The sequence below is a fragment of the Phaenicophaeus curvirostris genome, chromosome 5 (assembly GCF_032191515.1).
Source record: "Phaenicophaeus curvirostris isolate KB17595 chromosome 5, BPBGC_Pcur_1.0, whole genome shotgun sequence".
Lineage (NCBI taxonomy): Eukaryota > Metazoa > Chordata > Aves > Cuculiformes > Cuculidae > Phaenicophaeus > Phaenicophaeus curvirostris.
The window spans coordinates 59,803,525-59,947,703 of record NC_091396.1 but is presented as its reverse complement, the minus strand read 5'-3'; the positions used below and the strand labels follow the sequence as shown (position 1 = coordinate 59,947,703).

At 42.4% G+C, this 144,179-nt stretch overlaps 1 protein-coding gene across 2 annotated transcripts; it reads right to left on the bottom strand.

Moving 5' to 3' along the window:
* Positions 1 to 54,359: 54,359 nt before the first annotated feature.
* On the bottom strand, positions 54,360 to 122,719 carry JAG2 (jagged canonical Notch ligand 2). Of its 2 annotated transcripts, XM_069858934.1 has the most exons (26): positions 122,360 to 122,719; positions 121,087 to 121,410; positions 95,924 to 95,978; positions 89,922 to 90,176; positions 88,860 to 88,920; positions 78,038 to 78,168; positions 77,543 to 77,662; positions 75,668 to 75,781; positions 74,533 to 74,646; positions 73,855 to 73,968; positions 73,311 to 73,357; positions 72,910 to 73,083; positions 70,424 to 70,574; positions 69,980 to 70,144; positions 69,284 to 69,397; positions 67,944 to 68,057; positions 67,447 to 67,560; positions 66,454 to 66,570; positions 65,528 to 65,555; positions 64,441 to 64,526; positions 62,140 to 62,253; positions 61,855 to 61,970; positions 60,020 to 60,265; positions 59,450 to 59,581; positions 58,317 to 58,473; positions 54,360 to 55,418 (listed from the first exon to the last, which is right to left on the bottom strand). In XM_069858934.1, exons 1-26 carry the CDS (start codon positions 122,702 to 122,704, stop codon positions 54,946 to 54,948), a joined length of 3,981 nt encoding a protein of 1,326 aa, XP_069715035.1. In that variant the 5' UTR covers positions 122,705 to 122,719; the 3' UTR covers positions 54,360 to 54,945. The 2 variants fall into 2 exon arrangements, with proteins under 2 accessions (XP_069715035.1, XP_069715036.1); XM_069858935.1 differs by lacking the exon at positions 73,855 to 73,968.
* Between the last annotated feature and the right edge of the window lie 21,460 nt (positions 122,720 to 144,179).

The window sequence follows — 144,179 nt, the reverse complement described above, 5'->3', positions numbered from 1 at the left end:
GAGTTCCTCTATAATGACTACTCATATAAATAAACAGCAAGTAAGTGACCCTGTCATTCATCACTAATATTCTGTTTTGCCATATTTTTCAGTTAACTTTTTCCATAGCCAGGAATAACAGAGCATCAGAACTGAGTGAACAAACTATCAGATGAGGAAAAGAGCATCAGGACAGCCAGTCCAGTTTTAATGCTGTGACCTCGGGCAAATAACTTATCTGCCCCACTGTTTATCCTTCCATGCTCTGTCTGTCTTGTTGGTCCAGACTACAAATGCTTTGGGACAAATGCTATCTCTCAAAATGCGTTTGCAATGATTCCTCTTGGAGGGCACAGAAGAACTTAAGAAGTGCTTAGTATACCATAAAAATATTTAGTAAATAATAGGCAATTTTGAGTCAGTGCTCTGTAACTCCATGTCTGGTTCTTGGTATGTATTTTTATACACAATTAAGAGATATAAGAACATACACCTCATCTTCAAAAGGAGGAACCTAAGGATCTTGACTCATGTGGAGTCAAAAACACAGTGGCTGAGGCTAATGGACGTCCTGCTCAGTCTTTGCAGCAGAGGCACTGTTCCCGGATGGGGGACATGAAGAGAACAGCTGGGAGCAGTCCCTGACTTCAGCTGTCCCCTTATATAGTGCTAAACACAAGTTCCCGAGATCACATTATCCCAAGCTTTTGAGCCACTTCTGAAAACACGGCTTCATTTCTGGACACTTAAGAATTTACTGGTCTCTTGGCATTAAAATATGTTTTCCTTTTGCTGTGTTTGTTTTGCCTTAGCTCTTTACTGACCTCTGAGCAGGGTTTCATTTTCTTTACAGTCTTGTTCCATGATTTATAAAGATTTGCTGAAGACCAGCTATGACTCAGTTCTGGTCTGTGGTGCACCTGAAAACCACGCTACTGTGGGGACAGCTTCATCTGTGATCACCTTATAAGGATGTGCCCCTTTGTCCTGTCCCTTCTTCACCTCTTTTTCATCTTTCTTCATTCATTCAACTACCTGCTGCTTTCTCTTTAGTTTTCTACAGGATCATCTGGGTTTGAAATACCATAGAGGAGGTCCAACTGGTACAGTCATGCCAGGTTTGGTCCTCCCAATCCATCCAGAGGAGACCTTATATTCCTGAGGATGTGTCTTCTGACCTCCAAGCCCATCCACTCTTGCGCTACTTGACTGCTGATCAACATTTTTTGACAGCCCAGTGAAAAATCTTGGACAGTCCTGGTAACTGCACATCACAACAAGCTGCATGAGGTCTGGGTGTATTGGAAAGACTGTGGATATATATAGCTGATCTGTGAGTTTGATATGTCCATGAGCCGTTACTGTACCTGATAATGTTGGTGGGTCTCTAGCTCATGGTCTCAGGCTTCTTTTCCACTGGCTGTTTCAGCAGCACAAGTAAAACTGCTGTCAGGTGAGATCACAGGAGATGTTATAAAGCAGTGAGTTTGGCTTGTCTTGGTGAACATGAAGACCTGATGAGATGAGTGTTGCAGCTGGAGCAGGCTGATGTTTGACCAGGTTCAAAAGAGCAGTCGAAGAAGTGAAGAACCAACACATTCTTTCTCTCATCAAACAGCTTTGCATGTATCCTCTCAGACAAGAGAGCAATTTGAAGCATTTACCTGCAACAATCTGGTTGGACCAATTAAACCAAATACCAGCTTTTGTGCCTTCCCCTAGGGGCTGCATTGAAATGAGTGACGTCCTTGCAACTGTGCCAGCAGGAGAAGGAAAGTCACTTGGGCTTCTCAGAAATGCACAGAAGCATATGGTACAGTGAAAAACCTGTAAATATTCAGATGGAGGCAGAGTCCAGGAGAAAGCAAATACTTTCTGGATCAGACCCATTTTTTCCCCTCCAGATATTCATGCCATGAAAGATTTAACCCAGGCCAGTCTATAAGGGCAAATTTAAAAGGCCATTGTCATGTTACTCAGCATCATCACAATCTGATTGATGGAGCTCTGCTTCTCTGTGATCCCCCTGTAAAAATCCCTTGCAGACAAAACTAGAGCTCCCAAACCATCAGATACATTTTGTTCTGGCAAAAATGGAAGAGTCTGTTCATCCTGAGTCCCAGTGCATGCCTCCTGCTGCTTTTCCTTAAAAGGGATCATCCACCTGGCCTGATTATGAACATGAACTAAGCAGCCTCACACTCACCCTTGCATAGCAACTGCTGGGTTGTGACAGATTTTAAGAGAATTGGTGGTTATCTGATACATAGTTGAGCAGCCATGTTCAAGGCTATAATTGATCCTTGCTCTCTTTTCTTTGCCACAAGCCCACCTGCTGACTGCAGCTCTTTCCATCAGGTTGTCCTCTAAAAAAAAATAAGGGATTAATCTTGTAGTGTAGTTCAAATTACACAGGAGTTATTTGTCAGAGTAATTTCTGTGTGTTGAGCTGAAGTACCAACCTGGGAGCTAAGCAAGCAGGGCTGTGCTCTTAATGTTTAAATCCTAGAGATTGGCTCAACTGGTGATAAGGTGGGACAGATGACATAGAGGGTTGATTTTCATTTTTCATTTTCATTTTCAGGGGGTTCTGTCATGCTGTGACATGTGCTCCAGGCTAATGCTGCCTTACCTTAAACTATTCCCTTTGAGAGAATTTAACAGCTAACAACTGGCATGTAATTCCAGCTGTAGGCAAAATGTGTGGTACTGTGCTTTTTATTAGAAAAATAGAGTCACATTGATGCAAACAAATGAGACTGGAATCACTGATGCTGCAGATTATTTGTAGCTTGGGAAGGTTTTAAAAAAATTTTTTACAAGCAGGTAAATAGGGTGGTAAAGACCAGAGACAGAGTCATTGGCCATGTCCTATAGCTATGTTTGGTAATGTTTCTTAAATTATTCTTTCTACAAAAATAAAATCACTGCTTTTCTTTTTCCCTTTTCTGGTTTTATGATCACAGAATACATTAACATATATTCATTCTTTTGAACTTTTATAATTGCCTTCACATATTTATGAACACCAGTGAATTTAGGACAAAGGCACTTGGAGACAGAAGCACATTGATTTACCAGCTTAGGGGTCAGGAAATAGACCTGGGGTTACATAGTGGGCAGGGAAAAATTGGCTGGAGGCAGCTGAGAATACCAAAGAAGTCATGGAGGATCCAACATGCTTTGCCGAAGTGCTGCCTGCATCTCCTGGTTATCAACACGGGATCTTGAACTCCAGCATCAGCAACAAGAGAAATCCTGTGCAGGAGAAAGGGTCATCAAAGCACAGCCTGGTAATCATAATTGCTGTTGGACTGCCAGGTCTGGCAAACCCTTATGTCAGAGCAAAACAACCAGGGGAAAATTCCCCATTGGCTTTAGCTCGAGCCACACAGCCTCTCTATGCCTCAGTTTTCCCGTCTGCAGAATTCCTCTTTTCACAGGGGCAATGAACCCGGAATAATAATGACCCAGGTACATCGCAAGAATGAGGCTTTTAGAAATAAAGAAATGCTTCCTTTTGACAAAATTACCAACAAATTCACTGACAAAAGACCTGTTTTTTGGACAGGAGCTTGCAAATGTTAAAGCTTGACCTCAGCCATGATTTTACAGAACATTGGTGCAGTTAATATCGCCGTAGTTCATAGCAATCAGGGAGTAAATTAAACCTCTGTTTGCAGAAGGGGATGCCCATTCATTTGCCCTTATAAGCCAAGGAAATATGGATTTTCCAGCTGGGGTAATTTCCAATTGAATAAATTACTACAAAAATGAGAAGAAAGAAGGCTGTTCCCATTCAGTGCAATTGCACAGTAACGCTGAGGCTCAGCTGGCAAGCCAACCTCTGCAAGGTGGCCTTGTACAGAGCGCTGCTCAAAGGGACCCTCCTCGAGATTCTGAGGATATTGCAGGTGAGATCTGATCAGGAGAAAGCAGAAAGGTGCCTGAAAGCCCAGCTTGAACACCCGGATCAAATGACCTACAGTCCACATCTCATGGTCAGAGTAGACCCTTGCAGCAGAATGCCTTGAACACAACTGAGTTTTCACCAGTTTTAATAAGTAATTTATGCATATATGGAGGCCTAGTCAATTAATAGCATGTTGAAAACAGAGAATAAGCAATTTCAGGAAGGAAAATGAGCTAGAAAGTTACATTTAATTGAGACAAAGAGGAAGAAATTAAGAGATGATGATGGTGTGGGACTGAGGGAAGGGAAGATAGAGGCACTTAAATATCACATGAAGTCATACAGATTTGCTTCTCCTTGAAAAAAAGAAAATATGGAATTTTCTTCAAGTTGTAGATAATTATCTGATAAATTTAGTATCTGGTTTAGATTTGTTGGTTTTTATAGCCAGTGCACCAGGCTTGCAGATTAAATGCATTCTGATCCTCATATCGGTTTCCTCTGTTGTCATTGCAGCAAGGCGGCCTGGGAGGGTACATCTGCCACAGTCCAGAACACATCTGCTCTGTGATCTACAACAAATTCTCTCATAACTGCTTAGAACCCGTTCTTACTTAAAACATTCTCTTACCTTTTGTCACAGAATCACTAGGTTGGAAAAGACCCATCGGATCACCAAGTCCAAACATTCCTATCAAACACTAAACCATGTCCCTCAGCACCTCATCCACCCGTGCCTTAAACACCTCCAGGGAAGGTGAATCAACCACTTCCCTGGGCAGCCTCTGCCAGTGCCCAATAAACCTTTCCATGGAAACTTTTTTCCTGATGTCCAGCCTGAACCTCCCCTGGTGGAGCTTGAGGCCATTCCCTCTTGTCCTGTCCCCTGTCACTTGGGAGAAGAGGCCAGCTCCTTCCCCTCCACAACCTCCTTTCAGGTAGTTGTAGAGAGCAATGAGGTCTCCCCTCAGCCTCCTCTTGTCCAGGCTAAACAACCCCAACTCTCTCAGCCGCTCCTCATAAGGCCTGTTCTCCAGCCCCTTCACCAGCTTTGTTGCTCTTCTCTGGACTCGCTCCAGAGCCTCAACATCCTTCTTGTGGTGAGGGGCCCAGAACTGAACACAGGATTCAAGGTGCGGTCTCACCAGTGCCGAGCACAGAGGGAGAATAACCTCCCTGGACCTGCTGGTCACACCGTTGCTGATCCAAGCCAAGATGCCATTGGCCTTCTTGGCCACCTGGGCACACTGCTGGCTCATGTTCAGTGACTGTCAACCAACACCCCCAGGTCCCTCTCCTCCAGGCAGCTTTCTAGACAGACTTCTCCTAGTCTGTAGCACTGCACAGGGTTGTTGTGCCCCAAGTGCAGGACCCGGCACTTGGCCTTGTTAAACCTCGTGCCATTGGACTCTGCCCAGCGGTCCAGCCTGTTCAGATCCCTTTGCAGAGCTTCTCTACCCTCCAGCAGATCGACACTTCCACCCAGCTTAGTGTCATCCACAAACTTGCTAAGGGTGCACTCGATGCCTTCATCCAGGTCATTGATAAAGACATTGAACAGGGCTGGACCCAGCCCTGAGCCCTGGGGAACCCCACTTGTCACTGGCCTCCAGCTGGATTTCACACCATTTCCCACCACTCTCTGGGCCCGGCCAGCCAACCAGTTTTCCACCCAGGAGAGTGTGCGCCTGTCCAGGCCAGAGGCTGACAGTTTCCGAATCAGAATGCTGTGAGAAACTGTGTCAAAGGCTTTACTGAAGTCCAGGAAGACACATCCACAGCCTTTCCCTCATTCAGTATCCGAGTCACTTTGTCATAGAAGGCGATCAGGTTAGTTTGGCAAGACCTGCCTTTTGTGAACCCATGTTGACTGGGCCTGATCACCCGGTTCTCTTGCATGTGCTTCACGATAGTACTCAAGATCACCTGTTCCATGACTTTTCCCAGCAATGAAATACTTTGTAAAGTATCAAAGTACATCCTGGAGAATTTTAGAGAAATAATGTCTATAATTTTACTAAATCTGATTTGCAATTTTTTTGCTTAAAATGCCTTTTCTGTACTAAATTTGGAAATTCCATGGAAGGTTTTAGATTTTCCTAAATATAATATTTCTCAAAAAAAACCCCTCCTCTTCTGACAAGTGGAGAATTTTGGTTTTGCCTTTTTTTTATTAAATTGTACCTTGTCTTTCTTTTATTCTTGCTTTTGTCCTTTTAAGTCTAGTACTGCACAGTTATTGCAAAGTCACAGATGACAGAACTTGTCACTCCCTTTCTTCTCTGTCTTAGATTCAGATGTCTAGTGAAAGCTAAGCTAAGCCTTTTGCCCCTTCCTAGAGAGCGTGGGATAAACTGCCAGCTGGGTGTCTCTCTGCCCACTGTAAAATGAACCCAGAATCCCAGCTCGAGTAAGTAGCTAACTCTCAAATGGCTAAAATTGTGTCAGATGATTTGCACCCAGCATGACTGAAAGAGAAATGAGACACAGGCAAACAGATGATTGTAAAAAAGCTGAAAAGAAAATGCAGTCTTAGATGTTATAAAATCTACGTGACATTGAGTGACAAGTGAAGAACAAGGGGGCTTGGAATGAATAATAAAAAGGGAAAAATTAAGCAGAAAATTGTAATTTCAAGCATTTTAGTAGATCTGTATTGATATTTTAAATGCTTTTTTCGATACAAAATTTAAAATTTCTCAAAGGTCTATCTTCATTATTTTGAGGCTCATTTGTGGTTTTTTCATCTCTGACCCTTCTTGCTAAATAAATGAAATCCCTGTATCTAGTAGAACAGATTCTGGCAGCACAGCTTCTTCTGTCTTTCTCTGCTTCTCTTTTCCAGCTTCAGCTGTTATCATCTGCCTTCACACACATTATGTGCTGCTTTTGCTGCTTCCAGATGGCCAGAGAGAAGACAGTGAGCCAACACAGTGCAGCCACTATAGGACATCCTCATCTGCCTGTGGAAGAGACAATCCATTTTCCCCTTTCTGGGGTCATCCTGTTACATGTTTCCTGAGTGGGAGGACACAGTGGCATGATGCAGCTAGTACTGACCTTTCCACAAGGATGAATATGGATAACCTTGTCCAACTGCTTATTCCTGCCATCCCCTATCTTTGTGGCATGGACTATGGCCTCATAGGCTTGTGTTTTCCCAGAGCTTCTCAACAGAACATAGAATCATAGAATGGTTTGAGTTGGAATGGACCATAAAGATTATCCAGTTTCAATCCCCTGCCATGGGCAGGAACACCTTCAATATGCAATGCATAACCTCCATTTCAACCACTCTGGTGACAGCAAGACCCTGGTGCTGCTGCTGGTAGATTGAACTGCATAAAATCAAAAGTGTTTAGGGGCCACCACATGAGGCCCAAATGAGATCTAGTCCTAAATAAGATGTAGCATGGACACAGCCAGTTTATGAATGTGATGTCCCATAAAGGTCCCTGTCTTGTTTTAGGTATCAGTGCATTCGGGCTAGCACCAGGTTCTTCTTCTTGGGAAGACGCATCTTGTGGCAGTCTCTGCCCATGCTTCTATAGCCCAGTATATTACTTTTTAAGACCCTTGAGTGATGGGAGACTCAAGGGAGAGCTGCTAATCTTTACATGACCTTGCATAATGGGCAGGTCTGGGCAGTGGTTGTAGCTGGTGGGAGAGTCTCAAAGGCTATATATGAAAACTCCTTCTGATCCAAGAAGTAAAGGACCCTGATTTGGTGCCCTAGGGATGGTTGGACTCGATGATCCAATGGGTCTTTTCCAACCTGGTGATTCTATGATTCTATGATAAATGGGAATGTAACAGCCCTAGTAAGGGTGGCTCTGCAACACGCTTGCTTACCTACATCTCCTTATTTCTAAGTAGTCCTTTAGCACAGCCCAGGAATGTTCTGTTGTGTGAGTAAGCATTTATAATGGAGGCTACAGAGTGAACTAATAGTGTTTGAAGATGAACCTCCATGTAGGTAACAAGGGCGTTGCACCACCTGAAAGGCTGACTAGGCCAAAGGTTCAACTTGTCAATCTATGTTGAAGCCTGGAAGATTAAGGAGAAAATGGGCTCCTAGGGCCATATGGAAAATGAGAGCAAGATAGAGATATTTTCATGTTGTACCAACAAAAAACAATATCCCCCATCAGTCTTATGACTTGTCATACTTCATTGTACAATGAATTTGGAAGCTGAAAGAAAAATAGACCTTTGGAAGTCATTAACTACTATTATTCGAAGTGGTATAACTGTGGTTGAACAAATGTGTCCCACTTCCAATGTTCTAATATATTTTGTCATTTTTCTGGAGGAGGCAAGAGAATGTAATGAAAATTACGTTTTATTTTCTATTCTTAATTTCTAGGGATTTTGGTAACATCCAGAAAAAATCTACTAAATCGAGCTATGTACCTACACAGAGAGCCATATTAGAAGTATATTTAAAATATTTCAAGTTTATATTATATTTCAAGGTTATATTAACATTATGATACCTCCAATTGATACCAAGATTAGGCACAGTGGGGGAGCCCTCGAACAAGTGTATGTTGAGAAACAGTGCTTGTACCACACAACTGGCAACTTCAATGTCCAAGAGAGACTAAAGGTGGACAAGGATTAAGAAGCAGTCTTCAGACTGGAGTCTGATAGCATAAAGAGGTGAAAATAATATACAGGTCTAAATGTACTTGTCCTCTGGCATACTGAACCAAGTTGCCTACACTCTTAGATTCCTAAGTGCTATACGCTAGTCTGGCATAAAGTGCTTTATCCACGTCTTCCTGCCTTTGAAATGTACATAAACCCAAATACCAACGGTCCCCTACAAAGGATCTTGAGCTTTTCCTACTGTGTTGCAAACCTGATGTACCAACGAGAGCAGCACATAACTGATTTGGTTTGGTGCTGTTACTCGGTGTTGCCATGACTATTCATTTTGTAAACTCTTCTTTTTTTTGTCCCCCCAAGTCAAATATGGAAAAGCTGTGACAGCAGCATGAGCAAAAGGATATTGGAAATAATCCGCTTGATTCAGCCCGCATGCAAGATTTAGTAGTGAAGTAGCATTGCAAAGATGATTTCCACGCATCTGATAACACTGTGACACCCTATAATAAAACGTATACCTTCTGTTTCATTTTATCCATTTAAGCCCTTTGAACAACCAGCAGTTGTTGAGTTCCCCACTCCTACTATTAATAGTCAGGGCAGACCGTGTCTGCCTGCTTAGATTTATTACATTTTAACTAATCTTGATTGAAGTCTTCGTATGTATAGGCTCCAGAGAAGTCAGTCACCAGGGTTACACACAACATACAAACACATACACACAGAGAGTTTTTCCTGAAATCAGCTCAGTAGATCTCACATTAAAACCATTTAAGGTGAAAAAATAAAATATTTTTCCTTATAGAACCTGGGCAACTAATCACAAGAATCGCGTCTTTCATCTTTCACCACTGCACATGAATTTTGGATTTTTACCCATGTGAAAAACCCACTGAAGTCTATGGGAAGGTTCCCTTAGTGCAGAAACTTGTGCAGCTCCACAAGTTTTGCCTTTATTGAGTAGTCATGATTCAAAAGAGATCATATACAAAAAGGGAGAGAAATTCCTCCTTGATATTCTTGCTGAATATTTTTGATAATCAACTTTATGTTGAGGGATTTGTCAGTGATGTGAAAATCCTCTCCAGGGAAAATATGTGATGCAGTTTGTTAGCTGCAAGATGAGCTCTGATAAGCTCCATGTATGCATTGCACATGGATGATGCAAAGGGCAATTCGCCGCCTGTGGCTCGGAGAAGGTGGTTTGGAGGCTGCCATATCCCTGTGTTCCTCCTTCCTCCTCCCGGACTGTATGATTAAGCTGGGTGCCTGGCTGAGAAAGGGCTACTGAAGATACTCTGACCACTTTGCTTTAAACACAAAACTTCAGTCCCTGTAAGACATAATATTTTGTTCAATTTCTGTATTTCAATTCCTATTCCTATTACTCCAATAAAAAGTCCGTCATGCTTGCTTCCTAAATGATATGTCAACGTCAGACCTTTGTCTGAGAAATGTCCAAAACCTAAAAATAAAATAAAATAAAAATACTTCTTATTCTGGGAAGGAGCAGTGCCATTCTTAATTCAACCCACCATGACAGGATTGAATCAAATTTGAACTGAATTTGCTGGTGAGTGATCTACACACCAGCAATACAACATAACTGCAGCCAGCCCTCTCTGGGTTAGCTGTGGAACCTTGGGACCTCCTGCTTCAAGAGAAAAATGTCTTTAGTAATCCTCAAGATATAGTTTATTTTGCTTGAAGCTGATTTTCCCTGGATATGTGCTGCAACTGGTTCTGAGGGCAGGCGTAAAAGCAGTGGCTGCTGTGACATGGTGCTGGGTGGGAGCAGGAAGACAATGTCCAGGCCCGTGCAGGCTCCCAAAAGCCATCTCATATTTCCTAGACAAGGGAAAACTCAACTGAGCACAACTTCTTGCTGTAGAGCTCCAAGGTTTCCTGTGGCAAAATTCCCGTCTAGGAGCCTCATGAGGTGCCCAAGCTCAGATGGATCACAGGCACCAGCCTGGGCTTCATGGGAAGCCAGGAGAAGTCTGATCTCCAGAGTCCTTGGTGGGTAGTTAGGAGCTGCAATTGTCTTTCACTATTGCTGTCCTCAAAGGACAGGGCTGATAAGGTTAACGTGCTTGAACATTTCTGTTCTTTCCATGCATTGAAGGCATTATTTCCTTAGCATTCCTTTTAAGTTAGCAAATACACCTTTTGTAAGAATAGGATAAATCTCTCAGATTTTTAAAAATTCACTTCAAAGGTCCTGCAAGCTGGGTCTGCTGGTGGTCTGCAGCTCAGCTGCAGTGCCAAATTTGTCAGCCTCCTGGAGCAAGTGCCACTCAGGAAAGCTGATGTCTTCAGCATACGTAGAACTTCCTGACCAGATACAAATCTCCTTCGCTGTTTGTGCACAGCTCATCCAAGGTGTCCAGGGTGCACTCAGTGTAGCCACCACGTGCTGTATGTACAGCTTGAAGGTGAGCAAGGCCAGCCTGTGGGGTCTCAGGGAGCTGTCAGCATGCTTGTAGTCCCTCTGTGAGAATGAAAATGAACTACAGAGCCCTTGTCATCTATTTCTGGGAAGAAACCTGGCTATCACCAAAAGTCTGCAATTGGAGAGGGGCAGCAAGAGACTAAGAAGAAACTGTTTTCTTGCTAGTACAGTAAAAAGCCCATGGAGAATGATAATTAGGGAGGGGCTTGGATCGTCTGAGGTTTGGTAATGGGATACATCTCAGAGAGAACATTTCCACCCATTAAAGCCCTCTTGTCTGGGTTCAAGACAGAGGCTACAACTTGTTTCCTCTTTCTCCTCTACTCTGGCACGCTGGGGTTTCTGACCTTCCATTGGAAATGTGCTTTATTTGTTGGGGATGACGACAGCCCTGACTGTGCTGCATGGCTGGGGCATGAAGAGGCAGTGCTGGAGAGCTGGGTGATGCTCACATGGTTATGGAGGTTGGGCTGGATGGCTCCAAATTCCTTCCCATCCTGCACTAGGTGGTATCTTCTCCTTTGAACCACTGCTTTGACCTGCAAGCTGAGTGATGGTCCTTCCTGCCGCTCTGGAGAGGCAGAGAGGTCTAACTGGTCTTGATTGTGCAAGGCACTTCTGCCTGCCTGGAGAAGGAGTGTTGCGCAGAGGGCTGGTGGCAGGTGGCACTCGTTGTCAAGAACAAAGTTAAAAACAAGATGAGGGCATCAGTGTTAGATGTGGAAAGGCAATGAGGACAGTGCTCCAACACTGGTATAGATGCTTTAGAGAAAGCAGCTTGGCGGGTCAGTGATTTCTGCCAGGAGTAGCACATTGTGTTTGGCTTGTGACAATCACATACACAATGCATAGCTAAAGGGACCTCTGCAAACCCTCTTGAACTGCGAAAACATCAGCTGCAGGGGATTTGCAACTAATGTCTTTCTTGGCACATTAGACCTCTCTACCCTCAGCAACCAAATCAACCACCCCCCATCTGCTTTTGCCACGATACGTAATGCAGATCTACAAATCGTCACCATCAGGGAAACCTGTACACTTCTACAAGTGATTTAATAAAAAGATTCTTCTCTGAACCCACATGCAGCAGAAGCTGAAAGAGGAGACACAACATGGTCATGAATCCATCCATCACCAGCAATATATTTGGGAAATTTCATGTCTTTTTCTACCTCACACACTTACTGCGAAACTCCATCTCTTATCAGTTGATCTGAACAGTGACCAGATTTCCTCTGTAAATCATTTTTAATTCACAGCTATCATTTTGTAACTGTTAATGACATTATTTACAAGATATTTTTACGGTTACCAGCAGCTTGATATATGTATATATTCTAATGGAAAAAAAGAAAACCAGTAGCAGACCAAAGTGAGTAGATTAAAATGCCATTTGAAGACTACTGAGGCACAACAGGGGAGGAAGAAATTCTTGGTGGGAGAAAGAAAGAAACCTCAGTAGCCCCGCTGGAACAAAGGCTCAAGACCACAGCTGTGGTCACTGGGGGGGATGCCGGGCTGGAGAACAGGCTTTGCTGTTTTCAGTGAACTGGGAAACCGTCCCTTTTTCCTAGGTGTGAGTTTTCCTGAAACAAGTTTTTGTGAATGCAAACCATTCTCTCAGGGGTCTGCATCAGAGCGCTGGGAGCAATGCTGGAGGGGCCGTCACCATTGCAGCCCTTCCCCAGATGATGGGCTGCTCACGTCTGGGACCAAGCACTCACCCCTCACCCCAGCCTGCAGGAATTCACTAGCAGTGCTGAGCCTGTAGGCAAGTTCGACCTTGCTCAGGGTTGAGCACAGCAAAAGCCCTACCTAGAGATACATTCCCAGGCTGACCTTGGCACTAAGTAAGGAGATGTGCATGGGAGACCGGGAATGGAAGGGAAGCATAGCTGTGAGAAAGGGAAGAGCCTGTGAAGGAAAACTGGGGAAAACTAAGAGCCCAAAGAAAAAGCCCCAGTGCGAATTAGTAGGAACTGAGGTGCAGAGGCAGGTCTGGATCCAGCAGACACCACCGGGGAAGGGCTGTCGCAAGCCAGGAGAAAGGGTATCAAGACCTGGCAGAAGTGTTTGTTTGAGCCATGCTACTTTGATGCTGCTGTGGCCAAAGTACATGGGAAAAAAACCCATTTAAAAGAATATAAATGATTTAACAGTGTGTATCAATTTAGTAATAACAACACATATAAAATCCCTCTGCTCTCTGCTGGCCTCCAATGCCTTGCTTAGTTACAACAGTTACTTAGTGCATTTTGCTTTCTAAATATCGAGCCCCCTGCAGAAACCAAATGCAGAGCTGCATCTTGGGAGAAGCCCGTTTGAAGTGAAGCAACACCCCAATTGCTGAAACCACTGCCAGAGAGTGTTTTACTTGGTTTCTTCTCCTGGAAACCATTTCAGAGGAAGACTTCATCACAAAGCCAGAGTGTTCTCCCACACTGGACCCATTCCTTTTAAGAGTTACCCCTTTCCCCAGGCCCTGCAGAGAGGCTGGATGCACTCAACCAAGCCTGGCATGACAGGAATTTCTTAAAAGAATGATCTGCATGCCTCCCCTGAGCCTCCTTGTGCTCCCACCACCCTGGGGAGGCAGGAGGACTTCACAAGGCTGTCATGGTCCAGACAGACTTGAAGCAGTCCCAAAGGCATGATTGATGGGGACTCTGGTGGTGGGAGTGCTGAAAATAAGTCCAACACATGTTTCCCAGTAGCACCTGGCAGCCAACCAGAAGACAGCACCAGCATTTCCTAAATACTGAAAAAATGACTGTCACCGCAGATGCCTCACTAAATATAACCCCAGTGAGGTAGCAGCCTGTGAAAGGCTGAAGAAGGGCATCTACCCGGGATGTACGAACAACTCTGGTTCCATCTGAACCCTGGCTGTCATTCTTGGACTGCGAGACCTCCAGTGCTGCTTACTGCACAGGCTTTCAAGTCCCAGACCTGATGGGAAAGTGTCTCAAGTAGCAGGTGCCAATAGGATGTTGGAAACTGAAAACACAGATCTGTCTGAGCAAAGGAGGCTTTTGCTCTTCATGGGCAGGAGATATGATTTCATGTGTCTCGCCATCTCCAGGGCTCTCTGGGAGGTGGTTTGCCCCTTTGAGGCCAGGTACTTGGGACCACAGTGTGCTTGTTCATCCATGGTGCCTGCTCTCTGCCTCTTCAGAGGGACTTAGACTTCACGTGGCATGTAGATAAGTCCTGGGCAGCTTGCACATCTCAAATTTCCTAGTTTCCATGCGTGCTTCACAAAGTGAAATGCAATTCAGTGTCGGAGAAGTGGAATACATCTTTTAAGTTTTAAAGGAGATGGGGATTCCTCTTCTCAGCACGGTCATCTCCCCTTTGCCTCCCAGTTTCACCTCAAGGATTAGTTTACCAGCAGAGTCCACTGGTTCCTCAGGTAAAGCATCAGCCCTGGGAGCTGATCTGTATTGTGTTACATGGCAAACCAAGGGGTACTGCTGCCAGTGTTTGCTTTAGCAGTTTGCTAGGCCACCATATGTATCTGGATATGTGGCTCTGTCTCTGATAAGTGAGTCTCAATTTCCCAAGTTGGCTTTGGTAGGGAGGAGTGGGGCTGAGGGGAACTCAGGTTATTCCTGAAATCTGGCCTCTGGGACAAGCCCCTATCAAGGTGTTTCATACTTCTGAAACTCAGCTGTATTGCTTTAAGACATGATGTTACATAGCATGTCTAGATTTGTACTTTGAAAACAGGAGAGTTTATTTGCAGAGGTTTCATTTGCTCTTCAGCCTGCCATCACCCACCAGCATGAAGTGCAGAAGGTCAGCCCTGGGCATGGCTGCTCAGCTGCAGACACTGATCTCAGGATCTGTGTCATGAATCCTGACAGGATAGAGCCAAAGGGCAGAAACTGGAATTTTAAACAAGTGGTATTTTTGTTTGCCTTTTACTACCTCCATGGGGTAGTAAGTCATGGTGAGTGATGAGCAAGGTGGTGGAGGAGAGCCTTCAAATCGGGGAGCACAGAAAGCTCCCGCTAAGGAGAACTTATTAGACCAGAGAGGAAAGCCAGAGTGGGGCTGCGGAGCAAGGCAGTCACTAACACACAGTCAGTGTCCATCTAACTGGCAGGAGGAATAAGACAATGAAAGCACCCTGGCTCTGCTTTTACCTGACTGCAAGGTCTGCAGCGGGTTTGTTCTCTTATTACTTGTGCTCCACAAAGCTCATGTCATGACATCCTTGCTAGACATGTACTAGCAGTGTGCTAATGTGTGCAGCAGTCATGATTTGTCCTACTGTGGAGATGATTCTATGATTCTGCTGTGTAGATGTGGTATCTAGCCACAGATAAAGCAAAATAGCATAACCCATTGGAAAAGTCTGTTTTCTGATTTTGTTGTCTAGGAAATTATGGGAAAGTCACTTCAGGGATTGACAGGAATAACCTTTCTAGATATTAAGGCCATTCTTCTAACAAGCATAGCCCAAGAACTGTCCTCTGCCAGATACAACAGGACTAAACGGTATGTTTCCAGTCTAGATGCTGTGCTCCAAGTTGGCTTCCTTGGTACGGTCAACATACACTTGTCTTTTGGGTGGAGAAGGTTGAACCAATATTAGATGCCACTGCTGGAGCGTTTGCTGGTGTAGCAGTCTTTGATAATTTTTACAGTGTTTGCTGTTGGATGTTTGGTACGTAACACTGCTAGAATTTGAACTTCATGTGGGACCTTAGTTTAATTTCAGCAATGCAGAAGGAGCGGCTGAGTGGGAGATTAGTTTCTCTAGGTTTGACCTTGCACTATGATACTGAGCTGTGTGAAACTACAAGAAACTTTCTCTCAGCTGTTATTTGTGAGCAGAATAAAAAAAAAGAACAATGAGCAAAATTGAATAAAAAGCCGATCCTGTGATGTTACTGTAAAATCTGGGCTATGTCCTTTCTATATGTTTCCATAATTTTGTAAATTGTTATCTGAAGCTGCCATCTCCTCTTGCATTTTTAACCCCTTTTTATAACATTTCAGGCTTCACCCCATCAAGATCAACAACTAATTTCTGAAATAAGGAGTGCAAGGTTTTGGATTTGCAGGTGCTCTCTCTAATAGGAGCTGTCATAGGAACGGTTCCTACAGCAGAGTAGGTAAACAAACGGATATAGAACATAGTCCTCCATAGGACAGCTGGGAAGAAAAGCTGTAAGGGCAGAGGTGTCATTTAAACAAAAATATCTAATTTGGGATCTCCTGTACAGGATAGAAGCCCTTATAAGCTGCCAACGTTTGCCCATGCTAGAGCATATGATTATGGCTGATCCACTTTTGTCTTTAGCATTATTTGCACAACTCAGAAAGAAGCATGTGAATTTTTTTATGCAATATTTTGCAAGAAATGGGAAAAAGCAATCTTAATGAAAGGGATGTGCGGCTTCATCAGTGCTGCATGCATTTCTTGGTTTCTTTTTTTGCCACATGCTTCCCTCCAGCCTGCCTGTCTGCATCCACCTGTTGCCCCTGCTCTTATGTTTCAATTGTAAGCGCTCTGGGATAGGAAGCATTATCTTCATGTGGGGCACTTGTGCAGGACCAAAGCTGCTGGCCCTAATGCCCTGACATTATATGTAATGGTCTCCTGTAACACTATGGAAGACTATAGGAGCCTACTGTATTCATAAAACTCTAAAGCTCTGTCTGCAGGCACTGGAGGATGGTGCATGAGCATGTGAGAAATTCAGTGGTGGGCTCCACACGCACAGAGGTGGATGTTGAACCACCTGCATCCCAGCTGGGGAAAGGGACACACCCTGCCTACAGTAGCATCTCCTGGTTACCTTGCAAACCAGCTGCGTGCTCATCCCTGGAGCATGGTATGATGGTCTTGGGAGGGCATGCCTGGGTGCTGGTTCTCAGGATGCTTGCAGTATGTGGCAGCATGGGTATGTAGTACTGTCAACTCCTGATCCAGAGGGAAGAGTAGGGCTTTTGGGAATTAAGCACTCAACTGTTGCATGTGTGATGAAATTCAGTCTCCTTTCCAGCATGCTGTAGGGTAAATTGCCCTCTCGCCCCCTCAGGGCCTCACTCCCACCCTCTCATTTGTATCTTTCCATCTTTCGTCTTGTTACTTACCAGTGTCTGCCTTATTGTGCTTAACACTCATGTTTGTGGCATATGGTGGAGCAACAGGCCCTTCACTCCGCCTTTCTGGTTCCTCACTGGCTCCTGCATAGCTTTCTTTCAAGCAAAGGGAGCAAAAGTGAGTGAGTGTGCTGCCTGGCAAATCATCCGAGCCTGATTCTTTGGGACTTCATTGCACCAAATCTCATAACCTTTAGGAGGTTTTCCAGGGTTCCCCTTCACATCAGCATGCTTGAATATGCTCTCAGGCAGTTTTGGAAGAGCATCCTTCCATGGCTAAGATCAAAAGCTTTGGGTCTCCTCCCTTCACCGTACTGCTGATGCTGACTCCTAAGAGGTATTTGAGGTCATGAAGTAAAATCAGCTTATCAAACACTCCCTACCTCCTCGTACTCATCTTCTTCAGGAAGGCCCATTGTGTGTCTTCTATTCCATCCAGCTCTTAGCAGAGTTAACAGGCACCTCAGGAGCCATTAGGGTTTTAATATTCATACACTTTTCTAATTGTTCACTTCCCAGTGCCTTTTCTTCCTGCCAAGAGATGATAATGTTCCTTGCCTAAAGCTAGATTCCTCCAGCTCCCTGACTAATTTTCCTACAAATTTTGCAGCAAAAGAAGTTGGCTAGTAGACCTGTTCAGCACGTAAATTGTACATAGGGTGAAATTCATCTCCTCAGCTCAAGGTACCTCCATGTAGCTGGTTACCATCTAGCCTGCCATTGACTCTTTAGTCAGTGGCCTCAGGTAGGATTCTTCTCACGCTAAAATAGAGGCCCAAAATCAATTAGATGCATCTTTTTCTAAAACACAATACATCTGTGTAAGGAGCTCTGATAAGACAACAGTCTTTAAATGTCTAAAAAATGGTGAGTTGAATCCTACTATTGTGCTGCAAATATTGTTATGCAGTAATTAAAATCGGTTAAAAAGAACACAATGAATTACGAAAAATCCATAGCTGCACTGAAAGAGTCATTAGAAGTCCAAAGATTTTTCTAATTGCTCCAGATGAATAGTTCCTATTAGATTCTAATTCCAAACATCCATTTCAACCTCCCAATAACAATGACAGGCCCCAAGAAGTTTATATAAAGATCCTGTATTAGCTTTCTCAGTGTATGCACACAGTTTATTACCTTATCTGTAATGAAGGGTCTCTTTCTGTAGTTGAAATGCAGGTTTAGATGCTGGAAACAGCAGCTTACCAGTTCTGTAGCTGTTAATTTGTGGAAGGCTGGTGAGATGTACATGTGCTTTGCACACCCACAATGAGACAAACATGGGCAAAAAAGAGCCCTAAGTTCTCCTAAAAGCCTCCAGGTTGGTGGGAGAGAAAGTTTCACCTTGGTTGTGAATCCTGCTTTTTCTCGGTTCTCAATGTCTATAAAAGCTTAATGTAAATGCTCCTAGAGTCTTTCACTTAGTGGGGCTTTTGAAACATGCCAACAGGCAGCTACCTAGTGTACTTCCCAGCTGAATAAGGAGACTTTAAACACCAGGGTCATTTGATCAGTCTTACTGCTTATTTTAGGTCTTCAGGCAGAAGTTATGATCTTGTTGTATGGTTGTTCAATGAACGGGAGACTGTGAATCTGCAGATACACACATGCACAGACACACTACTTGTCTGCAAACTACAATTACTGCACCAAAAAAAAAAAAGTTAAATATCTGCTGAGATACTCAGCTGAAGAGCAAAAAATAATAAAAGAAATAATAAAAGCAAAGAACTGGCAAGAGAACTGTCCAGAAGTAGTAAGTGAAGTTTTTAAGCTAAGTTTGAAGACTAGCTGCAACTTGCCACACAGGAAAAAACAGAAGACAAAAGTACTATTATGCTTTCTTAAAAATGTAAGAGTACAGTACACACATTCCCTGACAAGGTCATTAAACATCAGTTCAGAGACCCAAAGCGGCATATGCCTGGGTACAATGGGTGTTTACTCTTCGATTCAGCGAGGTGCTGGTATGCATAGGGGTTGCTGTCGCCTGAAGAACGTCGGTGTTGGCCTTGTGTGGATCATAACGGCTTGGTTTGGTTAGTGCACAGAAATGCAGCTAAATCTACTCCTTCAGAGATCTAATTTGTTTGGAATGACAGGCATGTCCTGACTAAAAATTAATTCTGCCAGGTGATACAACTTGTTCGAATTTGCAGGAATTTGCCATTTGGAAAAAAGGAAAAAAGATAAACTCTTAAGTATGGACCTAAAGCAGATAATTTGATCTTTCAATAGAAAAAAAAAGTACATGTTAAAAATTAAGATTATGTGCTCTGGGTGAAGCATACTCCCTCCTTTCAGGTATGCTTTGATGAGGCTTCTTCCCTGTGAAGAAATGCAGTGCATGTTCCTTTTAAAGTTATGGCAACACTGACTTGGTCTCATTATTTGTTTGTTATTCTCCTGCCTCTGTCCACGAGCAGATGACCTGGCCATACCAAAAATATATCTAGGGAGTTTCACTCTGCCAGCTCTTTGCACCATGCAGCACGTCACCCATGAGGAGGGGAAAGCCAAATCCTGCTGCTGAGGGGTGCAGAGCAAAGCTGCCTTTTCAGGGCTCTCCCCCCATGTCCTGTCGCAGCTCAGCCTGTCCCCTCTCCTTCCCGAGAAGGAGAGTCCATAACACCCCTCCCTCTTCCCCAGAGCCAGGAAGATGCTTTTATTCTTACTGTTTTATCACACCAAATCCCTGTGGCACAGCCCCAGCAGTAGAAATGGTGCAGTGGGTAGCCATCTGGATGGGTACAGTGTTGCTGAGGTCTGAGTTAGCCCAAGCATGGCCATGAGACCACTATTCATGACTTTGCTGTGCTCTGGAGAGCCCAGGGGCACCCACTAAGTAGCAGCCAAGTTTGCCACATTGCTAGAACCCGGTCAGCTCCTGCCCAAGTGCAAACTGTGCCTTGCAAACGAGCTTGACCTCAAGCCTGTGGAAAGCTGGGCAAATTCTCCATTGACTCCAGCACCACAGATCTTTAATAGCACCAAGGACGTGTCCCAGCAGAACTGGCTTTGGAGCTTCCTTCTCCCAGGAGAGGTTTGGGACTTCTGCTGCCTCCCCTAGGACACACAGCCCAGGAGCACAATTTAGGAGAGCCAGGTTGGAGTGGTTCGGCTGTAGGTAGGTTCACACCCATCCTTCCTCTGGCCATGAGCAGATGGTCTAGACCACTAAACCCACATTTTCTGGAAGTTGGTTCTCAGATGGAGTCACTTCCTGACAGAGCTCTTTGTATTTTATCAGGAGGAGAGTAATCTGAAAGAGGCTTATTATTATACTGGAGGGTTTTTAAAAAATCTTTTCTCTTTTCATAGTGTCATTTCAGTTTATTACTCATCTGTGGCTTTTTTACAAGCTGTCTTTTGGGTAAGGCACAGTGAAGTGGTGTTACATTCCATACATGTAGGGGCCTAGCTGCAGTTTCATTGTGTATTCAACCCTATAATTAAGACTCAGATGGAAGACTTTATGCCTTTAAAGCAAAGAAATTCTAGGTTTCTTGGCAAAACATTTGGCTGAGTACATAGAGAGCACCTTAAGTACTTAAATGGTCTCTATGAGAGGAAACCTGATGCCAGAAATTATGTACCTTAAAGGCAGGCTGTTGGGAAAAAGCAAACAAACCAACACTAAAATGCTTGATGTCTTGAAGTACATTCTTCCTGAGTATTATTTTTTTTTCTTGGAAGATGCTCTGTAAGAGGGATTGTATTCTCAAAAATGACTCGTTGCTGGCACCCAATCACTATTAATGTGAGCTGCATAAGGCGTGGAAGTCAGCAGAAACTACCCAGCTGGTTTTCAATAAATTATGAAGGACTTGGCCATTGCCTTTAAGCAAATCAATACAGCACTGCTGCGGTGTACCAACAGCCAGGAAAACTCACTGGGAGGAAGACAGCTTCTTTTCCAGGGCATTATCATGCACAGCGTTTGCACCTGGCCCCTTTGAGGGGAGGATCGATGAAGCAAGGCATGGCGGCCGTGGGACTGTGGTATGAGGCTTGTGGCAGGTTGAGTTTTCAGGCAAGCATGGGGCATTGACATAGGAGGGTTTTACCCACAAAAAAACACCAAAAACCTTTGGGGAAGAGAGGCAGAGCATCTCCTCCAGCCCTAGCATTGCAGTGGACACTCAGGGGCTGTGTCCCTGCCTGAGGGATGGTGGGGCAGCAGTGGGAGGGAGAAGATGCTCCGCTCTTGCTGGTGATGTTTTCCTCTCTGGGTGTGTGCCCATGGTCTTCCCCTGCTTCCCCTTTCCTCTCCGTGTGCCATCCTGCAGCTTTCATTGCATCCCTTGGGGCCTGCTGATGGATGAACCAGACCTGCCTGCTGGAAGAAAAGCTTTGGAGACGGGGGTTGGCAAAGCAGCCCCACAAGCCACTGCTCTATGGGAAGCACAGACCAGTCCATCTTTTATTTTTCATCTCCTGCTGGAAGACAGTGCAGACCAGCACTGAATTTGAAGCTAGAAAGGATAAGTAGAAAGAAGGATACCATCTCTGGGCTCAGGATAAGCAGCACAAATCACATCTCGCCATGCACAGAGCACACTCCTGCTTTTGTAAAAGAGTGCACTTGTGTTCTAACAACAGTGTGGTGTTTGTTTGTGGACTAGCAGTGTTAATAGTCACCACAGCAATAATAAAAGGCTGTAAGAATATTAATGCTAACAGCTCAGGCAGCCCTTTTTCCACCAGTCAATCTCAAAATACTCCAAAAAGGGATCAATAAAATTTTTTACAGATGGGGAAACGGTGACACAGAGCAGTGACCTTGTCACTGTCATCCAGCTGGCTGTGGCAAAGCCAGCAGCAGAATTAAATTCAGAACTTGTGCTTTTCTCAGCCTAAAACAAACTCAGCTTTGCCATTTTGACTTTACGCAGTACCATTCTAAAATTTAGCAGAGAAAGGTACACGTATCCTTTACTCACCTCCCATGTGTTTGGCCCCTATCAAATGCTAAATGGAACAGCAGAACCAGAGCAATAAAGATTTCTATCAATGAGGGAACTCCTACTGCACAAGGAATGTATTTATAAGTAAGTAAGTAGGGTGTATAAGATACCCCTTTTAGGGGTATTTATGCTTCTTTTAAGGAGATGGTCTGTATATCAGATGAGCCAGAATCCTCTGGGATTTGAAAATTACAACAACTCTTATTTTCCTTTATTTTTTTCCTTTTTTCTTTTTGTATTATTAGGCATCAGAGTAAATAAGTATAAGCCCTACATGGAGCATCTTGTTGGGGCATACATTGTATAAGCTCCAGGGCGCAAATATTTTACACACCCACCCCTTTGATTTTTTTTTTTTTAATGGAATATGCAAATTGTGCATGTTTCAGCTGGGATTGTCTCTCTTTGATCTGACTGTTCTCAATCCTGGAATTTCCTGCAGTGGGGAGAAACTGAACTGAGGGCTGGAGTGAAAGGGATTTTCTCCCTGCACTTTCTCCAAACTTGTTAGGGGCCATCAAACTCACTACTAAGACATGGGATGGTAGCAACGGCTTTGGAATAAAGTCTCTGCAAAGAAAGGGCCAGAGAGCACCATCGCAACCTGCTGCAGAAGATGAGCAGAGGGGCTTGAGTACCTCCCTCTGTGCAAGAATTTGCTCACCCAGGGGATGGTTACATGAAAGAAAGTCATGATTTCCTTTGAATTGCAAAGCCTGTCCTCATCGTGAAGTTGTGGAGACACCTATGGCTGGGTCCCACAAGTGTGGTAGATGAGTGCTCATGTGCAGCATGGATGAAGAGCAGAGTGTGGCTCTCCTGCCAAAGCAAAGACCCACACCAGGCAAGTCCCTGGCAGCACCAACTGTTAGTGTCACTATAAGACTACTGCCTTTGTCCAGCACCTCTTGACCCTGCAGGGTCTTAAAAACAATGCACGATGCAGACTGTCCAGTGGGAGGACCTTCAGGTGTCCTGCTAAGCAGGACACAATGTCCTTCCTCCACAAGCAAGTCATTAAAAAATGGTTTTAAAAAATGCACCAAGGGAAAGGCTGGTGTGAGAGCCACCTGCATCTAGCGAGGAGGCCAGGGCAGGCACTGCTGAAGAGGTCAGCTGAAACAACAAGCGGTGCCTAGGCTACGCTGCCAAAACAGCTCACGCCAGGGCTTGAATTACCGCCTTTGTGCAAACACCTCGCGTGGCTGCCGTGACCAGCTCCCTTTCTTTGATGAAGCAGATAGGGTCAAAAGGAAAACAGAGCGGGGAGAGAAAGCAACATATGGCAATAGGCATGGATTTGCTGGATGAAACATACAACTTCTGGGGAGGGAGGAAGTTTTGCCTCTAACTCCAGTGACAGCAGAAGTAGAGCTTGGAGAACTGGAGGAGTGTTTTGGCACATAGGGAAAGGAGCTGCCTACTGCGGACAAATCCATGGCCAGAAAGACCAGTTCCCCTCATGTCAGGCTATGCTGCAGCAAACCAGGCATGATCATGAGTCTGCACGTATTCAGAGTGAACAATGTGAGCTGTCTGTAGAAAATTATACTAAAAAAGAGGGAGGGAGGGTGCTTTCCTGAATTTGGAAAGTGTTCCTGTTTATTTCTGCTTTCCTGTGGGGGAGAGGGCAACATAATGAGTCATTCCAGCCATATAAAGAGCGTAACTAAGATTTTACCTGAGTGAGAAGAAAGTTTTTTCAAGGCTCGTAAATGCTTATTGATTTGTCCTTTTCTATTTGTGTGCCTCTGCATTTCCAGAGCATAAGTGGAAATAAAACAAGCCTGAAAAAAAAACCCCTATTAGCAGAGGTCTGACCCCTAGACCCTTGACAGTGATGAAGCCGCTTGCCTCCAGCGATGGATTTGGTCCATCCGCTGCTGACAAAAGCAAACCAGCCCCAGTGTGCATAGCTCCTGGCCCAGAGCAATGCCCCTCTGTGCTCCCAGGTGTCTCTCACCTGCAGATATTCACCTTTTGGGCAAGCCCAGGACGCTGCTAGGGGTCAGCTGGGGTGTAGCCAAGAGTGTGGCCTGCAGTGTGTTGGGGCTTATCAATGGACTCTTGTTCAGCTTGGGATTCCTGAGCTCCTTAGTCATGTCTTTGCATGTAACTATAAATCACCTATTGCAGAGCCTCAGGTTTTGCAATACTTGGCCCTTTGCAATTTTACCTCTCCCACAAATAACAGGAGGGGCCATTTTTTCTCTTGAGCCAGGTTTTCAAGTTATGGACTCTGGATTCACAAAGAATTGGTTGGGCTGATTCTGCTTCCTTGCCAAAGTTATTCAATTTCATTAAAAGCAGCTAGAAACACATTAAGTCCCTCTATGCTCTTGTTTTTCCATGTAAGGAATAGCTGCCACTAGGCTGGAAAATTCACAAAAGTATCCATAAAAGCATCTCTAAATGGGATTGGGAAAAAGATTAGGAAGGGATCACTTACCTGGTTGAGTTTACATCTTTGGTCTGGGACCTCTGCTAGAGTGTGGCCTTTCCCCACAGGCGAACTCAATGTTGTTTGCTGGTTGAAACCCTCCCAGTGTTGCTTTGGTGGTGAGCATCTGGGCAGAAGCAGGTGACTTCTGGAGTCCATGCTCTACCCCATCAAATCTCATCCATCTCTACAGGTGATGGAGTCTCAGAGGGCAAACCCTGCACCCACACTTTTCACCTGTATTTCACTCTGTGCAGCTTCACGGTGCAGTAACACGGCTAAATGAGGGTGCTGAGGTGGCCTTGGTTGACAGCTTAAGAGTGCTGTGCCCGTGGCAGGGCCCCTCCAGAATGTGCTTTGGGACTAAGGGGATGTGCTGATTTTCCCCAGTCATGGTGCTCCCCAACCTTGAGTGCCAGCAATGCCAGCACAGGAGCACTTGGCCAGGTTTGCAGCCCATACATCGCTGTATAGGACTGCACATCCTCTGTGGAGTCTGGCTCTGGAGTAGCTCATGCAATGTCAAATTACACCTCTACGCCCAGCCCTGAGCTCATTAGGACTGAATAAGTGCATTGCAGGCCCTAACATTTACTGTCTCATTCTTCACATAAACTATTTCCCTTTCTAGGAAGCAGCTAAAATCATGGAAAAAAGCCCCATGCTATTGCAGCAAACTATCAGTCGTATCTCTGTCTCATGGCTGGTCAGTTCTGCCCATGAAGGCAGCTGCCGCATCAGCTACTGAGGCTTCTCAGGGTTGGAGTTCTTAATTTATTTTTTTTTATTACACAAATAGATTTGACTTTTTGACTTTTCAGGTTCACTCACCCTCTCGTTGGTTTCTTTCCCTCTCTCTTAGCTTGCTTAATAAAGCATGACAAAGAGGACAGGCTACTTGCTCTGCCACAGCAGCAATAATGCAGCATGTACCCGCACCAGCCAGGGTCAGGTTTCTGCCGCTCGGGAATTTGACAGATGGAAATGCTGGGATTCTTTCCATGGCCCTCCTGCCTTCCAGGCCCCCAGGATAGCAGAATGTTACCGGGGGCATACCCCAGCATAGTCACCAGCATGGGAAAGAGAGGACCTATGGTGAAGGCTGGGGGAAGGGAGAGATGGTAGAGTCATTATTTTAATGCAACTCTTGAAGATGAGAGTCTTTCCCTTGCCTGGGAAGGCAGTACATTCATAATTGTATTTCCAATAAGATCAGTTTCTCATCTTTAAAGTGATTTTGCTTTCACTGTCATGACCCAATTAATTTAAAAATTCAGAAAGAAGGTCCCCTCACTTCCATCCCCAAACCGATGCTGGTATTTCCCCTCCTTTGTTTTCTGTACACCAAGTCAGGAGAATTTCTCTGTTCCAAGGGAGTCTGAGAGAAATTCCCAGACACTGGGGTTTGCCCAGATTCCCTCACCCAGTGGGAATGAAACTCTGTTTACAAGCTGACATTCTTCTGCTTGAACATCATGCTGCTGCCCCCAAGCCAGTGGTGCTTCTAGGTACCGAGTTTTATAGATGTGGAGGCTGGTCCAGATGATCAATCCCTTCCCCTGTTCATGCTGGGGACTTTGCTTTCAGATTAGTCCCATTTGTTCCAGATGCCCCATAGGTGCCAGCATAGTATAGGAAAGGAGGATAGGGAATATTGGAACCTGGTCTGGTGGGTAGAGTGATGTTTATCTGATTTCCTTTATCTCCGTTGTCTGTGAGGGCTAGGGTCTTCAGGTGATAGGGACAGAAAAACCTGGATTAGGAAGAGCAAAAATGCACATTAGGTAATTGAAAAGAGGAGCAACTGAGAAAGTGTCGCAGCCAAAGCTCAGAAAGAACAAAAAAAGACAACTCATTTGAACAGGTTTGTGTTCAGGAAACAAAGCGCCAATGTTGGTTTTCTGTCTTGTATGTCTCTCTATCTTCCTCATACATGAAGCAGGGTGCACAGGTCAAGGATTTGGGGATTTCAAGATCAAGGTTCAGTCCCTGCTGGTGTCCATGCAGGTGAGGCCACCCTGAAAGATGGGCTGAAACCTGCACTCAGCCTTCAGCCCTGGTGCCTGTCCAGCTCCTCACATCACCTCTCCCATTCATTGGCATTGTGGCATGATATTTTCCAAGTTTGGCTCCAATCCTTTATATAGGGGAAAAGCACTGGGCTTCTTTGTTTGCGGGAGTCATCTTTCCTTCCTCAAAATACCTCTCTTACCTTCTGGATTTCATACCAGATTGAGGGGATGTTGTTTCAGCAAGAGCTGCTTGTACCTTAACAAAAATACTCATCTTAATTTTAGAATATAAAACATTGCAAAAGTCAAAGATGGCTATATTTTGCAATTATGGCAGAGCTGGCTGGAGAAGACTCATAAAAATTTTGCCAGAAATGATTGCCGGAATATGAAAATGTAGATGTGTCAGATATTGTGGAGTTTTGGGGACTGTTCAGCTTCCTCTACAGTTGCATCCAGTGGAGGAAATGTTAAACAGGAACCTATTACTTAATGCCACACGAAATCAGAGTGTACCTGCGACACTCAGTTACAGCAGAGTAAACACAGTGAGATCCAGTTGCTGTGCCCATGTGCGCCATTTGAAACCCTCATTTCATCTCTTAACACTGCCCCACACAGCGATAAAGTTGAATACTGTGTTCAGTTGAATCCTGTGTTCAGTTCTGGGCCCCTCACCACAAGAAGGATGTTGAGGCTCTGGAGAGAGTCCAGAGAAGAGCAACAAAGCTGGTGAGGGGGCTGGAGAACAGGCCTTATGAGGAACGGCTGAGAGAGCTGGGGGTGTTTAGCCTGGAGAAGAGGAGGCTGAGGGGAGACCTCATTGCTCTCTACAACTACCCGAAAGGAGGTTGTGGAGAGGAGGGTGCTGGCCTCTTCTCCCAAGTGACAGGGGACAGGACAAGAGGGAATGGCCTCAAGCTCCACCAGGGGAAGTTTAGGCTGGACATTAGAAAAAAATTTTTCATGGAAAGGGTCATTGGGCACTGGCAGAGGCTGCCCAGGGGGGTGGTTGAGTCCCCTTCCCTGAAGGTGTTTAAAGGATGGGTGGATGAGGTGCTGAGGGACATGGTTTAGTGTTTGATAGGAATGGTTGGACTCGATGATCCGATGGGTCTTTTCCAACCTGATGATTCTATGAAAGTGGTTAAATATGAGACTTAGACATAACCATAGGGTGAAGTTGATTTTAGTCTCAGCTGAGGCACCCCTAGTGTTCTGGCAGATGTGGGACCAGAGCATATAGGAGCGAGACTTGCAATGCTTCTGGGTGCTTGGGAGGGCTGTTTCAACCCCAGCGCACTTTGGCCAGGAGAGCAGGGAGGGGAAAGAGGATATGTGCTAGGCTTTGACATCCTCAGCACCCACTCGGGGTGGCAGGGAGGAGGTGGTGTGCCACAGAGGGGCTGAGGACTGCCTAGGGTCTCTGGACAGTGGTCGGTGATGGACAGGTGGCAGGCAGGGTGGGGCACGGCGAACCTCCCCTGGGCTCTGGGAAGGAGAGGCATAGTGTAACGTGAAACATCAGGCAGGTGTATAGTTTGACTTTATCCCTTCATGAGGCCACTTTGTAGTTTCTGTCAATCCTGGATGACAGGATATGTAGATGGAAGCCAGCATTTGCTCTGTGTCTCAGTTTGCCCAGGCCAGCCATGTATGTAGGCTTAAAGCACCATGAGAACAGGGACAGAGACAGCTCCCGCACCAAAATATGTCACTGCTGCCTGACGCAATGCAGGCAAGAGACAAGGGGACTTAAGACAGCTCATGAAAAAAATGCCATTAGACTCTCCTTTAAACTTTGCCTTTAGGCTTTCCAACTTAAAAATAACACACACCATTGGCCGTTTATGTTTAGCTCACTGGGGGCTTTCTTTCCTGCAGGAATGTGAGGATTAGATGGTCTTCTCTGCTTCTGCGGTGACTCCACCAGCGTCCTGCAAAGTGATCATGTTCTCTTCTAAAGCCTGGACTGGATTGGCAGCAGCGGTGCAACAGCAGATGGATGAATGAAATTCCGGCACGATGGAGCCCTGTCCAGGCGGGAAGGAAAGGATCATTCTGCAGGATAAGCTCTTTGGTGGGCTGGAGTAGAATCATCAAGCCAAACAAGGACTTCAAGAAAAATGTAGGTGGAGTTCAGCTCCGTTTTACAGATAACAAAACCTACTGGTTGCAGTGACCTAATTTCTGAGTGTCAGATCCATCTGCCTGGCTGAAATTGGTGACAAGTTGCCTGCAGGTTTTAAGGAGTAAAGTGACTGCGAATGACAGCAGGAAGTATCTGCAGAGGGTTGTTCATCAAGAAAGTGTTAGAAAGGCAGGTGCCTAGCAGGATGCGACAAAATCGTCACAGTGGTGTAACACAGAGTGAAAGTTGATGCTAGTACCGGGGACACATCTGGGGAATGCTGTGGGTTTTAAAACCTGAGTTTGCTCTCAGAGCTGAGTTTGAGCTCCCTGTAATATGTCAAAATAGAGTCTGGGGTAAAACAAGCTACTGGTCCAGTGTTGGCTAACCTCCAGTTTTTCCACAGGATAGACACCTGAATCTGAAAGATGCAGCCTCTAGCCTCATTCTAGACAGCCACTTGCTCTTTGATTGAAAGGCAAAAGCGTGCAGTCCTGAGGCACAATCTCTCAGCCTGACAAGACAGATCAACTGAAGGCAATCTCCTCCTGGCCCACAGAGAAGAGACTGCCCAAAGTAAGCAGCTCATTTCTGGGAATCCTGGGCAGAAGCTGGCATGTACACAGGTGGTGGAACAAGGTCTCAGACCCCACTGCCAAGTATCTTACCTGCTGCTAGCACCTCCTGGTCTCTCTGATGTGTACCTCGGGGTCTGGAGACCTGTCATTAGCCAGGATGTTTTTAAAACAGAAAGGTGTTTCTTGAGCTCACTAGTGCATTTTTTTTTATTTATTTATTTTATTTTTTAAAAGTTGTAATTAAACAGCATTTTTGGCCAAGTAACAATTTGGGATGGTGGGGAAGATAGAAATAAAACAGGTTTACTAGAAGAGGTCTACTATTAGCATCCACACAACCTGAAAACAGGTTTACTTGCGAAAGTAAACCTGAGATGCAGGCCCTGAATCACAGCAGAAGACAACACTGGCACAAGGAGAGAGATTCACATCATCATCCCTCAGGGGATATATCAGTGATGGAGCAGTATACCAAAGCAAGTCTGCTATGTTTGGAGACTATCTTGCAGATACAGGGAGTGCACTCTTGTTCAGAAGGAACTTCCCTAGCAGAGACAGTGATGTTGGATTGTATGCTGGCTTCTGGACTGGGTATTGCTGAGCTTTCTGTAGGCAGTACCAGCCCTTTTTCCTCCTGAGGAGCAGTCCTGCCAGACAGACAGAGGGATGTGGCAGCAAACAATGCTGAGCTCTTGTCTGCGCACTTCAGGATATGATTCACAGAGTTGCTGGGCTTCCCCAGAGCTGGGGAAGTGGTTTCAGCTGAGAAAATGTAATACCACCCCCTCCAACAGAACACCTTAGGAAGCCTGAATGGCATGTTGCCTGTCAGAGGCTTCTGAGATTGCCATCACTTTCCTCTTCAGACCGTCTCATGCTTTCCTAGTGCCTTCTTCTTTGGTCATTTCATTTGTTTTGAGGTCTAGATGAAATAATTCTGCACTTCTACACTTGGGTAATAGCCAATTCCAGACCACTGGATTACATTGAGATAGGCAGTCTTCCTCCAAAGCTGCCTCAGCCTTCTATGACCTTTAGAGAGCAATTTGTTATTCTAAGTCTAGGACACCAGGAGCAGTGGTCCTTAAAATATGCTTGTAGAGAAGGAACATTTGTAAAGGTGAACCTGAGGTAAGAGGAACACATGTTTCATATAGCAAATACCAGATTGAAAAAATGTTTGGTGGTGAAATAAAGATTGGCAGACTGTCTTGTGATAGCTAGTTTGAGACACACAAGGGCTGGTGGTGATTCATGCCAATTGAATAATGTTGGAAATAATTTGAAATAAATTAGTAGTATAAAAGAGAATAATAATTAATAAAAAGATAAGAGATATTACTAATATTTCTTGTCCTGTTTGAGAAAAAAAATCTTGTGAAAATTGGACTCTACAGCCAAGTGAGAATGTGTAATTGCAATTCATGTGGAGAAGAAACTGTTGGTTGTCATCATTAGTGATAATATATTAGTACTGGATGTTCTGATGAGGGCTCTCTGTGGTCAAGTAAACATGCCTGCAAGGCTTAGCCATAGTCTCTCCCTCTTAGAGAGCACCTAATTACATCTAGAGAGACCTATTGCACATTTAACCATGATAAATTATCATTGCTATTCTTCTGGCACTAGGACTGCCTATCTGCTGAGCAGTGGCAGAGTTCAGAAGACTTGGTAGCTGGTTCCTTAGCAAACTAGAAATCCCTACCACTGTCTGAGTCTATCACTAATGTGTTTTGTTTCTATACACCTTCTCATCTTGTGGATCTGAGCTGGCCAAATGACACATGTTTTTCCTTTTTTCTGACCTCCATGCCCATTTCCAAGATGCAGTTCTCAGAAAGCAAAACATCAGGAGATTGTTTATCACGACCATTGACCTGAGTCTCAGGATGACAGGAGGTAGCTCATTCAGCAGATCTTCACAGGTCTGAGCACCCCATGGAGATGAATGAAAAAGCCTGTGTTCAGCCGCTGCATCTCAGGACAACTGCAGAGCAGGGGAGAGAGATTGTCTCTGTCTCAAGTGTTCGTTGCAGAAACTAGTTTGAAGAACAGCAAAGACTCCTGGTGATCCCTCTGTATTTAGGCAAATTAACTCTTATTGGGGAAAAAAGAACTTCAGGGTAATTCTTCTGATGGCCTTTCTGATTTGCAGGTACAGAGTTTTATCCTGTGGTATCTATTAAATTGTTTCTTGAAAGCTATTGGGGGTTGCACTGTTCAGGCAGGCCATGAAGTGTTCAGAGAAGCAAACTGGCTCTCTGGATGCAAATGAACCCTCGGAGATAGCTGGAAAGCTATTTCTTGTGGATTTTGCTAAATACCGTGGTAGAATAGGCCATTATTTGCTCCTTTGTGCTGAAAGCACACCCAGGCATGACCTTACGCTGTTTGTCCAGACCACAGGCTGGACACTAAAATTAAATGCATGCAGACACACTGAGCTTGCAAAAACAAGGGGTTCAGAAACCACTTTCAGCTGTACGCCAAGTCACAGAGCTATGGGCCTTGCTTGGGCTGCATTTGCCCTTGTTTTCCACAGGCAGAGCCCTGGTGACTTCACTACCATATAAGCAGGGTAAGCATCACATTGTAAGAGCCTGTGGGCTTACAGCAGGACTTGAATATATGCTCATGTTTCCATAGGTCTGCTTCTAAAATCAGATGCATTTCCTTCAAGCAACTGTGTAGAAGAGACAGGAGAGACACATCCTGAGAGGATCTGGAGCGTTTTGTTCTGGGACAGCAGCTGAGCAAACCATAAAGCAGGAGAAAGTCCCTAGCTCTCTTTAAAGGAAAGTGATGATCCTTCAAAGGCAAGGGAAATCAGGCAGGGAAAACCCATGTAAGCACATGGTCTACCCAAAAATGACAATACCAGCCTGTCAACAATATGCTTAACGTTGAGCACAAGGATTTGCCCAGGTCAGTGTCCATGCAGATGAAGAGTGCCGTGAAAAATTCTCACTGAGAGTCCTTCAGGCTTGCTTGTCCTGAGACAGTAGGGGCTGCAATAACACAGATTGAGCCAGTGTATCAGCCAGGTTCTTCTCTTGCAGTCAAGCCAACAAAGCCCAGATCACACACACAATGCTTCAGAGAGCTCCTCTGTGCACATTTCTACTTGACAAGATGGTCAGGCCATGGTGATTTTGGGACATGCTGGACCGCCACAGTGAAGCAGTCACAGCATTTGTGGTGGAGCTGGGAAGAGCTGGGGAAGTGAAGAACATTTCCACTGCTGTGAGCCTCAGCTCCCCTCTAACAATCAATTGCAGATTGCACCTAGGAAGAGAGAGAGATTGTTTCTCTGTGGTCTTAGTTGGGTTTTTTTTGTCATATTTGCAGTGTTGGTTCACATCCTGTTCTCTTCTCACTGTACCCTCAAACTCCCTTCTCCCTGTCCCTTTAAAGCCTGATGCAGTGAGGATGCTCTGCCCATCCTATTTTCTTAGGAAATCTTCCTGCCTCAAGCCCCTGAAACAGCCTTTTGCACAGGATGAGGGTACAGTGATGTTTGTTTGCTACAGGGCACCAGAGCTTGCAGCTCTGATTTGCTCCTGCTTGCCTGCTCATTCCCGCCAGGGATAACAGTGTTGTCTCAAGGAGTGGCAGGCATAGGTATGGGATCAGGAAACTTGTTTGGTCATGCCATAATCACAGCAGGAACTCTCTTATCTGCTGTTTTTGTGCAGTGCTACAATGCAGCTTCCCTAATGCAGTGGTCCCTCTCAGACCTGGCGAGGACCAGGTATTCTGGCACATCAGTGCTACCCAGAAATCGTCCAGGCTGTCCTTTTTGCACTGAAAAACACATTCGGCTTCCTCGGGGATCCCACATAAGCATGGAGGGAGATGGAAGAGCGCAGGGGGTAACTCGTGCATTGGTGGCAGCATTCCTTGCAGCTGGCCGCTGCTCAGAGGCTGGGGTAACCTCTCCCTTGCAAGTACTGCTGCGTACAGATGCTGTACCTGGCCGTGTTGTAAACCCCACTGAAGGGGGTTTTGACAACACATGCACCCCTACAGAAACCACCAGGGCCTCCAGGCAGCTATCAGCCAGGAGGTGCCTGTGTTGCCTTAACCCTGCTACAGCCAGCTTTCCTGTGCTCATGTTATCTGCTTATGAGTGAGTTTTGGGAGGACTAAACTAAGGGTTTGGGCAGTTTAAGGGACCCAAAACAAGATACAAACTTCAGCACAGTGTTTACCACCCCTCCAAAACCCAGCTGGGGCTGCCTGCCTGGTTTCTGATCAGGAGTGAAGGCAAGTGCCAGGTCTGCTCTGTGCTGCAGCCCTTTGCACAGAGGGTGGCCTGTTTCAGGCAGCAGCAACCAGGAGCAGCTAATTAACCCTGACCTTATTTGTAATAATTGCTATGCAAAACAGATGCACACCGGGCTGGTTAATGCATGCCTTGCTCTGCAGTTGGCTGTCTCCTGGTGCTTCTAGAGAGGCAGGGTTCAGTGCTGGGTCTCCTCTGGACCTCTGCTCTGGATGGGATTCTTCCATATGGAACAGCTGGGTAAAAATTCACACCCCAAGATATGCCTTGTGCCTCCCTGCCACTATATATGTGTGACATGATGAGGAAGAAAATTAATCAGGCGTGGGGATTTCTCATGGCATTTGAGCAGAAGGAGGGACAGGGACGCTCAGTTCAGGCTCATTTCTGCACTGTCTGTTCAGAGAAAGAGTCTCCAGATTTTTCTAAGCCTGTTGATAAAAAGCTGGTGAACTTAACAGCCAGATTTCAGTGTTTTGTCTCATTCAGACAGTGCTCAATGTGAAAATACTGCCCAAAAATTTAGGGGTGATACAGCAGTCAGAAGCCTTGGGAAGCTTTGGGATGGGTGTAAGTGTGGGTAATTCAACCCATGGCTGTTGCTGCCAGAGCACCAATTCTCTTTTTTTCATTTTGGTGCCCTTGGTGGCTGACTGCATCTTTACTGACCTCCCCAAAATCCAAGAATAAACAGAGATTTTCCATCATGTGAATACTGCTGTGATTTACCGCAGAATAATCTACTGAAAGGGAATGGAGGAACTAGGCTGGATGGGTGTTTGTGTGTGTCACAGTGTCCAGGGTAGGTGCTGAATACAAGTACGACAAGAGACTTCAGTCCAGAGCCAGAACATTGAAAGAGTGCAGATACAAGATGTTAATCTTAGGTTTGGCAAAGAAAGATGCTGACCTCAGTTTTGTGCTGCAGAATTGAACTCAGTGCAATTAAAATATTGTAGACAAATGGGCAAAGATTGTCTTGGAAAGTAAAGCACAATTGCCTGTTTGCTTTTCTCCCAATTTGCTGCAAGGAACATTAGCAGTTGAGCATCATCTCATGGGTTTATCCTGCATGTGAGGCACTGCCAGCACCTACAGGTCCTTCTAGTATCTTATTTTACAATAAATCACAGATCTTCCTCCAATGGAAATGTTTGTTCTTGGATTTAACAGGGGCACCTTGGGGGCTGGAGGGGCCAGGACTGAATGTGTTTGCACATTCCCTCCCCTTATAGGATTGAATCCCTGTCAGCCTGGTGATGGATGCACTGCTGAGCCAGTATATCTGATAACCAGAATCATTAACTAAATTGTTGGAGCGTCAGGGGTCGGAAGGCCAAACACCATTCCTGCTCCCGGTTTTACAAGGTTCTTTTGTTGCATTGTGTGCAAGTGCAAGTCTACTCAGTGAAAGCCACTGCAGAGCCCTGCAATCGCATCTGAACCATGCAGGGACATGGTGAGCACGGGACAAGCTGTTTGCACATGGATAGGGAGAATATCCCAGGCCTTGGGTTGCTCGGCCACCGGATCTGCCATATATTTGGAAATGAATGCAGGATTTCCCCACGCTCATAGCTTCGTTTGAGAAAGGTGTTTGCCTTTCCTCTACGCAGAAGGAGAAAGAGCACTGTAGTTGCACTGGCTTCCTCCACCCACCTTCCTCACTGCCCTCCCCCTCCTCCTTCTCCGGGAAAGGCCATTTATGGGATGCAGCCTCTCTCCTCTCTCCATCAGGCCCTCCCTGCAATTTCTAGCTGTCACACACATGCCCAGCAACTTTTCTGGAAAATTACCCTCCGTTTACTTATGCCGGATGCACAAATGCGTGTGAATCCTAGGGAAGGAGCTACTTTCCCAGGCAGATGTCTCCAAGTGTTAAAAAAATAATCAGCTGCAAGCTGGGATGCTCCTGGAGGGCAAACTGCAGCAGAAAGACAGGGATGTTCCTATCCTTAGCTCTTTACTAAGAATCTGTTGCTTAAGAGACTGTTGAACCAGATTCAATGCACCACTGAGGCATCTAAGAGGGGATTTAGGGACTTAAAATTTGCCTGGGGGCACCAATACAAACAGCTGTGATTCCTGACAGGTTATCAGGGTGCCAAAAATGAGGGAAGAAGTGATAAACTCACGTTGGGTCAGAGAACAGGGAACAATAATGGTAGCAGGAGTTTCAGATGGGCCCAAGACAAGGAGAAAATCCCCCAGGATGAAATTCCTGAGCAGAGACATGCGCTGCCTGGAAGCTTTGGGAAATACAATGGGAAGAGTATAGAAGGAAAATGTGGGATAGTAAATACATCCACTTCAGTGACCAAAAATATTTTTGCTCATTCTTCAGTGTCACAAGAAGACATTCTTGCAATAGCTTATTTAAGCAGCTGCTTGCAAATATTCAGGTTATGTCCTTTCTTGCCAGGGAAAAACCAAAAAAAAACCCCAAAACTAAAAAAAACAGAATAAGAAAAAAAATTATTTCTTTAAAATATTGAAACTTTCCAAGGGAACACAAAGCTTTCAACCAAAAGTGACTTTGCAAAAACATACTCTGGCAGTTTTCTGCCAAGGTCAAGATATTCTCCTGGCCTTTTCCAAGAGGCTCTTTTCTTTCTTTTATTTTTTTTTTTTTGAAACAAGATTTCATTAATTTTTAATGCATATTCTATTACAAAGAGAAGTGCAATCCAGAAAAGACTAGGCATAGAATGAGGATCATTGATTTTTTTGAAGGAGAATGCTCTTCTGACATCTGAAGTCTCATTTGTTCCTCTGGAAGGAGATTGCAAACATTTATTGTTTTATTTACATTTTAGTTTAGAACCAATATTTAAAACTCAGGTAAGTTTCAAAATCACATGAATTCTTTTCCCCTCCGCCCCAGGAAATTTTTATCCTGTGTGGCTTTACTCATATCTCCTGCAGATCTGTGAAATGGGTCATCACCAGTGCCGCTGCCAGGCGAAGGGACGAGGAGCTGCAGAGCTGGCAGAATGCCACTTGTGCGCCATGGGGACTGGGAGAAGCCTATGAGAAATCAACACCTGCAAAGGTGGGCATTCTTAAATCATAGAATCATAGAATCACCAGGTTGGAAAAGACCCATCGGATCACCAAGTCCAACCATTCCTATCAAACAATAAACCATGCCCCTCAGCACCTCATCCACCCATCCCTTAAACACCTCCAGGGAAGGTGAATCAACCACCTCCATGGGCAGCCTCTGCCAGTGCCCAATGACCCTTTCTGTGAAAAATTTTTTCTTAACATCCAGCCTGAACCTCCCTTGGTGGAGCTTGAGGGCATTCCCTCTCATCCTGTCCCCTGTCACTTGGGAGAAGAGGCCAGCTCCCTCCTCTCCACAACCTCCTTTTGGGTAGTTGTAGAGAGCAATGAGGTCTCCCTTCAGCCTCCTCTTGTCCAGGCTAAACAACCCCAGCTCTCTCAGCCGCTCCTCATAAGGCCTGTTCTCCAGCCCCTTCACCAGCTTCATCGCTCTTCTCTGGACTCGCTCCAGAGCCTCAACATCCTTCTTGTGGTGAGGGGCCCAGAACTGAACACAGGATTCAAGGAGCGGTCTCACCAGTGCCGAATACAGAGGGAGAATAACCTGCTGGTCATTCCATTTCTGATCCAAGCCAAGATGCCGTTGGCCTTCTTGGCCAAATCAAAATGCCTCAGCTCTCCAAACATGGAGTACAGGGGATGTTGCCCCTGGTGCAAATATATCTGCATCCACTTGACTTAGCATCAAAATGATTGCGGAGAAATTTTCTTGGGGAACATCTGTAAGGAGAATGAAAGGCGATGATATCTACTGACCCTGTTAGCATCCTCTGGTGAAGGTGGTGTTGCAGACAGCCCAGCAAGGACCTTTTCCAAGTTTGGTCCAAAAAATTCTAAGTGCTGTGTGTGGCCTGTGCTCTGGCTCAGGAGGGCTGTGCTCAACACCCTACGGTGGAGAGAACAAAAGTACTGAAAAGCAGAATATTCAGAGGTGCTATTCTTCAGCTGCTCAGGGCATGATTCCATTCCTAGAGCTGTCAAAGGGGCATTGGGAAGCCCTCACTGCAGACAGCCCGGTGTGCTGACACAGTTGTAAGGAAGGAGTCTCTTCGCAGAGCAGATAAACAGCCGCAGGACCAGTGCAGGCATGCAGTGGAGATCAGATTAGAGGGGACCCAAATTCCTGGGCTACGGAGCACTTGCCAAACAGGTTCCCTCACCAGCACCACCAAAATTTGAGGGCTTATGTGGACATGGTGGCTGCACACCACAATGTTTGTGGAAAACAAAGATACACATCCACGGCCCACGCCAGAGGCTGGTCCCACACCAGCAGGACTGAGGTGGGCTGATGGGCATGCTCTGTGGTCAAAAACACACTGGGTGTCCCTTCCCCATGGCTGGCTTTGGACCCAAACACAAGCCCAGACCCAAGAGGTAAGCCTGGGAGTGTCTCTATGTATGGGCAGAAACCAAGCAGGTGCTCCCAGAAGGTCTTGCTGGCTCCCCATCAAGTAACTCATCTTCTGGATACATGGAGGGAAGGCAGAAGAAAGAAGCTGCACTAAAAACTGGCCACACATAGTAAGGTTTTTGTACATTTTCCTCTCCTATGACATTCTCCCTCTCAGTTGAGCTCCTGCACAAAGAGCCCTTTGGCTGGCTTACTCACAGGAGGTTTCACAACTGGATGGTGTCCCAGTCTCATTGCAGATGTGTGGGCTCAAAATCCTCCACACTTGACACTCCATTTGGGAAACCACCTTAAGGTCCCTTTGGAAATTTGGCACCTCAGGGTTTCAAACTTGTAGATGACTCAGAGATGCACAGAATCTGCTGCCATGAACTTGGTTTCTGAGACAACCGCACACATCACCCCTGAGACAAGAGCTGATTGATGTCATCTAGGCCATTGCTGGAGCATTTGTTGAGTCACTGCACTCCTTTGCCTGAGATGGACCTTTTCTCTAAGTTATTAGGCATAAGAAAGACAGGTTTCTCACGTTTGCAAGCCATGGGCTGCTCCGTGACCTTTGATTAGCCACATCACTAAGGCCACATCACTCCAATTTCTGTTCAGATTAAAAGCAACAAATATTAAGTGTTCCTTCCTCTGAAGACTGAATGATTTATAGGAGGGTAGCAGAAAGGTGTGAGCGTCCCTGTACTTTAAAACCTTAAAGGAGAAATTATTTGGGAACAAACCAGACCCCATACTGTGACCCATTTAGTGATGTTGTTGTGTGGGCTGGTGGATGAAATGGTGAATTGCCCATTTCTGGAGTCATCCAGCTGTGGGCAAAGGATTCTTTAATTGTCAGCTGAGACACAGCACTGCACAGAGAGCAAGAAAATACTTCCTTCCAACCAAGCTGTTAATTCCTAGCAATGAATTTTTTTGGTGTATGTGAGCAAAGTCCCTGTGAATTCCTTGGAATTGTTGATTATAGGCCTGGGTTTTTCTTGGCAGGTTGTGGGCAGGGAGTTTTGTTGGGGTTTTCTTTGGCTTGCTGTCAAAGTTTCAGGTGAATTCTGGTAGGAAATACAGGCTGTGGTGTATGTTTCTGTCCCCTGATGAACTGAATCAAGCTCTGCAAAGGATCTGCATTTAGAGAGGGCTATCTGTGGCAGGAAGGATAATTCGGTATGGATCTATAGTTATGCCCAGGAGAGAGAAATGAGGGATGAATTGAGCTGCTAGGGGCCGACATGGAAGAATAAAAAGAGAAAGAATAAAATAGCAACAATAATGCAGTGAGCTTATTTTCTCAGGCAGTCCCGCACATTTCTACGAAGTCGTTGTGTGCCAGAATTGAAAAATCATGGTTTGAAGGTGAAATAAATACTACCATAGCTCAAGTGAGAATTTTGTTACATCTGGCTCCAACATGTTATCGTGCTGTTGCTTCAGGATGTCTCCATGAAGTCAGCAAAGCCCAACAGGTTAATATCAAGCAAGCCTCAATGGGGCATGAAGTCTCTGAGGTTCGTTTCTGATCTGTGAGGAAATCAGCCCAGCTCAGAGAAGGAGCTGCAGCCAGAAAGTGATTCCTGTGGACAGAAGGACACTTTCAGAAGCGTGGCAAAAAGTGCAGATCCTATATGCTCTTTGTCTGGTTTCTTAACCTCCAGAAACAGTTTTCCAAAACCTGGACACAGACTGGGGTCCCAGGAGCCCTTTGATCTCTGATTTTTCTGTCCTAATGGGGTATCAGGTCAGGCATCAGCTAGGTATGATGCAAGTGGGCTTTTTTCCCTCTCCCAGGTACAAACCACAGGTCTCCTGGCTCTTCTCCACCCAAGGCAAAACCAAGGGCATGGTAGGGTAAGTGCAGCTCTTGGGCTTTGTCCTGGGATGGAGGGAAGGTGAACGGCCATCAGCTCTGCACACCACAGGTTGTATGAAGAGGGAGGTGTGCATGGGAGGCAGCTCTTCAGTGCTGAGCCAAAGAACATGTTGTGGAAAGGAAAACTCTTTTTCCTGTGAGCAGCTCTGGCAGTCAATGTCTTATGTCCTTAACCTCCTTGCCTCAGCCTTCTCCCAGAGCTTTGGGGCCTAAAAGCATTGCCATAACCTGGCATGAATAGTCCTGATTTTAGAGAGTGACTCATTTTCCCTCTGATGTTTGGGCGCTATTGGTGTTTTTCACTTTTCTTTTTTTAAGGGCATTTGAAAAGCCCCTATGTTAACAGCTAGAGCCAGCTCCTCTTTCAGTGCTTGAGTCAATACCCCTCCTTGAGCACCTAATGGAATCAGAACACCACTGACCGCTTGTCACAACACTATGACTGGACCTGTCCCAGCTCGCCAGGGATCCCATCCAGGATACCAACCCCCGAGCTGTTTCTCTGCCCCCATGTTGTGTTTTCAATACCTTTATGAAATTATGCCATCTCTGAAGAGCAACTGGGTATTTTGTCAGGCTTCACATCATTAAGGGGACGTTTTTCCGTCTTCTAAAACCTGTTGTTTTTTCTTTATTCTCTTCCTCCTGCTGATTCAATCTGCTGTAGAAATGTTATATGGGGGCTCCCATGAGCTTCTGGAGGAGCTGCACACTTGAGCAAGGGGCAGCTGTGACCCCCACCCTCCTGCAGAAAACATCAGCTCCTTGTTTGGTGGTGGCCACCCCCGTGGAGGTGCTCTCCAAGGACCTCCTTCCAGGAGGGTCTCAGCTGCAAAGAAGTCTCTGGTTAAACTCATCCCAAAGTGCTTGGTTTGGTCACAGGCCCTTTCCAGAGCCTGAGAAAAAATTAAACATCTCCAGTTTTGGAAATTGCTTGTGGGATACTAGGTTTCCAACACTGATACCTGGGAATATACGTTATCTGTCATGGACATGAGAGGCACAGCAGCAACATGAGGACAGGGCAGGAGGGCAAACCTTAGAGGCAGTCTCTTATGGAACTGAGTCTCTCCTTAATTTCAGCAAAGAGGACACTGAGACAAACTGAAATACATGCTTGGAAGAGGTGAAAATATTCAGCTCTACTGGGACCTTTAACACTTTCGAAGGCATAGGTGGTTTGAGAGTTAAGGACAAGCATACTTGAGCCAGAAGGAAAGCACAAGACTGAACAATGATGGTGATTGGTTATTGGGACAAAGAGAAGGAGGCACTAATCTCCTGGCATCTTCAGAGAAATATGGGCTTTAATGAAACAAGTTACCAAGCTGGAGTGATTGAGCTCAATGATCTGGGTAAATCCAGATTTAGCAGTTCCTTCTAGCCATAAAGGCTGTGACCTGCTGGTTCTCACAGTTATCAGTGGGAAAGGGCAGAAGTTGGTAAACCCAGACATAAATGTTGTGTGCTATATTTATACAAACCAGTGCAGTTTTCGCCTTGTAGGGGAGGAGCCCTGTCCCTGTGCAGCAGCAGTCACTCATCAAAGGGTGGCAGCAGGTCTGGGATGAGGGGATACCTCCCAGGAGGGCAGCTGGAAGCTGTCCATAGCTGTTCCAGAGTGGTGTTGATACTTGTGCCTCAGACCAACTTCTCCGCTCCCAAGAAAGCTCAGAGGGGGAGAGGGAGGGTTTTGTGGACCCAGAAATGCACCCCTAAGAGGCATTGGCAGCATCCTGCAGTGCCCAGACAGGAGCATAACACAAAGAGATGTGCTGTTTCCGAAGATGTCAGATAATCAGCACCACATTGCTGTGACCAGGTCTGAGGATGGTCTGCTTCATCCTACGTTCATGTAACTGCAATTCTCTGAACACCCAGAGACCTCCAAGCTTTACCAGCCACCCATATTAGCCCTAGCCCACCAACCCTCACAATAACAAAAAAACCAAACAGGTTAAATCAGTACAAGAAATATAAGCTTTGTAACTCCCCAAACCCAATTTGATTCCAGCGTGTTGCTTTTGCAAGACAGAGGACAATTTCCAGCTTTAGCCTGGAAGACAACTTCACCTCCTGTGCAGAAACCCCAGGCACCAGCTCTTCATACCCCCTCAGGGCGTGCACGCAGGTAACCAGAAATTCTACCCTAAGCCTGAAGCTGATCTTGGGCACTAGGTTTTTTTGTAACGCTCATAGTAGTATGCAGGCCTGCTATGGAAGGACCCTGAACACTGAGAGTAACACAGGGAGAGGTGTGAAACCCATCTGGGAGAGTAACCAGAGCACCAGCATCACTATGGCAATGGAGATAAGGGACAGCCCTCACACCGCAGCTGATGAGTGACATGTATTCGAGCCTTTTCAATGCCTTCAAGTGTTTTCCTTCTTTACTCAAACTAGAAGCAACACAACTTAAAAAAAATTAATGTCCCCTGGAGGAAAACAAAAAAAGAAAAAACAGAATTTTTCCTCCTATTTTTAAGTCTCACTTCACCACAATAGCTCCGATATTTCACTCCCGACTCAAAGGCAAAGTCCGAGGGAGCAGGATATGCTGTAGGGTATCTATCTTGCCACACTATTCGTGTTATTTTCAAGTTCCTCTCTCCCGGGTTGATCTTGGCAGCAGATCACAGCGCTGGTGCAGCACAATGTAAACTGGAGCCATTGTTACTCCATCTCCCGCTCCTCATCACTGCAACAACATTTCCCCACACGCCTCCCAGTGAATTGTTGCCATGTCCCGTCCCGCTTCCCCTCCTCCAAAATCCATTAGGCTGTTGCAGTTCAGCTATTCATCTAGCCCCCCTTGAAGGCACCGAAATAAAACGGTTTCCTCTTGTCAGCTGACATTACACAGGGCTTTGACAAATGGCCTCAGTGGCAGGGGTAAGAAACCATGCTGCAGGGCTGCCCAATGTTTCATGTCATAGAATCATAGAATCACCAGGTTGGAAAAGACCCATCGGATCACCAAGTCCAAACATTCCTATCAAACACTAAACCATGCCCCTCAGTGCCTCATCCACCCGTCCCTTAAACACCTCCAGGGAAGGTGACCCAACCACCTCCCTGGGCAGCCTCTGCCAGTGCCCAATGACCCTTTCCATGAAAAATTTTTTCTTAACATCCAGCCTGAACCTCCCTTGGCGAGCTTGAGGCCATTCCCTCTCATCCTGTCCGCTGTCACTTGGGAGAAGAGGCCAGCACCCTCCTCTCTACAACCTCCTTTCAGGTAGTTGTAGAGAGCAATGAGGTCTCCCCTCAGCCTCCTCTTCTCCAGGCTAAACAACCCCAGCTCTCTCAGCCGCTCCTCATAAGGCCTGTTCTCCAGCCCCTTCACCAGCTTCGTTGCTCTTCTCTGGACTCGCTCCAGAGCCTCAACATCCTTCTGGGCCCAGAACTGAACACAGGATTCGAGGAGCGGTCTCACCAGTGCCGAGCACAGAGGGAGAATAACCTCCCTGGACCTGCTGGTCACGCCGTTTCTGATACAAGCCAAGATGCCATGTGTGCCAAGAGGGCAGAACAGGATAGTAGGAGGTGGGCAGCTATGGAAACGGCCTTAAATTGCTTCATCTGCTTCAATCACCTGGCAAAAGCAGAGTGGTAGGTGTGGTGGAGAGCCAGGGAGGTGAGCCCTTCACATGGTATGAGCTTGTTGGGCTGTCTGAGGAGTGTACACCGGGGTTTGGACTGACACAGCCAAAAGTCGCTTTTGATGATGAAGCAAGAACTAAGGAGGGGTTGCAATACCAGTGGAGAGCTGAGGGCCTCAGTCATCATCAATGGGGACCTATCAACAGCAGCAGATGCTGCCTGCTTGGGCTTTGGCTTACAAGATGGTGGCTAATGAGGCCCTGGTAAATGTAAATATGATGAATATCGGACGCATGCATTCCTTCAAAACATAGAGCCAAAGCACACTGCACAGCACTGGTACGGTGCTGAACTTCAGCTAACCCACCTCATTTCTTGTGAGTGCACGTTACCCTGGCACCAGCAGCTGCAGCAGAAGGATGCTCAGCCAGCAAAGCCAGCTTCTTCCCTGCAGAAATCCTCACAACAATACCATGCTCACTTTTTGCCCAGGCTGGTAGTGCATGGCATCCAAGATGGGCTGGGAGCAGCGATAAAAGTGATGTCCATGGGGGTTCACTGCCAGCTTCAGTGAAATAAGATCAAGACTTTTGTCACTTGGCAACCCACTTTATCAATGTGAACTTGTATCTCTTTCTGCTGCTGTTTTTCCAAGGGCTATTCATGGTTCAAAGCTGTAGACAATACCATTCCTTTCTTCACTCACTGCCACCTAGTTATCTCTGGCAGAGTGTGACTCTGTAGAGAAGCAATTTGAGAGAGGAAATACATCGCAGATAGAAATAGCATGGAAGATATAACAAGGACTCAACTTTCTTGTTTCTATCTTACTTACAATTATGTTTCCTGACTGCCTCCGCCAAGTCACTCAAGGTGTTCTAAAAATTATGAAAGGAATAAAAAAAATTGTCATGCACTTTGCTTAAAATCCAGAATGATTCTGATTAAATCCATGTTGTAGAAATGGGAAACAGGGTCAGCACCTGGCCCTTGGTTAAGGCATAAAATATCAGGAAAGTCGAGGGGTATGGAAGAAAGAAACCCTGTGTCCCAGTCAGACACTTATATGGAAACTTTTCTGTCATCATCCCAATTCATAGCCCATTGGAAAACCCGTCTTGGTCTCTTCAAACATTCAATGTCATAAAAATTCAGTAAGTGGACAGAAAAATAATCAAATGGAGAATTCTAAAAAGAAGACTGTGGCAGGACAGGTTTAGTTGGGAGAAGTGACTGATGAAACATGTAGCCATAGGTGTCAAATCTTGTGTGCTCCCCTTCCCTGGAAGCCTTCTGGATCAGTTTGCTGCGTGTGGCAAAGGTTTGTCTTCTCATCCTGGGCTTAACTCAATTTTCCTAAGTTTACACTGAAAATTGGCTAAGAAACTCTAAAAAGTTTCATTCATTCAAGGTGAAATGAAGCAAGTGCACACAAATCCAGGACAATTTTTATAGTAAGGGCTATATAAAACTTTTCTGTAAAGGCTAAAGTTATCCTCCCAGAGGTAAATCTGATCCGATTGGTTTGATTTTATGAAAAATCTACACACAGACATCAGGTGATAAGTTTGCAGTGAGTAAAAAGGCAAAACAAAGGAAAAATAGAATAGAAAGAAAATGACAGGAAAGCTGTAGGAACAATAACCTTGAGAAAGAACAAAAAGATCCATTCAGATTTTCCCCTACTTAGCTGACCTGCAACAATTAAGGCTAAAAGGTCACCTAAGCCCCAGCAGGAGGGTGCAAAAGCTCCGCTTGGAGAAGTCGCCTGCTGCTGGAGGGGGCTCAGGGAAGCTCCATGGGGCAGAGTTCCTGCTGCCACCCCACCACCTGGGACCCTCGACACTGGCCAGGACACCTGTATGCATGGCAGCACCAGGGCACACGCTTCTCCCTCCACACATCTGGGGCCGTGTGTCAAAACGACATCACCAAGAGAGCAGCTCTGAAGAGACCCTGGGCTGCCAAACCCCCAGACTGGAACTTTGTATTTTTATCAAACCCAGCTTGTTTGCAAAGAACTCTCCTGTGTGATCCAAAATGGATTTATAGACAAGGAAATTTATGAGAAATAAACAGCTACAGTTAAATAAACACTTGCAGGCCTCTAGCTATCCTGGCAAGAAAAACAACAAGAAAATAAAAAGAAACTTGACAGCAAATATTAGCAACAGATTTTTAACAGGTGGAGGAATTATCATGCTTATCTAGGAAAGAAAACAAAACAGGCACTCCTAAAGCACCAGTGCTGATTTAAACTTGAGTTTTCAAATATAGTTTGTGAGCAGCAAATGAGTTCTAACTGAGGAAAGCTTGTAAACAAACAACAGCTTTCATCTGCAGCATCACGCGCAATACAGGCTGCGTGCTGGGGGCTGGACCGCTCTGCTACAGCCCAGGGCTGGGAGTGGAGATGGGTGCGGGCTCTAATCTCCATAATGAATTTCAAAGCAGAAGCATCCTGGGGCAATGAGGGACAGCAAATATGGAGCCACGCTTCTCAGAGTCTGAATGAACAAAGGGAGCAGCACTGAGTCAGTGAACTGGACACATCGGGATCCCTGGGCTGCTCTGTCTCATCCAGGTTCTGTGGAGAACCAGAGCAATGTCTAGATGCAGCCTTGAAGCAGCCAGCCTCTGATGAAAATCACCTTTGAGAGATGTCATCTACCTTGAAGTAAGAGAATAGAGGGCGCTTTCCAGAACCTGTGTTTGTGTGGGCATCTGACCCTTGCCTTGTTCACTCTTCATCTCCCGCTCAGCGTAAAGACTTGTCTCAACATCTGAAGTCTATTGAATACCATGAAGAAGTATCTGAGGAGCAACCTGGGAAAATAGGAGTAGCAGAATGGGAGGAACATGGCTGGAATCAAGCTTCTGAAAGATAGGTGGGGTCGTGGTTGGGAAAGAAAGATCTGTTGCAGCAAAGCAAGCAAAGTTAATGCTCAGCCTGTGATGCAAAAGCAGGGGAGATACAGCATCTCAGGAAACGTATAAGCCGTTCAAATACAATCAGGCTGAAAACACACAGAGCATGCCAAGGAAGTAACCTTGAATGTCTGCTGGTATTTTGGTCTAGAAAGCAACAACAGGATATTACAAAAGGACAGAAACATGGACATTGTTGCTAGTGCATACCTACATACATGAATTACCTGCCCTGGAAAGAAGCTTGAAAGGGCAAGTGTTTACGCCCGGTTCCAGACCAGGGCTCCTTAAAAGGCAAATGCGGGCTCCACTAGCAGTGATGCCCTGCCGAGCTGTCGAAGCCAGCTGGAAGTTTGGACAGCAGGATGACTGCATTCAGCATTAGAGCTCAGCATTTCCGCTGGGTCTGCTGGGGACAGGCAGTGAAAAACATTCCTGTTGCAAGAGAGATGGACCACAGTGGCCGAGCTGTGCATGCATCAGGCATCTGCTGCTAGGGAAAAAGTAGCCTGCCTTTATTCCGTTTTTATTTCCAGAAGTTTTAATCACTCCATGCTCCAATAAATGATTAGTCGCTCAGATGAGCTGAACCAGAAACTGGCAAATCAAAGCCACCCTTGTTTTGAAAACACTTTGCCCACAAACCCCAGTTTAGCACCATACCCCACGGCAGGAGAAACACAAACCCAAGCAGAATATAGCACTCGCAGCTCCCAGCCCAAGTACCCAAATTTAGGCATGCAGATAGAGCAGCTTAACCCTGCGGATTGCTGGGACCCATATAGACCACCAGAGTCAATGGAAGCAGCAGGTGCTTGGAGACACTGCAAATCAAAGCACTCATTTAGGGGACTAAATATAGAGCAAAATCTAAACACCCGGGCTGGAAAATGTTGGCCACGTAGTCCCTCCACTGCATTTTATTGTTTGCCTTGCGCACCCAGGCTGCTGCCACATGATGCCCGTAGAAGGTGCTGGGTCTCCACTCCCACCACCACTGCTCATTAACAGGTTTTTATCCATAGTGACACAGTGCAAAGTAGGTTCTCCTCCTCACTTTTTTAGAGGATATTGCTGCACTTGAGATAACCTCTCTGGTTTATCTGTACTGAAAGCGATGTCAGCAGGCTGTCAGAACACCTCCTTGCTGACTCGTCGCATTAGTGGCGCCTCTGGGCTGTGTGTGAGGGTTGTCCCCATGCTGGGGACCCTCACAAGGCTAAGGTTTGCATCCAGGCACCCCCCAGCTACCCATTTGGGTCGAAGGAGCCTAGGCAAGCACCGTTGCACTTCCCAGTGCATGCTCAAGGATGCTGAGAGAGAACAGAGCTTTTAGTTACCATATTTTTTCATATTAATTTTTCTCGCTGTTGTTTTATTAAAAAAAAACAAAACAGAGATGAGAAAGAGAGAGTGAAGCCTGCTGACCCACACTCACCTTTTAACTTGCCCAAATGTTCAGCTACATCAACGACTTATTTTGCCTCCTGTTGAGAAGCTGCTGAAACTCACCATTTCAATTTGCTTTTGGGAAATGGAGAACAGAAAATGCTGCAGCAGTTCAACCCTCAGTGCTCTATGCAGGGGCCAGCCCTGCCCAGCAGAGCTCAGGGGAGTTTTAGCCCCACAGAAGGAGGCCAGGTCAGGGATGCCACCTTGGCTAGAGCATGGGCTGACTTAGAGGTTTAGCCGTGAACTGCCTTTTCTCATGCCCTTTACATCTTCTTGCAAGTAATGCACAGAGGATTTGGGAGTGTAGCCTGGTCACATAGACATACATCAGTGAAGGGACCACCAAAGAAGGAAGAACTAGATAAGTCACATGGCAAAAGGAGAAAGAGATCCAAACTGTCCCCGAATTTCCTAATCCGTACAGATGTGAGGTTGTGGGACTGCATCTAGCAAGGGTACAAAAGGAGAGACAACTATCATACACAAATACATTTTAAAATGATGTAACACATAACTTTGTATCAACTACAGCTCCTACATATATAAAACTGTAATTTTGAGCTATTTCTGAATGGAATTGTATGCGTTACTGATTTTTCAAGCACCAGCACATACCAGGACCTAGAAAAGCCCTGCCAGGACGTAGCCTCTGCTCCTGATACAATGAGCTATCTGCAGCATTTTTCAGATGAGAGCAAGCTTTTAATAAAAGGCAGCCCAGTCACCAACTGGAGCTCCCACTCTCTGCTAGATAACGGCGTGGAGAAATCTCCTTGGCTGCTCCCCTCCTGGTCTGAGCAACCATGTGCGTGTCTAGGGCTGGGCACAGGACAACAGCCACCAACCACCCAACCCATTTTACTTCTCTCCCTTCTGCCTTTTGCCTCTCTTCCATGAGTCCTGGTGGTACAGCATGAAAACAGCCATCTGGCCTCAGCCTAGAAAACGCTGTTGATACACTTTTGAGAAAGAGTATTCTAGCTGTGACTAGTTTAACAGTTCTTCAGCAGCAGAGAAATCAAAGAGGGATGAGCCAATGTGATGTGGCACCTATCTGACTCTCATCTTTGGACCTTACTGATGTAACATTCACCAAAACACAGTCATCTTCTGTGCTCACTGATGCCCATGACCTTTTCAGCCTTCTTGCTATGGAGGCTGCAGGATTAATTCTTCTGCTAGCCTTTTATGCATGATTCCAGGGCACTGGCATTCTCCATCCCCCTGAAAAGACTGGAGTCTGAACCCCAAGACTTGGGGGGAGAAGGGTGTCTGCACTGTACATCCCAGATGTTGTAGAGATGGTGGAGATGGAACAACTGCTTGCTATATTCATATCACTTTCTCAGGGAACAGGTTCACAGAAACAGAAGGAAGTACTTTTCCACCCAATTCATGCTGTAGGACATTGCGGAGCCCAAAGCACATTAGGGAAGCTATGATGCAATGAAGAAGAGGTCTCTATCAACCATGTCTGGCTCAGGAACCCCCTAAAACAAAGGACCAACAGAAGCTGGATGGGTGTGAGAAGGGTTCAAGCTGTAACTTTGTTTTCTTGCACTTTCTCTAAGCATCTTCCACTGGCTACCGCAGGACACAGGATACTAGACCAGATAGACCTTTGATCTGCACCCATATAGCTGGTGTCTGAAGCAACTTCCACCCACATGTAGGGTTTTGTTAATTAATAGGTGGGGTTATACCCAGTTACATCTCCAGGCAGATAGCCAAGCCTTCAAAGGGCCTTATGTATGCTCCTGCCGCAGTAGTTTCCAAACCTGCTCCACAGCTCCCTGCTCAATCTTCTTTCATATGTACCCTATCACCATCACAAATCTGCTGCAGGGAGAAGTCCCCTCCAATTCAAGCCTCCTTCAGATGGATGGGAGGAAAGATAGGATAGCAGCTGAGAAAGACCTACAAGTTAACAAGTCTTTCCCTACCAAACAGAGCAGGAGGATTCACATTTAGTTAGTTTTCTTGGTTTATTTTGACAAAACATTTGAAAATGATAGTCTCTCTTAATAACCCTATAGGCCAGTAAACAGTATGACTCCCTAGCCTGTTCTGCATCCTTACAAGATTGTCACATTTAAACCTGTGAAGTGATCCTTCTGCCTTATCCACCGGTGAAAAAAAAAAGTAGAATACCAACAACGTGGTTTGATTTTCAGAAAAGCACACACTCTTTCTGTCTCTATGGTTATAAAGAGTAATATGGAGTAGCATTATTATGAACCAAAGTGTAACACTTTCTAAAGGCTGCCTGTTTAAGGTTTCTATTATTCCATGCTGATACTCTGCAAATAACCTGGATTGTTAACTTAAAAGGCAGGAGAGCTGGGTCCCTGTCCAGATAATTTATAAGACTGACTTGGTGCTATGAACACAGACACTGCTCTGTTTCTTCTTGGTCCAGAACTAGTATATGTAGTGCAAAAATAATTCATATAAGCCACCTAGATTTTACTGGCTTTTGCAAGAGAAAAAGTGACCCAATGAATGATTAAACTTACAGAATACTTGCAGATACTTACAGACACTTGCAGAAAAAAACAAATCCTATTTAAGAATTTTACTTATGCATTCATCTGTAAACATTTGATTGCAAGCAGATCTTTACAATTGATGTTTAAAGAAGACTTTTGCACTTAGACTGAGTCCTCGTTATGCTGAAAAAATCACTTCTATACAGAGCAAAAGCAAAAAGTTCCACATATCTGTACAGAAATGTCGTGCACGAGACTGGCTACTGTAAACAGATGAGCATGAAAAGGATTTAGTCATAACTCATTCCCTTGATCCTTTACTGTTTTATAAGCCCATTCTTTATTCCATCACCTGTGATGAAAAAAAAAAGACAAGAGGCCAGTTAGGGACTGCTTTTCAGCACTTAACAGAGCAAGTCAGAGATTCACGTAATCTTTCAAAGCAAGAAGATTCTTACAGTGACTCAAACACTTGCTTTGCTGCTGAGAAAGGTGAAAAAAAACCAAAGCCAGCCTCTACTCTCCTCCCAGCCAATCAGCCTCCCAAAGGTCCCGGTCAGACTCCTCAACAGAAGGGATGTTAACTGCCTAGGAAGGTCCACAGGTTACCTGAACTCCTCAGACACATCCTTTCTCTGTTGCATCCAAAGGACTACGATAGCCCATCAGCACTCAAGAACATTGAGACAGAGATACCACACATAACTGAACTGAACCAATCCAAATTCCTGTGCAAGTTAATTCCATGCTACCCCAATCCCTTATTGCCCAAGCTACCTCACAACTAGCATTGCAAAAAGTGTCCTCTGCAGCTTTCAAGAGAGCAAATAAAGCGTCTTTCAACTTTCAGGTTGTTCTTGAAAAAGCATGGGGCAGCAGTGAGTTATTGTGCTGTATGAACTAACTTTCTATCCCAGCATAATTTGACCTCAAGACCATTAACATGGTCTTCCAGAAACAAACTAGACAACAGTAAATGGCCAAAAGAACAGAGCACACCAAGTGTTTCAGGTTAGCATCAGAGAAGAAAAATTAACCTGGAAATACTCACTACTTAAAAATATCTCAGGAAGAGTCCTTTTACTCATTATGCAGTTTTTGGAATATTCTGGAAGTAACATGATGCAAGATGCTGAGATACACAAGTCCGACGTTTCATGTAAAAATAAGCCAAGAGGAAACTAGACTACTGAATCAGGTGACATGAAGCAAGTGGAGAAGACATGCAATTAATTTAAAAGTACCACAGAAATAAGATTTGTATAAAATGGATCAAGATTAAACTCTGCAAGTATAAAAGTTTACTTTTTGTTAATTCTCTTTTATTCATATTGTTTCACATATGTCTGTCTACACAACTCACACTTGGGTTATCACATGAAGGTGGCATAAAATAACTTGTATCTCTGCCAGACAAACAGCACTACCAAGTTGAAAACTTGTCCATTCTGTTTCTGTGAAACCACAAGGGAACAAGTCCTGGACATCAGGAAGTGTTCTGTCCCTTTGTTTAGAACAGTGGGTGATGATGCTATTGCAACACCATTACTTTATATGCTATTTCAGTAATACAAAGCAGCACAACCAGAACCTTCAGGAGCAGTGAGCTGGCTTGCCGCTGCATGACCGAACAGCCAACAGCCTTATTCTATGTGTATATAAAAATCTATTATTTCTCTTTTTGCCTACAGCAGTAACACCCACTGCATTTATTTGGATGCATATAAAATCTCCAACAAGAAGCATTCTCTGATATTTTAAACACATTGTTAGTACCAGAAACTGCTCTCTAGAGCAAGTACTCACAAATATCGCAGTCTCCAAGAAGAGTGCATATTACAGAAAGATGTTTTGGCTAACCTAGCACTGTCCCAACTGGTTAATAGCATTGCTCCAACTATTTCCGAGGAGCTAATGGCAGCCACCAAGTTTTCCCAAGGCACCATGGAGTTGGTTTTAGAAAGTGATTAATGAAGTAGTGGTGGTTCCTTATCTCAGCTTTGGATTTGCCCTCCCCCAGCAGCCTTTCTTCAAGGGCAGGAGACATACCTGAAAATTGGAAATCAAAGGTAAAAACATAATTTGACTTTTGAAAACTGCCTTAGAAACAGCTCAATGCTCCAAGGAAAATAAAGTAACTGTATGATGACTTGGACAAAAACTCCGCTAGGATCCAGAATTCTGCTTTGGCAGGTGATAGCTACTAGGCAAATTCAACTATTATGTTAACATGAACTATAGGTAAGGGTTTGCTTTTTGCTACAGAAAATATTCCACACAAAATCTATTCAAGTTCCCATGAGAAACAGGCATAGACCTACTAAATTGAAACCGGAGCACAACAAGTAAAAGGCTGCAAAATAAGAGAAATATTACTTAAAAAGAAAAAAAATCTCTTTTTGTAAGAATACCACAAGCCCCTGGCTGCTCTTATCACCCATGGAAGTAAAATAAGGCATAAACAAGCCTCTGCTTTTTGCAGCTGGGAGAAGATCCATTTCAAAACCAGCACATCAGATGTGCAGTCAGCGACTATCAGCTAAACTCAGTTCTTGTACTTTGCAAAGAGGCAGCACAAGGAGAGTCCTGGTTTCAGTAGAGAAGGTGCCTCCCAACCACATGTGGGATACCACCTCCCACACAAACTGTTAGTGGAGCAGCAGTAGTGGGCAGAGGACAATGCTGCCAAGTTGGCTCAGGAAGTATCAGCACTTTGATGCAGGCTGCAAGCTTGGGTTACAGGAAGTACCAGGTATTAAATTGGGACTTTCACTCCTCCCTCATTGATTCTCATCACATCAGAACCCTAAGCACTCAGAAAGCAAACTCAATCTGAAGTATCTTACACACAATGAGGGAATCGTTTTATTAGATTATGGAAGACAGCAGCATTACAGTACAAAAAGTTACAAGAGTAGCAGAAAAAAAGTGTTTTTGGTTTAAATACTCAGGATTATACTGGGGAACATAAGGATAGTACCCTTTTCTAAACTAACTCCTAACCAGGTTATCAAAATAAGTTTTGATTATTTAGCACAAGTAAAAAAGTTACAACAAACATCATTATAAAATGCTTTAATAAATAGTTTCTTTTCTGAAAGTTTTTTCTTTAAGAACATGTCAAACAAACATGTACTAAAACAGAAGATCCTGCAAAGCAAATCAAAACATTCACGTTTACATTGTTCATGGGCCAAAGTTTATACTCCCAAACATCCACTACCTCTCACTGGTAGGGTAACTTGATGTATGTAGTGTTATGTTTCTTTAGTAATTAAAATAAACTTATAGTTTGCCCAGTTAATAGCAATAATAAAGCCTTTATAAAGAAAAACGCATAAGCCTTCCATTACAAATGGCCATTTCTAATGAGGTACTCCCATCTTCTGAGCTTGCCAGCCTTTTTAAGTTTAGAGCGAAAGATGAATAAAGCACAACAGAAACAAGATCGAGGAAAATATTGTTCCCTTCATTAGGCCTGTATTTAAACACAAAAAAGCAATACCACATGTAATTAACATATTCACAAAAGAAAAAAAAAAATGCCTCGCTATGTTGGTACTGTACAGTAGATGCACCCACTAGTGTTCTTGAGATGGGCTGAACATGGGGATAAACAAACATTTCTGGATCTATTTACACATAAGTGGTTATGTTCCTATGTAAATACAAATGACCAACAGATTCCTAACATTGATTGTATTAACATCATTTTCTAATCTGGACATAATACCAAAAAAGTCTTATAAACTGCCATAAAACATCCTTTTCTGCAACATAAATTAAAAGGAATGACATGTAAAAAAAAAGACCAAAATATTTAAGTTATTAAATCAAATATACAGAGCGATTCATTTAATATGTACATATTTACAAAAAAGCACTTTTCACTATTAGAAAATAAACTGTGTCAGTTGGGGAACCTAGAGTTCTCACAATTTTACTATGCTGATATGGCAGTCTTTGACAGTTGCTATAGAAAAAGTTTAATCTCAAGGCACTTGTCACATGCTTCAATACTGCAATTCTAAAGTAATTAAACAGAAAAAAAAAGGCCACTTTTAAAACACAGTTGAAAGATCTCTATTTTTTTTTTGTTCCTATTACAAAATGTGTAAGGCAAATTTGGAAAAAAATCTTACAGAAGCTATTAACGTAACAAGTGCAGTGAGCTGCCATTAATAGAGATTCAAAGTCAAGAACGCAGTTTAAAGTTCACGCAATTTCCTCAACCAGGAGGTTTTAAAGCCACCATTAAATTAGAGCAAGTAATAAAAAGAAATACATTCTGTAAACAGTGTACAGTCTTTTGTAATAAACTTTACACATATTGAAAATACAACCTCTCCTCTGCCACACAGCGAGTGTATTATAAGTAAACTTTACAAAAATAGCAACTATCAAAGATTACTCATTTTTTTCATCTGACAGTCATTGAATAATTTATACAAGGCTAAAGAAACAAAATAAATTTTATTTATTATTATTTTTATTTATTTTTTTTACGCAAAATAAAGAAACTATGAACATTTGACTCCAGATATTTTTAGTCCTTGATGCAAAGTGGAGATGTCAGTTTTTCCCCTCCCCAGCAAACGCAGGCGCAGTCTGCCTACATTCCAAATACAGGTTGTATTAGTCTCTACTGCCTTCAAAGTTTGATGCATTCACATTTTTTACAGATCTGTTGTCCATTTTGCCTATTTGATGGGATTTCTTTACTGGACTGCTCTCTGATGTGTCAGATGCCTTTGTTGGCAAAGGCTTTGCGAGTTTGTGAGAGAGGAATTTGTCCATTTCCTCATCTCTTTCCTCCTCTTCATCCTCCTCTTCCTCATACTCTACATACTCCTCTACTGCATCACAAGTTCTTTTTTGAGGAGATATGAAGTTTTTGCATTCATAACGAATGTCTTTGTTACTGTAAGATCTGTCTATAGGATTTCTTATGGGATTTAAAGGTGCCCACTGATTATTGGCACCCTCTTCTCTGGGAGGACGACTTCTCTCTCTCTCTTTTCTTCTCTTCCGAGTCCACCACACGCAGATGATGATACAAGTCAGCCATACAATGCTAAATACCGCACAAAGAATCGGAACCAAATAATCTAGAGAGCAAATGGAAATAAAAAGACAAAACACACAAGGCCTTGAGTTAAAAGAACTAGATACATAACACTGGACATCTCCAAGAGAAGTTTCCATACATGACTACAGCTTGGGCCTAGAAATATTTTTAGAAGAAATGAAATCAGATGTTATTACAACACCATAACAACATCTGAGAGCACCAGTCCATCCAAAAATGCTCTTCACTAAACTAAGTTAGAGTTTTCCCTGCTAAATGATGAGAGGGGAAATGCTACATTTGAGATTTTTTTCTCTGCCAACTGGTTATTTGAGGTCTGACACAAACATCCAAGACTGTGCCTGTAACACTATTTAAAAAATTAAGAAAATCAAGTACAGTCACCTTTAAAACAGTTCCCTTCTGAGTTGACAAAAAGCTGCGTACAACGTTGTCAGCGTTCAAAGCAATTCCACAAATCATTTTCTGAAAGGCTGTTGAGGATCTCAGTCATTTTTGCTTTCATGTTTTCTACCAAGAAAAAATTAGTTTCCTTGGGAAAAGAGAGCCAAGTCTGGCAAATAGGATGAGTGCTCAAGCACAGCGATGTTATTAGCTTTGCAAGCAAAGTGTTGTGGGCAGGTGCACACTGACATTTTCCAACCAAGGATAAGTAAACATTATCTCTGAACACTTGTCCACTCATACCGAGTGAAGCAATCAAGTTGAGCCTTGTCTTAACTGTGACAGGTTAGAACATGTTCTATAACTATCAATTTGTCTTTCCCCTTCCACTCTTTTTTTTTTTTGTGTTGGACCTTGTATAAGCAGCATCTCTTTCTCAGGCACCTAAGCTAATTTGGCTCAGAAAAATCTCAATAATGACTCTTAAGAAAAGAGATCGATCCTTGCAGGAGGCAGCTTATATAAAACACTATGCCTCTAAGTGGCTCTAGAAGTACTGGCACTTGCATCAGAAATGTCCTGCATTTACTAGCAGAAAGAAGAGTCCACTCCAACCTCTGATCTAAATGTAAATTCCCTCTGCAGTTTTAAGGCTTACAGAAGAATCTGCAGATGTCTGTACTAAATCAATCAACTGCTTCAAATCCACGGTCATTCATTTTAACATTAAAATGTCTTCTGAACACATTCTTACGTGGCATATGACGCATTCTCAAACACTTCTGTCTGGTAAAGGGGGATGAATAAGCTGCAAACATGGTTGACTTCAAGGGATCTAAGGATTGTACTTTAGCAATTTGGGGAAGGATTGTGCTCTTAAGAGTAATGGCTATTTTCTCCTCAATTTTCATAAATGAATTAATACTAAGCCATAAATGAGGGAGAACACTTCAAGGAAAAAGGACCTCTTCATACCAGCTTCTCCAACATTAGAATACAAAGCTTACATTCTCTATTATTTCATCATATGACTGTGGAACCAAGCTTATATAACAAAAGTTTCTTATAAAGAGAACTGTCTGTATAAAGATTTCACATTAAGAATACTTTTCTTAAAGCTAGAGAAAGTTTATAAAGTGTCTAAATTATCTTCATCTAGACACTTGAGCATCCCACAGAAATTAGATTCTCAACACAGACACAGGGATTTACACTACATTTTGCGATAAGGTTTCTACCTATCTCACTCAGTTAAGGGGTAACAATAAAATAAGCCAAATTAAAGAACAGGAGAGTCCAGCTTATAGCTTACTTCATAACTCCACTTAAAGAGCTATGGGCCAGCAGTCAATACTAAGCACCCACATTAAAACGAGGAGCCTGGAAACCATTCTCTAGCAGTAGCTAGAACAGAAGTCAAAGTCTATCCACTTTCTCAGAAGAAAATTATTGAGGTGGGAGGCAGAGCCCCTATCCCTGTTGCATTTAACATAATCAGAACAAAGAAGTTAAGGTATGTCAGAATCTCAGCGATTCTTTATCATCTATGCAATTTCTGTTCAAGACAAGAACAAAGCTGGTACACTCCCTTCAAGGGAGCTGAGGAAACAATACATTTGCCAAGGCTTTAACAGATGAAAGGCATTCCCTAGAAAGCAAATGCAAGGGAAGTGGAACCAGGAAATTTACTGTTTGGGCTATGGGTGGAAGATCTTCTAGAAGATTAATGTTGGGGAGGGTCTAGGAAAAAAGGTGGGAGAGTTTTGTACCATTGTAAGATTTCCACTCTGGAACTTAGTTGAATTCAAGCCTACCAGGGGTCTTCCACAAGACCATCCTCTGCCTCCCCCGAACAGGAAGGGAGGAACGCAAAAATCTTCAACTGTTTATTTTGGCATACCTCTTGGAGAGCCAATATGCAGATACAGAGGTCACGCCAATGACACTATACTCTCATTAAGAGGAATGAACATTACATTTTAAGCCATCTGTGCACTAGTTAAAAACACATGCTGAAGAACAGAGCAGAATTCTACATTATCATGGCCAAGTATTGGAAGATACTAGACATCTTTAAATAATAAATAAGCACTTCAGAAGAGACTTGGTATCGCTGTCTTCCCCCTCTCTATATAATAACTCACAGCCTCAAGTTTCTACAGTGCAGCAACATCAAGGGCTGAGGCTGAGTTAAGATGAACATAGGAGGATCAAAAAGGATTTGAGCAACACTTGTGAAGAACTCCTGATCTTGTGAAAGGTACGCTGAGACTGGAGAATGGGGTCAGAAGTCAGAGCCAAAACAATGGCAATGGTAGGTGGGGATATTATGCTAGAGGCGAGTTTAAATTTAAATTAGTACACAATCAGAGAATCTTAATTTTGAAACCACTTTCTCTTCAGATTGCAATATATCTTAAAGAAAACAACGTGATATTTTTCTTTGGAAGCTGGGGAAAAACGTACAAGAGACTGACAGTAGGGGAACAGAAGATGCTTACCACACACAGGACACATGCATTGGGAGCCTTACCTGATGATGAATTCCCAACAACGATAGTCTCTACTTTGACTTCAGTTACTGCCAACATAACAGTGCTGTTTTGCCGCTTGGTGATTGCATTTACTATTGTATTAGCAGCATTCTGTATGAGGCTATTATCTTGTTCATCTCGATGTGGGAAAAAAGACTAAAAAAAGTGTAGGGAAAGGGAAAACCAAAAAGTTATTGCAATCATCTAACTGTGGAAATACACATTTAAAATCCAGCTACATCCTAATAGAGTTCACTAGGTTGAATTTACCTGACAGGAGTTACAATCAGTACCCTAGTAGTTTACTGTAGCAGTAGCAAGGCTGGCTGTATCTGAATTGCAGATACAGTGTCAGACTCAGTGGGTAACATGCCTACTTGCTAATCTAACATACCTCAAATAAAAGGCAGCTGACTTCCATGTTACTTACAGTGCTGAGCTAAACTTAGTCATGGTTTGAAGCACTTCAAGACACGTGGATTATCTAGATAGAAACTTGGACTAATAAGTCTACTCTATTTATACCACACACACTTTGCTTCCTCCATCATGTTCTTTACAGTACTGGTAGAGGCACTTTACTATGAAACTTAACTCTTTACTTAGAAACTAAACAATACATAGGCATTGAGCAATTGGGCTGTAAATGCCTATACAGCAAATTTTTAGCACAACAGAGCAGTTACTTTTATCTGCTCAACTTGCACCTTCTTCCACTTCCCACTTACGTATATTTAGTGAACATCCTGAGACAGCCATAGTCTATAAATGTACAGCAGAAACTCTTTCACAATCAAAAAGATCCAATGCAGCTACATATCCTTACTCAGAAGGTCAACAGCCCAGGATTTGTACCAGAACAGGTAGGCACCTGTTCACTAATTTTGGCTGCATTAGTCTTCACAGTAATTCACCAGGAGATTGTGGTAGCCTACTGTTATTAATGAAACCTGCAGCTTCAGCTAACTAGCATTACAGGAAATTGCGATATCGTAAAATTGCTTTGCAGTCAGACTAAGCCACAGACTACAGTATCTGGAATGAAGTGAAATGAGCTTAAACCACCTTTTCCACAACTCCAACTAATGAGATAACATTTTCCTATGTATATCAATACATGTCTAATACTTACAATAGCAACTTCCACTGCATTCTCCATGGAGTAAGACAGATCACATAATATTATCAGAGTTCTGTCCCTAGAAACAGTCCTAGTAGCTGGCAAATACCGAATTTCAGAACAGATATGTTCAGTTGTAGTGCCCTATTAGAAACAAGGGAGATTGTACGACTTTAGTTCAAGTAGAAAATAGTACATAAACATCTTCACAGGTTTTTTTGCAATTACTCGGACCTGAAAAGGCAGCAAAGAGGGGAGGAAGAAAGGACAGAAAAGCAAAAGACAAGGCTTTGGAATTAAGGGTAAGAAACTGAGTTTGCATGGCTATCCTAGTGCAATCTAAGCCCTCTTAAAAGGTAAGAAATTATTTATTCAAGATTTAAAGAAAAATATTCAGTACAAACCCTAATTTGGCATCATCCTTAGATCCTTGTTAGACAAAGCACAACAGAGGAGTCTAATAATGAATTTTTCAAGTTTATGATAATGAGGAGTTATATTAGAAACATTAACCTTCCATGCTCTAGCATGGAATATATTGCTACATATATTGAAATACTTCATTAATAATTCTGTTCTCACCTGGGGGACTTTGTCTCCATTAAAAATTAAAGTAATTCTAGCACAGTCATTGTCCAAGTATCCAGAGTTAGGCAAGCACTTGATGTTGGAAGGCAGAGGTTCAGAGGCACTGCATTCCCCCCAGTCCATGCATGGTGGCTGAAAACATTTCATATACTTCTCCTGGCATTCTTGTCCCATGGGACACAGATTATTTGAATTATGCCAATGTTTGTGTAACAAACAAGGTTTTTTCCCACACCACACCTAGAAATTAAGAAGAACAAAGTACTGCTACAGTTAATTGTTCCTAGGCATCAAATCAAAATAAGCAATTAACTTAAGATGGTCATGATCTACTGACTGCAAAGCCCATATATTTAGATACTGCTGTAGTTCTACTAGCAGATGGAGTTGCTTTTCCACAAAACAAGGACATTTTGTATGGACAGAAGAGTAAAACCTGGGCAAAGATTACCTGAGACACCAACAACTAGGCATATTTTCTTAGAGGTTTACAGGTTTGCCCCACATAAATGAGTTATACAGAGGTTCAAGAATTTAGTTTAAACTAAATTAGTCATCTAGGCTTCTATAATCTAGAAATACCTCCACAAGGATTTATATCTCTTCACTATTTATACTGAGAATAAATTCACAGATGAAGATGTTAAAAGCTAATGCACATTGTTGATAACCACTGTGACTTCAGCCACTCTCCCAAAAGAAAACAGTATGCTGGTACACCCGAAGTCACTGAGGTGCAGTGAGCTTCCAAACACAGCTCCAGTTCATGTTATACCTTTTAAGATTCTATATAATACTATGCAGCTATGAGTTTGGAACTTACGGGTTTCTTAAAGCACCAGTTGTCAGCAAGAAAGTATATTTGTTCCATTACACGTGAAAGAGCCAAACGCCACATATGGATGAGTTGCGCTTACCGCATCACCATTTGTGATTCCAACTACCATCAGGTACTGTTATTTTCAGAAGAAGCCTCAAACTTGAAATCACAACATTATAAAGTGTCTAAAAAGATCGCTTCTAAATCACCAAGCACAAGCTTTAGTCACTAGTTTGCCTACAGTGCACACCCAGCTAAACAAAGATTAAGGTTGGATAGATTAGTAAGACCCAGAGATATTTAAATAGATACTTCCAGTGAAAAATGGGAAACTGCCATGTGAGACAACACTGTGAACGCTGTTAGTGCTCATCTGCAGTCACCCACCTAGGCCAACAACTTGTAAACAGCACCCATCTTGTCTCTTTCCAGCTGTGAGGTAAAGCTGCCTAAGTACCACAAAACCACCGAGAAACGCATTTAGGCCAGTCTTAATTTTTCTAAGTTGCAACCACCAGGACATAATCCGTAATAAATACACTAAGGTTGCAGTTTGCCAATTCATAAACACACTGAAGGGCAATACAAAGGCAATTTTTACCCACCAAAGAAAGTTTTCTTCTTACACATCCTTTTACCTTGGAACTAATGTTTCACAAAATCAGGAGCTCTAAAACTGTGTTTGCAAAACTCTGGTAGTGATTTATTTATGCTTTCAAGTAGTATTATTCCATTTCAGCTCCTACCTCCTTTTCTGCAAAAAGTGCCTGTCTGCTCCTACAGAGCTTGTTCTAAGCAAGTAGAGAGCAGCTTACGATTATAAGGACAATCCCATAAGTGTTTTTACTGGAAGTAATTAGACTATTTTTTTTTCCTTCCAAACAAAGGCAGGCTGGGATAGACCTATGCAAGAGTCTAGTTGTAAAAAAGCAAACAATTGACCTCTACATGAAGAACAGCAAGTTTGTTCCAGCCAGAAAGATTTAAGAAAATAGACCTAAATGCCTACCTTGGTGCAGTCAATGCGGCCATCCAAACAGTGGCAGTTGTTGCATTCTTGATCCCATCTGCTGCCATGGGGAAAGGTCATTCCTTTAAGCCAGCAAGGCTTTCCTATTCCAATCACTATTAAAAAAAAAAAAAGCAAACACTTCACATCTTCAAGTTACTGAACCTATAAAAATTTCAATCAAAAAACTACCATCTCCTAATCCTTACGCAACAGACTATGGTTATGTAAACTCTATGGTGACTACATTGGTTTTTGGGTAAAGGTTGATAGATATAGAAATACCTTCTTGGCACCTAGGACCAATTCTTCCAGGGGGACAAGTACATCGGTATCCGTTTATTTCATCTATACAAGTGGCACCATATCCACATGGGGAAGACTGGCATTCATCAATATCTAGAAAGAAAATAGGTAAATCTCAATGGCAGGAACATATATCATTGTAATTAAACTCTTATCTGCTTTTCTAACACGCAAAGGATAGTTTGGCTTTGGAATTAATCTCCTAATTGGATAGTTCTACCATTTCAGCAGTAACCTCTAACAGATTTCTCATAATTGCACCTTAATTGAAATTCTGGTGATTACAGTAGCAGTCGTGCGCTGACTCATCTCAGAGCAGAAGTGTTGCACAGCTGAAGGTGCTAATGTCTTCTGCATGTTCAGCTACAGAACTGAAGTCCCACATCCTGTTCTGGCACTAATTTCTGATATTTAAGCTTCCTAGGAAGGCGCATGCTTTCAGGAAGTTATCACATTGCAATATCTGAACAATGAATTGCCTCGAAAGTGCTCAAGAAAAGCGACTTACTGCAATACAATTCACACTATAAGGAAAAAGTAATAATTTAGTTTGCAACAGACATTTGATGTAACTTTTCTTAATAACCTTGAAATAATGAGTAGATGAATTTAGCATACAGTGCTTTGCACAAAAGCCTCTTAAAAAATAGCCTTCAAAGTTTCAGAGGATCTGCCATGCAAATATATTTAAAAAGGTAGGCAGCATAATATATTGTTATGCATCTGAACGAATTATTTGTTATCCTGGGGAAGTGACCAATACTAATTGATGTAACAGTCTGCCAAAGGCAGCAGAAACCAACTGGTCAGGTCAAGAGCCACAAGCACCATCTGCTTTATTTTCAATCGTAACCATTCTCTTTCAAAGATTCTTTCAAAAGCTTTCCTTCAATTGGAAAGGAATGCCTACCCTGGCCTCTCAGGAAAACTATTTAAACACCAGACTCTAGACTGATGCTCTGTATCAGCTCATCTTCTGTGCTTAAAGGACTGGACTTAGAAAGTGAACACAATAAATGGTAGAAGCAAAACTGTTACCCACATAGGCAATAGAAAATACCAAACGGATACGGAAAGGCTTTTTTCCTCTACTCTAGCTTCTTTCAGAAGTGCTCTAAGATGAAGTTTTATGCAAATACAGAAGTATCCAAACTACTACAGGGTTTAAGTACTCTTATCTTCTCTTCAAGCTGTCTTGGTTTAAGATTCTCCAGACTCTGTATTCTGAAAACAGGGACTGTTAACCCTGGTTTTGTTATTAGCATCCCATAAAAGGCATTTTTGTCAGAGCTACTCCCTTCGTCTATACCAGCCTAAGGGAAAAAAAGAAGCGCAGTATTTGTCTTTGACTGCACATAGTTCTTTCTGCATTTCTTGTCTGGAAAAGGATAATTCTGTGTCTCTCACCCCACGTCTATATCTATATACATGATTATCTGCCACCCCAGTTCTGTATCTAGAGATCATCAAAAGCAGATGCTACCACAAGTGCTACAGTTGTCCTCCGACTAGAGATGTTGGCTCATTTACTGTCTGCCAGAACGAGGATGAAATCTCCACTTGAAATCACACCACCATACTTATGGAGTGGAAGAACCAAGCCAAACAGCCTTCAGGTTACTGAAGATTGAAGGTCTGATCTTCCAAAGAGGGAGAAATAAGATAAGAGTAGAAGTATTTATCACATTCAACTAAAACAGTATATTCCATTAAAAAAAAAAAAAAGACACTTGCACAACTCTTCAATGCAAGCTTAGAGTCTTTTGTTTCCCCTTTTTTTAGCTCCTATCCTTCAGGATAAATGCAGTATAACAGGTTTGGTTCAGAGCTTTGAAAGAACTTTACCATACTTCTGTGTTATTCACAAGTCAAGAGAACAGTCCTGATGTTTTTGTTTTAATTTGGCATGTCTCAGTGGATTTCAGTTCCTAATGTTGAGCAACTAATGATATATGTAATCTTTAACTAGATGTTGCTTATCAAGAGAAATACTTAATAAGCTCCATAAAGCTAGTACCCCAGACCCTTCAGAAATGTCTGACAAAATCCAGCAATGATGCCTTTAAGTGTAATTTAAGCCAACCAATTTCAGCTTTGTTTAATGAAATGGAGAGGAACATAAGCTGTCATTATTTGTAAGGTATTGGTACCTGACTGTGGGGTGGCTTCTGCTTTATTTGGAATTCAGCTATCTTAATGCAAAAAGGGTCACAGAGTGTTCTTTCATTTTTGTGTCAGAATGGTACAAACTTTCAGGTCTTTACCCACAAAGTTACTTACTAATTCTGCAGTCAGGACCAGCAAAGCCAGGGGCACACTCACATCGAAACCAATTCACACCATCAACACAGATGCCTCCATTGTAACTGCAAAAATAATAAACCTATAATTGCACCAAGCATTCTCAAGGTAGATTCATTAGTCTAAAGATGAGCAAAATCCATAGCTCTAATGCATGTTCAAATGCAAATTTCTGTTGTCCCTATTCATGATACTCTCTCACTATTCAACCATGTAGAATTAAGAAGTTCCTGCTAGTTCATAACACAAGTCTACTTAAGCCATCTACATTGTTTCATTGGTCTCCAATTAAAGCTTTGTTAATTAAACCTTCTACTGCTTTTCAGAGGGATGATCGATTCCCATCAGAGAAAGCATACTGTTAGATAAACAATATTGCTTAGCAAGTCACCTATTAAAGCAGCAACAGCCTGCAGAAGTGTGTGCATGCATGGGGAAATGTATCAGCAGTACTCAAGGAGATAAAGAAGCACTGTAAAATGTATAGTGAAAGCCCAGGCTTTTGCAAGATAGTTGGTTTTTAATACCAAAGCACAGGTTACTGCAGAAGAAGAAAAGGGTAGACAATTTGCTTCACCCACATAGCATTTTTCCCCTTCAACCCTGAATATCAACCTCTATTTAAAATACTGCCATTACACCTTCCAAAAAATTAATCTTCCCTTTAAAACACATTTATGCATCATATTTGATCTAACAGGACATTCTTACGTTATCTAAAACTGTTTGTCATAAATTAATAGGCTCTCATTCCTCATTTTTTATTATAAAATGCTTGAATGTTATCAAGGCCAACCAATTTCACATTTAACTCACTAGCCAATTCTGGCACAAAGACTACACTAAAATATTTTTATCTGCTCATATATGTATCAACTCAGGATTTTTTTTTGTGGTCTTTGCTGCCAAAGAACAGATAAGGCATGGCAAAAATTGTTTTCAGATTTCTACACAGGCTGACTTCAGTTATCTGGGGGCAGATTTAGTTCTAATCTAGAATGGAAACCCATATTACTATGTTGACTTATTTTCGCAATAGGTAAGAAACTGGAATCTGCATACTTACCATGGATGAGGATTGCAGTCATTGGTATCTACAAAAGAAAAAGAGGACAAAAGACTATCGTAACTAGTGGCATATTTATTTTTGAATGTATAATATTATAGTTCAAGAGACAACACTTGATAATGAATGCAAAGAAAAACAATAACGAGCTTGAGCATTTTCTTCTACACCTGTAAATAAAGTTCAATTAGACTTAAGAGACCAAAGAAATACCTTAAATTTTATGAATAGACTGACAAAAGGGAAGTTCGAGAACTGCAGTGTATTTTGATATATCAAGTACAGATAGATACACAGCATGAGGGAAACATAAAAATAGATCAGGGTATCAATAGTGGATAACACAAAGCAGGCTCTAAAAGCTTCCTAAAGGATTACTACCGCTCATATCTATACATGCAACTACCCAGATTTCTTAAATAATTCTTTCCCATTATAACTGCTCTGAACTATTTGTTAGCATTTATACCAGCACCGTCAGCTTTAAAACAGCTAATTAGTGCATACACGAACACAAAAGTAATTTCACAGTAGATTGAGTTGCAGGCTTTGCTCCGCCTAACCAATTTGTTGTATTGGTACATGAAAGTAGTTAAGTGCTATCCTCAGAAAATAATGGAATATACACTACTGCCTGCCTTTATACATGCCTCTATTATTACCGAGGATTTTTTTTCTTTACATATGTTCCCCAAAATTGTATTTCTACAGAAGGCTGGAAGTTTTTTTTTTTGCAGAGACCAGGTGCAAAAAGAAGCATGGCAAGTTCTTCATTCATTACACAAGCATCACCTTCTTTACCTACCTCCCATTCTGAATGATTCATATGTTTTTGGCACAAACTCTGTAAACTTGCTCCATTTCAGTTAACAGCCCTGTACCAGACACTCCTAATGTCCCAGGGGAAGAAAGGAGAAAAGCCTTACTCTGTGTGCATGTACGTCCTTCCCATCCTTCTTTGCAGATGCAAGAAAAGGAATCTCCACTGCCAACACATGTTCCACCATTCATGCAAGGGTTTGGAATACAGCTGCTGTTTTTAGCTTTGAAAACAGAAAAGGTCTGTTTAGCACAGAAACCAAAAATATCTACCCTCTGGATATACCAATATCATAATCCCAAACAGAATTTAAGTCAACAGTTCAAGACTTAGAAGATTGTCAAAAGACTCCAAAAATAGTCTCACTGCATAATAATCTCTCACCTACCTTCAACATCATCCCAATTAAATTGTTTGTTTGAGCCATAAGTTTTCTAAAAAAAGCTTATCTATTTTTTTCCCCATCTGTGCAAGCATCCTTCAATTACTTCTAAATTCCTGTTTTGATCAGGGTCACCAGGTGTACTTTGGAATAAGATAGTAGTATTTAAAGTTCAGATTTTGATTAAATGCAATTCCATCTAAAAATAAAAAGCGTACTAAGTTACCTTTACCAAACTTCTTGGTCCTAATGGAATTTTCGTATTCACATACTATGAAAACTACATTCCATCCCCAAAAAGACGAAGAGTAGTTCCCTACAGCACGCAGCAACCCTGAAATTCCCCTAGGAAGAATAGTTTAATTTCAGTTTTCCCAAATACGCCTGCTTATGTGCCTCTTGATCACAAGCTTATACACATTATAAGCCTTTAAGCAAAGCAGGGGACTAAGCTCCTAAGAAAAACTAGAGTCTCTAAAGACTACCAGAGAAGTCAAGACACAAGTCCAAGCATTCCAAACTTGCTTAGGAGAAGCTATGTAAAAGATCATGTAAGCAGCCTGTGAAGAATAGCTTCTTAAAAATCAGAATCATGTCAGGCAAGTGGAAGAAATTGCAGCTAGAAGAACAGTGTGCCTCTTTATTAAATGCATAAGTATTATTTATACAGTTCTCTACTACTTCTGGCTTTATCTGTAGATGATTCAAAGTGCTTACCAATGTTGCAAGTACTTCCCATCCATCCTGGAGGACATGAACAGCGGAATGTATCTCCATCATCATAGCATGTTCCACCATTGCTACAAGTATTTGCATCACATTGGTATTCACCTATAGTGCACAATAAAACAATTTGATTGGTCTTCCTAAATTTTAAGGACAGGTAATTTTTAATCACAAAATTAATTTTAAAGACACTTCATATTTAAATGCCACAGTAATAGACAGGCTTAGTTCCACTTGCTGTATTACAGTAAACAACCAAAAGAGCAGAATCTAAGGGCATTCCCTCATAACAGTATTTCAATACACAAAACCCCCATTTTTTTAAACATTCTCTTTTATTGCTGGGAAACTGGAAGAAGTCATGAAAAATATGCCTGCCTATTATTTCACTGCAATTGTTTTATTTTAAATTTCAGGAACTCTAGTTTCATGAGAAGAAAGAAAATAAATCTTTGGGTAAAGTAAAGATCAAAGTAAAGAACACTTACGTGAATGGCAAGTTTTGCCTTTCCAGTCATTCTTACATTCACAATAGAAGTCATTTACCAAATCAATGCATCGGCCACCGTTGTGACATGGGTTAGGAGAACAGTCATTGAAATCTAGAAAAAATTATTCAAGTCAGATCATCTAGCCTAGTCAAGGCAATGAGAAAGTCTAAAATGCATCTTTATAAAGGAAATAAATAGTGAAGACAGCATTCCTAATTGTTATGGGGTTATCTTAAAGTAAGCAAGGCACGATGAAAGATTTTGACAGCTTAAGAGAAGTAGTATCATGCAGTATGGCTAATAAGTAGAGCACCAGAGTAGCTGCATTTTTCAGGATACAGCTGTTTGCTGGAAAACTTTCTGGTTGAGACCACAACGTCCTAAAAAGGAGTCCCAACTCAAGACATCCACACATGACAGTTATGGCTCTCTTCTGCTTTATGGTTCAAAATACAGAATTAAGGCTATTAAATAGCTTATCCATATATAAGCGCATATATATATGCATGTATATACACAAATTGAGCATAGAGACTAATTTTAGAGAAATCTCTTTTCACTCAAGACAAAACATTTTTGACAGCAATAGCTACCAAAAGCTTCTCAGTCTGTTTCACATCTCAGTTGGTGAGTGCATCCTGTACTAAGTCTCAGCAAGTCCTTGCTGTCACATTTTAGGAGGGGTGCTTCATTAAAAGTAGAAAAAGAACCAACTGCAGTTTCCTCTGAGGTAAGTTCACCATGAACTCACCTCATACACTTCACTCTCAACTAAAGTCCCAATATCTCTCAAACCAGGGCAGCAAGACTAAAGGCAAGTTCCCACCGAAATCAGAACACAAAACACTAACTCATGATACTCATTGGGTAGAAACAGACTTCAGGGGCACTTTTCTTACTAAAGGAATATATATACTAAATATATAAATTCTTCAGTAAGGTAGAAAGACACTATAGCATGCACTGGGTTAAAACTAGAAAGCTTTTCAAGTTTGGAAAACCCTACAGATGAGTAGAGACAAACTTATGTACTACGTAAGCACTGAGAAGTACACATCCTTGGTCATATTCACTTCTGCCTCTTCTCAGGAGAAAAAAGTTCTCTCCTTCTGAGTTATATCCTGTGCTGTATCAAAGATAATGGTTCTATTAAAGGCATTTAGCATTTTAGAGCTGCTACTCAAAAATATTCCTGAAAACACTTTCGCAAACAACACTACGTAGAATGTAATTCTAGAACAGAGAAGCTATCCCATTATTATTAACGACATACCAACCACCATTAACTTACAGCAAAGCTGTAATAATTCAACACTACAACACTTAGCGGTACTCACTGGTGTCACACAATTCTCCTTCCCAACCACTGGAGCAGAAACATCTAAATGAATCAACTTCATCAATGCACGTCCCACCATTCTTGCAAGGTTTCCCAAGACAATCATTGATATCTACAACAAAAGATCAACAATTATTGCTCAAGGATGTTTTCACTTACCTGGAAGAGTGATCTATGCTTCTGTTTCTAGGAAAAGTAACAAAGTCATCCTTCATTTTTACATGCACAAAACCAGCACAAACACCTGTTTTCAAGCCTGGGAAGGTTTCTCTATGTATTCTCTCTCATGCAGGAAGTAAAACGAGAGCATTAAGTTTACTTGGCAAAAATATCTACATATTCAAAAAACCAGCAATACACACGCTCCTAAGCTGTGCTTGTCAGTGTGTCTGTCCCTTCTTTATCAGCCTCTCATTAGGGAAATCCATAGCTTCCAGTAAGACTGTCAGTAGTAGGCACAGACACATTCACACTGAAGTTAGACTAAAAACTACTTTTCTTTTATAGAGGAAGTGTGAACCACTACAGAGAGATAACCGTTACCAGAAGAAACCAGATTTCAAGCAGTACACCTGAAACAACATTCTATGCGACTTTATTAAAATCTAAACATTTTATTTTATGTTGCAATGCATCATAACAAAATCTTTAAGTTTTAGAGAAGTATAATAATTTAGAAGAAAATTGTACTTACTTTCATGACAGTATATACCAGTAAAACCTCTTTCACAGGCACAAGTGAAGTTCCCTCCTGGCTGACTAATACACCGCCCATGAGGCCCACAGACATTGGACGAAATGAAACGGATTCCTTCTTGGGTAGCATTGGAGAAGACTTCGATTGTACAGCTGTCTATTACTAGAATGAGAAGTGTATCATCAGATTAATAATCTTCAACAATCAGCTTTTAAAGTTATTAAATTGTGTTTTTCATGGTTTTTAAGAGTTACACTAACTATGTTGCCCTTTATAAATAATGACTGTTGATAATATCTCTTATTGCTATCTCCCTTATTTCACAAAATCCAAATGAGTATAATAAAAATGTTTCTGCATTATGCTATTCCCCGAAATACTACTTTGCTTTTTCATGTACCACCAACAGTTTAATATCAGCTTCTGGAAAATAGCAGGTACCTTTACAAGAGTTGTTCTTGCAGTGGTCCTTGAGATGAGAACAATTCTTTCCATCATAATCATCAGGGCAGGCACAGTAATAATCCCCTCCCAGGTCATAGCATTTAGCCCCATTCTGGCAAGGGTTAGGTTCACAAAAATCAATATCCATCTGTAAGAGACCAGTTATCAGCAGCTGCTTTAATTCCCAAGAGCAAGCAGCATTATCTGTGCTGCCAAAGACACAGACAAAGCTAATTGACAAGGAGCCTGAAATTTTAACAAGGTTTATGAATCATATATATTGCATTATTGCATTCCATCCTGCAACAAAAAGACTACAGGTTTCTTCAGTCAATCCTAATACAAAGCACTCCTGATGCACTAAAAAGATATTCCTTTGCAGGAGGCTGAATAAGCACATTTACAATATCATTGTTAGCAAAGCACAAGTCATTAAGAGACACCTTACTGTGACTGTTCTGGCTCCTTAGAAATCTCTTCTGTCCTTCACACCCACATACTAAGTGCTATAATGCAAATTAAATACCACTGCACTTGTCAACTTCGTGTCTACAAGACTCTTAAAATACCCAGATCTTTAAAAAAAAATAATCCTTTTCTCTAGAGCAACTTTGCTTACCATCTCAATGAACTCAGAATTTACTGTAGAACCACAGCTTGGAAGGGACCTCTAGAGGTCAGCTACTTCAGTCTTATGGCTCAGAGTAGGTCTAATTAGACCCAACCTGCTCAGGGCCTTATTCTTACAAATACAAATACACATCAACCTGCACACAGAAATACTAGGTACATTTTGAACATTTCTTACCTCCCAATTCAAAAAGCAAAATCCAGTTTTCATAATATAACCCTTACTACAGTAAAGCAGTTCTGCTTCTCCATCAGGTTGACACACAAGTTCACTGATTGGTGATGCCCCAAATTGGCCTCAAAACTCCTCAAAGAGGCCTCAAAAGGGATATTGTTACACCACAGTACCTTTCCTTCAAACTCTTATTCTTTTGATTTTTAATTTTCAAATCGTTGCTTTCTTCCCCTCAAGGGCAGTTTTCCCTCTTCACATCTCTTGTGAGAAAGGTAACTTTCTCAACCTTACAGATTCAAACCTCAAGTCTGATAGAGGATTTGGTCACTATATTCAGTAGTTCTGCAGCTAAATAGGAGGAAAAAAACACGCTAACCAAAGGAGAAGGAAAGCAAATGGTGTTCAGTATTTAATTCAGGGGAACACATCCAATACCAGCAGCAACAGAGATTTTCTGCAATTTACTTCATGCTCTCATATAAGGCATTCAAAGTAAACTACAGAAAACAGCAAAGGTCTGACAAAGATTCTCAGATCTCCTCTATCGGATGTCTCCATTTGTTTCCTTCCATTACTGTAAATTTCCCCTTCCCAGTGCAAGTCCAGGAGCTGGCACTTTAGCATCTGGAATTAATGGTAGATATTTCCTGCAATACACAAGACAAGCAGCCAACTCCCCCCTGTTATTCAAAGAGATTTGCTGAAACTTTAATTACACAGTATGATATGAATCATCCAAGAGTAGAGCACTCAAGGTATGACCCTTACATAGAAATGGTACACAACCTATTTAGGTACTGCATCAGTTTTATTAAGCTGCTCAGTATCTGCAACCCTTTTTAATTTTGAAGAAAAGGAGGGCATTGTTTCCTTGACAATGCCCATAGTATAGAATAAACATACTTCAGCATTTAAGAGGGACCACTCCAGTGTCCTACACAAAAAATTCTGGAGCAAATGCAATGAAATTTTGCTCCAATGCCTCCAGTTGACACTGTCTTGCTTACCGTAACACTTACATGAATTTGGCTCTCAGTGAAAGCCAGAAAGTATATACTTAGAGCAATATAATTTTACACTGAGAAAAGTCCAATGTTCCCCCTAGGAGGAGGCTAATCTTTAATTCATAAAGTACTTAATGATATTTTATTAGGACTTCAGTATTTCAGATCTGAATCCTTACTTAAGCACTTGAACTATGTGTTCATAAAATAATGTGAAACAAAGTTCTGAGAGCCAGTATTTGTGTATTTGACTACCTTTAATTATGTGGCTACTTCTACAAACAGCAGTAGGTTTACTTGAAATGTAATTCAATTATACACTTCAGAATTATTAGGATGAAGACCTAAAATTCTGCAGTGTAATGAAAGGACACAGGTCCTGAAAACTCCAAGAAAAACATCTCAAACTTAAGGAATACTTGCAATCTTTAAACATTTAGGAGAGCCAATGCCCATGACGTGCAACAACTTGCAGTTTATCAGGCTGCAGATTCAACTGTTACAGCTACTATGACAGCACCGCACAACAAATTTGCTCATTCAGAGTGTCAAGTAACAACTACATTAGTCAGTAATACTTTTGGCCTTAGGTTACTCCCCTTTAAACATGGAGATATGCCTTTCAAGAATTCAGTCAATAAGAAGTACTGCAGTAGTGTCACCACTGCCCTCACCTCACAGAAGACTCCTGAGAAGCCCTGTGGACACAGGCAACTGAATCCATTCACCAGGTCTTTGCAGCGGCCTCCGTTGTGGCAGGGATTGCTTTCACACTCATTTGTTTCTATCTCACAGTTTTTTCCTGTGAAGCCACGAGGGCATAAGCAATGGTAACCATTCACTTCATCCTTCAGAAGTGCAGCGGAAGTAAAAGGAGAAAGATTAGTTTATTGATAAAATTTGTGTACAAAAATTCAAGTAGCACCACATGAAATTATTTTATGGAACTATGCTAGAATCTGCAAGTGCGACACTACACTTAACATTTAACCAATCTGTAATTCCAAACTACAGAAACCATAACTAGCCAGAACAAGATTTATTTTCAAGATGGAGTGTGATGAACAAGAGTTACCTTACAAGTTCCTCCATGTTGACATTGTCCATGACAGTCATTAATATCTATGGATAAAATACACAAAGCATTAGAATTTCTACTGGAGACTAAGTTGTAAAGTACATGTCTAGCATAAAAACGGAGAACAAAAGATTTTCAATGGAAAGGATGCTTGATGTCTTAAGTATGTAATATGTGATTTTCTATCTCTATTACAGCATAATAGAAATGAAATCAAATGCTCTTAGCTTATTTCATATCTAGCATTTTAGCTAAGAAGTACTTTAAATTTAATCAGTACATGATATAGCTGAGGATCAGGGAAGAACAAATAAGGGGAGATTTATTAGAGTTATATAAATGCATATCTAAACTTACTTTAATACCAATTACATCTCTAAATAAAGTTTCAAACAGTATTTTCCATTTACATTGCTGGAAGTTAGAAGAATTCTGACAATAGGTTTTTTTTTTTTTAAAAGCATGTGTACTATTCATCATAAAACCTTTTTTAAAAAACAAAGCATCCTATGGTCAACATGCACACTAAAGAAATACTAACTGATATGACAATTTACTCCTGTCCATCCTGGAATGCAGTCACAGTAATATCCACCAATGAGATTTTTGCAAGAGTAAGCATTAACACAGGGTTTCCCCTCACACTCATTAGCATCTGTGAAAGAAGATAAAAGAGAAGAGAATAAAGAACAAACCCAGAAACAGATTACCACAGCACCAAGCAAAGTTTCCATGCAATCCAAGCATCAGAAGCTCATATTATGCATTGGTAGGGCACTAAAACCATTTACATACCACAGGGTTTTAATGAACACTTGGCTATAGTAGCACATGCACATAATGTTACTTCTCCCTTTGCCAAAACTCAAAAAGGTAATGTGTTAGTCAGGGCAAATCCCTCCATAAGCTTATAGGAATCACTGTTCTGCCACCATGAAACAGAAGCTACACCATCACCAATGCTGTATTTTTAAATGGATAAGTTAATGGGCACTTTGGAAGAACTGTTGTAAGTATGCTAGAATTGGGGCTTCAATAGCTACAGGTTCACTTCAAACTTCTGGCTTTAAAATCTACTAAAACACAGCTAAGATTCCAACAGTAAAACATCTCCGATATTTTCTTCAATAAAAATCACATCAGAAACACGCTTACAGGGTTATTAATTATTAAGGAATAATCTCCAGTGGTCTTCAAAACTTTAGAGGTAATTACTTACCAAGCTGGCATGTTGCTCCAATCCACTGTTGTGGACATATACACTCAAATGAATTAACACCATCAATGCAGGTCCCTCCTTGCGCGCAAGGGTTAGATGCACACTCATCAATATCTGGAAAGTCAAAATGTGCTTTCTGTCATGGAGTTTAAAATTTGGCTTAACCTGATAGTCTTTTTTTAAAGTTTTGAGATGAAGGGACAGGATGCACAAACAAATAAGCTTAGAAACAGACATAACATTTCTAACCTAATTTTTACTTAGGCTTTGCTCACACCTTTGAGATAGAAAAATTCAGAATTCTTCTACTCTCTAATCTGCAAACAGCAAGTTGATTTGATTAATTTGCCAATGATTAACACATTCACTAAAAAAATCATGTTCCTAATCATGACAAGTTTAGCTAGTATTTTTTGAGGACAGTTGCTGTTCAAAAATGGCTAGAAACCCTGTGTTCCAAATCACAGGTGAATCAATTACATAGGTCCACAATACATTTCAACTTCTTTCCAAGAAGACACTTTGGCATTTAAGAGAGTCATAGAATGGTCTGGGTTTGAAGGGACCTTAAAGGTTACCTAGTTCCAATCCCCCTGCCATGAGCGGGGACACCTCCCACTATATCAGGCTGCTCAAGGCCCCATCCAGTCTGTCCTTGAACACCTCCAGGGATGGGGCAGCCACAACTTCCACAAGCAACCTGGGCCAGTTTCCCACCACCCTCTCATCATAAAGAATTTTTCTTAAATCTAGGAAGTCATCTATTCTTCTACTATTTTAAGAAGTGGAGAGCCTTTCATTTCATATTTGTATCTCATAAAAATTAATCAATTCTTTATTTTGCTTTAGACCAGCTAAAGAGTCAGGAATTGTTCTACAAGCTTTGGCAACAGGGCATTTCTTTGGATATGGTCCAGCTATGCTTTTTATGACCTGTAGCTCTTAATGGCATCACCTAGATACTGCGAGCTGTACAGTATTATTAATCTTTTCAGTTTCTCAACAAATAGCTGTTAAAAGACAGGTAAGGTAGAAGATGACCAACAAGTTATATACCCAATAGACCATCATTATCAAGTAACCTGTATGAACCTGCACAACCCAACAGTTCAGTCATCAGTAAATTCATACCCACCAATAGCACATGTTGGTCCACTCCACCCTGATGGGCAGTGACACTTAAAGCCTGATGAAATCTCATGACAAATTCCACCATTAGCACAGGGATTAGATACGCAAGCATGCTCCGCTGCAAAGAAAAGAGGGAAAGAAATTCTTGCTAAATACTCTCCCAGTATCAATTAAGGAGAACTTAAACAGTTAGAAATTGCATACTGATTTAAAGTGACCAAGAGAACGAGGAATGGAGAGATGCCATGGAAGCTTTTGGAAAGAAGAAAAGCTATCCATTTACTAGGCAACACTTTCTAATTGCTACTAGCATTTATATTTTAGAATCTTTCTTTCAGGGATGTTACCTAGTTTGCAAACTGAATTTACCTTGCCTAGGATGTTAGGTACAAGTACCTAAAGCAGCTCATATACCCATATACAGCTAACAATCAGAGCTCAAACGTACAGTTCACTTTACTGCTACCTCCACATCTGGAAAGCCACGAAGCTTTCACACAACTTTTGGGGCAAGCCAAGACAAGATTTCATCCAGTTTAGCCAAAATTTGCATTGCATTCTACTAGCTGAAGTAAATTCACGTTTTGATAGTATCACTAATACCATACAACCATAGAAGTTCAAATAAGATCAACATCCTGATAAATTGAAATTTATCAGTTTAGGGCCAAAAAGTTAAGTGAAAGAAAAAAATGGTTTCTTTCCATCTACATTTGTAACTATCAGAATAGCAAAATTCTAAGAAGACTGTGGAAAAAATATTTAACAAGTCATCATAGTAAATCAAGTCACTGCAGAACACCCAACTATATACAACAGCTGGAAAAGCTGAACTGAAAAAGTTACCATTTATTCTTCAAATGTTATATCCTTAAAACAAGAGACAAGAACAGAAATTGCACACTTGACCCTTTATCTCCAGACACAGAATAGTCAAGAAAAGTCTCCAAATATCAGGATAGTATCTAGTACAGGAAAATTTTGGTCTTTGTGTAACATGAACAAATACACACAAAAAAAGCAATATCCTCTCTTCATAGTGTGGATGAGACAGGAAGCAGTTAGGTTTCGGTCAAGAAGGTATAACTCATTCTAAGTATGGTTGAAAATGCCTTCCTTCATTTTACCATTGGGAGCAGGGAAAACACTGAACTTTGTATAGACCGCAGGGGTCTTTAACACAGTTCTGTAATAGTTAACATCTGCATTATTAATCTAAATTAATTAAGAGACTCTCATTAAAAGATGATTTTAAAATGCAAGTTTCAGTCAATCAAAAAGGACAGTCAACACAACCAGGTAGCTAAAAAAAAATTGGGTCAACCCCCCACACCACAGTTAAATCTGAAGAGTCCATCACTACCACCTTCAGTATTCCCTAGCTTGAAGACGCACATTTGCAAGCAAGCCAGAACACCAGAAAATGGGTAGCAAGGAGAAAGGTAACAGGGAAAGGTGCATCTGTAATCTATTTCTACAAGACTATAGCCCAATTTCACATTTGGATTAAGGAAATGAAGAATCCAAAGAGAAGAAATATTCTCAGTCTTATCTAAATCCAAGGGAAACTCTTAAAGTATTTGTTATCTTCAGTGTTTTTTTGAATAGTCAGGCTAAGGCATCACCCAGGAGACATGGAGCTGTAATATCCCCACTGCCACACAAAATTGCGATCAAGTTGAAAGGACAAGTTGCACACCATTGTTTTTTACACTTCTCAGAAACCAAGCTAGCTTTTGGAAAAGAGGAAACAGCCCCTCCACTTCACAAAAAAAACCTGCAACAGTGAGCACAAAGAAAAGCCACCCGGTTAACTAGAACATAGCCATGCCTAAACCAGTTTCAGATTTCTGAAGATACATGCAATATTCAGAAGTACCAATTTCGCAGTTCTTTCCAGAGTAGCCATCTGGGCAAGCGCAGCGATATTCATCTGGTTCAGTATTCATACAGGTTCCACCGTTCAGGCAGGGATGGTGATTTCCACAATAATTCAGATCTGGACAGAGAACAGCGTCAATCAACAGGGAACACAAATACCACCATTTAATTCCTAGTCAGGCATACAGATGTCTTTCTAGCTTGAACATCACTGACCCACACCATCCCCATATTGTATTAGCTAGCCTGTTGGCTCATTACTACACACAGAACAGGGAAGGACAAGCAAGAGACAACTGCATGAGAGTCACGACCACTCCAAGCCTTTTGTCTTAAGCTTCCTATACTTATGATATTTAAGCACAATCTGCCACAAGAGAGTTAAGCACAGAAGTATTTGGGTAGTTGCACACTAGCAGGAAAAAAAAGGTTAATGAGTTATCAGTTAATCATGCAACTTTACTTATTTTTCTTTTACATTAATGTTAAGTACCTTTGTTACAGAGCAGGCCACCCCAGTTGGTTTCACAATTGCACTGCCATGGCTCATTACAGCTCCCATGTGCACAGCCTGGGTAGCGGACACACTCATCACAGTACTGTCCTTGCCAACCATAATGACACCTACGATGTAAGTTCACATGTTAAAAGTTAGCAACATGATGCTTAATTATCAACATTACAGGTATTTAGAACACTACACCTACCATTCTCAAAAACCAGGTCACTGTTCAATATGCAACAAAGATCAAAAATGTATTTCTCCTGTTTTGGAGGGAGATACTAGTCCCATTGAACTCATCTTACTCAACCATATTACATACCATGGCAACAAACACCACCAAGCACTGTGCATTATGTGAACTGTAAATAAATTAGTGGTTCTTTCACAAGAAGCTCCACCTTCACCTAATCATCTTGCAGTACTATAAAAATTGTGATTAGTATAAAAAAAAGCCAAATTACATTTCAAAAAGAAACTGCAGGCTTACGGCATCAACCACCATAGCATTTTTCTCCCTATGAAGATGGCTTTGAAGATATTAGCTGGTCTGGCTCCAGAGTGCCACAGTCTTGAAAGACTAGGCTAGCCAGAGATGCAGCTCTCCTGCCAACTTTCTGAGTTGAGATTTAGTGTCTCAAGAGAATCTTTTTTACAGACTTATTCTATTAATTCTCTTTGTAAAAAGGAGGAGAGAGAGCAGGAAAAAAAATATCCACAATTATTCCTTTGCTTTGAACAGGATTGAAATTGTCACGAGACAGACTCAGAGTCCTGAATCTTTGTTATCTGTAACAGAATTCTGCTAACAAAAGAAACTGCTTAAGCTACAAGAAAAACATTGAAGATTGAACTTTAAATTAAGTACATAGGGTAATGCTCTTTTTAAAAAGCATATTTCACAGACATTTTCATCAAAAAGAAATAATCTTGTTCTTTTGGGGCCAACAAAAAAGTCTGCCTGTTCTTTTAAGATTATTTCTTATAAACAATTTAAGCACCACACTAGTAAGAGAGAGATGCATAAAAACACTGAATGAGAGGGCACATGCATGCCAGTGGAGCCCTAACACTTAGGGGAAATAAGCATTAGATTGGAAACCATACTTTTGTAGATTTGACACCACCATTCTGTCATCAACACTCTTTGAACACCATAGAAGAGCAGAAAATAAATTCCTAAGTCTTTGGGGTGTGGCAAGAGAAGACAAGAAAAATAAGTATAAGTGAAGTGATTTGGCTCCTTGTGAATCAATCTGCCTCCACATTTCTGTAAGTCATATCAGTCCCCAAAGGAACAGAAGAGGTTACACTGGCAGCATACTACTTAGCTTTCTACTATTTACATAGGCAGACAGATCTAGATGCAGGTCTTTACAAGATTATTTTCTTTATAAAGAGTTCTAGAACTATTTTGAATTCTTAGACCCAGTATCTACTCCTCATTCAAAACCCCACAGCTGCAGAATTCCTCAGGAGAGTCTCAGCTGTGTACACCAGAGTTCTGACCACTCATCTAAGCAAGGCTTGTCATAAGCCTGGAGAACATAACATATTTCAGAAGCAGCTTTCTTTTGCTGTATTAGCAGTAAGAGGAAATAAATACTGCTCCTGCTAAATTTGATCTCTTCCTTCCTCCTCAAGGACAGAAAAATCTTTTCAGGGGCTGGTAATAAACAATAAAAAAAGCACTGCAACTCACTTTACTGGCCTCAACCCAAATCTCCGTCCATGCCAAAACTGGCACTACTGCCAGTGATTCACCATGACTATCCTAGCTGGAGCCAGCTCCCCACCCACACACCACAAGCATTTTGAAGGTGTAAAAGTCTGCATCAGAAAGCAAATAAATCACAATAACTCAATTTGTTTTCCATACCCAATGGATAACAAGTTTCTTTGTTTAACACTGCACTGGTGATTAAGAGTGCAAAGTAAAATACAGCCACCTTAGAACTTTAAGGCGTCTTGAGCACCTACTTGAGTTTGTAGGTATGCTTTATTGCATTAAAATTCATTCAGTAGAAAAGGGTTGCTGCTTTTTTTCATGGTCTTGAACACAGTCAAAGTTTACTGTTAATGTTTCCACAAAGCTAAGGAAATAATTTCTAGAGGCTAAAAGCAGTCCAAAGGAACACACAGTTTACAAGTCAAAAGGTTACTATGTGGTAAGCTGATCAGCCTTCACTTTACAAGGAAGAGTAAATTAGGATTTCCTTTTGAACAGGAAGTCTGGTTGCATCCTACGTTAGCAGGTGCTAGAGCAGCTTTAATTCCACTTCCTTCTAAAAAGATAATGTTTACATAGATCTCAGCTCACTTCTAGACCAAGATGTGCTCAATTAAGTGAAATCAATTCAGAAACAGGCATATTGTCATTTATGAGGAAACAAAAACATCAAGCCACAACACAAGGATGAAAAAAAAGGTTATCAATCCACTATGAGAGGCCCATAAGGTACGGATACAAAAGCCAGAAGGAAACTGGTCATGCATGTAATAGTTGAGTGAAGTTACTTTCTCCTTGCCACCCCCTCCCATTTGAGGATAATTTGTTGGAAGTTTCTGCAATCCTAAGTTTTTCACATCTGAATAAATAAGCCAAATTTAGAGAATTCATAAGGATTCCCATTGTTCAATGGACAAAGAAAATTCTTATTAGAATCAAGATTCTATTTCCTCTGTCCTTCCCCTCTGCTGACTTCATTGGCTCTAACTCCCTTTATAATCAAACGCATGCAAAACAAAATCAGAAATGTCTTAATCTTAGCCCTTTCTGGGTTATTCACAGTACAAAAGAAGCTACCATAAATAGATTGTTGCAGTTCAGTAACTTCCTGATGGAAGGCTGAAGTACAGGCATCCGCTCACACACCAAAGTGTTCCTTCAGGTCAGGATTAACAGGGGCAGAGCGCAATAGGGATAGAAGAACAATTGCTAGTTATCTTGAAAGCAAGAACTTGCAGAAAAGATCCTGGTAGTTTTATAGTCGTGCTTCACAGCTTCCATCTTCCCAGAGATGAGGGTTTGGTGGCAATCAAAAATGAAAACTTTAACACAAGGCTGGAGGAAGGGGAGGTGGCAGGAGTTAACATTAGCAAGGCTTCTAGATAACACTTCAGTCTTGAGATTAGAGAAACTGCAACCATGCAGGAAAAGTGCTGCTGTCATTGACAAGCAGATAAAGTCACAATAATTCAACTTATAGCATGTATTTCGTTATAATAAGCAAGTGGGGCTTCAAATGCTAAATTCCAGGATGAGGAAGAAACACCTTCTACAGCACACCTCAATGTATTTAAAATAGTAAATTTAGTATCAAAGAATCCAACAGGAACACATATCATTACACACAGTTCAAAGCTACCTGCGTACTCAGAGGCAGGAGCAGAGGAAAAGGTGGGGAAAGGAAAAGAGGTTTGGGTTTTTTGCTTTTCGTGGAGCTATTAAAAAAGCTAAACTGTTCAAGCTCAACAGAGATTTTTCTAAAGACCTATGCTTCCCCTATGTTCTTGTGAAACAGTTATAATTAGGAAAAAGCTGTTACTGGTCTTTGCTTTCCTCTGAGGATGGCTGTATTACAGTTTAGTGAAAGTTAGGCTTAAACTCAGCATTTCCAAATCAGATGCCACAAGGCTCTGAGCAATCTAGTCTAACTACACCTCCTTTGGGGTGGTGGGACTTCACAAACTCCATGATTTTACAATGGCAGTTATAGAAGAAAAACTGACAGGTGGATAGATGTTCCCTAGTTCTGATGGTCTGTAAACCATAGTCCTTCAGAACCTTGCATGATCAACTCCTCTTTATCTAAAAGACGCTCATTACATGCCAATAAGTGAGGGTGTTCTCAACAATCAGTACAAACCAGCTGATTGAATACTATCTTCACACAGGGTTTATTCTCTTTCTGCACATGAATTTCACCTGACAAACTTCCTATTGCAGATTTCATCCCATCACTAATCTACTCTGGTTAACCTTACAAAAAGGCTCCCAGCACAAGACTGAAAGCATACCTAAATAAATTCTGTTCTACACCTAGCTACAGAGCTTGGTCAGCACTTGATGCACAAGTACACCTAAATCAATGTGAAAAATCAAAACCAAACTACTTCAAAGTCTAGGTCAAAATATGGGACCTAAAAATAAATTGAGAAAATCTCAGGGAGGATATAAACAACATAGTATAAGCCTTTAATTACCACAGGTTACACCTTATTGGCATCTTGCACATCCTACAAAAGCTGAAGTGAAGACCATTGTGCCATATTTACACAGTTTTTAAGCAGGCTTCTTGGAGAGAGCTTCTCCCACTCACATTTCAAGTGGAAGCTATGGCCAAAACACTCAACACAGGAAAACAAAACAGAGCAGTGACATTAAGAACAGAAGCAAAATGCATCACTCAGGGGTGGGGGAGAAGTAACCCTCTTAAATGGAAAACCACTAAATTTTCTAATGACGTGAACAGGATGGTGTTGCATAGACCAGAACAATAGCTTTATATTAGTTATTTACTTAAAATAACTATAAGAAAGTCTGTTTAACCTTTTAAGAGATTAATCATTGCACAGCAGGCAATGATTAACAGCTAGACCTAACAGGTCTAGCTGTTAGGCGATCCTAGGATTCTGAGCATCCAGATTCAATGTTATAGCTAATACGGTGCTCATTGACTAAGTATTTCTCACAAAGGCTTTCTCCACTTTCCTACCTTTGAAATAGACATTATGGTTTCACCAATAGGGAAGGAAAAGGTCCTCATTAATGAGCTCAAATAATTTAATTTCCTGAAAGCTTGTTGTCTTATTAGACGAAAAGATACAAACATCTTCCCATAAAATTTTTTCTCCTCTAACATAGGAAGTCATTGAGAGCCAACAGTCTCACTCCAGCACTTCAGAACTTTGTGAAGGAGCTGATAGAGAGGATGGTCCAAAATTGTTTACCCAGAACATACAGGGAAAGATTGCTCAGCTAACTTGCAAGTAAGTGGCTTGTAGGGTGTGTCTGTATTTGCATTGGTTACCACTGGGAGCATGCTTTTTAAGTGAACTGCCTGATCATTCCTGTTGATGTTGTGTTGGTTCACATCACAGAACTGGTTTGGAACAAAGGAATTGGATTCCTTTTAGGTTAAACTAAGGTAATGTAAGACAATGTATGCCAGGAGCACACCTAATGTGTTCCAGCTGCACACAGGCATTCAGTCCACGAGAACAGACTAGAGCTAGTCTAAAATTAAAAACACTTCATTTTTTTTTAACTTGGACACTGGCTTTTCAACACTCCTTTGATCTACTGTTCTATTTGTCTGCACTACCTACTATTGCGGACACAGGTTAAGGTACTACACATTTTTACTTCCTGTACACCTGCTCAAATTCTCCTGGAAGCAGCATATACCTTTAGGAGACATTCTGTGCCTTTCTACCCACTAATCATCCAAGGAAACTAGTGGAGAGTGTGCCTCAGTTCCTTGATCAATAACAGAAACAGAACGTGGGATCCTTTTTTGCCTAACTTAATATGTGTACTTATGAAACCCTTGCCATTAATACCAGGCAGCTTACTAATAGGACAAAAAAACCCCACGATAAAAGCATACTGATTATGATAACAGGCCAAGAGAACTTTTATGATGATGCACTCAGCAACTGTAATAACTTCACAAGTTCTTTGAAACTCGAAGCTGTGATACAGTACACCTTGCATCAAAAAGGAGACAAGACAATGCAAGGTACTGGTACCAAGTGCATTCCAGCAGGGCCAAACAACAGCTGTAAACTCTTAGGGACCATATCTGATTCAAGTTGCAAGAAGTGAGATAGTCAGATGTCACAGCAGCTAGCACACTGCTCAAAGAAGGCTGCCTAGTATACTCTTCATGGCAGCTTATGAGGCTTCATCTTATTTGATATTTCTTACAATTCCATTCTGGAATAATTGTGGAAGGAAGCCATATCATTTAGATAGATATGATATCTTCACAAGCCCTGGTTAGCCAGTAACTCATCTGAGAGCATTTTCTAGATGTTTAGAAGCAGTACACCTGTTTCAGTGTTTTGAGATTTCTATCTGCTCTAGACAGAGTGGAAGTTCCCCATCTCCTACTTTCTCTACATCTTTAGAAGCACACATTTATGTCCTTCTTTTTCTAGCCCTCTAAGACTACAGGAGACTAGTCCTCCACACTCTTTCAATAACAACCTGCTCTGAGATGCCTCTCCAGATCTCACTGTAGATGTGAATAAGTGTGAGAATCCAGCAGCTTGCTTTTTGGGTGGTTTTTTTTTTTTTGTTGTTTTGGTTTTTTTAAGTTTAGGCAGAGTTCCCAAATGTTGATGTTAACTGTATTATCCAACCATGCGTATACAACTGTCAAAAACATAAGCAGGAGATTAGCAATACTGGTAGGCCTCCTACTGCAATTGATAGGAAGGCTAGGCAAGCATTTAACATTTAAGAAAGGATCTCTAGAACATTACTGCATCCCCAGCACTAGTTGTAGCTCACTAGGCAACACAAGCTTTTGTCACTGCATCTCTAAAGAAAGTATTGAATAATATCTGAGCAGGTTCTGACCCTTACAGTGACAGATTAAGGGAGTAAAACCACCTGAGAAGAAGAGAAAAAAAAAACCCAGAATCTGCAGGCACTGCTGAACACAAGAAATCAGCCTCATGAGCAGTGTTCAAGTGGAATACAAGGACTACAAAAAGCAAAGCGCTGGACAGGAACATTGAGAAATTTGTTTAAACAGGACAATCATAAGATATGCGATTAAGTAAAAATAAAATGACCAACACTGTAAAACCAAAATTTTCTCACGTGCAGCTCTAACATAATTGTAGAGTAAGACAGTTCAAAGCATGCAGATCAAAATTAATTTACTTTAAGTTTTTAAAACTTGATGCTTCCTTTGTTTACCTTGCATGAATTCACACTGAAGCACAGTTAACAACCTCATTTCTAATTCATCTCAGTTAGTTTACACATTCTAAAAAATTTTTTATCTTGCAGTTGTTTGAAGTAAGACTTTCAATTGCCAGAACAACCTAGGTCCTACCACAGCTCCAGAAGCTGAAAACAAGCTAAGCAGCGTTAGAGATTTGACCATTTTTGTTTTGCTTTGGAAGAGAAAGTCAAACATTCAAAAGCAACAGGAAAAGTAGGAAGACTTCTGAAAATACCACCATCCTGGCAGGAATATGACAATGTAGCCCAGCTAGGAGGCATATCTGGACTTCTGCCAAACCCACAGCACTCTGGATGATCACAAGGAAGTGAAAGATTAGGTTAAGCCTACTGACAGTGGTACCAAATGTACTCAAGTCAACAGTTTTAATCAAGGAATGAGGCTGTTACTTGTGGTTTCTCTCTATTCACTTTTATAATTTAAGGTGATTGAGCCTAAGCCAGGTATAAGCCATTAGACCAAACTTCATTCTTCTCTAAACATTTTAAGGGAATCTAACGAAGCACTTCAAATGATGCAAATACATACAAAAAGAACCAATTATCATGGTTTAGCAATGTGGCTTCTTGACAATTCTTCCTGCTACCAAGGGCCAGTGAAGTCAATCAAATAGGACCACTTGGTCTGCCAGTGCAGGCTAAAAAAAAAGAGATTACAGTGACCAACCACTTTGCACATTACTATGGATAAAGTTTTAAAATAAACTAAAAGCAAAACAAATGACTGCAATTTCCCAACTTTTGAAGATGCACCTAAGTTGCTTTTGCTCTCCTCAAGGATGTAACTTTGCTCATTATTCAGTAAGTTATTACTGTTTCTGAACTGTCTCCACAATGACAGAAACCTCTATCACCTAGGCCCAGCCAGGTCACAAGATTATTTCCTACATCAGGTCACTTTGAGACATCATGTCATCCCCTACTTGTTTTCCTTTTCTTTGATGAAAGCTCAATAAAAGAAACTAAGCTTCACAACACCATAACTTCCTCAAAACAAGGGGTACATGAACATGCCCAACAAATGATATACCACTATTGTCAATGGCTTATCCTTTACTAACAGTCAGCAGTCATTCAGCTACATTAAATATTGTCTTTAATATAACATTTAATCCCAACCCAGCTCTAAATTACTTTGGAACAAAGCATGGAGGGTAGATCCTTGCTATGAGAGTTAGGCTGAAGCCTCAGAGCCACTGCTTAAGTTACCTGCATGTTCATGCAAGTTGAAGGTAGAAACAGTTTTCCAACTTTTCTGTATGTAAGTGCCACAGCAGATTTTGGCAACCAAGTAGCTATTGACACCAGCAGATTTCCATACATCTCTCACCCATGTTTTTCTCACATTTTCATTTTCCTTCTGAATTAAAAAAGGACATTGTTTTCACCTGTTAAATGACAGTGGCAACCATCCAAAAACCAGGATGAAGGAATCTAGATTATAATTCAATAGCACCAAACAGTTTCTTTTAAATAACAGCTTCCTTTGTACTGCTGAAGATAAAGGTCATGTCTGTAAGCCTGGCTTATTTTTAGTTCAGCATCGTTTTTCTACAGAATGTACTATCCCTTTGGATTAAGAACAACATTCCTAAGGTAGCCTAATAACTATTACAGAACACAAGCTCAAGCTACCAAATCACATTTAAAAAGGCAGCCAAGCCTTTACCAATGCTAGAAATAGAGTGGTCATACAAAGACAGACCATTGTCTTCCTTCACAACCTGCTGATCGCAGATCTATCACTTCAGCAGACAGGCATTAAGAAACAAGGCAAATGGCACCCTTATTCCTTCTCCCACTAGTTTATTTCAGATAAGAGAATCAAACCAACAAATTAGTGATATTTCTGGTCCAGTAGACTCAATGTTAATTTTTGAGCACTGGTCAGGTTAGAAGAGGGCACCTAGACTTACAACATTAGATGCTTCTTCACATCAGTGACACGCTGTAAAGAAAGGCTTTGCTCATATGAGATGACCTATTGACAAACACCTTAAGAAAGTGTACCACAGTCACCAAGTCCCCTATCTTCAAAGAGTTTTTGTTTCCTTCTTTAAGCCTTCTCCACCTCAGCAACTTCTGTCTTCCAAGATACAGCTGGTATCAGAGAAACGAAAGCTCAGGAGGAAACTGCACCACCCTCCTCAGCCACCAAAAAAAGGGTATTGTTTTGTATTCGCTTAAGCCTGCTGCTTTTTCACCTTTATTCAAAGTCTCCTGGCATTCCAAAAGCAAACGTGCCTAGGCCCTAAGACACTACTTTGATACCTACAGTAGTAAAGAAAGCCTTACATGAATCAGAATTCATTACAGTAGGTTTCTCAATGGGAAACCTTGGAATGTTCAAGGTAAGGAATACATTTTACTCAGACGCGATACTGACAGTAGGGGCACACACACTTGAAATCACAAGCAAAATACCTAGTGATATGAAGACATTCCAAATAATAAACATTTTCTTACAAAAAGAAAGCCATGGTTTAAAGATCTGCCTTGGAAAAAAAGAAAAATCCTTTAATGGAGGGTTTTATAGCTCTTCAGAAATGAAACTGCACATGCAAAATAAAACTGCCCTTCATATTATATAAATATGAATTTACACAATAGGTAAATTCATATAATGGAATTCACAGTTTTCAGTCAGATTTGGAAGCTATGACAGATCAAATCATCTACAAGTCAGGAGAAGCTGATGGAAGTTTCAGGGTGGTAAGAAACCACTCTGTCATGCAATGATTTAGGATTTAATTTTGTATCTGTCATACCCACTGCCAGAAACTGCAGTCATTCCAGCAGGATGGAATTTGTTTGCATGTCAGTTGCCACAGCTCAGACTAGCACATCAACTCTAGTTTAGCTCCAAGTCCAAAGCTAAGCAACCTACATCCTATTTCATGATGGTTGCATTAGTTACTAGGAGGAAGGTGAAACAAAATTGCCATAAACTATCACAGTTTGCCACAAGTGATATGTGTCAGCTCTCAGGGTTTCTAGCTGCCAGTTCAGTTTCACATCATTCCAAGTAAGTAGATTCAATACAGCCTACAAAGCATAAATACACTCTTACAATAACGCATACAATTCTAACCACAAATAAACTCAAGAACTCACATAGGATTCCAATCTTTTGGGTAGACCTGTCCCATTTCTTCAATAGCCAGAGTAAGTATAACATCCATCTCTCCTTGACCTGCTGTGTTGGATGTCTGAACTTTTACAAAGAAGCAATGAACTCCTCTTGCTACCACAGAAGCTACTAGGCTTCTTCAATAAGTTAAGGGCACATCTCAGATTCTGTTCTCACAGATCTAGGGACCAAAAGCATTCACTTGGGGTAGAAAGTTTAGTTTGGGGTTGCTACTGTTATTTGCATTACTACTGAAAAAAACTTTTTTTTCTTGAAAAAGATAAATATACTACATTTGAGTGATCAAATATGTATATTGAGCGCTAGCACTATGAGCATTTCCTAGTTATAACAATCCAATGATCAAGTTCCCCTTTTTATTTCAGTGTAACAGATAGCAGAGATCAAAGCTGATAAGGATTTTGAAAAGGAAAGAAATATTATTCCCATCTGATAAAGGCATAGTTTGGATTACATGTACCAAGTCTGTTCAGTCCTATACAAGCAAAAAACAGAACAGGATTGCAAACCAATATGAAGTATATGCAGGTCTTATACATGTGAAATCTACCTCAGCTCTATTTCTATCCATGGCTTTGTATGGTATTTTCATTTTAAAACAGAGTTTGTAAAATTAGCAACATAGAGAAAAGACTAGAAAGACCAATACCCAAAGAAGATACTCAAGCATGCAGACTTACTTGCATTCCCCAGGTACGCTGCAACCCCCATGGAGCAAATTACATCCTTGTTTACATACAGCTGTAAACAGAAAAATGTTTAGGCATCAGTCCAGGTGGCCAGATATCCACTAGTACAGCAGCAATCTGGAACTGTTCAGCTAGGGATTCTGTCACTCAGACTACTTGCTGCTACTGCAAAACAGACTGTCTTGCCATGTTCCAACAGTTGTTGCTTCCAACTAGCTATTTCACAAAACAACTCCATTACAACTGTTTATGAACATAACTTAAGGTAACTCCTTGAAAAAGTTGCTACCAAATAGGTTAGCAGCAAGAGTGTCAGCAATAAAGCATTTATCAAACAGTTATTTCTTAAATCTGGCATTAGACTGGTAATATGCTGGAAATCCCAAGCTTCAAAAGATCTCCTGAAGCCTCTTGAAGGCTCTATAAGTCTCCCCTTTTATTAATAGGCTTTCTACAGAAAAGGAACAGAAAACAAAAACCAAGAAGGCCCCAACATAAAGAAGAGTATGTCAAGTAATTTTATTAATTACTCAGACCAAGGGCAAAGTGCCAAGATATTTGACTGAGTAGTACATTAAAAAAGGATGACTACACTTGAATTTCTGTTCACAATAAAAGCTATCAAAAAGCTTTCAAGCTTTGCATACATTACACTTTTTCATTTGTGAAAATAGTGTTACAAGGCCATTTCCACGAGATTAAAGCCTACAGTACTACTGATATCATCACTGTTCAATAAAATTTTACATTAACAGATGTAATACATCATTCTGCTTTGAAGTAACGCCACCATTGAATAAAGCCAATTAATAAAAAGATGTTTCAGTACTTCAAATCCTAAATTTGTTGTGCATCCCCCACAGCAAGCAACACTGTATCCTGCACTTTGGGCTCCACTCTTCAGAGGATGTTTCTTCAAACATTTGTATTCAAAGGACAAAGCCTGTATGTGTTAGAATTAATATGCTACAGTGGTGACTAAAGAAACATCTACTGCATTTCATCTATTGTATATACATTGCACTAATCTAGACCAAAGCAAAAATATACTACCTTGTTTACATTCTTCTCCCATCCAGCCTTCCATGCAGGCTTTGTTTCCATTTTGATCACATGTATAGTGACCAACGAAATCATCTCGAGGGCCACAGAATTTATTGCACAGAGAACTGTAGTAGTTTTCATCACACTTCACTCTTATTTGCACTTCAAAATGGGCAACAGGACCATTAAATTGTAGTGTCTTCCATCGATCCTCTGGGTTGATCATGCCAGCATATGCCACTCGTTCTATTAACAGGTCTTCACCTTTTAAAATAAAAAAAAAGATAAATTCAACAAGAGCATATAAATTCAAATCAAAAGTATTCAACTGGTTAAGAGAAAACCTAGTAAAGAAAATATTAAGATGATAAAGATCTACTGTATAACTGAATTTTCGTTTGCCTTGCAAAGTTCATTACAGGAAGGCCAATTTAAAAAACTGTCCCAAAGGAAATATTAAAAAACCCTGGAACGTAATCCATAGGAAATAGCTTATTTTTTGAGGCAGCCAAGCATACCACACCCACACACTGACAACCAGCAGCTTTATCTTGATCTGAGGCAATTTTTACCTCCTTTTTGTTCTTATAAAATAGCAAAATCTGCATAACCCAGTAGCCAAGATGTTAAAGTTCTCTGATGCAAGTTTAACTTTAAAAATAAAGCAAAACACATACTCTATTTGCTGCAAAATTACTGAGCAATAGTAAATACTTTGTTAGGCTTATATTAGGTACAGAAACCAGCTTTTTTCCATTTTATCATTCTCTCTACAATAAATGCAAAACATTTTTAACAAGCATTGCACAGGACACGCTGTACAGCTTGCATGTGACATTTTGAGAAGAAATAATACAAGTGAAGAGATTGTCAAGGGGCCATTCTCCACTCTATCCTGCTTATCCCCAGTGGTACTACTGATAATTGTGATTGCTGTTGCAATACACTTGATAAGCATCCTGCCTTGCCCTCATAGAAAGCAGCAGCACTGCTACTGCCAGGCCCTATTAAGTGAGACCAAATGCACAAGAAGTATTAGCTATCACACTGAACAAGAGTATTCTAGGATATAAGATTATAGAACTGGCAATACAAAGCATTTTCATTGTCATAAGTATTTATTTTTGATAGGAATGGTTGGACTCGATGATCCGGTGGGTCTCTTCCAACCTGGTTATTCTATGATTCTATTTTGTATTAATCAGTTTTATTCTTGGTATAGAAGCTTTACTACTAGATGAGATGCAACTATGGTCAGTACGTTGCTTCAGTAACTGTTAAGTATAAGCAAAGCACAGTAAGAGTAAGGGTAAATGGTGAGTAACCCCAGCGATAAGAGTTTTCAAATGTTTTCACTATTCAAATATGGTAATAACCCACTGCAAGAATTTCTCTACTTGACTCTGCCAGCTGCAGCTGGAACTCCAAGCACTATTTAATGTAAGAAAAGGTACAAAGCTCTGCTTGCATACATGAATTTCATACCCATTTACAATACCTACGATATTGCCAACTCAGAGTTTCAGGGCCCTTTTTTTAAAAATAATAATTAAAATTAACATTAAAAGTGGTATTGCCGTGTATAGGCTGCAATTCACGCTTCCCCAGACTGGTCTGCATAAAACATTTTATGGCTAGACATGACACAATGAAGTTTATCCCTGTTCTTTAACTCTGAAATTCCTGTTCATAAACTCCTCTGTCACCCAGCAGCATGTAGTCACAGTATAAAGGTGCACAAAAAAAGTTGTTAGCTAGAAAAGACTGCCTGCATTTTATTTTTCACTGAATAGGATATTGATCATACGACCAGTCACCATTAAAAGTTTCATTATTAGATTCAACATCCATTTGTAATCTTATTCTTCTCTAATTATTATTGATCTGAAAACCTTGATGAAAAACTATAAAAGAAAAATGCTGAATCATTGGATGGTCAAGGAACTTGAACAAATAGAAAGCATGCAATGCAGAGCTATTTTCCAGCTATAAGCAACACAGACTCACTAAAAACAGCTGCAGCTGCCACTGCTGTAAGCATTACTCAAAGCACATCAAATGGACTGAGGTCCTAAGATTAAAAGGGTGGCATATGTAATTAAAAATCTTATCAAGCATCTTCAAGTTTGACAATTAATAATATAGGTATTGCAAACATACCTATGCAGGACAGTCCTCTTAATACCTGTATACCCAAGGTCAAGAACAGGATAAATAACCCAAATAGTGCTTGCTTTTTTTAAAAAAAAAAAAAAACAAACCAAAAACCCACCTATAAAAACCCCCCAAACACACCAAAACTTATCTTCACAAACGCCTCTGAAAATAAAGTATTCAGAGTCTTGACAGCTTTTCCTCTGGCTTACATCAGTAAAAGTAGGGCTTAACAGCCTAAATAAGAAAGCTAAATAATTTACCCTGAACCACAAAAGGATTCAGGAAATCTGCTCCAAGTCATTTAGTTTCTAATACTGAATTCTTTAAAGAATGAGAATTCTGCTTTCCCTTTTGCACTTAAAACTGAACCCAAATAGAAGATGTGTCTTCCAAAGATATCTTTAATTACAGAGAGGATCACGTTTGTCAAGGTTCCTCCTTCATAACTCCTGATGCTAAAGTGTTTCTGAATATACTCAGTCTCTCGTTTAACTGCTTTGCTAAGACAAGACTGCTGACTGCATCTGGTTTACCATAAAATTCATGTTAGCAACTCACACATTACACTTCCTACCCTTAGAAAAGGCAATGAGCTGGATAACTGAATTTGGCTATTGGTCAAAAAAGCAAGAGACATTACTCTAACCTCCTCATCACTACACCACTCAGAAGCAAGAGAGCTTCTAGATTACTAGGAAATTTTCTACAAGTCTTTAGAAAAACTGATAATGGAGCAAATAGTTGAATAAAAGGAGATGATGGCTAATTTTGGTTTTTAATTAACCATTTGATGTTCAGAAGAAGAATCCTTATCTGAAGAGTATTTATTATAACTGTAGTACACAATCAGGAGTCATGACTACACCTAAGTAAGAATACTACTCATCAACACACTAACTGTTAGCAGAGGTCAGATATTCCCAACAAGCCACTCGGACCAATACAACAGGTGATGTTGGCAGCTATCTGCAAGGAAGCACACACAGCAGCATAAGAACTTCATGCCCAGAGGAACAGGAGGTGCCTTTCGCAGGAAGTAGCCGTTTGTCTCTAGCCTTTTTCAAGGAACCATTTAAAAAGCCATAAGGACAGATGAGCCCCCTACAGACTAATATGAATGAGGAAGGCAACCACTGCATCCCCACAGTAGGCACATAGACAACTGGAAAGTTACTTCACAGTTGGAGCTTGTTTCACAATAGCAGTGCTGGGCTAAGCATTGCCTCTGCTATGCAACTACAAGTTCACCAAGATAAATTACTTACCTGGAAAGTAACACGAACCACTGTGACAGATGACAGAGAACAGGCCCCTTACAGTGACTCTTTATCTAAGGCAGCTTCCTCTCCCCCCACAAAGCAAACAAGGGGTAACACTATACTGCCACAGCTTCCCTCCAGGCTAAGCCTGCTGCACCAAAGAGGGGGGAAAAATGCTGTAATAGTTCAGGAATCAGGGTCTAAGAGCCCCTCTCAAGAGTCTGAAGGTTCAGGGAAGTACTGGGGAAGCATTTGCCCTGGCAGACTTGTTCATGAGATGGTACTGCACAGATTTGCTCCGAGTATCCTCGCCTTGGTTTTGATGGGTGCAAGAAACAATACAGGATTCTAGGACAATAGAAGGAGGGAAGAGAAACAACTGTTCTAAAACCTTCAATTTGTTCCCTGGAAACCCCTCTTTCCAAGTTTTATTTTTCCATTTGTTTGGTGTCGTATTTTATGTGGGGGGTTTTCGGTGGGGTATTTCTTTTGTTTTATTTTTTTTAATTTCTGGGGTTTTGATTTTTTTAATAAATATCCACTCGAAAGTCCAAATGGGAACACAAGACCTGCATTTAACTTCCTTACTCATCCCCATTAAAGGAAAGCAAAACCTGACTTTAGAACTAATTAATCAGCTTATAAGCAGACTCTGGCCATTACTTCAATTAATCTTTCTTATAGTAGCAATAGAAGACACTTGTAAGCTGATACAGAGACCAGCTCGGTGTTCAGAATATGATAGGGAGTTCAACTTTCCACATATATTCTCTTCACCCCCCCAGGATGCTGACATTGTTTGCCTTTTCTCTGGAGGAGTTGCCATAATCCCTTTCCTATTCTCTTATAGTTCATTATTCTTTTTAACTGACCTATCCCTGCTTGGCAGTTCAGTAGTCCTTGCAGAAATACAAAGGAAGCATCTTTGCACCTCGACAGATTCACAAGGCAAAAACCTACTGGAAGACTCCCTGCCAAGACCACTCAAAAGATGAAAATTTTTAAGGAATTCTTCCTACAAATCTAATATGCAAGTCTGAATTTCAGCTTGGTAACATCTCTGTCACAAAATCAGTAAACAGACTACAGAAACATTTAACCAAGTCAAGCATTTAGCTAGTCTTCCGCCAAATTAGAGGTCAAGAAAGCCTCGCTAAATTCACATGACAAGCCTCTTAAGTTTCAAATGCAATACAGCTTAACAGCATCTCTCTGGTAGCCTATATTAAAGGGAAGTTCACCTGCCATTAGCAGTTAATCATGAGAGCTAAACTGTAATCTGACACTTGCTGAGACTCCGGTAGTTCATGGAAAAGTAGATGGCCCACTGGGCCTCCAACAAATATTATATATCCTGTTGTTCTGAAGTTTAGGAAAAAAAAATACATCAATGCAAAGAAAAAAGACTCATTAGAGTGTGTTAAAAAAATAAAAGGCATAAGAAAAACTTAACATAAGCCTAATGTGAATGTCTCCTTTTAGGGCATATTTAAAAAAAAAAAAACCAAACCAAAACCAAGAAAAGGTTGAAGGAACTGTTAAACAAGATGAAAGAAGCTTAATTCTAATAAAAGGAGAGCGAAGGAACAAGCTACAAACTCACAATGACTTTGTCACTGAAAACAGTATATTAAGAGAATCTCTAGCTTAGGAAAGTCTGTCAAGAAAATGCAAGCAGGACTGATCCCAATCTTCATGGAAAAAGACCTTGAAACTCTAACATGGCCTTAATAGCAATTGAGCCTTGCCACTTTTTTTATGCTTGATGTATCTTGATCAGGATGGCTAGTGAAGCAGCAGAGAACAGAATCTTATCATTAGAAGAAACCGATGATGATTGGAACATAAACCTTTCCTATCATGTGTTCAAACACTTATCTTCCTCTATATTGATCCCAGTCAAGATTAAATAAATTTAATTAATCAAAATGAAAGTTTGAAGTTACCCAACACTTGTAACCAAAAGTATTGGTTATTTTAAGACAAGCTTGTAAACTACTACCAAAGTGTAGGTTGTAGTTGAAGTCTTACTTTAGCAACAATATGGCAACCAGCACCTTCATATGATTCTGAAGTATTTATACAATAACCTTGCTTTTTCTTCAGGTCAACAGCCCTGCTCTGATACTGAGAAACAGCATTTAAAGGCCAGAAATGCAAGGTAACTTTCAGGACTTGAGAAGAAACAAACAGAAGGAATCTACCATGAATTAGAACACTTTCAGCAAGAAAATGACAAGTGTTGCACAACATGGTTATGGATAAACTGAGCAGTAATTACAATGCAACTCTACAGCATGGACAATTTTCCTTTAATAAAAATGAGCCTTCCATGATTTTTAAACATTCTTTTAAGTTTGAGTCATGTATTACAACCTTTCACTTACTACTTTCCATACCTTTTCCTATCAGTAATAGCTTGTCCTAACACATTCACCTGGATTTGTATATCCCCTTTACATAGATAGCAGACTTGCATCCAGATCAATTCAGAGGGATGGCTAATTGCAGCAATACACCATGCCCCTCCTCTCCAATCTGTGTATGCACAGCATGGAGTAAGTGAAAGCTCAAAAGTTTTACATAAATACTCACCAGGTTTTGTATCATTATCCCAATCCCATGCTTCTATTATTAACGTGAATGATCTCTGAAAAGAAAGAAGACACCAGTTAGACAGTAATAAACTACTCACTCACCAGACAAAATGATTTGCAATAAGTAGATATTGATGCTACCAGAAAGCCAACTGGAAGTAGTTAAAAATTTCCCTTCTTCACTGTCATATGAAAACTCCTGAAGGGATCTTCTCAAAAGCATGCAATATAACAGTGTTAAAAATTGTGGGGCAAAGTATGCTAACAGCAAAACAAAAACATTCACCACCAGCGGACTGAAATATTATTCTTTGCCTCCCACTGCATCTAATTCTTAGCTTTGCTTAGCCACAGAAAAAACCTTTACAGAAGTAGCCCTAAAAGTTTTGAATGAGATGAGGGGCTCTGAACATCGAGAAACAGCAAAGGTATCGAAGACTCAAGCAGCTGAGCACCAAAAAAAAAAAAAAACACCCAGAAAGGAATAAGATCAGAATCATCCTTTCAGAAGCTGTCTGTAACAGATCTGGTTGCTGATTTGTAAGAAAACATATCTAAAGAAACAACACAAAAATCCCCTCCTACACCTATCAAGAACTTAAAGTTTCCTTCTCATGAAGGGGGTAGTGTGGAAAATGGACCTGCAGAAGACATGGCAGAAAAACTGTTAACCACACTTAGTATATTTTCCCCCTGAGGAAAGAGGAAAAGCACAATTTCAGACAGTTTTAAAATCATTTGGAAAAAACACAAAGGCTAAAGTAAGGCTTTGGGCATTTTTCTTGGTTTTAGGACCAAATACATTGGATAGATGTTGGTATTCAAATACGAAACTTATTTAGTAAAAAGTTACCTTATGCATACATGTAATGCCTACCTGCTTTGAGTTTAATGAGTTGCTATCAAAACCTCCTCCTTTGATAGTTTCTAGTTTGTCCAAGTTAACATTGAGATTCTTACATACCCTTAAAATGAATGATAAGAACCTCCAAGGAGAGAAAATTACTGCACCATGATCCTAAAACACTCGTGTACACCTTCATGCTTATAAGCAAGCTAAACAAAACCCCAAATCATGCTAAATATAGCAGGACCAGGCCTTAACGTGTGCAGAAATCACATGATATCTATGAATTCACAAGGACCCAGGGACATATAGCCAAGAAACAAAGAGCACCGCTTTAAGACGATTATGTAAAAATGCAGCTCTTTCATAGGATGCTAGGACTATTTACTATTTCATCAAGAGATGGACATTTTTACTTTTGAGATAGCTTTTAAGTGCTTTGTATGCCCCTTGCCTCCTCACCAAGGAGGTCTGACCGTAACACCAAAACCTCCCCATTCTGAGGCAGCAGGAAAGAACAGAGCAGCACCCCAAGCAGAAGCGCTCTGCCTGAGATCCTTGATGACAACAGCAAGGGATGAGTCTATTCAGACACGCGCATCACTGAGAATGTGTTTTTCTATTGCTTGGTTACATTAACATTTAAGCCACAAGCTATGCCTTTGGAAAGTGTTTCTTCTGTGGGGAAGATTTTTCCATCATTGAAACAGATAAAGGTTTAATGCTAAATAGATTTCACTCAAGGAAAGAGGGGAAAGAGGAAGCTCAGAAGGGACTACAATGGACAGAGGCATACTTGGGCTTGATCTGCCTTTGGAAAGAACCACTAATGGAGATCAGATGAGAAACGAAAGGCCTCTCCCTACTGAAATATGACAATATAGCACATAATTCCACAATTTTTTTTTTAAATAAGTATTAGTTTAGCATTTCAGTAGCTTCACCCTCCAACTCCCTGCTTTCCCCTGCCACCTGAAAAAGAAAATGAACAGTATCAGAAAATAAGTGCTAAACAACATTGCCCCAACGTTATCTTATGGTAATTGAGAGTCTCCTTACTTTGGGTCAAATACAAGTGTTAACCTAGGCACAATTCTGCAAATCAGTGCACGATATAAACCTCTGTAATCCTTCTTCCCTATCTTTAACAACTGATCATCTAATATATCTCTCAGTTTTCCTGTGTTTCATTGATTTGTATTAAGAGTACAAAGTAGTGCTCAAGTGCTTCCAGATGTCTACTTACTCATCTTATGTAAGCACAGGTCTTTCCTACTGCAAGTTGGCCGTTGCATCTGACTACCCACACAGGCTAAGGCAGAAAAACATTTAATCTGGACTTCCTGCCTTAGGAAACAGATCAGTCAACTGTACCTTCCCGTCATTCCACTTGAAAGCAGATTTGTATCTTTGCCTAGGATGCTAGGCAATTTTTGTGGGTAAAGAGAGCTCCTTGCAAAACACTGTTCTAGCATGCACATGCTGGAAGGTGGGAATGGACACAAAGAGGAATTTTACTCATTTTAAGACAGCTAAAATAAGAAGTCCTATAGCTCTGCTGGCAAATCTGACCATCAAAGCTGGCATAAACTTGAGTATTACTGCTTAATAGTGCCTTACAAGTAACTATGACATTGGTGTAGAGCTCTTCCCCAAGACATGAAACTATTTCTGGCCATATAACAGACCACCACACTGCCTCCTGGTGCTAAGCAGGGCAAGGACAGGGCTCTGCAAGCCCCATGTTGCCCTGGCCCCATTTCAAGCATCAACTTTACCCTCCTCCCACTAGTGGCCATCCAAAACTATAAACCCATCTATAAAATGCAAAAATACACACAATAAAGGTAAGACTCAAGCTATTGAATCCTTTCACTTACTGGCATCCTACAGCCTTGGTTTCCCCATGTCTACTTCTGTGTTAACAGTCAAGCACTCAGCCGTTGACACGTGAGCAAGAATATGGAGTGTAACATTTCAGGAAGGCTTGTGGTCACACTTGTAGGGAATGTTATTTGAAGAGCAGTAAACAGAAGACAAACACATTTACTGGAAAATCAGTTTCAGCTGGGACAACTCAAGTTGTGCAACTTCCTGCCTTCTACTGACAGTTACATAGGCATCCTCCAAAACCCCCCAACAAGCACAGCAAGAATGTTACCCAAAGAGAAACTGATTTTCGTGGCTATTCTTCCTCTAGGAGGAGACAGTTAAGGTTACCAACCCAACTTGTCATCTTTTCCTCACCTCCAGCTACTCAATAACTTCATAGGAGTTCCATTCTGTGGTAGCATGGATTGTTGAGTTACAATGACTACACCTCAAAACAAGAAATGAATCCTTAATCTACTGGTTAAAAAACCAACTCTTCCTCTCTTTCACCAAGTATCAAACCTCACACAGCATCTGCTGAAATTCTTTTGAATTTTCCACTTCACTGCACAACAAGGGCTGAAAACTTAAAGAACCAGCCATGCTACCGAGCGTGTTCATGGTGTGCTACACAGTTTTCCTTGACTACTTAAACCATTTCTTAGTGTAAATTTTAATATCCACATATTCACCCATACCATAACCCTGTCTGATAACAAGAGGAAGAGCTACAAGATGAGTAACAGTAATGGGCATCAAATTTGAAGAATACTTTTAGCTTACATAATGGGTATACTCATTCTAGAAAAGCTTTACCATTGGCTTGCATTAGTCATGTCCACATTCCACAACAAGTTGTCTAACAGACTACTCAGCACATGTTCAGCTACCACCAGCTGCAAGAAACTTTTGTAGCACAGACAATTACACCAGACAAGGTGTTAAATTGTGCTTCCAGAATAAAAGTTACAGAACATGCATTAATTTAGTTTGTCCAGAATCTAAGATCTATCCATACTGTGAATCCCAACCCCTCGCACCCTCCAGCAGTGCACTGGCTCTTTAACATGTCATTAGTAAGAACAGGCTAACTTAAAAGCTATTTAAGGTAAGAAGTTCTCGCAAAGCCTATTGATTGACATAGCTATGTATGTCCAAGTTCCTGCATAAATTCAACAGAAAACTAATTTTTTATCAAATATCCTAAGAATGCCTGAAATTCATGAGTTATTTAGGCATAATATACACACACCACCACACATGCTTCTTTTTTAACTTACACTGATCTTTCCTTGTAGGCTGTAAAACCAGCACCTAAACAGCAAGACATGCATATTTCAGTCTGTTCTTACACATAAAAAAAAAAAGCTCTGTGAAGCAGTATTTGTTGTTCATTTCAACTACTACAAGCGAAATATTTAGAAAATATTTTACAAGCAACCATGGCACAGTTGGAGAGGGAGGGGATGGGGGTGAACATACTGCACTGAAAATACACCTGATTCTACTGACTTTGGTGTCTTTGTATTTTTTAGTTCCAGAAAGAACTTAAATACAGGACAGCATTTGTGCTCATTAAATCAACCATCAGAAGAGGCTAAAGGCTACGTGTCAGAAGAGAAGCACTAGCACACTTCTGCAGAACAGTGTAGCTTTGAGAACACCATTTCTTAGGAACTAACTAAATAGAAGAGCCACACGGTCTGGAAAGATACAAATTATGCCTCTTTATCCTGGTGATGCTGCTTTGGTTGTGTTTTTCTCAGGACTGATGTTGACAAAAGCAACTTCAAAGTATTATTCCACTGTTTACACTAAACAAAACACTCCCAATCCCATCCTTTCTCCTTTCTAGGGAGGGAGAAAACAAGACCAGCAATATTGGTTTGGTATTATCTTTTCATGAGCTATTACTACTACCTTGGCATTTGCAAATCAACATTGTGAAGTGGTCTTTTTTTGGCAAAACAGGCACATCAGACTATTCATCCCAAGAAAAAGGATCCATCAGGTACATCCCAAGAAAAAGGATCCATTTTCAATCAGGTACAAAAGTTACATTCCCCAACACAAAGTCTAAAAAACACAAAAGCTTACAGTTGAGGTGAATCAATAGCTGCCATTTTCTGCTTCAATTACAAGCTGTTGTCTATTCTTTGTCTACCTGACAAAGAATTAGCAATTTAATAAGGACTTTGACTGGAGTTTGTATATGGAAAACCTCAGAAGAAATTAGGAATCAGCTATGAATTAGAAAAAAGTGTGGCTTCTACACAAATCCAGAGACCACATTATCTCCCTGTTCCACAGTCATACAGTAAATGACAGGTCTCAACATCAGTCAGTATCATTTCCTTTCAAACCTCAATCCAGGAGATGCAACATTTGTATTTGAACATTTCAACTGTAAAAACACATCAAAAGCCACCACCCTTATTTCACAAGTTACAGAAATAAGACTAGTAGTAAGTCATCACCAGTACTTCTTGCAACCATTAAGTCTTGATCAACACCACCAACTCTCAGATTTGCTTTCTTAAACTTCTACAGAACTCAAGCAAGCACAGGTCTGGGTGTCCCTTCCTGCCCCAGCTTTCTTTTTTTGTTTTTCAAGCACCTCTCCCCCTCCTCTAAGCAGCCTGCTTGCCATGGAAAGCGCTGGCTTGAATGCAAGCGTATTTTATTTCCTTCCCCAGGAGTTCTGCAGCTAGGCTAGTTCTTACAATGTCCTCATGAATAAGCCAGAGGAGCACAGGGAGAGTAAGGAAGAAATTAAAGAAGGACTCTGAGAAGATCCAGGACTCTCCACAACATAGGTTTAAGGGCAGACAGATGGGACAACCCTGCAGATTGATCTTTTAGAAGCACACATTACAGACATAATGGAAACCATTAATGAAGGAATATACATTCCTCATTTTGGGGAGAGGGACAGCTGACTTTTGGAACTTGAAGGGATGTTTCAATCACACTCACATGCAAGAACTCACCTGCTGAATGCAAAGGCCATTCCACCACACACAATTATAAAGGAGCCCATCCTCTAAACTCTTCTCAACTGATAAGTGCACACCATTGGCATAGCAAGTCCTAAACAAAAGCTTTCCCTTTGGAAACCAAATAAACCCATTTTGTTAGAAGTTCTGTGGAAGGCTGGGTTACAGCACTACAAACACCAGCATCAGATAGCAGTTAAGCAAGCCAAATCCTTCCATTTGAGAGTATTTACTGTAGTTATACTCCTTTTGGCACTGTCACAAAAGCAGGATGATGTTTACACACTTTGGAGCCTTACTGTTGTTTCAGGGGAAATCATGTGAATTAACCCCACCTGAAAACCTTCAGGAAGTCTGCAAAACCAGGGGAGCAGAGGGGGTTATTTCTTGCCATGGTTAACAGCCAACAGCTGATCTCTGCCTACATGAGTTTGAACCTTTAATTCCACTCCCTCCCCCAAACTAAGTGAAGTCAAAACTGGAGGGGTGTGTATGTGTGTACGCATGTGGGGGTGGCAGGGAGAAATCTAGATGTCTAGACTATTAAGACTCATTTCATTGCAAAAGGAGCATGAATAAAAACAACAGGTGAATAACTCTCAAACTGACTCTAGCTTAATATATCAAATCTAACACCCAGGTAGAGACTCACCTCCACTTAAAGAAAATTGCCCAGCAACTGTGTTGAAGTATCCTACCAACAACCAGGTGCGTGCATCTAAAAGATAAAACAACTTCAAGGAAGAACTCCAAGGGGTATTACAACATCTATTTGGCAGCGCCTAGTACTTTCTGAAACAGGAGCATAGCGTGCTTCTCTCTGAAGTGATCAAACTACTAGACCATTATGTACCTTACCAAATGATGTATCTGTAGGAAGATTCAAGTGAAGGTTTGAAGATTTTCTGATCCTGCTGCTATAGCAAAATGCAACAGTTTGTCAATATGAGGGGGTCTTGGCTATATCACAGACCACAAACAGCTAAAAGCTAATGAGCGCCTTGAGATTTTTTTACCAGATTCCTGCAGAAACAATGACATTTTCAGGTAGCTCAGAAGAGGCCAAAATGCCACGTCTCCAACTACAGCTCCTCAAGGGAGAACGTGAATGCAGTCACCTCAGACCACATAATGAGCAAAGAGAATACTCTCTGGAGATGCATCTGCATATGAGAAGCTAAACCCTCAGAAGAAAGACTCCACAAGTGCGTTATAACTTAGCACCCCAGACAAACCCGACGCAAATCTCAACTGATTCATCCTTGTGACACATGATGTCTTAGAGACAGAGTATTTATTCCCAACACCTCAGCACTGGCCCTGACCTTCGATTGCACCCTCTGTCAGACAGCTACTACAGACATAGCAGCAGCATCCATGAGTAAATGGGAAGCACGCACCTCTCAAACAGCATTCACAATGCTAGAAGTCAGTCATTAGCTTCCTATTGACAAAACTGCACATCTGACCTAGCAGTAGTCATCAGGACTTACTGAAGAAAAGCTGATCTGCTGGCTGCTCTCAGTTCACAGGACATTCTAAAGGTTCTAGAAGACACAGTCCCTATTTTAAAGCAGTGCCTTTACCATTACATGCAAAGTAGCAATGCTAGTCCTTGCCTCTGCTTTTTATAGTTATCTGCTATTCATCCCCACCCTACTCTATTCCCCCCTCCCTTGATTCCAGCATATACCCATCTTTGCTATACTCAGGGAGATTAAGTTCCAACTCCGAAACCCAAGCTGTCAACTGTAATCACTTAAATTTGAACACACACCACAGGACTGGCTTCCAAATCATTTGTTTTACCTATACTTCCAGAATTAAAAAACCCAAAAGCATCAGTGAAAACTTAGCTGCTCAGGTACAAGGGCTCCTGTGATAACTTTCCTTTGCTGAGATTTTTCCAGCAAGTACAAAGAAGAATATTGATGTTTAATATCAAACCAAGCTATAAGCTACCATGTTTATCCATTTTGTTGAAACACCTCCATTCTACCACAAATACCTTCTGCCTATGTCACCTCTAGGCACTTCCAGCATTCCTCAATTCTCAACAAAAAATACTGGTTTTTTAATTCCTTTTTTGGTTTTGGTCAAGTGGCTGAACAAGTATAATGCTCACAAATAATCAATTTAATCTTAGGTGAATTATCAGTAACTACAATTTCATTCTAGTGACTAGAAGAGTGGCATTCTAGGAGGTCTTGAAAGCAGTTTAGACTAACATATACACTGTTTCATATTAATGATTTCTTTATCTTTCTACACTACCTAAGAATTATTTGTACCAACTGTCATAACAGGAATACAGTATTTAAACTTCTAACTTCGATAAATGTAAACACATTTTCAGATAGCCTCACACTTGTGACTTTGTTGTTCTATGCAAATTTGCATGGCTGAGCCAGGTTTCAAGCATCTACTCCTTCTGACCACCAAAGCCAATTTGTTTCTAGCTGAGCAAGCTCGACACAAGTTCTTTGATCAAGAGATCTGCTTCCCACTCTCACTCACGTCTTGACCATTTAACATTCAGAAGGCAGTTGGAAAATGCACCCTAGGGTAGGCTAGAGAATAGGGGGAAAAACAAGGGAAAACCATTCACATTTAGTGTTACATCAATGTGTGATTCTGTAACTGGAGGCTGGAGGGATGCAGTGTGATTCTCCAGTTCTCCCTCACCCTAGAGACTGGATGAATAGCGTCTCCCAAAAGGCAGATGTTAGAAATCAAAGGTCCAGAGAAAGACAACATGAAGAAACAAAGAACCAAATGATTTCCATGACAGGAATGACAGAACTGGTCAAAACTCTTCAGTGTCCGACTCCTCCAGGCTGAGGAGTTTCAGCCAGCTCTGTCATTCCTGGAAAACCCTGGAGAACTTTACAAAGCTACAAAGGCCCTGGGGATGATTAGGAAAAGAGTATCCATTTACTTGTTTTTGAGAAGATCTAAAGGGCATCAGATTAAGCTAGCAGGAGTCATGGTCAAAAAAATAAAAGATGGCACTTCATGCAAAGATTGGCAGAAATGTTTTCTAAGGACAAAGTGGTGTGGGTCCAAGGGCAAACTGGCACAAATAGTTCAGAGAGATCAATCACAACCAGTTTAATAAGTACCCAGGTTGAAAACAAAGCTTTGGAGAATGCAGTAAAGATTTTCATATTCTTGCCCTTAAGACTTCCATGAACATTTGCTTATGTTCCATGAACTCTAGTTTCAGTATGGGTACTGTTCTGAAGCAAGCACTCCAGTTTTTCCAATGGCTGACATTAAAACAAGATACTAATTAAAAAAAATAAAGTTTGCACTGTAGAATCTTGCATGTCTGCCCAAACCATTAGTAACTATCACCAGGGTAACAAAAAATCACAGCTAAGGAACATTAGAGGAAAAAAAAGGGAAGCCAGGAGAAACAAAAATCAGTCCTGAATTAGATTTGTAATTATGCCTCGCAACTCCTCTTTAAAAGCCGTGACAGAAGTAGTCATAATTGAAAAATCTAATCAATTCTCCCTCCTGCAATACTGAAATGTCACAAGAAATAATTGCAAAAATCACCAAACCGTGTAATGCAATACGTGCATAGCAAGCCATATACCTGTTGCAGTAAATGTAACAAGTGTTATTCAGAAAAAAGACAAGCTGAGTTAGAGCTAGTAACTGGGAGATCTTACTACTTGGAATGAAGATTCAGAAGGCTATAGGCTTCTCAAACTCCCTCTGACAAAAATGTAATCCAGACAGTCTTTTAAGAGTGATAGGTGACTGAAAGCAGAACATACTGTCATCCAAGGCAAGATAAGAGAAACGCACAATTACCCCAAGCATTTTTCATTTATTAGCTTTCTGAAGATTGGCAAGCGTCAAGTGAAATACTAAGCTTTCTGATTTCATAGCACTTTTTCACAGAAAAATTTGTCACCACATGTATATAACAATCCTGGTTTAACTCTAAGAAAACTGGTATCCGTCTTGGGGAAGACTAAACTGAGGTTTACAGAAAGGTAACTGAAATAATTAGGCAATTTATCTCCAAACTTTGTTTACAGTAGTCAAAACCAGTCCCTAATGGCATCCATGTAACACAGATCAAGCCTGGTGCTACTCCTATATACTCCTACTCCACTAGGAAACAGATTCTGCACTGGCACTGAGACAAGTATCACAGTTCCAGACAGACATGTTCTTCCACACTAGCTGAAGCACAAGCAAGAAATACACCCCCCTCAAAAGCCAGACCTCTCAGTCACTCAGGAACCAACCCCTCTAAGAAGGAAAAAAACAGCTTTCAAAACATCACCTGTATACTCCAGAAGGAATTAAGAGAAGAATCAAATAGAATAGGAAGGGTGAAGATTAGGCTAGCATGGCTGGGGCAAAAGCTATGCAGGCAAGAGCATCTCTGACAGCATAGAAATATCAGCTAATAAGAAATAAACATTATAGCTTTAAGGGGGGAAAAAAATAAAGACATCAGACTAACAGCATCATCATTACTCAAGATACCAGACAGACACAGGAAGAAGATCCAGTCTCTTTAGCACAAGCCAGATTAATTGCTTAGATTTCTGAAAGATGTTCCTAGATACTCTGCACAGCTACTCTATGTACTTCTGATACATGGAAACGTTGGACATACCTGCCTAGCTCTTTGGATCTACCCCTGTACCTATGTACATGACAGTTGCCATAGGCTCAGTTCAGGGTTTAGACAACAGATTCAGAACACGAACAGAAATCAGAACCCTTACTGACATCAGCAAACCAAAGGAGCAGAGCAAGCAGGGATGGGAAAGCAAGAATTGAGACATCACAGGCCTTTCAAAGCCACACCTACACAGGCAAACCTATTTGTGGTGGACTTCTGGATTTGAACTTTTGCAGAGCAGGGAAAAAGCGCCTTATACATTTTGGTCAGTACCCACAGAAGGTCTTCTTCAGGTCTCTGTCACAGGAAGAGAATTCCAGAAATGCCATACCATTCAGCAACTCAGTAAAACTGCTTTACTTCTACATAAAGGAAGCCCATCCCACCACACACGCTCCAGCCTGCAAAGCAATCTGTAGATTCACTGGACACAGGTCTACTGCCCCACAGCAAGCTTTAGGTATGTGGAAAACATGATTATTGTGGAAGAACAACCTATGCCATAAAGAAAGATCATTAGCACACAAACTGAAATCCACCTGGAAAGAGTCCTAACAAACCATCTTACTTGTCACTTATCTTTGTTAAAGTAGCCAATCAGAGTTAATGATGAGCTCAGAACACAAAAGAACTAATGCAACCAGCAAATATCTGTGCTTAAAAGAAGCATTACTCATCCTTCCTACTGCCACAGCTTCCCTCTGCTAGTGAATTTACCCAACATATCTTTATTTTCTAAACCTTTAGGCAATCTGATTAAAAGTTAACTGATCTTTAAATATCCTTTGTCATAGGTATTTACATGTCTGTTCCAGTCAGGGTTTCTCTGGAAAGCAAACTGTAATATAGAATAGCATCAGCAAACTTTCCTTCTATACCTTTAAAAAAAAAATAAAATCAGACATTGGAAAAGCCAGCCAATTACCAAAACAGAACTATTTTAAATATTACAGCTACCAAACCAATATCATTTGGTATGCTATCCTGCAACCATACAAAAAGAAGAGACAACATTCTACTAGTTTACCTGAGGGTAGTCAAATGAGTGCCACAGTCTGTATTGTGCCCATCTCTCTCAAACAGGAGAGTCTAGTGTAACCTCCCCAGGTGTTGCCCCTTTTTGAATGGTCTACAGCAGAAGCAGCAGGGAGGACAATTAAATTAACCTTACACACACCAACCCTGCAAACCCACTAGAACCTCAAATAGCTTTTCTTACATCCTATTCAGGGAGAACACAAGGTACCAATTTTTTAATCAAGATTAAATCACAAGTTACACCCAAGAGAAGAGTATCAATTCCAGCAGACATTTCTCTGCTAGTTTCTGATTTTAGTGGACAAAGAAAAAAGGTCAGAAACCTGCCAGATAACACTGGTTTAGATGAAGGGTCACAGGATTAAATTTCAATAGACATTTTGCCTGACCATTACATAAAAGGAATGAACAAGCTGTTTACATCTTGGATACTTTCATGACTTTACAGCTATTAAGCTAGAGCTCTGTCCACCACAGCTGGAACTTGCCCTAGCAATTTCCAGAAATCCATTGAGCTAATCCAATAGCAAAGAACAGAAGAAAGCATTGATGAAATTAGAGAACAGAAGAAAAAAATCCTCTTGAAAGAGACATGTACAAGCACAATACCATCCTGACAGTTGGGTACTTGCTACCACATTTGACCTGTTTCAGACAAACATGATATTAACCAAGTCCTACTCTTTTCCTAAAGTTTTGGAAGAAGTCCAAGATAAATAAGCCCATTATATATACACTTTCATGTTGTATTGAGCATAGCTAGAATGCCTCTTTTGAAGTGTATGTAACAACCATGAAGACCCATTAATGGTTAGTGCAAGACTTGTTGTATGCTAATATTTAGAATTCAAAGATGAACTAGTAATTAATACTGCTCTTCCCCTCCCCTCCACACTCCATGTGGCATAGATATTAGTGTCCTCTGGGCACTTCAAGCCACGCATCATTACAATTTCAACTTGAAGTCAAGAGGGAATTTAACTAACTGTGTAATAACATGCTTTAATTATTGTTCTATACACAGGAACACCTGCATGCACTCTCTTTTGTATTGGAAATATGCATACTAAGAAGGTAGGCAAATATAGAAAAAAAAAAATAGCTATGCCCCCAATTCTATGTATGCAAAGTTCCCAGGAACAGAGAGCAGCGTTTTAATCTTAACCTTTTTAAATAATGATAGCTGTTGATAGCACTGCAGCCTTTCCATTTGTTTTTGAAAGAGCAAGTGCCCAAAAAAATTAATCATGCTAATGAGCCTAGATGCCTTGCCCTAGGAAGAAGGGTGACCCATACTCAACCTCTGTTCCTACGGGAGCACAGAAGTCAGGGCATTTTAAGTCCTCTTCAACTCTCACATCAGTCAAACCCAACTGAGTCAATTCTAGAGCTACTGAGGCAGTATGGTTTACATTTGAAAGATAGATGAGGTAAAGGCTTTGCTGGCCCATAGTGATGGCAAAAACCTGACTGATCAAACATTGATATAGCTCCAAATAAAAGGCATCATTTTTCCTCCAGTGGCATTGCCTCTGAGCACAGTTATCTTTCATGGGCCTTTTTATCACAGAAGAATGTCCAGGTTTCATTGCTACGTAAGTTGCATGACAGCTTCAGTGAATCTGAATCTCTCACTTTCACAAGAGACTTAAATAGGTTGTAGATTTCCTTACAGCTAGTAACAGAAATGTTAATCCAGAAAAGGGGGATAACAAACTTTCCCTGAGCTCAACTGAACACCAGCTCAGTTTAGCATGTGCAAAAATTCAAAAGAGGATGGCAGAGAAACAAGCAGAAAGAAAACACCTTATTTGAACTTCATATAAAGCTGTTCACCTTCCCTTACAACCTTCTCAGCTCTCTGAATCAGGACACTGCAGACACAGCCAAAGCTACGTTCTTATCTTGCTGTTCTCCATAAATCTAATAAATAAGCTGAGCAGAAAAATAGGACCCATCACTGTAAGAGATGGTGCAAGTTCTTTCGTGTAGATCAACACACAAGGAACTTGAATAAAGGATTAACAGAGATTCTGCTCACAGACATGCATGGGAACACCAGAGTTTAGGCATGAAAAATAAGTTTATAAGCATGTTCCTAAAACAAATGCTTGTATCATTTCAGAAGCAGGACTGAATCTTCTGAATGTTATTTTGTGGCTACAGTACATATTTACCAACCATGATGCTGTATTTAATTACTATTAAATATGAACTGCTTACAGCAGCAAATAAGCACAACCTACAACAGTATATGTCGCCTATAATTCCAAGGTACCTGTTTGAATATATGACAACCAAGACTTGATCAATCCCACCATAACAAAGCAGCATCAGAACTTTAATATCAAATCACATCTTTCACATCAACATGAACCAGAGATCTGATAGAGCTTCATATCATCACAAATTAGACACCACCCCCACCCCCAAATTGGCACATCTTCAGAAAGAAACCTTTTTAATAAGTGCGAAGTACACGGAATGACCTTTGAAAGTAGGCTCTCATCTTGTAAGTTTACTTTAAGTGAGTGAATTAAGAATGTTCCCCTATTTTTTCCCCTTCTGCCTCCACTGACACATCTGGAAGCTGTGAAAAGGAGACTTATCTCAGCAAGTCAAGTTAATTTCATTGTTGACCCAAGTTACTTCTCTGGTAGGTACTAGTGCTACAGCTTTCCTCATAACGAGGAGTATCAATGGAGGACAGAATGAAACCAGGTAAAGTAAGCTAACATTAAAAAGAGAAGAATTCTGCTAGCCCAAAGCTGGACTCATAATGCAAGAATGTGTACTCATGAATTCTTCACAGTTTATTTACTACTTCATTTGCTCCTGATTCTTCTGCTGTTCTGTCTTCACCAGATTCCCTAGTAAGCTGAAGTTTCACCGACTACCAAATCTTGAAAATCCATCCTAACGCCTTAGGGACAAACAAATTATCACTGACAGCATGCTGCCACTAGTCAAGGCTATCTTTTCCTGCCAGCTAAAGCTTACTTTATTTACCTTACATTTGCAGTGATCTAGGAGTAGATGTGAACAGCTTGAGAAGATGCAACAGTTTGTTCTTCTAAGCCTTGTGACAATCACATTCTCACAGCGCACAGCTTAAGTCCAGGAGACAGTGTTAGAAAAAACACATTTGAATTCCATGAACTAACACCTAAAGAATTGCCACCAGCTAGGTTTGAACCACCACTTCACCCTTCACCTCTTACAGAGCAAGAAGAGATGTCAAGTGACTACAAGGAATAAGCCACACAGCCCTGAAGTTATCACAGCATAGCAGCAAACATCAGAGCACTGCAGGAGCACTATGTACAACACTCTAAGTGCATATGTAAGTCTAAACATTTCAGCTTCCCTACTTCCTTCCCTTCTTCACTTTCTGATAGATGGTGTTACTGGTCTGTGCAGATGAATCATGGAAACAACACTCTGTTCTGCCTCCAACAGCCAAACACAACACTACAACATTTTGGGCCTATATATAAATACATGGTTTAAACAACAGTTTATAACCAACACAATAGGAGCTATCAGCTCATTGCTGTATACCAAAAAAAAGAAAGTCATTACTGCAGGGCAGCAGATGGCTATGCTTGCTCTTAGTAGACCAAGTAAACATGGCCTGACTCCTAGACTTGATTATATATATAATAATGCTGATTGCACGCAGCCAGGAAGAGTAAAAACTCCATGTTGTAATATAAAAACATTATTGTAATGTAAAAGAGAATTACACCTATCAAAAGCACCCCCAAAAATGTTTGTTCATAGCGTAAGAGAACAGAACTGCCACAAAAAAACCCACTATTGATCAGCAGCACAGGTTGCCAGTTGAAGCTGTCATCAATGGGAAGAACAGTAAATGGTACCAAAAATTGCACACCTCAAAAGGTCTTCTACTTCAGTCTTGATTGGAACAGATCAATAATAAAGCTATCTACATATTTCTCAACTTACTGCTTAAAGCACGTCAGTCATGCCTACTAAGTATGAACAAGCTCCCTAATTAGAACTTGAGTCCTCCAGCTGGAATCCTGGACCTTTAAAATTAAAAGTGCAGACTGTTTTAAGGTAGACATTTGAACTTTACAATGCTATAAGCAGAACTATACATATTCAGGGAGGGAGACTGAAAGAATCCTATTTGATGGTTTAGATTAACTGCCAGCTCATACCACATTTCAGTATAATTTGCATGTAAAGACCTGCTGTGGAAGGAGTAAAGAAACCTAGCTCTACACAGAGCTAGCATTTTGTACCAACTGTAGGATCCTAAATCAATACTAATATTGACTACTCCCTGCAAGTCCAGAAATGCAAGATTTATGCAATTTGAACATAGAGACTAGAGACCTAGCAGCCTATCTGGAAGCAGAAGGAGGATTGCAAGCACAATTTAAGTGTAATTATCATCAAATTGTAAATGTACTGAACAAAAAAAACACAGAACACATCCTGCTGGGAACAATATTCATGTAACCAGGCCTTTCAAGCCTGAAGCAGGATGTAAACAGATTGCAGTTTATGTACTAATACTGTAGTCTTATCTCAGATTTAAAAAAAAAAACTTCAGAGAATGAGCACCTGTGCATCTGTCCAAGGGGCATATAATTGGTTACTCAAGGACTATTAGGCTGTTTCTTAGCAACCTCTGCAAGCTCTGATCAAGTAAGACTAAGATTGTCATTTAGCCTTGAAATGCCTTGCCCCGTCTACCTAATACAGCATTCTAACCACTATGGAAGAACAAACGACCGTTTCAACCACTGATAAAATCCATGCTTACTATGTGCTCCAGCTAAAAGCCTCCTCTTAGTACTCGCTATTGGAAGATCTTAACATCAAATATGGGTTTTTAGACTTTATTTATCTGAAATAACAATAAAATAAACCTCTCATTTCCCTCCTTCTTATACAAAATAAAGGCTAACTACAACTCTAAAAAATTACCTTGGGAATGAAGCTTTATAAATAAGCTCAAGCTATAGCTCAATTCAAACATTTTATAACAGAAAAACATTCTCTGAACATAGCTACAAGAAAAATGTCTAATATCAAAAGCAGCAGTGGAGATGTTCTAAACAGCAAGTATTTACCTCAGAGCTGAATGATATTTAAATCTTTGGTGATGCTGAAATGAATCTATTACATTGCACACACTTTCTAAAACCAAGTAACTGAGCAAAACTCTAGCCATGGGACCAGAAAACAAGCCAAAGGCACCTGAGTAACTGCAAAACAAACTCATCTGTTCAGTCCCAGGTCAGTGTCATTGCTCAACTCTAATATCAATAGACATATAACAGACACCACTTAAGACAGCATTTTTAAAGACTGAGTTTTATACAGAGTATTTTTCCTCATACAGTAAGCAAAGGCACCAAAAGTCTATGGTTACATCACAGTTGGCCACTCCTCCCTGACTCAAGATGATCTACATAAGAACCATCACACAGGTTCAGCTCCCTCAGTCTCAACAGGTCTCACTGTGTGCACAGCAGCAGCTCTAAGAGGGTCTCACTACCCCATAGGAGGTGGAAGTTCAGCAGATGCTGAACATAACCTAGCACAGATGGTCCTGGCCATCCGTACCACTTCATTCCCCAACCCTGGGGGCAGCAGTAAGGTTACATGTCCACCTCCTGTTGACATGACAGCTGAACATACAGTCCCAGTACTGCCAGCGGTCACCTCTGGCCAAAGATGCACTGGTTTTAGACACCCACTAACCAGAAGCCAGAGCAGCTTTCTAGGAAGAAGCCCATCAACGACACATCTGAGTGCTGAAGAGTAAGAGAATGGTGGTTACTGCCAAGGAACAGTAGCAACTACACGTTGGGTAAGCATCTGGCTAAGCATTAAGGAGCCAGAAGCAATGCCAGGATATCCTTATTCCACACTCCTAGAAGTAGCCTCTCTCCTTCCAAACTGCTGCTCCCAAGAGCTGCTTTTAGGTCAGAAGATCACTAGCTGCTAGAATTGGTGAGAACCAAGGGAAAGTAAATTGACGAGCTGGCAGGAAAGTGACCCTCCCTTTTCAATGTCTTCAGTTGGCTGAGAAGCTCTATCTAGAGCAACCAACACAAACACGACCAACAGTTGACAAAACATTAGCCTTGTTTTCAGAAGAGGGAAGGAAGCTTTCAGGCACACAGTAATTTAAAGCTTCTGCAGATGTCTAAGTATATGATACATCCATAGCTGCCTTATGAACTTGAGCAGTTTTTAAAGCATGTTCATAGCGTGTATTTCAGAGCCAACACTCACATCAAGCAACATATACAGGAAAAACAAGTGAAGGAGTCAGACTACACAAAGGATGAATTCCACTCATCTCGCCTACACATAGGGCCTCTGTGGCATTGCTCAAAAACGGGGCCAGACAGCCACTGGCCCTCAGGGATAGTGAAAGCTAAATTATTTTAAAAGTTGAAAAAAACAAAATCATTATTTACTTTGCACATCTGTCTCAAATGCAATGCTTTTCATGCAAGAAAAACTTTGTGGCAACTGATTAGTGGCAAACAGTTTAAAAATGCACTAAACCATTTTTGGCATTTTTTTACATCCACAAAATGTAGTTGTTTCACATGATTCATTGCTTGACAAAAGCTTAACTTTTAGCAGCTCTTGTGCTACCAACAGTGAACTGTAATAATAACTAAAGTAAGCTGGATTTGTGCAAGGAATACAAGCAGTAGCATCAAACACAGAAGGCAGCTCTTAAAACAGAGCGCTCAAAACCTATGCCAGCAGATTTCCTTGAACTCTACAGGATTGCTCAGAAAGTCTACAATACAGTGAGAACTTGGCTCCATAAGGCCAAACAATGCAAGTGTGATATAAACAACTGATTATAGTTTTACCCCAACCACGTTAAAGATAAACTTGATTGGTTAAGATTAAAGCTACAAGCAGTCATGTCTTTAGCAGACCTTTCATATGCAGACTGTTGGGTTTGGGGTTTTTTTTTTGAGAAAATTGTGTTTGAAACATCTTCGTGCAGCTCAGAGATGGTGCTACAAAGCCTCCACCACACTGTGGTGAATCAGTCATGCCCTCAACCTTCTCTCCAGCTCCATCCTCTAGAATAAGAATAATTTTGACTATTTTAATACCTACTAGGGTGAGGGGGAATGGCTTTAAATTGGAAGAGGGAAGATTCAGATTAGATATTAGGAAGAAATTCTTCATAATAAGGGTGGTGAGGCACTGGAACAGGTTGCCCAAAGAAGTCATGGATGACCCCCCTCCCTGAAGTGTTCGAGGCCAGGCTTGAGCACTCTGATCTAGTGGTAGGTGTCCCTGCCCACGGGAGGGAGTTTGGAATTACATGATCTTTAAGGTCCCTTCCAATCCAGTCAATTTTATGATTCTATTCCATTTTCAAAGATTTAACACCCACACCATGCGGCTAAGAGCATAGCATTTCACTGATAAGCTGGCTGGAGCACCTTCTGGAATAAAGATCAGAAACCTGACAAGCAGTGTGTAAGCATACCACTCTCAGTGTCTGGGACAAAGTTATTTGTCTGCAAGTTTTTAGTTCAGCCTCAGTGTTTCTGATTAATAAGCAAGTGTTTATTTAAGGAAGCTTTCAAGTAATATAAATAGAAGTGTTCTTTACTATCTGACCATCTCTGTGACATTCAACCCCCCCCCCCCCAGAACTTTAAGATATAAAAGCTTAAATAGTTAGCAGAAAACTGTCCTCTGAGGCATATTTATTTCAAAGACAGAAGAAATTCTAGATTTAGTGACATCATTACATGAAAGATTAAGAGTGCAAAGAATATTACTGCTTAAAATTAGAAGACAGATTTTCTATAGTTACGTGAAACTTAAGTCTTTAGGCCTTCTATTCCAGGCAAGCCGCAAATAGTTGCTGGCACACACAGTATGCCAATAATAAATCCTCTTTTTTTTTTTCAAAGAGTGGTTCTGAAGTGGTCACCATTAAGGCCTTGATTCTTTTTTAGAGGTCACACCTGCAGCTGCTATTGAAATCAACTGGAGTTGTCACTAACCCAGCATTGCTGAAGCCAGTCTCTAAACCATCACTGGATTGCCACCTTTTAAGGGAGAGCATAAAAAAACCCTACAAACTACTCTTCATATTTGTGTAACTTGAAACTAAAGGGATATCATTTATATAATAAACCATTGCCCCAGCCTCGACCTTTCATTTCTAATCAAAAAATTTGGGGGTTTTAATTTATTTTTTTTTAATTTCTGATCAAACACAGCACGCAGTAGGTGAAAGTGTGATTTCTTATCTACTTCCCCAAAACTGAGGGAATATGGATCCACATTTTCTGATCCACAATGTATCTGTCCATCAATTGCAACAGGCAGGGGAAGGCTTTATGAGCACAAGGATTACAAGTGTCTAGTCAAAATAAGAAGCAATTTGGCCTGTCAGCTAGCACAGCAGTCCTGGAGTCCACTGACAAACCCATCAGACAGAGCCAGCAAGCAAGGAGCAAGTTTAGAAGGGTAGGAAACAACGGTCAAGCGTCAAAAACAAAGCTTTGCGCTATCAACTGAGGCTTCAACTGAGGAAAATAGGCTGCTGGCAAGCAAGACATTAAACATTCATACAGTTCACCAATAGACAGCTATCAACTACATTATTTTTTCCATGCTGACTTCCTCTGCTGACGTGGTGGGATGCACATGCATTACAACCCATCGCTATACCAGGTGAATTTTACATTTTGGCATAAGGTCTTGCTCTCACTTATTACCTGCCCTCAGGTGTTCCTTTCATCTGCATTTGCGCTTGCAGCTGAGTGTTGCATATGCTTTTTTTAATGAGAAATTCAATGGAGCAAAGAACTTCTTAGACAGTAAACTGAAGCTCTATTACTTGATGATGTTTCATTTTTTTTTAATCTTTCTCCTGCATAAAACATACTTACTGTCCCTCAGGTTCAGCTGTAAACAAGTACCTTTTTCAGGGCTAAATGGCCTAACTTTAACCTTCTTAATTTAAGCATATCTGTCACAATGAGTTGTCATTCAAGCTGACAGGATGCATGTTTACTCCATCAGGGAGTATGAAGTAATCTAATCCAGGATGTTTTCATTACAAAGCCCCAAGATCCCAATCAGAGAGCAGTGATGGCTTTGTTAAGACAGAAGCTAGACCAACTGCAGATCTACCACCCAAACTAAAATAGACAAGAACACTTCCTACAGTCAGGCTACCTAGTTCCCTACAGGCACCAAGGATCCCAGATAACACACTTCAAGGATAGATGCCTTCCAGAAGCTAACCACCTTCAGTTTCCTAATTAGAAGGCTTGAGAGACCTTGATGCAGAATCCTATACGAAAATACACATCTGAAAATGCCAAACAGAACATATTACCCATTAAGTAATAAAAGCTATGAGGTCAAGTACTCCTGCCCAGGTTTTGGCAGGGGAGGGAGTTGCTTTCTAAGAAATTCAACATTTACTGCTGCAGCTAAATTATATTCTCTCCACAGGTTTATATATTTGATGGTTCATGCTCCTAGGCATGTTTTAGGTCAAGCCTAAACCCCTCCAGGCATGTGGACGAGACTCATATGTAGACTGCACGTGGATGAAACTCACACAGAGCCTGGCTATTGCATTTACATACTGTCACACATTTTTATCTACCTGAGAGATAACAGTACTTCAGAGGTTTAGCAAGAGGTGCTACAATCACACTCTAAATAGGAAAAACTTAAGATAAGTGCTTACAAAATAAATTAGTTACCCACATTCTAGGGGAAGGCACCCTTCATCCAAGCAAGTTGTGAGGGCTGCCTGAACCTCTACTACCCTCCCTTCTTCAGACAGGTACACAGAGTCCTAGCTAAGCACCAAGGAATGAGAAGCAAAATTGCTTGTTTCTGCTATTTATCCCAAAGACCCTGAACTGTGAAGTTCACCTGTGGGGTTGAGGATATTCTGTACACACACATATACAGCAGTGTCAGTCACACTGAAATCTCAAAAACAGAGGGGATGAGGATAAATAGCAATACACAGAGTAATACATGATTTCAACATCCACAACTAGTCAGAACAATTCCTCTATATGACTAATTAACTGAAGTAATGGACGCCATCCTGATATTTATGGTGCAGGAAAAGCTGTGAATTCCCTGAAGGAAGGAACAGGGTGGAGGGAAAAAACACACACACCAACTCCATTTCATGCCATCTCACAAATGAGCATGAAAAACGGTTCCATGTAAAACATCCAGTCTCTAACTTTAAACCATCTTCTTTAGAAGCAGTTTCCAAAGGAATCCCTTGTTCATTGAACCCAAATCTAAAATTCTGCCAATAAACTGTTACTGATAACTATTGCTGTGCAGGGCATTCCTAAAGCTTCAGCATCTGAGCAGTTTTGTGCTACAATAAAAAACACTAAAGACTAATAAACCTAAACTGTGTAAGTGATCAGAATTAACTCTTGAAAGCTACTTGAATTCTTCTTTTTTGTTTAGAAGTTGAACATAAATTTTAATTGCATCATTTGTTTAACAACCTCAAACGAACATTAAATTCAGGTTTTACAGCAGGAGGCAAAGAAAGAACAAGTGAGGTAGGTGGGTGAAGAAGACAGCTGTATTGTTCTAGCTGTTCCTCAGCCTCACCCACTGCCAGATTTCCGTGGATGATGTATCCCAAGGTAGCAATTTTAAGAACTTTTTGGCAATACCCCAAGTGCCTCTTGCAAATCAGAGATCAGAATAATGATATTATAAAAAAAAAAGATGGTTAATAAGAGTAAACTGGATAACTGACACTATCAAAAAGTGGAAGTCACTGAACTCTGCTACTGCTGCTTTTACAGAAGACACACCTGTCCAAATGTTAGACTTAAATTTTACCAGGTAAAATTCAAAATATATTTTTTTTAGAAAGAAAATCAATACAACAACATCAAGGCAAACCACCACTTTTCAAAGTACTACTTGTCTTACAACTACTGTTAGCTCGAGACACTGCAATATCAAACAGACATCGAGAAAACCTCCTTGAGTGATTCATAAATAATATGTTAGTGTCCTTAAGTGAGGGAGCTATTCAGATGAGCTTCAGTTAGAAGCCCACATATACTAGTGCTGGTTTTCATTAGAGATGGATTTCAGTCTTAAAAATCCAGTCTGGAACTACTGGAGTAAATACTTCACTTGCTGCCAGCACTAAGGCAAATTTGGTTCATAAGAGGACACACTTTCTGATTCCTTTTAGTCTTGTCCCTCCCCTGCATATTCAATAAAGGAAGATTAATTTCATTATTGTTGCACAGCAAAAAAAAGTCACATGAAAAGACTATGTCTGCATTGTTTCTTGTTTGCAAGCTCGAGTAGAGAGAGAATATGACTTGAGTATAATTTTGAAATTACCCCAGGGAGCTGAAACTTAACCCAGGAACTCTATCTACTTCAAAACAGCCTTGCATTGAACCAGCTTTACAATTAAGCCTCTCCTTGCAGAGTCTGTAACAACTTATGTACAGTTGTGACAAAGATGCCATGTGCCCCATCAACAAAGTGAATATCCAGAATTCAAAATGCAACTACAACGCACAAGAGGGACTTCTTTCTGTAAGTGCATCCACAGACGGCAACACAGGGACTGTTTTTAAAAGCACAACTACTCCACAGCTTATTTTTAGAACCAAGGGTGGGCAGGGGAGAGTATTCAGTAAACCTTCCAAAAAACAGCCAGCCACCCACTAAAATTCAGTGCCACTGTTTAAATAAATTACAGCCAGCTTTGCAACAGCTGCAAGAAACAAAACCAAAAAAACACAGCAGAGAGAAGAACCAGAACCTTTTAAAATGCTGGAGGTGATGCTACAAGAAACAGCAGCAGACAAGCAATGTACGCTAGACACCGTGGTAATTTACCTGCAAGAGGTAGGTCAAATAGGCCTTTCTTAGGATTTGATGAGCATAGAAAAACAGCAGCTGCAAGGTAGGAATGTGCTTATTCCAACACAGGCAAACCAAAGAAGGCTGGGCTTAGGGAACAGCATTGTAAGGATTACCAAACCCTCCTCTTTTTTCAAGTAGCAACACTAGAAACTGGCAAAATAAAAGCGTGAGTTAAGTTACCTTTGCTTCCTTATGCAGATAAAAACTCTGAGGTGCTAATGTTACCAAGATCTCCTACTGAAGAGTTTATGATTTTGTCAAGCCTCTATTACATGGTCAATAAAGAGGAGAAAGAATCTTAATTATCCCTTTGATCTTTTAACTTAAGAGCAGAGTTCCAAATACCCTGTTTTTACAGTACTAGCTATACCCAGCAACAGGAATCTTTAAGTTAAAGAGGCCACAGCACCAAAGGTAATCAAAAAGCCCTAACTTGGCAATCAGAATGAAACCACGTCTGTGCAGAGAAATTCATCGGTTGCACCATGTTTTTTAACAATCTCATTTAAGGAAAACCACTGCCGTCAAAGAGCAGTCAGGTCATAATCTGAGGTGCACAAGCATCAGGTCGGAGGGCCCCTAGCAGCACATAAATAAGTTCGGTGATTTATGGTAAATGTTTTCCTTTAGGCACAGGATACAAGTGAGCACTTTTGTTCCCGACTATTCCTAGCAGCAGTTTTTAAACTAACAAAGATCCTGTGAGCTACAGATCTCAAGGAGTTGGTAAGGATCATTTTATCTGCTGGTCACCAGGCACAATCCGCAGGTACCGGGGTTTCCGATACTCATCTCCCTCCCAAGCTAGGGCATTGCACCATCCCCATTCCTCAGCACCTCCCAACTTGCCAGCTTCCACCCCATGGCCCACTTGGAAGGGCTGAGAGGAGCAGCAGCTGTGAAACTCCCTGCAGGATCCTACCTGCCTACAAGCGGGCAGGGAGCCCAGCCTGGGCTCCTCTCCCCACCGGCACCCCAGAAAAGCAGGAAGAGGGCAGGGACAAGTGCTGTGCCTGCTATAATCATAGCCTCGTTGAGTGGCTTGGGTTGGAAAAGACCTTGAAGACCACCTAGTTCCAAGCCCCTTGCTAGGGGGCAGGGACACGTTCCACCAGATCAGGCTGCTCACAGCCGCATCCAACCTGCCCTTGGGCACCTCCGAGCGCGCCCACAACTTCCCTGAGCAACCTGTGCCAGCATCTCACCACCCTCACCGTGAAGAGCTTCTTCCTAACGTCTCATCTAAATCTTTCCCCCTCCAATTTAAAGCCATTCCCTGTCACCCTACCCCTCCACACCCTTGTTTCTCAGCCTGGAGAGGGAGCAGCCGCCTTCTAGGGCTGAGAGGAGCTATAGGAAAGCTGGGGAGGGGCAAAATGCCCCTCCCCAGCTTTCCTATAGCTCCTCTCAGCCCTAGAAGGCTCCTAACTCCCCCTCCAGGATGAAATTAGGAGGGGGGAGCAGCCCCATCCTCCCCCGTCTCCCCCCCACAGGTGCGGGATGGGGTGCGGGCAGCGCCCCCTGCCGGGGACAGCCCCGCACTGCACCCAGCGGCCACCCCAGGATCTGGAGGGCGGGGGTGGGGGGCTTGCGGGGAGAGGTTTGGTTTTTTTTCCCCACTTATTAATCGTTTTCCTTTGAATAAAAAACTCCTACACGAAACGCTGCTTCCCGAGCACCGGCACTGTGCAGCCCGGTTTTTCTAACGGGGAAGCGGGGAGGAGGTGCAGAACCGACGGGTAGCAGGGGGAAAAGGGATGAAAAACGGAATAATAACAATAATAAAGATAACAACACCCCGATCATCAACCTACCGGCCACGCAAACTGAAAGGGAATAACAATCCTGCCCGTCTCGGGGGTTCTGCCTTGATGAGAGTATTTGTTGTGGTTCAAATAGAAAATATTTCCACCGAGAATGGGGGTAGATCCGATTCCGTAGTTGCAGGGTCCGACCATCGTGATCTTGGCCTGATATTCCTTGAGACAGACTTTCACGTAAGTGTCGCACTCGTCCCGGGTGCAGTCCAGGTTCCTGGGGCTCTTTATGCCATCGCAGCATTCCCCATTGAACAACTCGCCGTTTACATTCCGCACCGAGTTAAGCTGCAGCTCGAAATAGCCCGTGGAGTGGGACACCTAAAAATAAAAGAAACCAAGAAAGGGGAAGACACAGCCTCGTTACTACCGCGGGCAGCAGGGGCTGCGGCCAGGCAGCCCCCCGACAGCTCTGGGGGCAGCCCCACCGCGGCAAAGCAGCTTTTTATACATATACACAAATATATATTCGCATGCACATACGCATAGGAGCAAAGAACAACGACGCCCGGCAGCTACAAAGTATGAACGTGCAGGCATATGCATATAAAATCATAGATATGCCCATAATTTGATAACTATACGCATGCATATATATAAAATTTGGCCAGGCAGGCGCTCCCCACGTCCCTCGGACACTCTACGGGTCCAACCCCACCGCAGCAGCACACGCTTTTTTTATACATATAATCACATATATACACACACGAGCAAAGGACAACGATGCCCGGCAGCTACCAAGTCCGATCGCGCAGGCAGATGCACATAAAACCATATATATGCACATAATTTGATAGCTATACGCACGCATATATATAAAATCAGCCAGGCAGGCGCTCCCCACGTCCCTCGGACAACTTTACAGGCTGCGGGTCCAACCCCACCGCAACAATATATATAAATACGCACAGAACAATATCAGAGCACAGCACCCAGCAGCTGCAAGGTAGGAATGCGCACTCACATATATAAAAAAATTATATATAGGCTTGCATATGCATAAAAAAGCTCGTGCATATGCAAGCACATATATTAAAAAAGCGCGTATATATACAAGCATATATAATAAAAAAGAGCATATATATGCAAGCATATGTACAGAAAAGCGCATATGCTTAATTCTCACATATGCACATACATATAAAAAGTTCCCTGCGCATGCAGAAGCGCCTAGAGCTACAAGAGCTGCCGCAGTTCGGTCTCTCCGCCCGCCCCGCCGCGGGTCCCGCAGCCGCGGGCAGCGCCGCCGCGGAGCCCCCGCGCCCCATACCTGCAGGCAGGAGGCGAGGAGCAGCGCCAGGCCGAGCGCGGCGGCGCGGGGGGCCCGGCTCCGCATGCCTGCAGCTCCGCGCCGCCGCCGCCGCCTCAGAGGAGCCCTCCGAGCCCAGCACCGGCCGCGGACCGGCGGCCGCTCGCGGCATGGGCGGCGGGGGAGCCGCCCGCAGCGCGCCGGGGGGCGCAGGGCATGGGCTGCCGGCGGGGCCGCCCGGAGCGCTCCTCCAGCAGCAGCAGCAGCAGCGCCGCTCCCCTCCCGCGGGCTCCGCTCGCCCTCTGCGCGCCTCGGCTCCGCGGACACCCAACAAGTAGGTGCCGGAGTGACAGCTTCATTACCCATTCGCCGCCGCGGCCGCCGCCTTCATATTAATGAGGGGGACGGCCCGGCCCCGCGGGCGGCGGGTGGGGCCAGCGCCGCTCCCCGCGCCGCTCTTAAAGGGAGGCGGCGGCCCCCGCCCTGCCCCGCCGCGCTCTGCCCCTCGGGGGGGGTGTGGATGGGCCCCACGTGTGTGTGAGCTGGGGCGGGGGGGGGGCAGTCGTGGATGAGCCCCCCACATGTGTGTGAGGTGGGGAGGATCATGGATCTGCCCCCACATCGGGGGAGCGGGGGTCGTGGATGAGCCCCCACGTGTGTGTGAGCTGCGGGGGCCGTGGATGAGCCTCCATGTGTGTGGGGGGGGGGGAAATCGATTATGAATGAGCCCCCACGTGTGCGTGAGCTGGAGCTGGGGGGGTCGTGGATGAGCCTCTACGTGTCGGGGGGGGGGGGTGCAAGGGTCGTGGATGAGCTCCCACGTTTCTTGGGGTGGGGAGAGTCAGTTGTGGATGAGACCCCACATGTCTGGGGGGGGCGAGGGTTGTGGATGAGCCCCCACGTGTATGTGGCGGGGGGGGTATCAGTCGTGGATGAGCCCCCAGGGGCAGGGGGGGTCGTCGTGGAAGTGCCCCCCCATGGGTGAGCTGGGGTGGGATGATGGATGAGCCCCCACGTGTGTGAGCTGGGGAGGATCATGGATGTGTCCCCTACGTGTGAGCTGGGAGGGGGGATTGTGGATGAGCCCCCATGTGTCTGGGGGTGGGCGGGGGTCGTGAATGAGCCCCCATTGCTGGAGGAGCATCAGTAGCCGCGGGGCGTGCGCGCTGCTGGAGTTCATGGGGTAGGTGCACCCCTGGCTGCGGAGGAGCATGTAGGGTGCGTGTATCCTTCCCCCTGTACACGCAGGTGTGAAAGAGCGTGAATGGTGCCAGCACGCGCGGTCAAGGAGGAGTGCGTGGGGTGGGAGCACCTCTGGCTGTGGAGGAGCCACGTAGGCTACATGCATCCTTGTCACCTAGAATGTACGTACGGATGTGAAATGTGAAACACGGTCAATGGGAAATGTGTGGGGTGGGAGCACCCCAGCCATGGAGGACCTCTACATAAGGTGGACGTATCCTTACCCCTGTGGAACATTCGTAGAATCATAGAATACTTTGGGTTGGAAGCGACCTTACAGATCATCTAGTTCCAACCCCCCTGCCATGGGCAGGGACATGTCCCACTAGGTACATACAGTTGAAAGAGGACATGTAGTGCCAGCACACGCGGTCAAGGAGAAGCATGTGGTGTGGGAGCACTCATGCAATGTAGGAGCATGAATAGTTCATGAATCCACAGCCACAGGGGAGTGGAGGGGCTGGGATCTCCTTCAGCTGTGGAGGAGTGGAGGGGCTGGGATCTCCTTCAGCTGTGGAGGAGTGGAGGGGCTGGGATCTCCTTCAGCTGTGGAGGAGTACACATGCTGTATGCACTCACAGCCTTGCAGGACTGGGCTTCTTGAGAGTGCCCACAGCCATGTAGGAGTGTGGTGGGCACAAATGTCGCCATGGAGGAGAACTTAAGAGTGGGATCATTCATAACTGTGGAAGAGCAGGCTCATCCACAGGTGTGGAGGAGTCTATGGGGTGGGTGCATCTGTGGCTGTAGAAGAACGCAGGGGGTGCGTGGGATGCATGCACCCACAGCTGCGGAGGAGCACACGTGGTGCACGCACCTATGGCTGTGGAGGAGCGCATGGGGTGTGTGCGTCCACACTCACGTAGAAGCACAAAGGGTGCATGCAACCACAGCCGCAGAGGAGTTCACACGGGAGTGCTTGTAGAGCGCTCGTAGAGTGACATGTGCGGTACACAGAGCAGATGGCCGAGTGGTGGGATCATGTCCTCCTCCAGTGGTGGCTCAAGCAACTATGAAAGTAACTAAGCAGAGATTTCTCCTTTAGCTTAAGCACCCTGTGATTTTGATCCCTGCTGACAACTATGAAAGCTATACATCCAGACAACTGCGTGCTACGGATACGCTATCATAAGCCGAAAGCCCCATTTAGGACCTAAGTTTTCCTTCTGTTTCTCTCCCTTCCCCCCTCTCCCTATTTTAACTCTTTAGTACTGATCATGCACCACAGTGGACAATTGGAGAATAAACAGCTCAGAAATCAAAGGGCTGTCATGTTCCCCTGTGTGGAAAACCTTTCACGGAGCCTCCCCCTGCCTTTTCAGCGCCCCGGCTGCCTCCCGTCCCTCCAGCAGCCAGCCGGCACGCTGCTCCTCTGCTATTCATGACCAGCGTGCAGCTGCAGCTACTCTCCTAGGCTGACACAGCAGCAGCTGCTGTATGTGTGCCAGCTGGCTAGCTGCTCTCCAAAATCCTCTTGTCCGCCCTGCTCCCCTTGCTTTCCTGCTTCCCCACCTACAGACCTGCTTCTCCTTTCCCACCCATGTCTCCCACTCGCCACGATGTGCTCTAATTTCCTACCTCCCCACTGTCCTGAGCCAACCCCTCTTCTGTCCTGATTCACCTTACTTGCTCTCCAGGAAGCATCCCTCACTTTCCCTCTCATCCCTCCTGAGCTCAAACAGGAGCTCTCTGAAGTGGAGCAGTGAATATTGCTTTTAATTATTTCACGTGTCCTCTCTTTGAAATTGTGCCTCCCAACATAACTGCATTCAAGCATTTTTTTTTTGTTAAGATAACCTCTGTTGTAGCCACCTTTAGAAAGCAGCAAAGGGAAAGCAGAGGGAGCTGTGGGAGGGCCGGGACCTTAGTTTGAGGTCTTATTTTGAAGTCGCTGGTTTTGCTAATCAGAAACTTCGCTGGGCTCCTGCCTTTGCCCAGCTGCACTGCTTGCTGGCTTCCAAATAGACAGGCAAATGCTATTTAGTTTTTAATTACATTTTTTTTCTGGTGGCTGAAGGGAAGGAGTTTCTTAGACTAGCTTTCTTCCTAACGATTATTTTGCAGTGGATGGTAGCCAAAATATTTTGCAAGACAGGTATTTTGTTTGCATCCATTCTCATAAACAAACATAAAACCTCATGATCTACATTCAGCATTACACGGTCAATGTGCCTGTGGAGGAAGACGTGTATTTTTATTACCAAGCTGAGCAAATGTAATACAGAAGAAAGATGATCCAGTAGTTACAACATATGCTCAGTCCCTACAGAGCCAAGCTCGGTTACCTGCTGCATCACAGAATTTCTTTGTTATCTTGGGCACACTGCATGTGCTTTTTGTGCTTTGGTTTTGCCTTTGTAAATATTCTGCAGCACTCAAAAACTCTGGTGCCATTTAAAAATGCCTTTTTTTCCACTGTAACCTGACTTCATAGGAGCAGAGAAGGGAGGCGCAGCTATTTCCAGGTATTCTCTCCACTCATGGAAATTTTCATTTTATTCTTCTTGGTGATGCAGCCCCATTTTCAGTCTGAACTCCTTAGTTCTCTCACTGTGGTTATAATTATTTCTCAAGTGCCATGGACATTTACTTTTTCCTTTTGCAAAACTTGTATGCGAAGTTGTCTCTCTATAGCTATGCACAGATAGTGATAGTTTTCAGGAAACAGGGCAAAAATACTTCTTAACATATGAACATATGGCCAAATCTGGAGGCGAATGCTGAACAAGGCTAAGAGAAGCAGCTTGGACAACTCTTGTCAGAGCTTCCCTGCCAGACCGGGGGACAGTCCAACCTTGCGTGTAGTCCCTGCCTTCCTGAGGTCTGCCTCCCACCAGCATTTTGGGGGAGATGAAGTTAGATAAGATAAAAAGTTAAAGGTCCTGTGCTGCGTTTGGGGTGCCTTGGACACTTACAGCAGGCCACCAAATTCTTCTACGTTCAGGGGTGCAGTTGCAGGGTTTGCCCCTCACTTGTTCCAGTATTTCCTGGGCTCCAGACCCTTCTCTCAGGACAGATCACAGAGCTGGGCTTTCCCGCTCTAAGAAAGCACGCTGGCGGCAGCTGGCTCCATAACTCATTCCCAATCAGCTGCACTCTCCAAGGCCTGCTCGAGGCCCCGGCTGCCAAGTGGAACGTGTCTCCTCTTACACCCACTGCTGCAGCCCAGGCTGCTGTCACCCAACCCTGCCACCCTTCCCAGCCACCCTGCATCTGGCTGTGCCCTGCGCTGGCAGCTGTTCTTTCTCTAGCGGGGGAAGCCAGGACCTTTCCTTCCCCACTGAAGGGGACATCCTCCCCTCGCCTTCCTCAGAGAAGAGTCCCTCTGCTTTTGCCTTGGGTTGCGAGACCATCCATGTGGTCCCTTGCAGGTAGGCACCTGCCTGCTGCTCAGGGGAAGTCAATATAAGTTTACCCATACCAAACATAAGCTTCGAGGTACTCTTCTTTCAGCCCCTCCTCGGCAAAACAAGGGCTGCCAAGATCCAGATAAAATCCTAATTAATATCCTCCCATTGCTGCTCCCTCACTTCCTCCTGCTGCTGCTCCTTCTCCTTTCTCCAGCAACTCCTGCTGATGGTGGCAAGTGGGAATCAGGGGCTGTGCATGAGAGAGGGTGGAAATAGGGCTGAGGAAACTTATGCTCAACTTTAACTGTGGTTTGAGCTTGCAGGCAGCAGTTACTCATCCTGCTCGAGGGACAGGACTGGAGAACATTGGTCCCTCTGGCAGGAGAGGGATGTGCTCACCGCCAGTCTGGGGCAGGGTGGAGTGCTGGCATCCCACACCTCCTTGTTCCCAGCCCTCTGGGCCAGGATTTTCGCTCTTGTGCTCTGGCTGTGTGCTTGTGCTAAGTTTATGCTCATATGCAAATCCTTTGAAAATATGCTCATTAAATCATTTGCGTAAAAAATCCCTGGAGGATCATAGCAGCTAGGAAAAGGCAGGGTTTATCCACTTGACTTAGAGATGGCAGAGGTATAGGGATGCCATTTGTCAGTATGCATGCAGATATGGACATATGTCTCATTTACCCAGGCCAGAATGTGTCCACTCAGGAAAGTTAAAGGCAAGAAGATAATTTTGGATGTTGTCCATCTGAAACTTGGCAGGGTAGGAGTTAACCCTCCCTTTCTGGCCAGAAAGGCTACAGCTGCCTGTCCTGAAAGCAAGGCACTGCAGAACCAGCTGTGGAGAATTAATTCCTCTCCTTCCTCTTCTGTGAGAAGCCTTGTGGACAGGGGCTAACAATATGAATGGAGCAGATTGGTTAGGAAGAAAGCTAGAGGGTAACTAGAGGAGAAGGATTTTTCTTTCATTCTTGTTTGTGGAAGTTGGCTGAAGAAAGGTATTTTGAGCTTTGCTGTGGACTTGGCAGGGTAAAGACGTGTCTTCTCCCTTGTCTTTTACTGAAGAGTCCTGTTGGATTTGTGTAGCTCATGTAATGTCTGTAATTAGTGTATTCATGCAGACGCACTTCATAGATTTGAATTGTAAGGATGTTGTTTTTAAATATATTCCAGTATAAGACCCAGGAGTGGCTTCTCTTAGTTAAGATTGAGCTGCTAGTACAGCCCGAGAGAAGACCAAGTGCTGATGTCTGTCTTCCTGCCTGACTGCTAGTAGGAAAGTTAAGATACGCTTAGTGGAAATTGTGCCAAGAAAGAAGCTGCGATCTTGGCACCGCTTTTTCCCATATCAGTGGTTGCCCAACTTGGAGCTGGTGCTGGTCTCTGTGGGCTCCAGAGCAGAAAGAAGGTGGTTTCCTATCATTTCAACTTTGCAACCTGGCACATTTTCTGCTTCTGGGCCCTGGTCTTATGCCAGCTGAAGCATATGCCAAGTCTGGTGCAAGACGTCAATTGATCTCAGGTTGTATGGCTTAGTACTAAAGGCTGGCAATATTAATAAAATGAGTGAGCTCTACTGAACACAGTCTTTGAGAGTTCCTCCCAACTGATCACCTCCCATGTTTCAAAGCCCTGCCTGAAATGTTAACACTTAGAGTGAGGGTGGAGGTGTTAACTGGTAACTTGGTGGTGGGGGAGGAAGAGTTTAGAAAACCATCTCAGCTGATCTGACTTCTGGGACTCAATCCATACCCTTAATAGTGAAGTTCTTGTTTTCCCAGTGGCTTATCTTTGTGAATTTTTAGAAGACAACTCATCTGAGAAGCCTTCTCAAAACTGCCTGAACCATGCTGTGTCTGCTATTCACAGTTGGATGTTGCTTTTAAGGTTCATTGCAGTCATCATTAAAGAAACCTTCACCTGAGACTTTCCTGGTGCATAACTCACAGAAAATAAGGTCACAGGGGATATCCAGAGATTATCTAGTTTATCCTGTTCCACAAGAAAGGACAAACGGTTCCCACTTCTTGCATAAGAGGTGAGTACCTGGTCTTTTCTTAAATATAGCCCCAGATAGAAATTTCTTAGCTGCGGTAACTTGTTCTAGTGGTTAACCATCAGAAAACGTACGCTACGGTATTGCTGCACCTTGATTCCTGTTCTTGACCTGTTTGAAACAGACGTGGAGCACAGCATATTCCCTTCCTCTCTGCTGCTACCCTTTTTGAATTTGAAGACAACTGTTGTGCCCCCCTCTGAGGCCTCTTCTTTACAATGAAACCAAGAAAGTATTTTTCTGGTCTTATATAATCATAGACCATATTTTCTAGACTCTTGAATGCTCCTATTGTCCCACTGTATTTTCTCTGCCCTTATTCCTCAATTTTCTTAAAATCCGATGCCCTAAATTTGATGCAGAGTTCCAGTGAGATATTAGCAGCCCAGGAAAAGGTTTGAGGAATACATCACAGATCAGGCAGAGGTCACTCCTGGCTACGTATGGTGCTTGCTTTAATATTCTTTTTTTTTCCCTCCTATTTTCTTTCTTGCAATGGTATGATGTTGCTGACTTAAGTTTCATTTGCCATCCACCTTTTAGCATTTTAGTCTTGGAGCTTTGGATTGTGTTTTCTAGTTATAAGAATGCCATGTGAGTGTCAAAATCTCTGATAAGGATAGATTTATTGCATCTGTGAGTTCTTGTGTAGCCTGCTGACCCAGTGATAGGGAAAATATCTGGGTGATTTAACAAATTTGTATTAGCCATTACTCACTTCCTTGTTATTTTCCAGATGTTTGCAGAGCATTTATTTATTCCAATTCTCTCTAGGAATTCAGATGATGTTGGCTTGTGCTTTATCCTTCAGCTCCTCCCTTTACTAAAAAGATGTTCTGTCTTCCTTTTCCAGTATTCTGACAAATTGGTTCTTCTCTTTGGGTCCCAGGGAGCTGCTGACAGCCATGAGATTGCTTTAACAAGCAGCCTAAGTACGTAATATTTAATCCAGCTAAGTATTCTTCATTTATGCTTTCTTCTTTCTAGACCAAGTTCTTTCTCTGCCATCCATGGCACTAATTCTCTTAACCAGTTGGTTGTGAGCGGCCTTTTCACAGAAAACTGAAGTAAAAAGGTTAAATACTTCCACTGCCTTCACACTATGCATTGATAGCTCTCATTCCCTTCTGGGTAGTTCTTCCATGGCCTTCATGTCCCTGCCAGTGTATTTAATGTTTTCTTGATGTCCTGTTGGTTATATTTCTTTATACATCTTGACTGTCCTGGTTTGGTCCCTACATTCCTGTGGGTTTACATTCACATGCAACTGAGTCTCTTTTCCATTTTCTGAATGTGCTACTTTTTGAGTTAGAGGTCAATGAAGTGGCCGTGATTTAAGTAAATTGTCTGTCTTTTACGACAGTTGCTTTCCCTTCCTTTCTGGGATTGTTTGAATGGATGTCCTTACCATTGTTTCTTTACGGTGCTGCCAACTTTCCTGAATTCTCTTTTCTCTGGGACTTGTTTCTCATGATTATCAGTTCTATGAGGTTTTTGAAATATGGTTTCTGGAAGTCCATTGTATTTATTTTGCTGTTCTCCTTCCTTCCTTTCCTACGACTCATGAACTCTGTTGTTTCATGGTCATTCTCACCCAAGCTGCATTCCTCTTGTATGTTATAAGCGGTTCCTTCTCTTTAGTTAGAGTCAAGTTCAGTTCTCATTTTGATTATTTGTCAAGGTTTTAATCTCTTCTTATTTAATCCTTATACTGTTTGCATTATTTTATCAGGCGATCTGTTGCCCTCTTCAGCATCCCTCCAATGATTTTCTTACTACAAATGGTATTTCCCATTGTTTATACACCTCTGTCCAAGTATTTAATGCTTGTATTTACCTGTTCACTTTTGAAACCAGTCCTTGTGGATTAGTTGCATTAATTCAGCAGGTCAGGGCACAGAGATGCTCTTCCTGCTTTATGAGTTGAATGCTACCTCTGATCAACAGTTCTTTTTCTTGGAACATCCATTCTTCCTGGTGATACCACCTGCACAGTGATGCATTCATTTCCAGGAAAAGAGCTGTAAGTAGCTGATGCCGCTTGTGACCGAAATAGCTAGTGCTTTATTCATGGAAGGAATTTTCCCTTCTTTCTCTCATACATAAACTCTTCCGACCAAAGTTAAGAAAACTCATTCTGGATATGTTGGTTTGAGCCAACTGCCAACACACCGAGTCTCTAACTCCCATCCAAAATTCATAGGGGAATTATCCAAGGTGCAGTTAGGAGTTTATCTAACTGAAGCTCAATCTGGATTTAGATTAAGCCACTTATGTGTATATATATGTATATATATATGTATATATATATCAGATAATCTGCTGTCAGAAGAGGAAGGCTTGATATTCCTCTCCTGCATCTGGACCACTGGGCAGAGCAGGAGTTGTTGTTGACTGGGAGGTACTGTTGTCCTGTCAAGAGGAGGTAGAAGAACTCAGGAAAATGCAATAAAGTATCCATGTCTTTGGAAGGGATGTATTTAATGAGTAGGGAGGAGGCCAAACATCTGTATATGTGATAAATCGTTAAGGTGTAACCTATTGAGGTGTCAGGTATATGCACATAGTTACAATGATAAATTTCTCTTCATACAGGCATTCCTTTCATCATACTAGATGTGTGGCTGGCCTTAATCAGCTCACAACTAAAACATGAGTAAGGAGGGGAGTATGGTAGATGACAGAAAAAAAATACAAGGTGTTTAAAACTGTTGTTACATCACCTTTGTTTGAAAGACTCCTGCTCATCATCAGTGGAGTAGAATTCATGCATTTCTCACTGATATTCCTCACACGACAGCATCTTCAGCTGATACTGTCCACTGTTTCTGGCCACCTGGAAAACCTACCCAAAGCTGGAAGAAGAGGAATTGCTTTTTATTAGAGTCCCCTCTCACATTGTGACCACTGTAGCACAATGTGCTCGGATGTAAAGCAGTCAGACCTAAGGAAACGCAGATCTGTACAAGACATTGCTGAGCACCACACTGGTGATGTCCCAGTGTGAGCATCTTGTTAGTGCAGCTTCAGCAGCAGAGATGCACAAGAGAAGCTCTTCCAGTGCAAAGATCCAATGATGCACTTACACAGAGACACTAATTAAAATATATATATATGACCAATAGCTACAGCATTCCTATGGATTTTTTCCCAGTTACTAATGCATTTATTTGAATCGCTGCTTGATGCATAATTTGATTTGGTGCGCATGCTCATGCAATCTCCTTCTCCCTTACTGGTACCTTCAGCCCCATATATTTTGGTAAATAAAACCATAACTATTTCTAAAAACATCTTTCTTTGGGTTTCTATGTAGCTGAGGTTGTCAGAGAAGTGATTATTCACATCAGAGCTCTTGAACTAAAATACTTGTGCCCACTGTCTCTGTTAATGCTTGGGTCTTGGTCAGCCTTTGATCTTTCTTTTAGCCAGTGCCTTCCAGCACTTTCTGTAAGAAGGTGATGTGCAGGAGCAGACCTCTAGCTTGCAGGAGACAGCTCAATTTATTTGAGGTAAGTGACTCAGAGCCATGACCAAGTCATCCATTGTGCTGGGTCAGAGTCACATTCAACAATTCATCTGTTTATGCCCTGATTAACCATTCAAATAAATTTTTTATCACTCCTAGTTAAAAGCAGACATAAATGAGAGCTTCCTCTTCTGGAGAAGAGACCTTGCTCCGAAACAGAGTTCCTTCTTCCTGAAGCCAGGCAAAACAACTAAGAGAGGTGACAGATGATTCATCTACCAGTGCTTTTCATCAAAAACTGTAGCTAAAACAAGATTACTAAGAAGAAGAGTGCTATTAAAGGAGGAAACTGCTGCTGTAATTTTGTTAAGGAACAGGAGATTATTTAAAAGCCTTTTAAAAAGCATGTTTGTTCTGGGAGAGGAGGGGCAAAGGAGGATTTTAAAGGAAGGGAGAAGGGAAAGAGATTATTAGTCTTTCTTGCCTATAAAGATTCATGCTACTTGCTTTGCCCTAGCCAGAAAGGGTAGTGATTTCAGGAGCCTTTGTAATTCATTGCTCCAGCCCTAATGAATAGGACACAACCTACACCCTAGCTTTGCAGAGGCTGAAAGCATATTAAAAATGATGGTGGGGCATAGAGGATTTGATGCACTATACTGCGCATAATTGCAGGTTAATATTTTTTCCAGCAGGTGTTTTTGTTCCTGGCCATGATGATCTAGGGATATTCATGTATTCACACAGCAGCAATCTCACATCGTTCAGTATTGCTTTATAAACTCTCGAAGCTGTGCCTCACTTCACTCGCTGACAGCCAGTTTTGCACCTAACTGCTTAGTACACAAAGCAGCGATGAAGCAGGGAGTGGAACAGGCTGCCACCACTTTCAGCAGGCTCCACTGTATCTTGTTCACGGCAAATTACACAACAAATACATGTTAGTGCAGTGACCCCATATTAAGCAATGCAGGGACCTACAGGGCAGAATCTTGGAGCTGGAAGGAGCAGGGATTTGGGTGAATCTGCTGGGGTGGATCTGGCACTGGCTGCAGACCTTAGTTGGGGACTTCTGGATATTTGATTTTCCCCAATGTGCCAGGACCCCCACAGAGCCAGTCCGGCACAGCTGTTCCTTGGATCAAGACAGAGCCTTCACCTGGAAAGCTGGAAATCCCATTCTGCTTCTGAAAGCGGCTTCTTCACATACCAGCTGTATGAATTGTAGGGGTTATTGAGAGAGATAGAAAGAGGATTTGTGCCCTGCAGGCACAGACCACTGGCCAGGAGTTCCACATGGACACTCCGAATGTGATTCTGCGTAGGGAAAGCCAAGGGACTGAAGAGATCCATTAAACCAGATGCTTCAGTCATACAAAAAGCATTTTGTGTACAGTGTCAACTCACAGTCAGAGCTGTGCATTTTGATCAGATTTTTCAAGGTCAGGTGGAAACTTGGTGGTGATCCGGTCCGACCTCAACTGGTTTTCAGGCTTTTGCTCAGTTTGCTGTTATTAAGAGAGGCTCCGCAGTAGGGCTCCCTGAGTTTGGTTCAGGAAGGGTCACTGAGTGGGCAGGACTTGGCCCAAGGGCTGTATAACAAGCTGAGAAAACACTGCTGAGTGGCAGAGACAACCCACCATAGGTCGTTTCTGTGCATTTCTCCTGGACAAAAGGAGGAGTGCTCTGGGATGGATCCGATACCTGTTCATTAACTGTGTATTGAAGTTGCACTGCTATCGTAAATTAATGGTATGTTGTAAATGCAGAGCTTCACTGAGCAGAATGTTATAAAAGTTTGGCTTTATAATGTGGCAGGATGAGGGGCTTGGGGGAACTGCGGCAGTTTTGGACTTCAAAAAAAGAAATGTTACACAAAGGAGCTTGGAAGTTGAGAGAGGTTCCAGTAATGAACTATTTTCAATAAAAAGATTGAATTCAAGCTGGAAAAAATGCTCAGGATGTGGCTTGTTTTCTGTAGCTAATCCCTTCTAAATATTTAAGAAAAATAAAAAAGAAAAAAAGGAGAATGGAAACGGTGTTTTGTTTAAAAATAGGATCAGAAGTTCTACTAAACACATGAAGAAATCTTGCAGTTTATTATATCCTGGAATCCCTTTCCTCAAACAGGCTCATCCTGCTCGATGCAGTCCTGGAAGAGCCAAACATGGGTTTGTGTTTTAAGAATGTGCATCCAGGATTTGGTAGCCTCTGAATTTGGCTTTAGTCCTCAAAGCGCGTGTCCGAAGTGTATGTCACACACAGGCTGTGACATGTCTATGCAAGGAAACAGGGAATCAGACCTGCTGTCACTTTAATGTACAGACTGACCCCTGTCTGGAGAGAATTCCCTCAGCTCCTGCGTCAAACCAATTTTGTGGATGGCGCAGCCTCCTCTTGCTGCTGTGCTGCAGGAAATCTCTCTCCACAGGCCAGTAACGTGCCCGGGGCCTCCAAAACCCTGGATCCATCCAGCATGGACCAAAACACATAAAGCTGGCTGCATGCCCAAACGCAGGGTTTTGTGGGTGTATTGTGTCCTTGCATACATTTCCAGGCAAAACACATTACACCTAGCTTCGGATGCCAAACTTTTCCAATTATGAGAGAACAGTAATTCACCGAGGAGCAAGTATTCCTTCAATTTCCTTTGCTTGGAAATGATACCAAGAATCTGTTCTGAATGGAGGCAGATGAAAATGCTACATGCTAATGCATATTCTGGGTTAGCTGTCTTTGTTAAATTAGAATGAAGGCTGCTCATTTCCCATCTGGTCCTCTTTGACATTACTTCCAGAATATATTCACAGCTCTTATTTGTACAGTACAAATGGCTGGCTGTAGTACCAACTTTACCTTTTATAGGCTGCTAAAATGCTGGTGCCAGATCACAAAATAATGTTCTACTTCTAGGAAGCATCTGTGGATGTTACTTGCTCCAACAGCTTTCTTTTTTTCCTCCTCTTATTTTCTTTAGATGTAACTATATATGTGAAGTGAGTTTGTTGTCAAACCAAAGTGAAAGTTGACGGTTTGACAACCCTGGAGCCTGCAATCTTCCTCACGAAGTGAGGATGCAGCAGGCAGATCAAGCAATGTGCTATCAGACTTCTCATCGCTTCTGCACAGCCTTCCCTGAGGGCTGAAAGAGCAGATATTTCTCCATCTGCAGCTGCTCGTTGGTGCCTTTTCTGGCTGAGGCGCCAAGGGATTTTGTGCTCTGGATCCCTGTGCACTCTTGGTTGCCCTGAAAAATACCAATGCAACAGAAACAAAACAGCCCTCAGCCAGTGCTGAATCTGGTGCTGCTGACCTGAGCTGGTTTTCTGATTATTCCTAAATCTTCCCATCCGCAAGTGTTTGTTTCTGGTGGTTTCCTTAGCAGGCTCCCTGTTCCAGCAACCTCCGCCCCTACCCTCCAATGCATTTCAGTCCTACCTCAGTAAACAGAGTGTTGTGATCCGAAACGCCCACATTTGTCTGCCTGGAGTGACCAAGGGCTGCAGTGCCGCACTGGGAATTCTCACCATAGCAACTACTGGCATTGACAGAATTTGGTACTTATTAAATAAAGGTTTGTTTACCTCTTGGGCTGCAAGAGTGACTGCAACCTGAGGTGAAACACCGTGAGCTGAACAATGCTAGGCTGCTGCTAGTATCTTTGCATATAAAACAGATAATTATTGTGTTCTGTAAATGAAACTGATAGGGAAAGCCTGCGTGGGGTAGAGGTGTTGAAGATGTAGGGTGATGTGCTGTTATTATTGGAAAGATCAGCAAGCCTGCTTGTCAGACACTGCTAGGCAGTCTTGGTAGATCCAGCAGAAAGTGAGTCCTGCTGGTTACATCTCCTCAACAGAAGGTCTAAGTCACTGTGTTCATGGAAGTCAGGTTACAGGCTTAGCAAGCAGCAAATACACAGAGGAAAAAAATTAAATGAATTATTGGTAGCCCAGCAGAAAATAAGGAAGCTTGCAGATAGAAGCTCGGCACTCAGCTTCTCGGGGATCAAATGCATGGAAGTGGATTTTAAGATGTTTGTGAATGCCAAAATTCAGAATCCCATAACAGTTTAGAAGTGATTTTTACAAAGTGCCTCCCATCATCTGTGCAACTGTTACAGTTCCAGCAACGTGGCTGTCTCTGTGCAACCCCATGCTTCCAGTGGGCCATAACCTGTTGTGGGGCTGCTGGAAGCTATGTTCAGCAAAGGATATAGGTGATAAAAATAGGAGGAAGCACTCGAGGTAAAATCTCTTCTGCCCACCCTAGAGCTGCTCACACTCCTTAGCAGTGCCTCTGTCAGGGCGATGGCTCTCAAGACCTACCTAGGGGTGCTTCTAGATACCCACCACTGCTTAGGTAGGAGCAGGTTGATTCTCAGCCTCGGTTCAAGCTCTCTAAGATGCGGTGTCCCATGGGTGCTGTGCACCGGGTGCAAACTGCCCATGCATGCACCTTAGCAACAAAGCCTTGGGCAGCCTGATAAAATCAGCTAATGAGTCCCCAGCACAGCCAAATCCTCAGAGAAGGTGCACGTGTAGGCACGTCCAGAACACAAACTTGGAACATTGAGTGTTGAGCATCAAGCATCCAGTGGCCCATCCCCTACAAACCTGTGATCTGGATGGGAATTCCTGCTTGCCTCCACCTACTTGCTGCTTGAGCCCCACCAAGGTTTAGGTTGTTTTTGGCATTGAGGGACCCAATCCAGGCAGCCGCTGCAGCACATAGCAGTAAAATAATGAAAAAGGAAAGAGAAGCCACTGCATAATCCTCATCTGACATCCCCATTAAAAGGGGCCAGGGCTGCTGCTGAGCTCCCTGCCCTAAGCAGGGAGGGGAATTAAGGTTGGCTGGAGTTGCTTTCCATACCGTCACCTAATTAGAATGTTTCTGTAAGAGGGACAGGTCCCAGCCCCTTCCCCTTTTAGGGTAGCACAATAGCTATCCAGTCACAGATGGGATACTTATGACTTTGTGCAGGCAGGTGCTTGTAGGAAGGGAGGGCAAAGGGGAGCCTGGAAACCAGCTTTCATAGCTCTGCTGGCTGCAAAAAGCCATGGAATCCATAGGCTTTTATTAACACTTTCCCTCAGGTCTTACCTTGAACTAACCTCTCTTCCTTCCTTAGGCAGTAATTCTTGCTCTTTTTCTCCCTACCCTTATCACTTTGCTAATAGTCCCTTCTTCTGTGCAGGTGCTAACCCTTCTTTTCACCTACCTTAAGTACTTAACAAAATTAAATTCGAGAAATTGTGCTCTGGTATCCCTAGTCTGAAACTACTGCTTCTCTTTCAAACCCAAAGAAGGGCTTTTAAACCTGGAAACCCACCTGTTTTCTCTAGCCCTGTGAGCTTGTCTGATGAGGGGCGTTACATCTCCATACAACCCTGGGCTTGCCTAATGGCAAGAGGAAAGCCCTGTGCTCCTGCCCCTGTTCCCTCAATTATTTCAGCATCTGTTTTAAGACTGCTTTCCTTAGGGGTGCCCTGAGCATGTGGCTAGGGAGCTGTTCCCAGTCCTCCTGTCCTGGATGATAAGAGCTTCAGTTATTTTTGTTTCAGGATCAGTGGGAGGAAGGGTGGAGAGCACCTCTGTATCCCAGACCGGTGTGGGTGCACTCCTGGGGCCCTCCAGTGGGTTTGGCTCCTTGTCTGAATGTGTTCATGGTGGAAACCAGGGGTATCTGGTCCCCAAGGCTGGAGTCCTCTATGCTTATAGCAACAAGGAGATAGCCCAGAAGGAAGAAGGGAATAAATTGTTGCAGCAGCAATGGTTTCAGGAACCAGGATCTTGGGGGAGCTTGTGCGTACTGTGCCACCACAGCTTTGTTGCCACCAGGCAGGGCATAGCTGATCCCACCCAGACCTACATCTTGATGTATGGGTTAGTATCGTGGTCGTCTTGGACATCATAGCCCCTTGCAACTTCAGTATCCTGCATGGATACTGGACTTCAAATGGCAAAGCTTTCATTTTCTGAGATGTAGGCTCTCTTTGTTCTTGCTGCAGACGGGGCAGAGCACAGCAGAAGCATCAAATTAGAGCCTTTGGTTTGGTTAGAGAAAGGAGATAGCAGCAACAGCATAGCTGGAGGGGAGAGGTTATTGCTCTCCCTTTGAAAGGGCAAGGATGGAGTTCAGTGAAGGTATGAGGATTAAGCAAATGCTAATGGTGAGCATGTAAACGGGTGATCAGATTAGAGGGAGAGCTTCAGGAAGGTACATGTGGGGACAAGCAGAGTTATGGGGCAGCTACCAGCCACAGGGTTGTTGCTTTGGCTGCTCCTGCCTTTCAGAGAAGTGCTGCAGTGCCTTGTTTCCAGATTGGTATATCCCTCTTGTTCCGGCCTTAGCACCCATTATGACCAAGCACATTTCACATGTCAAAATATGTTTTTACCAGCTGTCGTATGAGTTCGAGTATGACCCAAAATGTGTATTTCAGGGTGATCATATGAAAGATCTTGAGCAGGTAAAGTTTCTTCAATGTCAGATATTTGGTGGTGCGTGAAGATACAGAGCTGTTGAAAGATGGTTTCCTGCCATTCATTTCTGCAAGGAGAGGGGCAATGGCATGGGTTGGGCTCTGGTGGGTAGCTAATCCCCACTCATTCAGGGAACCTTTCAGTCAGTCTTGTGGTGGTCTTCCTTGGTACAGGATAAAATTATGGTCCCTTGGAAATTCACCATGAGTTCCTATGGACACTAAGAATATGTTATCTTTGCTCAAGAAGTGAGCGTGTGCGGAATGAATTACATAGGACAGAAAAACATATCTTTATTTTAATTTTGCACTGGAACGAGCTAGGTAAAATGATATATGGTTTTTTTTCCCACCACATTATTTCTTTCTTCTTTCCTACTTCTATGATTTCTTATGACCTGCACTTCAGAACACTAAGGAGAGCAGTTGTGGAAATTGTGGAGTTGAACATCAGAAGAAAACTGGCCCATTTTAATCTGTTCATAAGGGGTCCCCACCTGAGACTTTTGCTGGATTCAAACCATCCATGAACACCAGCAGTCATTTCTGGTTAGTGCTTTAGAATAACACTAGTGGCTTTCCTGGAGACCTGTTCAAGGTAGGGTCTTCTCTGCATGCAGGATTACCGCATAGGGAGAAAAAGACCTGATTTGGTGCATTTTAACTGTGGTCTCTCCCAGCTATACTCTCCCCCCCGTGACTGCTGTGCTGGGTTCTGAGGGAGGCGGAGGTCAGGAGCTGAGCATCTCCCCTCCCAAGCCCTGAGCTATAGAGCTGCTTGTACATCCCCATACCCACTTCAGATATACTCCTTCCCACTTTGAAGCCACGCATCCATGACTTGGGACTGAATCGAAACTGGGCTTCAGGGGAAGTTGACCCCAAACCAGACCCAAACCCCCAAATTTACCCTGGTTCAAATACCTGGGAGACGACTGCTATGAATAAGACAATAAGTCTCTTTGTTCCCTAATTCTGACTCATCTTCTTTTACTGCCTCACATTTCCAGCAACGAATGAGTCCAACTGCCAGTTCTGAGATTTTTTTTTTGTGGCAGAGCGTGCCTGATGGAAGAGACACCCATTGCTATCCATTTCCATTAGCAGCCTGTCAATAGAAATTAAATTACATGAATAAGGCGCTATCAGTGCCAACATCACTGCAGGAAAACATTAATTAATCCTCATTTACATTAGTCAGTGCTACCATCAAATAGATTCTTCTGTTGCTACAAAAGACATTTCCACAAACGATTGTTGCTGTCTGATAAACAGATTCATAGAACCTCACTGACTCACTTGTTGGGCACTCGCCATCACATTTGGGGTCTGAACGAAGCAAATGCTTTGTGGGATCCTATTCAAAGCCCAGGTTGGATTCTGGGCCTCTGAGTCCTATTCAAACCAACACAGACACCAAAGAGGTGGAGCTTTGGGCTTTAAAGAAAATAAATCCCCAATTAACTTACAACGGTCAAAGCAAACTTATTTTTCTAAGGAGTTGACTATGTGCCCATCACTGTTAGATCTAAACAACACTAAGGGTCTAATGATCTTTCAGAAGGTGCTATACAATAGCAGTAAAACAGAGGGGACTGATCATTCCCTTCTGGCCTGAGAAGGAAGGATTAAAAGCTAAACTCTTTCCCAAATGAACATTTAGGAAAGCCATTCCCTATTAAAATCACAGGATTTTTTTGCTTTGGGACTTCTGAGCCCTGCTGAAATCCAGGTTTGCAGACAGACTTGGTCTTCAGCACAGACTGAATGGAGCTCCTACATCCAAACACCACTGCCCTTTGAGGGGCTCCAAGTCCCAGCTCTGCAGCCTGGCTCACCTCGGGGGCCCAACCCCACCTGCTCGCCCTCCTTCCAGGACAAGGAAAGCAAGGAGCAGCGCTGCTGCCTCGGGAGACCCATCTTTCGCACTCAGCTTTTGGAAAGTAAAGAATACGGTGTATGGCTGAATCCACAGCTAGGACTTGGCCAATGCAGTGGAAGTGACAACTGTATCACCGTAAAGAGTCCTCATGACCCCAGAAGCTTTGCTGATGCTCCCACACTCTCACTAACTTAACCACCCAGAGAGATGGCACAACTGACTTCACCACCAAACAACACAGGTGTGGATTTGTAGTGTACACAATGCAACCCTGTTGCCACCAGGCCTCAAGTTTTCCTCCAGGACACCTCCTAGGAAGGGATGGTCTGCTAACTAGGACAGGTCAGAAAGCAGTTTGGAGATGCCAGGTGCCTTCTTTGGGACCGTAAACCCTATTCCTGGATCTGAACACTGTACACAGCAACATTCATGATGTTTCCAAGTCCTCCCATGGATATGGAGGGATCACTGTGACCTGACCATCAGTCCCAGATGAGGCACATCATTGCTCCAGGAGCTGTGTGGCTGTCGGCTTGGGCTGAGCTGGTCACTGTGGATGTCTCTGACTGTGATGGGAGTCAAAAGTGAAGACAACTGTCCTGGAGCAAAAAACCCAGAAGGATAAAGGAGAAGTGATGAAAAAGAAAAGAAAACACTAGAATGCCTCTAAGTCATGGCAATGACTTTCTAAATAAGTTTTATTGCACATTTGGCTTTGCTGGCCACTGAGGTAAGTGTGTGTATCAGTGCCACACGTATTTTATTCTGATTTTGCTGCAGGAGACAAATAGGCCTAATGGGAGGTGGGGATAGGTGGAACTGGAAGTTGTGATCACCGGCATCTTTTGCCAAGAGATAAGAAATGTCATAAGCAGTTCTCCATGGCAAAGTGCTGGGTCATGGGCACTGCTCCTCTCCCTGAGCATTCAGCAGGATGGTGCTTCATCTAGCCAACACCACTGCTGGGAAGCTGTTTCGAAGCACAGAGCTGCACATTTTTATCTCCACTGGAGATCTATGTGCTTGTGCTCAGGGTCTTTGCTTTAGCCTTGTGGAAAAGTAGCACTGGTATAGGTCTGTACAATGAAAAGCGCTATTTTGAGCCTTTGAGATTTGTCTATCCCTATGGGGAACAGATAAATAACAGAAAAATCATCCTAAACTATTTGAATTTTGATAGGTTTTGAAATCCTATTCAATGCTTTGGCTGTATAGTGTCTGGCATGAACTTCTGGTTACTGAAATAAGACTCTGAATCTACTGTAAAGTGACCTTCCACTTCTTCCCTTCCTTTCACAAGGCATGTGTTCAGCTACCAAATGACTGTATGGGGGTGTTTTAAGCAATAAACAGCAGAATACAGATAAAAAGCTTAGCTGGGATAAAGATAAGGCAGTATCCACACAATCAGTGCATGCACAGGCAAAACCAAGAGCAGGAAGCATGGGATGCACCTCACGAACGCTGCACACAAAAGCAAAATATAACCCATCACCCTCCTGACATTTAGAGTGAGGAAGTGGAGATGTAAACAGCATCTATTTATTGGTCCTGCCCCAACACGAACTTTCCTGGGAGTACAGGGATGGGCAACTGTTTCCACTCTGGGTAGGAGACACCGGATTTTGAAGCTCTGCTGGTCCATGTAGAGGCTGCTTTCAGCATTACCCAGCCTAGTCCTGCTGGGCATAGGTGTGCAGATCATCGAACAGGCTGCCCAGGGAGGTGGTTGAGTCACCTTCCCTGGAGGTGTTTAAGGCACGGGTGGACGAGGTGCTGAGGGATATGGTTTAGTGTTTGGTAGGAACGGTTGGACTCGGTGATCCGGTGGGTCTCTTCCAACCTGGTTATTCTGTGATTCTGTGATTCTGTGACCTCCTGCTCCATCTCTCTCTCTACACTTCTCGATCTATAGCGAGAGAGCCTTTTGGTGCACGCTTCCCCAAAGCTGTTGCCTGAAAAGATCTCCACAGGAGATAATGGTGAGCAGCCCTCAGTGAAAGCATGAGCTAAATGTGATTTACAGTGATCATTTGAAATGTGTTACCCAGTCATCTGCTACCATGTACTGCATGCCAACACTAATATAATGAACTGCTGATCGTTCACTTAATAGCTATACTGTGGCTGAAAGCTGGGGACTCCTACACCATGTAAATTTGCCTAGATTTTATACGCCTACTTATGACCTCCAATCCTGTTTAAAATGGTTTAGTTCCTCTGAACAGAATGGATTTATTCTGTTTTTTTTCAGCAAGGTAAATGAAACAGGAGTCAGGTCCCTGATGTTATGTTAAACCGCTTTGAATTACTCGTGGCAGGAAGATTTCAACTTGGGTAAAATGACAGGTATTTAAGATTTTTAAATGCTTGTCTCTAGCTTTCGTTGCATGAGCTGCTTTTTTTTTTTTCTTCCCTCCCAGTCAGTAAATATTAACCTACTTTTCCAGATCGTGAACCTTCAAAGCCAAGGTTGAGGTGGTGAGGGCTGTTAATTTGGGGATTCTCACTGGGCAGGACAAGTGAAATTAGGCGTAATCAGATAAAAATAATGTCACCCCATGAAAGACTGATAGTGATGAAATCAGAGAACTGTGTAGTCTTACCCCAGACATTTTAAAAACCAACAATTTAAATAAGCCAACTGCAGTATATGCTAAGAGATCAAAGCCAAAAATTACCTTCAAATTGCTCGTCACTTTAGAAAATGCCTATTTAATTGAAAACAATCTCCTTAACTAAAGTCAGAGACTAGTTTATCCAAGATCCTGTACCATCTGGCCAAGGTTTCGTTCAGCAGGGAGATGGGATATTTCCTACATGGCTAGTATTCCTATGACATGGTGAACAACCTGTTGTCCACGTCTTTTGTGCTCCCTGCTTTCTCCTATAGCCTGGGGATGGGCAGCCAAGCAGGGCACGAGGGACAAACCCTGCCCAGTGGCAGTGACAGAGATGAAGATCTTCTGTTTTGCTCCTAGACATGAGGTGAACCCAGCCAGCTGGATTCTTGGTTGACTGTAAGACAAGGTGGGAGATTCTTGCCTCCTGTGCTGTGTGCCGCTCTCCTCCAGCCTCTCAGTCTTTGGTGCTCCAGGATGGGCTGGGGCCTCAATGGGAGCACATATGGCTCTGAGGGGGCTTTTTTTGGTGTCTGCTGAAGAAAGCTTGTGTGTGTTAGATGAGGGAGAAGAGATGGTCCGAGAAGGGTGTTTGAATGCCAGGCTTCTCTTGCACCCTTTTCTTCTCTTGCATTTCCCATCATGCAAGTTGTACAAAGAATGCAGCAAATTACCCACATTCAATTTTTTTTTAGTGTATTCCTTACTGTTCATATGCCCAGCATGAGATATT

What these genes read in the sequence shown, in the direction of transcription:
- JAG2 (XM_069858934.1), bottom strand. Translation starts at nt 122,704, where the DNA reads ATGGGTAATGAAGCTGTCACTCCGGCACCTACTTGTTGGGTGTCCGCG. An exon ending in TGGACCAACATGTGCTATTG is followed by an intron (nt 74,647 to 75,667) that starts GTGGGTATGAAT and finishes TTGACTTTCCAG; the next exon opens with ATATTGATGAGTGTGCATCT. An exon ending in TGGTATATACTGTCATGAAA is followed by an intron (nt 69,398 to 69,979) that starts GTAAGTACAATT and finishes CTTTTGTTGTAG; the next exon opens with ATATCAATGATTGTCTTGGG.